We start from the raw sequence: 142,893 nt of genomic DNA, 5'->3' as shown, positions 1-142,893 counted from the left end.
AATAGATTAAGTTAAAATTACCCAACCTTTAGAAAGATAAAGAATATTCTATTATTTATAAATATCGAGACAATATCTTAGATAAGTTCTAACTACCTTTTCTCGATAAATTTAAATAGCCGAATATTTCTTTTTCTTCCATTCCCAAATTTTAAAGTGATTGATCATTTTTTAGGTGTCACTAATGGGATACACTTCTAGTTTAAAATCGTCAAAAGCGGACATCTAATCAGTTAAGACAACCCACTTAAAATAATTTTAAATTAAAAGAATATTACCCTTAATCAAATTATATAATAGTGTCGAGTTATGCACTTGAGGGTAACATACGGTTTAACTAAAAAATATGATTAATGAATAACATATGAAGAATTGCAATTACACATTTTTATAATTACATTATATCCTATTTATATATATACATGTAATACACGAATATGACTCAAATGCTAATGGACACGTGAATACAAACAAAATACAAACTAAATTATATTAAACATAATTTTACTATCTAAAATAGATTAAAATACAAACAAAATGCTAATGGACACGTGAATAGCACACATAATAAACAATGAAACCAAAATAAAACAAATCATTACCATAAGGGACTAAAATTATAATAAACCCTAAATATACGTAGGACCAAAACGAAACATACAAACATTAGAGGTTAAATGTCTAAAACAATAGAAGTTAAATACAATAATGCTGATTGGGATTGAAATTGAACGCACATAAAATAAAGGAACAAAATTATAAACATGTGAATTTTAATGACATAAAAATAATTTACCCTAACAAGTACGATGACTAAGAGTTTAATTTACTCAAAACATTTAATATAAAACTAACTTATGTCTAAACCTAAGCTAGTGTAATCTTCAAAGAAAACTCTCATACCTCTCGACAGAAATCCATGGTTAAGGTAATATTACCCCTATTTCCTTGTTTATTTTGTTTTTAAATAATAATAGCACACAAAAATAAAATAACAAAAAAATAAGAAATTGATGAATAATACCTTGAAACGAAAATCTGTAGACGTTGTTTTTTATTTTTAAACTAAGATATTACAATGTTTTTTTAATTTTCGAATTGCCTAGCAAAACCCATTATCCCCTTACAATTGTTGCTGGAAATTTACTGTTGAAAACCGAGAACCACCTCCTGTTTGAATGGACACCTCTTGTTCATATCTTTGATTACTCTCCTCTTGATATGTTCTTGTTTTTGTTTTTCTTTGGTGTTTGGCCTCCTCCCTTTTTCGTTCCTCCTCATTTTTTCCTCTGTTTTCTCCTTCTATTTATTGCTCGAAATCCCATCAGTAAAAATAATTCCACCCTTAATTTCCTTTTTTTAATAATATGTTGCCCCCACAGCCTTGAATTTGTTGATGGATTAGGTTTGGGTAGGTGGAATCTGTTTTTGACTTTGGCATGTGATTGCTGGATGAGTTGTGCAGCTTCAATGGTGGCATGATTGGCGGCCTCATTCACGCAAATGGGAGCAGTAGTGAAGCACACACATTTCTGGTGGCTGGAGGGTCGGATCTTGTAACCGGATCTGGATCCGGGTCTTGGGCTTGAACTATCTTGTAATTGGGTTGATATTTGTAACTGGGTTTTGGGCCTGTAAAAATAATATGTAACATTAATAATAGTAATAATAATAATAATAATGTATTATAATATAATAGTTATAATAATAATAATAATAATATGATTTTAATATAATATTTATAACCCAGACAAAAACGAGTGTCTACAGCTGCCACTCTTTACCCATTTTTATGTTAACAAGAATAGGGCAAAGATAAAAAAGACAGTGCATTTTTGTCCAGTTATTTCTTTGTGCTTTGAAACTTGATGAGGGATTTGCTCCCTCTTTTTTGAACAATCTTCGACCAACGGGTTCGCTTCTTCTTGCTTCAGGGAGTGTAAAACTCAAACAATCTTCATAAAACGGGTTCATTCCCTATTTCTTCAGAGAGTATAGGACTCTATCTTCAACAAACGTGTCTGCTCCCTATTCCTTCAGAGAGTATAGGACTTGAACAAATCTTCAACAAACGTGTCCGCTCCCTATTCCTTCAGAGAGTATAGGACTTGATCTTCAACAAACGTGTTCGCTCCCTATTCCTTCAGAGAGTATAGGACTCAAACAATCTTCAACAATCGTGTTTGCTCCCTATTCATTCAGAGAGTATAAGACTCGAACAATCTTCAACAATCGTGTCTTCTCCCTATTCCTTCAGAGAGTATAAGACTCAAACAATCTTCAATAATCGTGTATGCTCCCTATTCCTTCAGAGAGTATAAGACTCGAACAATCTTCAACAATCGGGTTCACTCTCTCTTTCTTTCAGGAAGTATAGAACTCGAATAATCTTCTGCAAACGGGTTCTCTACCTCTTTCTTTCAGGAAGTATATAACTCGAATAATCTTCTGCAAACGGGTTCGCTCCCTCTTTCTTTCAGAAAGTATAGAGCTCGAATAATCTTCTGCAAACGGGTTCGCTCCCTCTTTCTTCAGGGAGTATAGAACTCGAACAATCTGCAAACGGGTTCGCTCCCTCTTTTCTTAGGAAGTATAAAACTCGAATAATCTTCTACAAACGGGTTCGCTCCCTCTTTCTTTCAGGAAGTATAGAACTTGAATAATCTTCTACAAACGGGTTCGCCCCCTCTTTCTTTCAGGAAGTTTAGAACTCGAATAATCTTCTACAAACGGGTTCGCTCCCTCTTTCTTTCAGGAAGTATAGAACTCGAATAATCTTCTTCCTATGGGTTCGCTCCCTCTTTCTTTAGGAAGTATGGAACTCGAACAATCTTCTTTTGCCTCACTACTTATTTGTGAAGGCTTCTAGAGGATTTGATTCACTACTCTTTCGTGAAGGCTTAAGTTTGATTTGCTTCGAAGGTCGAACCTGAAAATCAAACATTATCAATCATTAATGTATGCTTGAAAATTTGAAAAACATTATACTCAAAAATTTAGAATTTAAGAGAATCTTTTCGAATCATTTTCTCTTCTGAGAGCTTGTCTCGTCGCAATTAAATGTTATTTGATTACCATTTGAACCTCTCCCTTCCTGGGACCCTGAATCGGTTAATGGCTCCTCATGTGTATTTCCTTTTAATCAAGTGATCAGCTTCTTTGTACTTGAAAACTTTTGCTTTTTCTCCTACATCTGATGGTCTGATGGTTTGCTCCAACACTCTTCTGAGAAGACTTAAAAAGGATTTGCTTCACTACTCTTCAGTGAAGGCTTAAGACGGTTTGCTTCATTACTCTTCGGTGAAGGCTTATGATAGATTAGCTTCACTACTCTTTGGTGAAGGCTTAAGATCGACTTGCTTCATTATTCTTTGGTGAAGGCTTAAGATTTATTTGCTTTACTACTCTTCGGTGAAGGTTTAAGATTGACTTTGCTCCAATCTCCTTGGTGAAGGCTTAAGATTGATTTGCTTCACTACTCTTCGATGAAGGCTTAAGATTGATTTTGCTCCAATCTTCTGTATGCAAGTCACTTAAATCGATTGATTCACTTTTTCATACACAAGAATCTTTGTTTTTCTTCAATATCCGATGGTCATCATTTTAGAGTAATGCTTCTTCTGTGGATTAGACCTCTCAATTCTTCAGGGTATGTATCTCTAAATATGATTCTTTGAGTTTGAGGTTTGAAATCTTCCTTTCAATCGTTGAGATTTTAACATCTTGCATCTTCTCTTTTCACTGAAAGACCTGTCAAAATCATGTATTTATACAAGAAACACGAATGTAATTCAATGTATCAGTATAATACATTTTCTTTTATGCAAATGATGTTTTTATGAATGCATAAATGTTGAATCAATCTTCACTTGGCTCCAGAGTGGTGAGCTCGGTATTCTTCCATTTGATCATTCTTTTCCAGAGTTTGCCTTAGACACCCATGTAGCAACTCATAATTTTTAACTTGCATCTTTGAAGATCCATCTAATCTTCTTTTGTCTTTTTACCGTCCTTGTTTCCTACATTCATTTCGGAGAAAGTGTTGTCTCTCTCAACTTCTTATTATGGTCAGAAATATAACTGTGTTGCCCTATTTTTGGAGACTATGTATATGACTGCGCCAAACTCCACAAAGATCAACGGGATAACAACATCTATTCTGATTTAACTCTTGCAGAACATCCCAAGGAGGATCTTCCCCAATTCTTTATGTCACCAAATCATTTCTCATTTTAACCTTGGAGTTGCGTAAGACAACATTCATCTTGGGTAATGGAAATAACACATGATCGCAACATTGATTTAACATCATATTCATTGGTTCGTAAAACATTTAACAACACATTCTTCTTTTCACGTGGCTTCTGCCCATATCTTTCAACAAGGGAAGCTCTTTGCGTAGCACTCAGAGTTTTCACATGGTATTACAAGGATATCAAAACTCAATGGAAATTAAAGTGGGATATCGGATTGCCCACATTAATGCATATGAAATCACAAGAGTAATGCAAATGACGATGGACAAAATGATCATGTACAATAAACTCCACTGTCACTGTTTTACCATTTTCACTTTTCATACATTTCTATCCCATTTAAACTACTTGTTCAATTCAATGATATTTCCACAGGTCGTCATAGGCTTCCAAAGATGCCCCACATTAATACCTCTAGCTGAAACAAGACTTCACTAGTGCCCCAACAACTCAGACTGTAAGGCACATTCTCAATGCCTTATTGGTCTGAATCTTGTCATCTCAACACGATGTGGGTTCAGTCGTGCCCCAACATTGTCTTATACTAGTACAGGCCTTCAAAATGCCCCATCACCTCAAATTGTAAGGCTCATTCTTCATGCCTCCTCGGTCTGAATCTTGTCATCTCAACCTGATGTGGGTTCAGTCTTGCCCCAACATATCATAACCTGAATGTTCTCATTCTGGTATCACTACACAGTAATGTTGTCAAATAGTTTGAGGGCTTTTCTTCATGCTACTTAAGAAGTGATCAACCCTTCTAACACAATGTCTTGCATTTTCATTCGGGCTGAGATATGTGCCTCTTTCAAATATGGTGAGCATCTATTTCTTGATGGGTTACCGATGACAGCCCAAGAAAGTGTTATTCATCTATTCCGATTTCTTAAAGCATCTGCTTTAAAATCACGAAATGCTTCATGTTCTGGCATCGCTTATTCTTCCTGACGGGTTACTGACAACGTCACAATGAAATATTACAATTTTTTCCTTCATCCATTCTGATCTCTTGGACCATCTGCTTCAAGGGCGTGGAATGCTTCATGTTCTGGCACCGTTTATTCTCTTTATTCCAATAGAGGCATAATGAGCCTCACCAGCTGCAAGGACTTTTCACGTTTGAAACTTGCCCTGTTTGAAAATGTTTTTATTCCTTCTCTTATTTTTAAGGAATGTGAAAAATTTATGAATAAATTTCAAAAATGCTGTCTTTTCTTCAGACTCACAATCAAAACAAATTGTAAAACAAGAGTTTAATGAATATCAAATAAGTCAAATTCTCTTTTAATCCTTCAAAAATTATATACATTTGAAAAGAGTAAAGATTAATACTGACAAAAGGCTTAGGCTAACTTGGGAAGGAAATGTGTTTCAGGTTAGCTTCTTGTATCCTTGATTATGGCGTTTTATTGATCTGATGAAGCAACCATTTTGCTTCTCTTCTGGAAATGTTCATTGGTTCTCAGCCTTCGTGAGCGCCTTTGGAATGTGCGATGCTTTATCAGGAGATGTATAAGATCACCCTTCTGTACAGTAGTTGACAATCTTTGTGTTCGAGCTGCCTTTTCAGGTTTTCAACTTGAATTCTCCTTTAGTTTCAAGACGTTATCTAAAATTTTACGTCTTGAACCCTCCTTTTATATTTTTTCCTATCATGTATTAAAGATTTTATTTTAAAAAACTATTTACAAATACAATTAAACCTGAGGGGCGAAATGAAATCTGAAGATAGTCTCTCCACTTAGAAATCCATGTATGATTACAAGGGACTTTTCAGGCACGTAATGCAGGCCAAGGCTCATGGTTATGAAAGAAATGGATAAATAGGCTCAAACAAGTGTTTAAGGGTGATTGAACCAAGGATCAATTCGTTTTGCTGTCTTCAACCTTGCTCTGTCTGATTTGAATATGCTCATGCATTTTATATTCTTCTTTTTTACTTCAATGTTTCACGATAGATTTGAGATGTTTGAATCGCTCGTCTTGAAGTTTTAGGTGAGTTTTCTTTCTTTCTTTCTTTTTTCATTTTTCATTTCCAATATTTTTCTCTTTTTTTCATCTTTTCTTTTCTTTTTCTCTTTCTACATTTCTCTTCTTTCTCTTTATGATGTCAACTCAATATGATCTTAGAGCTCTTTGTATTTGGTATGCCTCATGGTGTTATGACTTGCTTCTGTAGCAAAATCCGGACTGATAATCTTTACTCATGCGAGCAGATGTTATTCACCTTTGCCCCCCAGTGTGGAGGGTGATCCTTGGTTTGGGTTGAATCCGAAGAAGAATACTATAGGCTCAAAAGGGGACAACAAGGGGTTTATATACATATATTTGAAGAGATAAATGAAACAAAGCCGTTCATCATCTCATACATGGAAGTCTTCGTAAAAGAGGTATCCCCAGGGGGACGTATATTCAGGATTAACCTTATTTACGTGAAAACAATATAATTAATGCATGATAGAATTATTTCAATGATTTTCTTTATTTCTTCTTCTTCTTTTTAGTCCTAGCATGCCCTTGATCTGTTACGCTCCATCTTGTCTTTCTTGTAGGAAAGGTCCTCGTCATGCCCCCAGGATTTATTGAGGTTGGGGAAGTGATGTCAATGTTTAGTCTCGGTGTTATTTTGGGTAAGAAACCCAACAACGTTTCTTTCGGCTTTATATGAGATATGAAAGATCTAATCTTCCCTCTTGTCAAAAGAATATAATTAATGAAGTATCAAAACAACCTTTAACTCATTTGATATTCAAAGAATTACAAGATTCAAACTTTATTTATTGCTCATGACCTTTGGAAAGTGACGTAAGTTCATTTTAAAAATCCTTTCAAAAAGTTGAGAAAAATGACAAAAGGAATGATTTTTTGTATAATTAGGATGCCCCATTATTCTTCTGATGTAGTGGTGTTTAACTCGATCGGGTGTTATACATTTGGCTCTGGTGCCCCACTCGAGCTCATCATCCATTGTTTCACCAATTCCTGAGTCAATGACCCCTTTTCCACAAGCATCTCTATCTCTTTTAAAAGCGACCTACAATTTCCCGTATAATGCCCTAATGCCCCCAAGTGAAAATCACAAACACTAACTTGATCATAGCTGTGAGCAGAAGGGTCTGGTTGCACTTTCACTGGCCTTGGTGTGAGGTATTGATCTTTAACCAAATGGGGATATAAATTTTGAGATAGAAGTTTGGAACACTTTCAAAGTATTTTTCGATCTCGGGACTTTCTTTGGACGACTCGAGTAACCTATTGCCCTTTCTCTTTTGCGGTTGTAGGAGCTTTGATCCTGACATTTAGTTACAGCATCAACTTTCGCCTTTTGATCAGTTGGGCTCTTGAGAATATCTTTCAAGTTTCTTTTGATGATTGCATTTTCAAGTAATTCCCCATCTGTCACAAGGTCTTCGAAGTCCTTTGTTGAATTTTCCAGTATCGACTCAAAGAAATGGGTCGGAAGAGAAATGCGGAACATGTATGATATTTCTTCTTTTAACATAGGAGGCTGAACCTGTGCTGCCACCCTTCTCCATCTTAGGGCATATTCTCTAAAGCTATCAGTGGCTTTCATCTTTATCCTTTGAAGGTCATGACATTTTTAGGTTAAGTCTTTAACATATCGATATTGCCCCAGAAAAACACCAGTTATGTTGACCCATGTCTTGATCTGCTCTTTGTTTAAACAATTGTACCATACTACAGCTGGCCCAACAAGACTGTCATGGAAGAAATGAATCAACAAATTAACATCATTTAGGTACCCATCCACCTTTCGACAAAACATCCTCAAATGTATTAGGGGACAACTAGTGCCATTATATTTCTCAAAATTAGGCACCCTAAATTCATGTGGGATGACCAAATCAGGGATCAAACTGAGTTCCCTAGCTTCTAGCTCCTTGTGAGAGGCATTAACGACCTTCATATCTTTAATGGCTTTATTCAACCACCTGAACTCGTCTTCAAATTGCTCAAAATTGACGAGGCTCATCCCTAGGTCTAAGTTAGATGCTCCAGGGTAAATTATCGTTCTTGATGTACCAGTCTGAAAAGATTGATGTCCTTTATCAACGATTTCGTCTCTACCAATAGCCTTGATTGCCAACACCTGGGTCATTTGATTTGATACACCTTGCAGGGAACACGACGCTTGATTCCTGCTATCTTGTGGTAATCCAGCCAACTGCTTTTGTAACTGATCTTTTGATTTCTCATTATATTGCTCCATTGCTTCTATTTGTTTGTTCATGATGATGAGCAGTACTATGAATGAATGATCTTGTTATTATTGTCACATAATCTCCCACCAGTTACTTCCATGTTTTCATAAAAAATGCTTAAATAAATACATGCAATGCAAATGCAAATGCTAAATGCTAAATGTAAATGCTAAATGCAAATGCAAAAGGTGTTAATTCCAAAAGTGACCACCATAGAACAACCTCCATTTAGACAACAAGATTTCATTACACCATGTAGTTAAAATACGATTGTGATTCTTCATCTCTCCATTTCCTTGGGTCGTACTCTTTATGGAATCTGACATTGCACCTCCAAAGTAGTCGGCGTATTTTATCATCCTTGATGACATCGGACATCTCTAAATTGAATTTTGGAATCTCTATCATCACTTTCAATGCAAAGTGGTCTTCATGTCTTTGTGAAGTCCTTGGCATTACTGCATCTATCTCCTGAGGGAACATCTTCGGCCTCCGCTCCTTTGAAAAAAGTCTTCGATCAACTTCAAACTTCATTCATCGGATGTCTTTCTTCATGGATCGGTCTTCAATCAGTTTCAGATTTCTTCATTCATCGGATGCCCATCTTCATGAATCGTTCTTCAATTAGGTTCAAATTTCTTCATTCATCGGACGTCCTTTTTCATGAATCACTTGAATGTCTTTGGATCTCCCGATTTTTGACTACATGGTTAAGAATTTCTTGCCTCATTATGACCAACCTTCTTATTAGTCAATCACTTACGAATTAATACCTTTGAATGACATGAAGATGCAAATGCAATAAATCCAAAATAAAAATGGACATAAAACCAAAATGGGTTAGTACACATAGTATAAACAACAAAATGATGAGTATCGTAACAAATAAAACCTACCCTCACATGCTGACTACCTAATCATGCTTAGTAGATCCTACCCAACATGATATCTACCCCCATGCTTTGTTATTCACTAAAAATCCTAACCGCATGATATCTAATTCGCATGCTTGTTCGAGAAAATAAATCTAACCACATGATTTCTAGTTCACATGCGTTTATTCAGAAAATGAAATTAAATGACTCAAAAAAGCTTTTCCTTGTATACCCTCCTCACGGGACTCTTAAGGTTCGGGTTAAGCTCGACCTATATTCAGTCGCTATGTTCACTATATGTTGGGTTTGGTACTAAAGTAATAGGTTCTCAAATTGTACTTGTTGGTGCCCCCTTGGGCTATCGAACCCTTAATCCTGGTCCATCACAAGCTTTAGGGGATCGAGTTAAATTTTGAGGTAACACACCTCCTTATGTCCATGCGGAGGTGAAAGCCTCACGAGGATCATAAGGCGTGTCCAGGAGTGATCCACTATCCCATGCGGAGGTGAAAACCACATGAGGGAGTAGTTTCTCATTCATACTTAAATAGGACATAGCGGGGTTTTAGCTCATGTTATGCAAATGGAACTGTGCAGTGTGTGAGGAAAAGCAAAAATAAAACAACACATAATCACATAACACTAAAAAAATCAATCATCTTATACACACAATTAATCTGAAACTATTAGCAAACAGATCAATACAACTATTTATTTGTTAGTCAAATTATTAACAAAAATATTAAAATCAAATAAGGAATCAAAAACCAAATTAAAACGAATTTATAACTTTCAATTGCAAAGACAATCAATTAATCGACTATAGGCCTGACTTTCTAAAAAAAGTCCCAGTGGAATCGTCAAGCTGTCGAAACGATTTTTTTCAGTGGGGAAGCGAGATTTTGAAAACCGCGTCATTTTTAATTATTCTTTTTATGGTTTATTTTTAATTAAAAATAATGTGATCTTAGAAAACCTCTCGTTTCGAAAATTTGGAAATTCCTTAATGATATGAAAATCATACGGTTCGAGGAGTCGCCACCAATCTTTGATTAGGATGTGATTGGGCACCCAAAACGTTTTGTCATTTTAAATAAAAAATTAATTTTAATTAAAACAACCAATTTAGGTCCGTGTTACCAAAAAATGAGTTCGAAAGTCAGTTACGTGTGGGGAAGGATTAGCACCCCCACAACGCCCTAAATCGGTACCTCGTCGATTAATTAATGTCTTTGCAATGAAATATACAAATTCGAGTTTAATTTGGTTTATGATCCCCGAAAAAACAACACATGAATTTTACATTATTCAAAAACACCAAAATAGATTAAGTTAAAATTACCCAACCTTTAGAAAGATAAAGAATATTCGATTATTTATAAATATCGAGACAATATCTTAGATAAGTTCTAACTACATTTTCTCGATAAATTTAAATAGCCGAATATTTATTTTTCTTCCATTCCCAAATTTTAAAGTGATTGATCATTTTTTAGGTGTCACTAATGAGATACACTTCTAGTTTAAAATCGTCAAAAGCGGATATCTAATCAGTTAAGACAACCCACTTAAAACAATTTTAAATTAAAAGAATATTACCCTTAATCAAATTATATAATAGTGTCGAGTTATGCACTTGAGGGTAACATACGATTTAACTAAAAAATATGATTAATGAATAACATATGAAGAATTGCAATTACACATTTTTATAATTACATTATAACCTATTTATATATATATATATATATATATATATATATATATATGTAATACACGAATATGACTCAAATACTAATGGACACGTGAATACAAACAAAATACAAACTAAATTATATTAAACATAATTTTACTATCTAAAATAGATTAAAATACAAACAAAATGCTAATGGACACGTGAATAGCACACATAATAAACAATGAAACCAAAATAAAACAAATCATTACCATAAGGGACTAAAATTATAATAAACCCTAAATATACGTAGGACCAAAACGAAACATACAAATATTAGAGGTTAAATGTCTAAAACAATAGAAGTTAAATACAATAATGCTGCTTGGGATTGAAATTGAACGCACATAAAATAAAGGAACAAAATTATAAACATGTGAATTTTAATGACATAAAAATAATTTATCCTAACAAGTACGATGACTAAGAGTTTAATTTACCCAAAACATTTAATATAAAACTAACTTATGTCTAAACCTAAGCTAATTTACACGCATGAAACATTGAAACCATCCTGCCGCTCAGCTTCACTCTTCATTCTCTTTTTTTTCTTTCACACATGGCCAAGGTAATATTAGACCCCTAAATCAAATTTAATCTTCAAAGAAAGCTCTCCTAGGCAAAAATCCATGGCTAAGGTAATATTACTCCTATTTCCCTGTTTATTTTGTTTTTTAAATAATAATAGTACACAAAAATAAAATAACAAAAAACATAAGAAATTGATGAAAAATACCTTGAAACGAAAATCTGTAGACGTTGTTTTTTATTTTTAAACTAAGATATTACACTGTTTTTTAATTTTCGAATAGCCTAGCAAAACCCACTATCCCCTTACAATTATTGCTGGAAATTTACTGTTGAAAACCGAGAACCACCTCCTGTTTGAATGGACACCTCTTGTTCATATCTATGAGTACTCTCCTCTTGATATGTTCTTGCTTTCGTTTTTCTTTGGTGTTTGGCCTCCTCCCTTTTTCGTTCCTCCTCATTTTTTCCTTTGTTTTCTCCTTCTATTTATTGCTCGAAATCCCATCAGTAAAAATAATTCCACCCTTAATTGCCTTTTTTTTTAATAATATGCTGCAACCACTGCCTTGAATTTATTGATGGATTAGGTTTGGGTAGGTGGAATCTGTTTTTGACTTTGGCATGTGATTGTTGGATGATTTGTGCAGCTTCAATGGTGGCATGATTGGCGACCTCATTCACGCAGATGGGAGCAGTAGTGAAGCACACACATTTCTGGTGGCTGGCGGGTCGGATCTTGTAACCGGATCCGGGTCTTGGGCTTGAACCATCTTGTAATTGGGTTGATATTTGTAACTGGGTTTTGGGCCTATAAAATATAATATGTAACATTAATAATAGTAATAATAATAATAATAATAATAATGTATTATAATATAATAGTTGTAATAATAATAATAATATAATTTTAATATAATATTTATAACTCAGACAAAAACGAGTGTCTACAAAGAATTCAGATTATAAGTTCTTCAATTAATATGATGAAGAAATGTTTGAAAGAGTGAAGTTCTTAATTTACGAGTTGTAAAAAGAAAATGGGGAGTTAAAAAAAGTGACGCCATGTAATGATATTTTCTCATATCAAGAACTGAAGTTTCAGATGAATTCATTTCAAGAGCAATTAATTTTTGAAGCAGAACATAATCATAAATTTAGGAGGATGGGAAATTTATATCGTAATGGGATACTATTTTCTTGAATAATTTGTATAGTAGTTGTATTGGTGTTTATGGGTTAAATGTTTAAGCATTTAGGTTTATGGGTTAATGTTTAAGCATTTAGATTTACTGTTTTTTGTTTAGTCATTTTTGATTTATTGACTGATGTTTAATTTAGTTATGGAATGGATTAAGAATTATGGTTTATTATATTTGCAGTTTAATATTGTTCTAATATGTTGAATTATTCTAATAAAATTTGTAGTTAATTTCAAGGTGAAAGGGAAATAATGCTACAACTGTAATTACAAAAAAATGACCTTGACAATATATACATATGATAATATTTTACAAATACAAATCAAAGTCAATTATAACAAGCATTGTTTGTACTATCATATAAGTTTCATCAACCAGCTTGTTGCATACTAAACAAAAGACCAACTTGTTTCATACAAAGCAAAAGATCAAAATACAAAAGTTGACACCAAGCATTCATTGTGTCATTCAAATTCCATGATGCTTTCGAGAGGCATCCGAATGTTCTTGCTCAAGTTGTGTAGTACTGACAGCCTTCTTCGCTTTCCATTTAATTCTGGGACCTTACCATATATATGAAATTAGGAATTACGAGCTCCAATCTTTCTTGGGGCACTAGTAGGGGCTGATATAACCCTTTCACTCAACAATTCAGGCTGCAAAGAAGTTTAACAAATATATTCATACATTTTATCAACTAAATTTCCACCATTTCATACATGTATTCAATATAATTAACCAACTTCAATTAAACTAAATATTTTCAATATTTCATACATCTATTCAATATAAAAGAATTTAAATTGGCAGTAAGGCGAATAGATGAAATACTCACATTAAGTATTAAATTGTAAAATCCCAAACTACGGGTTAGTGACTAAATTGTAAAACTTCATAATTTGGTGATTAAAATAAAATAGTTGAATAGTTCAATGACTTATTTGAAAATAAGTTATGAAGGGTTGTTAGTAATTATTAAAAGAATTAAAGGGCAAAATGATCATTTGACTTAGAAATGGATAATATAAGGATATATATGGGGATAAGGTTGAGAGATTTCTCCAGAAATTCTTTCCTTCTTCTTCTTCTTCTCTACCGTTAACCCAAGGGAGAAAAGGTGAGTTTCTTTGTTAGTTGATTATTTGTTGATTATTTGTTGATTAGTTGATTTTAAAAGATGAAGAAGTTATAAGAGATTAAAGATAAGAAGTTTCTAAATGAATTTATGAAAAAGAGTTGATAAAAGAACTTTGAGATGGAATTTAACTTGTCATCAACTAAATTAAGAGATATGAAGTGATAGAATTGGATTTAAAACATCTTGAAAATTTGGTATGATTATTGATTTATATATGGAGAATAAGATTTTGAGGTTTAAGATGTGATAAATGAGTATAAATTGGTTTAAGTATGTGTACTTGAGTTAATAGCATAAAAGGGGTATTGAAGTTGAAAGGAGTGAATTTTCGTGCTTAAAATATGAATTCTGGGCAAGGTGTATCGGTACACATTCAATATGTACCAATACACCCTTAAATGAAGAAACATTAAATGCAATAAGTGTATCGATCCACAGGAAGTGTATCGATGCACCCTTAAAATGAAAACATCGAATGTAATTTATGTAACGATACATAGGTAGTGTACCGATACATAAGTTAAGGAATGTATCGATACACTATAGAGTGTACCGATACATACGTTAAACAAGAAATAAAAGTAGCTTTTCCTTTAGTTTAAGAAAGGGAAGATTAGAGTATATCAATAGGAATATTGATATGGATTTATGTATTGTTATGTAGATATAGAACGTAATCATATTCCAAGGCTAAGGTGAGTGCAATTTAATTTGTACTTATGTTATTGAATAAACATTGGCTTGCAATGAGCTAGTGACGGAGTTACCATGGTAAAAAGTGACTCTTAAAAGTTATATGATTGATGTGATTCTTATGCGTGCATGAGTAAATGAAAATGGGTATATGTTATTATATATGTGACCATAATCGGTAGGAACATATGTGAATAAGATATGTCATACATGTCTACATGAACTCATGAGAAATGATATATGATATGATATAGATGTTTACACATACATGTGATATGTGACAGAAGAAAAGATATATGTGATCATAAGAGCAATGATATGAATACATAAATAAATGAAGCATAATGATAGTGCCCATGTTATGTGATATGAGAGCTAGGGGTATAGTTGGCATGCCAAGAGTTGAGGGTTACCTATGTTCTTCGGAACATATGGACTGTTTACATATGTTCTTCGGGACATATTGACTGATTACCTATGTTCTCAGAGACATATGGACTGATTACCTATGTTCTTCGGAGCATATGGATTGGTCATTCGGGACATCGATTGAGTTGTGGTGACAGCATAATTGTACACAACCTCAATGTACTCACATACCTTAAGTTCAGTAATGTACATGAGCTTACAAGAAGTATTAAAAGTGTTGTTATTGTTATATGTTTTTCATGTTATTATTCTTTACACTGAAGTACATGTGACATGATTGAATGATTTGTTATATGCTCATATTTATAGGAAATGCATTATTATTATATTTTATGTCTCACTAAGTCTATGACTTAGCGTGTAAGTGATTTACACGTAGGTACTGAGAAGCAGGATGATCAAAGCTAAGTTCAAAGGAACAACATATCTCTGCTTAAAGATCATATCAGAAGTAAATTACACAGTATGTCTTGTTATGTGATAAATAGGTTGGCAGGTAAATAAAGTAGGTAAATTAAGTATGTATGCTATGATCGAGTTTTGTAATGTTTTAAACGTATTTATGTAAATGGTAACTTTATAGTGATGAAAGTTTAAATTTTTATGAGTTTTATATATGTTGGGCTGAAATTACTGTAGCAGTGCATCGGTACACTGTAGCAGTGCATCGATACACATTTTAAATTCGATGTTTTTGTGCATCGGTACACTGTTCACGGTAATATTTACACAGTATCGATACTATTCATACAGTATAATACTATTCATAAAAACATTTTTGCCTTAAATTTGTTATAACGAACATAATTCAACAATATATTTATTGTATTTTCTTAATATAAGTCCAAATGTTATGATATTTTGTAAGAATATTGTTTTTAAAGTCAATGTGACATCTCGGACTCGTATCCGGGTCGGGTACGGGTTGAGGGTGTTACAACATTAGTAGGCCAAAAATTATTTCATTTGCCTTACTCATATTTATCCCACCCTCAACAACCTTATTAACACCCTCAACAACCACATCTTCATTAATTTTGTAGTCAACATAAATATCTACAATATCATACTTGAGCAATAAATCCATCACATGCCTAACTATATCATTATTGTGAATCAATACCAACTTATCACAGTTAAACTTCACATTAGTTACCTTATAGTACACAAATTTGTGCGACCCATATCCTAACAGTTCCACATTCCCTAATATATCCCATAAGCATAACACATCTGGATCAACTTGAAAATTTTTAATGGCTTCATTTACATATTCAAATCTCATACTTGTCTTAAATCTACCACCATGAAAATATTGCAGAACACAAATATCACCAGCCATAGTACAACATCAACAGAAAAAAGCTAACATTAGCACATCAACTACAATTATCTTCAGAAGTAACACACGTCATAATGTAAAAGACAAAAAATCTTTAAAACAATGACATATGCTAACAAACAAAACTATAAAGAAAAATAATCCACATGAACCACATACTAAATACATATGATAAATATACATACTAATAGACAAAACCATAAAGAATCCCAAAGCACAACACAAAACGCATGCACCACATCAACCACGTGCACCACATGCCACCCCAAATCAAATTAAATTCTTACATGCTATCACACATAATCCCAAAGCATAACACAATAATAGTTAAACATCAATAAAGATCTCATACCAGTAAAACCAAGTAAATCATAACTATTACAGGAAACATAAATATCATCAAGTAAACCAGTAAAACCAAATAAAAATTTCATACCAGTCAAACATCAATATATATAATAAAAAAAAGGAAACATAACTGTTACAGAAAACTATAGTAAACCAAAATCCTTCCAATAATGTGGTAAACAAAAACATTATAATAAAGATCTCACCTCTTCGTTGTTATATTCCTTTCAACAACATTCACCTGTGAGAACAAAAATAAAAGACGAAAGTTAAACAAAATAATAAAAAATGATTTTTTGAAATAAACACTCAAAGTAAATAATGATTCTTACCGATTTATGCTGCAATGGTCCTTAAAATGGGTCTCGATTATGAGTTTTTCAACTGACGAATAAAACATGCATGGTTTGATTTTGGGGTTTTTTTACTGAAGAAGAAAGTAATGTTGGTTTCCGTTATGAGTTTGATTATTGGCTTTTCAGTTGACGAGTAAATCAGGTATAGTTCAATTATGGGTTTTTTCGGACTGAAGAATGAAGCAATGTTGGTTTTCATTATGGGTTTTATGGGTTTAGGGTTTAATTCAAAGGAAGATGTTTTTTTCAGGGATGCAAAGGTTTTATTCTGTTTGATTCAAAGAAGAAACTGAACAATTCGATTTTGGATTCAAAGAAGAATCTGTTAACTTTTCCTTCAATGTACGAAGAATAGTGTGCAAGTAAGTTTAATTGATTTAGTTTAGGTTTCCAATGTAATTTTATTTTAATTTCTTTTCACCTCAACTCATATTAACCCATTCAACGCTCAGTCATCATTAAACAGGTGAGCTAGGCAGCTTCACGTGCCACATCAGCAAAAAATAATAGTTCCGTTAGTTAAAAAATAATAGTTCCGTTAGTTAAAAGGTCACATTGAGTTTTTTCGGGAGTTGGAAGTTTACTTTGACAAAAAAAAGATAGTGGCTACGTTTTTTTTGAAAGTTGGAGGGCTTTCGATGTCTTTTTGCCTTTAATTAAAATTTAGTTAATATTTAGATTGAACATATTTGATTCAAATTTTCAAGAGTTAAAATTAATTATTTAATATCTGAATAAAAAAATTCACAACAATTCAAAAAATAATATATTAAAAGTTTAAATTAAATAGTTAATAATATTAACATTTATATGTTCTTTTAAATACAATATTATAAGTCTTTCATGTACTTAAGGTTCATGTTTAAATTTGAGTTTGAGCTTGAACCGAGGTTGAGTTTGAGCTTTAATCGAGTTAAGTCTGAGAATATTTTGAGTTCAAGTTTTCTCGAGCTCGAGTCAAGTTTCAAATTTTCTTTTATTTCTAGTCAGGTTTTAAAATTTTGAGCTCACGAGCTTTTGAGTCGAGCTTCAATTTTTTATTTCGAGTTTAAGTCGAGCTTGATAATTTTAAACTTGTAAATTTTCAAGTCGAGTCGAACTCAGCATTACTCAAATTCAACTCGGCTCATTTATGTCTGTAGTCACAAATACTAGGTGTTAGATAATAAATTAAATTTATTGTTTTAGGTTGGCCTAACAATTTCTATTAGAAAAAAATATGTTTAATAATTATATTATTTATAATTAACTATCTAAATTAGAAGATATGTCCATATTTTGAAAAGTTTAGAAAATTTATTTGAAGAAAGAAGATGGACTTAAGCTCAATTAATTAATTTCATAATAGGTCAATTTTTTTATGTATTGTAACGACGTTTAAATATATGACACTCTACGTAAAAAAACTAAAAAAAAGAAGAATGTACGAATTGAACTGGTTATGTTTAAAAAAGTAAAATTATATATTATTATTAAATAGAAAAGTATGTATTGAAAAATAATACAGATACAAGCAAATTTAAGTTAATTATTTACAAATATTAATTAATTTATAAAAGTTTAATACTTATATTTCATACTAAACTGGAATTGAAATATATGAGGCTGATATCATACATAGATTTAACCTAACCCTAACCAAACTGATCTCATACATAGGTTTAACCTAACCCTAACCAAACTAGTAAATACCTCTAGTTGGTGTTGTAGTGTGAATATATTAAATGCCACTAAATTTTATGGTATGTAATATGTATAGAATGCATTATTAAACTAAAATTCAATTTTATTTCAATTCTAAATTGTTAATTTGGTTTAATATAAGTACTAATTTATTAAAATCCAGACAATGTGTTAATAAAGACAATATTTTAATAATAATAATAATAATATTTTTTTAATACAAGTGGGAAACAAACATGTTAGAAAGTAGTGGCAAGAACCAAATCTTCTGTCGTCGCGGGCCGGGGGGGGGGGCGTTGAGCATATCGAACCAGACCAAGCAGTTGCGTCCAACCGATTTTTGATATCGTATCTACAGGCTTCTTCCCGTCACGCGAAACATAAGCAACCTGAACCTCTCAGCTACAAGAGAGCAACTCGACAAGATGAGGAACTATGTGAGAGATCCGATCCATGACTTCACCTACCAGCAGGAGAGAAGAAACCTCTCGACAATCAGTTTCGACAATTATATTTTGAAGATCCGGCTCCCAAGCAACATTTAGGCTTTCGTAAGCGCCCAAACCTCAGCATCTAACATCGAGCATTTCACCAGACTCTTAGAAAAGCCAAATAACCAATTGTCGTTTGAATTGCGAAGAACCCCTCCACAAGTGGCAAAACTAGAGGATAAATTGCGAGCACCATTAGTATTGAATTTCACCCATCCTTCCAGTGATAGCCTCCACAATGTTAAAATCCGTCGAGACGCCAAAGAGCCCGTACGAATTATGCTTTGTTGAACTGCGACCTGTCGAGCCTCTATCTACAGCTTATGTGCTCGATCAAGCACACACTTTCATTGACCATAGTATCTGGGGTGAAAATAAACTTGTTAAGCCTAATCTAAATGCTCCAAAGTAATGAGCCAAAAAATAAATCCCAATCATCAGCATTAATCGGAAAGCACCTGTGATTATCAATATTAATATGATTCCAAATTTCCAATCAAGCATGTTCATTTGTAAAAATTCATTAAGCCGTTCCAGTTTAATGATAGTAGACTAAGCAGATCAAGCAATTACATAATCCCAAAAAATATGAGAAACTTATTCTGAAGTTGATCCACAAATAGAACATCCCGGGGAATCAGACAGGTGGTGACGGACTCTTTCCTCGTTCGTCATCAACCGATTCTTACATATTAGCCACAAGAGCATTCGCACTCGGGGAAGGCCTTTGTAACGAGAAATGCTTCGCCACAGCTTCAATTATGATTCACCATGCTTACCAAGTCGCCTAGCATAAGCACAAGACGTGGTAAACCTCTGATATGTATCCCACTTCCAAGCAGGCCGATCTATCCCTTCCAAAGGTGAAATAGGCTTAACCGCAGTGATTGCTAAGAGCACGGAATCCAATAGGAACGAGCGAACTTGGTTCCAACGCTAGTCACCATCTGGACCAACCATATCACTCATCGAAATTAAAGCTGTAGGATCCAACTGGGTACCGACGTAATGATCGATCAAAGGACCGTTGTCTCCCACCCAATTATCCTTCCAAAAATCAACCTTTGTACCTGAACCAAGAGTTCAAACAATTCCTTATTGAACTTCAAACCAGACCACATCCAAACCCCTCCAAATTCAAGAGCAGTCGTTATGACCTTCACTCATAATTGATAATTATCTACGAGCAGACGGAAGACAAACTTCATGAGGAACACTTCATTATGAGGCACCATTCTTCGTAAACCAAGTCCGCCTTCCTTAGTTGGCAAACAAACCTGATCCCAACAAACGAGATTGACCCCTTTTGTTGTAGGCGTATACCCCCATATGAATTTTCTTGTAAGTCTCACTAACCAACATCGTAATTGTCAAATAAAATTTTTTATTCTCTAATAAAATAAATAAAATAACGCATAGTAAAAAGAAGAAGGGTCGATCACATGGATTTCTGAGCTTCTAATTTTAGATTGTCTTGATTCTAAAACGAAAAATAAAGAAAAGAAAAAAGGGGTTTTATAATTGAAAAGAAAGAATTCAAGAATTAAAAGAAAAAAAATAGAATAAAGTAAATCTTTAAAGAAATCTATAAAAATAGCCTTAGACTTTGTTTCGTCTCAATTCTAATTGATCATTGAAAGAGATTTTACTCCATATAAATGTCAGTTATAATCTATAAGGCCTAACTCTTGTTACTCAATTTTCTCTTATGTAAACCAATATTCTCAAGTTTATCTATGGAATTTAGTTGCTACTTGAACTATCCACGGCTATAGCATTTAGTAACAATATAGCTTTAAGCACTAGAAAAGCCCATGCTCAGATTATGATATCTCAACGAGAATCGAATTCGATCTCAATTTACCTTAGCAGATCGCCGCTAAATTTGTTCCTAGGAATTTGAATTACGACCAATGGATTCTTTCTCCCAAACTGTAAATCCAAACATCATTCAATCTAACATGCACTTTTTGAAAAGCAAATGTAAATATTTTAAAGATAAGGTCGATTGCCAAACCAAGATTTTAGAAAACAGTGAATGTAATCCAAAGATATTAAGTGCTTTTCAATTCTGACAAACAAAATTGATTCATCGCTAAGTATTTGGCTAATTTAAAGTTTAGCTAAGCATGACTGAAATTATAATTAACATTTTCTTAAACAGAGAGTAAAAGAAAACTAAAGAAAATAAAGATAAAAGAAAATAAACTTTTAATAAAAAACCGAGAATTTTATAAAAACCAAAGAAATAAGTAAATTCAAGCTTTACCCTAAGGGGCTATTTAGTTCACGTCATATCTTATTACCGGGGAATGTAATCCTCATTCCCCCGTTTGGTTAGCCAACATTCCCAGCCCCCGTTAATCTTTTATTACAAACAGTGGTATTTTAGGGGTATACTACAGGGAATGTGATTACCCCCTTCCTTTAGGTATTGTTGGATTATCGACATTTTGGACTAAAATACCCTTATTTTTTTCTTCAAAATTATCATTCTTCTGTCATTGAATAATGAAAATTCTACGAAGATTAAATTACAAATTTATCCTTAATCTATTTTAGATTTACAAAAAAAAGTCTATAATTAAAATTTTATATGAAGTTCAAGGGTTAAAATAGAATTTTACCCTTTCATTAAACCTATTTATCTTTTCAATTTTGTAAAAAAAAATTATATAAATTTTATGAATTTAAAATTTTTAAAGAAAATATATAAATTAATTATAGTAATATTATAGTAGAATTCAAATTGTTAAAAAATATATATAATAAGTACAATTTGATAAAATATACATTCCAATAATATTTTATTCCTTTAATCAAACAGTTTTATCTTACATTCATGCTAAACCAAACAAACACAAAATACAACATTACCAGTAATCCTATTCCCCGATAATCATTTATTATCACTGGTAATCTTACATTCCGTGAACCAAACGTGGGTATTTATAGTCTTGGAATTCCTAAAAATAACATGAAAATTCAAAATAAAAATATCATAAAGACAATCAAAAGTTAAATCTTAAAATGTTTTTAAATTCAAACTTAATTTCCTAAAACAACTCATTCTAAGATTACTCTGTTCGTTCACATTCTAGAGAGTATTGATTGGACTTTCTATAAACTACTACTGTTGTTGACTGAGCCTTATAGAAACTGTCACATCAGAATAGTCTTGCCTCAGGTTATGCTCATGTTTCCAGCCATGATTCCAAAAAATAAAAAAATATATAACTCGTCCCTTTTAATGTTGTTTCCAGAAAATAAGCGAATGCACAAAAATGAATAAAAAACAACCCAAAACAACATCATATAAACAACGATGAATAATTATCAATAAACATGTACGAATTAAATAACTCATCACTCTCAATTTCATCACACACCGTTTTTGGAATACTGTTAGTTTGCATCACATAAGATGAAATGATATTTAATACTGATTTTACAAGAGTAAATTTACCGGCCAGAGATGAGATTTTCAATTTCCAACCCGCAAGTCGATCACGTATCCTTTGGACGATGCAAGTTAAGGTGTTATGGGTAACTCACTTATAAAGAAGAGGAACACCCAAGTACCTTCCAAGATCTTCAACATGAGTAAATTGAAAATCACCACGTATTTCATTGCAAAGATTCATATCCACATTGCCAGAGAAACAAATATTCGTTTTTGCTTAACTCACATGACGACCCGAACTAAAACAAAAATTACTAAGAACTGGTTAGACCATATCAAGTTGCTCAAGAGAAGCTTCAACCAACAATACCAAGTCTTCAACAAAAAAGAGATGAGTCAGGGTGGCCCCCACGAGAAAGAGTAATTGGAATCCAATTACCTGCTGTGACTTCCTTTCGAATTGCATGAACAAGACGTTCCATACACAACACAAAAAGGTAAGGTGAGAGGGATCCCCTTGTCGAATACCCGAGAAGGTTTAAACTTCTCCAATAAAGCACCATTCCACTACACTTGGGTAAAAGTAAAAAATACTAGGGTTGAGCAATGAAACCGAAAAAACTGACACGAATCGAGTAAAATGGTTCAGTTTGACCTTATACGGTTCAGTTTTTGGGTTGGTTTAAAGAATCAATTATATTGATTCGGTTTGGTTCGAGTTTTCCATATGGAACCCATTTGTTTCATATTGAACCGAATAGACAATTTTTTTAATTTATAGTTTCAAGTGAATTTTTCATTGAAAAACTGATAAACCGAATCGAACCGACAAAATCGCATTATCAAACCGAACTGAACTGAAAAAATCAGTTTCACATAATTCAGTTTTTAACCATTCGATTTCGGTTTACATTCTAAAAAACCGTTTATTTCGATTCGGTTCAATTTTTAGTAAAAAAACTGAACCGAACCAATTACACCCCCAGGTAAAACCTGTCGAAACACATAAATTTTTAGAGACCATTCGTGCAACCCATATCATGGAGGGTATCGTTGATGAAGGATCATTCCAACCGACCATAAGCCTTTTCAAGATCGGTTTTAATTTTCATCCATCCCTTTCTTCCTTTCTTCCTACACCTCGAATGATGACCTCCTGAGCAATATTAATATTGTCTGTAATGCTGCGCCATGGAACAAAGCTGGTTTGACTTTTCGAAATCAGCTTCGGTAAAAGAGGTTTAAGACAGTTCACAATCACCTTAGTAACCACCTTATAAAGAAATATACAAAGGCTTATCAACCTCAACTGAGATATAGATTCTGGTGCACTACTTTTAGGAACAAGCACACGAATCATTTTGTTCATATCCGTAGTGACCGTTCTACTAGCAAAACAGTCGCGGACAAGTTGACACATCTCCTTGCACACCATATCCCAGTTTTTTTAAAGAGGAAAACATGAAAATCACCGATACTTAGAGCTTTGGAAGGATCTATACTAAAGATAGTTTGGCAAATCTCATCATTGGTAACTGTATCAGAAATTCCCGAAATGGAAGCATTCGACAAACGAGGGAAATAGCCACGGACATTATAGGTATAACCGAATGAGCCACCACTAGTAAAGAGGCTTTCGAAGAAGTCGATTGCTAAGCGACCTAGTTCTCCATGATCCGAGCACCAAGAATCATCCGCTTGCTTGAGAGAAAGAATGTGTTTCGTTTTCGTCTAATTCGCGTATAAGAGGGATAGAATTTTGTGTTTCGAACTTCGTTAATAATCCAATTGAACAGAGATTTTTGCATCCAAAGACTCTCCTTATGTTCTGTTAAAACAAGGGAATTACTGAAAATGCCTCAATACATTAAGTTATCACATTTACATCACTTATATAGTATTTACAACATAGGCTAACTGCCTAACTAATCCTCTAACAGATTTCTAACTTCCCTAACAACTTTTATTCTTAACACTCCCCCTCAAGTTGGGAAATGAAATACATCTTCAACTCCCAACTTGGATAAGAGATACTTATTGTAACATCCTCCATACCGGGTTAGTGATCAAATTGTGAAATTTTAAAATTTAGTGACCAAAGTAGATAAATTGAATAGTCGAAAGATTTAATGAGAGTGTTTCATGTATGATGGATAAGCAAATAAGGGAAATTAAGAGGGAAAATGAGTCTTTTAGCAAGAGAAATAATTAAATATTACTTGAGGTTATTTAATAAACCACGTGGAAAGCAAATGAGAGAAAACAAAGTTCTAGATATTTCTTTCTTCTTCTTCTTCTTCTTCAACCGTGAAGCTTGCAAGCAAATGTGAGTTGTCTTCTTTTGGATTAATTCTTATGAGTTAGACATGGTTTTGGTTAAGGAAGATTTAAGAAAGATGTTGGAGAGAAACAAGGACTTAGAAACTCAAAGAATTGTACGTTAAGGGAGATTAAAGGTTAAGAGCCATTGAATGAAATCTTGAAATATAATTCATAATAAGAATTAGAAGTTGGATTTGACTTGTCATAAAGCTAATTAAGAAGTATGAGGCAATAGAATTAAAATTTGAACAGGTTGGAATTTGAGTAAGATTCTTAAATTCTATATGGGAGATTGGGTTTTTAAGTTTTAGAGGTGTTGAATGGATAATAATTAGTTTAAATAAGTGTATGCAAGTTAGGGATATAAAAGGAGGTGAATTATGAAGTGTGGAGAGGATTATAAAGAGATTTCGTGCTTAAAATGACAATTCTGGGTAGAGTGCATGAATGTGCATCGATGCATCCTCAAGTAATTGAACATCGAATGTCGTCAGTGCATCGATGCATAAGGACTGCATCGATGCATTTTCAATTAAATGAACATCGAATGCCCTCAGTGCATCGATGCATAAGGAGTGCATCAATGCACCTCCTTAAGAAGAAAACATCGAATGTAATTTTTGTACCGATGCACAGGTAGTGCATCGATGCACACACTAAGGAGTGTATCGATACACTGTAGAGTGCATCAATGCATACCTTTATTTAGAAATGAAATAGCTTTTCTTTTAGCCTAAGAAATGATAGTTAGAATATATTCATTAGTATATTGATAAGTATCAATGAATTACTATGTAGATACCGAGCCTAAACAAGTTCCAGAACGATTTCGTAGTAGGATCGATCGAGGAAAAGCAAGGAAATATAGGTGAGTGCATATACATAACATGATTATAATGATATAACTAGTTCTAGACTTGTGAGAAGTCTAGATTCAATACATTGATGCATGATTCATTTCATATTGTAAAGCATGATATGAATTCATACTATGTGCATTGTGTAGCATGTTTTAAATGAATATGTATGCAAAGTTATATGAGCAATGTGATGAAGGTAAGGAAATGATATGTCTATGTGATATATATTATGTAATTTGGGAAAAGCCCATGTTTTGTAGATAAAAACTATAGGTATAGTTGGCATGCCAAGAGTAGAGGGTCTACGCGGTCGTTCGGGACATATATGTATTCTTTGGAACATGTGTGAGGTCTTTTGAGACACATACTTGATCCTTGGCATATGTATATGATTCTTAAGGAATTATCTAAGTGGTCCTTAGGGACAATCTTATATGGCACTACGGTGCAATTCTACGTGGCACTTCGGTGCATTTATACGAGCTGTGGTGACAGCATAGTGCACAACCTCACAGTACTCATATACCTTAGGTTCTCATTATGATATCATGGGCTAGTGAATTTATGAATGTGAATTTGATAAGTCTATGTGTAAGAAATATGATTATGATTATTGCATGGTTTACATACATATTATCTTTGCAATCTATCTCATTTTGACATTTTCATTATATTTTATTGTTATTAATATATTGCCTCACTAAGTCGATGACTTAGCGTGTGAGTGTTTCACACGTAGGATCCGATAAAGTAGACGATCAAGGTTAAGCAGCTGGACAACATTACTCCTGCAACTATCAGATCAGAAGCAACTTAATAGTATGTCATTTTGTTATGTAAATCAGTGTTGGCATGTAATAGAATGTTAAGTTGTGTATACTCTGAGTATTTTGTGAACTTTGTATAAACCTATATATATATATTATCGTATTTTCTTAATATAATTCAAATGTTTTGTTATTTTGTTAAGAATAATGCTTTAAAAAGGTAATGTGACATCTCATACTCGTATCCAGGTCGGGTACGGGTTGGGGGTGTTACACTTATGTTGTGCAACTCCAAGAGCCTTTGTCAGAATATCTGCTTGTTACTCTGCAGTTGGTACAAATTTTGTTTGAACTAGGACTTGCTGAATTTGTTCTCTTATGAAATGACAATCTATCCCAATATGCTTTGTTCTCTTATGAAACACAGGATTTGCTACAATTTGTAGGGCTGTTTTTTTATCACTGAAGATCTTTGCAGGTTGATTATTGTTAACACCAAGCTCCTTTAACAACCCTTGCAACCATATCAGTTCTGAAGTTGTTACTGTCATACTTCTATACTCAGCTTCTGCTGAAGATCTCGCTATGGTACTTTGTTTCTTTGATTTCCATAAAGCTAGTGAATCACCTAGCTTTACATAGAAACTTGTCACTGACTTCCTTGTCATTGGATATGTTGCCCAATCCGAATCACAGCTAGCCACCAGCTGACAACCACTTGAAGCTTTCAAGATAATCCCCAACCTAGTATTATTCTTTATGTACCTTACCACTCTAAGAGCTGCCTCCAAGTGCTCTTTCTTCGGTTTATGTATAAACTGGCTAAGATGTTGGACTGAAAAAACTATAGCAGGCCTTGTATGTTTCAAATAAAGCAGCCTGCCAATTAACCTTTGAAATTATGCTTTGTCAACTAAACAATCCTCATCTTTGTTCTCTTGTTGCAGGAAATGATCATATTCCATTGTAGTGAGTTTAGTATTCTGTTCTAAGGGCGTTGCAGCAGGTTTTGCACCCCCTAACCCTTCATCTTGAATAAGTTCAAGGGTATATTTCCTCTGGTTTAATAATATCCCTTCTTTTTTTCTCAAAACTTCCAAGCCCAGAAAATATTTCAGTTCTCCCAAGTCTTTCATCTTGAAGTTCTTATGAAGCACCACTTTCAACTCTGAAATCATCTTAGCATCATTTCCTGTGATTAGCAGATCATCAACATAAACCAGAAGTACTGCTATACAATCCCCTTGTCTCTTAGTAAACATAGAATAATCATGTTTGCTTTGACTATATCATGCTAAGATGAGGGATTCTGTGAGCTTGGCATTCTATTGTCTCGAGGTTTGCTTTAAACCATAGAGATACTTTTGTAGTCTACACACAACATTCTCCCCCTGACTACAAAAACCTTGAGACAACTCCATGTAAACTTCCTAAAGTAAATCACCTTGCAAGAAAGCATTGTGAACATCCATTTGCCATAAAGACCAAGCCAAAATGGCAGCAAGTGCAATAACAAAACGAACTATGGTAAGCTTAGCAATAGGGGAAAAATTATCCACAAAATCAACTCCCTCTATTTGATTATAACCCTTAGCCACAAATCTTGCCTTGAACATCTCAACTTCACCTGAGGCTTTAAACTTAATGTGAAATACCCATTTACATCCAATGCATACTTTTCCTGGGGGCAAGGGAACAAGAGACCAAGTTTTATTTAACTCAAGAGCATGAATTTCCTCTTGCATCGCCTTAACCCATCTAGGATCAGATTGGGCTTCTTGAAAAGTTTTTGGTTCAGAGAAATGAGAAACAAAAAGAACAAAAGATTATGTATATTTTGGTAAATGAGAATAAGAAATATAGTGAGATATAGGACACTGACCTGAAGGAGAAGTAGATTGGCAGGTATGAACATAATCATGTAACCAAGATAGAGGTTTTGAAACTCTAGAAGATGTTCTAGTAGTCACAGGGTTAGGAACAGAAGCTTGACGAATAATGATTGGAACTACATCTGTTGAAGTATTAGAAAGATCATTTGAATCAGTTGAAGAAGGATTAGTGGAGATTTCTGAAGAATCTGAAGGCAAAACAGAATCTGAGGAAGGAATTTGGTTAAGTGAGGAAGGGAATGAGAGTTACAAAAATGCAGAGTCGGGTATATCATGATGAGGAGGAAAAAAAAGATTGATTGGAGGAAGCAAATTTAAATGGAAAGACATCTTCATGAAAGATGACATCTCGGTTAACAAAAAACGTTTTCAAGTTAAGATTAAAGAGAATGTAGCCTTTTTGAGTAGCATTGTAACCTAAGAACACAGCAGGAATGACTTTTAATGAGAATCTATCACTATAGTGTGGCTTAGTGGCATAACATAAACAACCAAAGACTTTAAGATGGGAAAAGATGGTGGTTGGTGATAAAGCATCTCAAATGGTGTTTTCCATTTGATCACAGAGGAGGGAAGCCTATTGATAATGTAACATGCAGTGAGTACACACTCTCCCCAAAATTTAATAGGAATATTAGAACGAAAATGAAGGACCCGGGTAACCTCTAAGATGTGTCTATGTTTCCTTTCAGCAACACCATTCTGCTGAGGAGTGCCCACACAAGAACTTTGATGAACAATGCCAAGGGAAGAAAAGAAAGGGGAACATTCTGAATTAAAAAATTCAGAGCCATTGTCACTCCTAATTACTTTAACAGAGGTAGAAAATTGAGTTTTGACTAAAGAAATGAACTGTTTTAAAGAGGAAAGAGCATCATTTTTGTGCTTCAACAGATATAGCCAAGTCATTCTAGTGTGATCATCAACAATAGTAAGAAAAAACCTATGACCACTGTGTGTAGAAACTCTATACGTACCCCATAAGTCAATGTAAATAAGCTGAAATGGGATGGCAGACCTAGAGGTACTTATAGGAAAAGGTAATCTATTTTGTTTAGCTAAAGGACAAATAGAACATTTATGCACCAAATCATGTTGAAACTTAACAGACTACAAACAATCTATTTTATTCTTTGTAGATAAAGCAACATGCCCTAATCTAGCATGCCAAATACAAGTGTCAAGCTTGGCAGAATTCATACAAGGTGCAGTAAAAGAAAAATGATTTAAGACTGGGGGCTGAGGAACGGACAAACCAGAAGAAAAAGAAGCAGACTCAAAAAAATATAATCCTCTAGACTGCTTACCAATCCCCTTCATCCTTCCAGTGCAAAGATCCTGTAGAAGGCAAAAATCAGGGTAAAAAGTAAAAAAACAACCAAGATCATGAGTAAGCCGTGATACTGACAGTAAATTATGTTTAAACTGTGGAACAACAAGAACATTGTCAAGGCTATAATCTGAAGTAAGAGAACAAAAACCAATATGAGTGACAGGGACTTCTTTTCCATCAGGGAAATAAATAAACCGAGTAGAGGAATCACAAGGACTAAAAGAATTCAGGCTCTTAAAATCAAATACAATATGGTATGTTGCTCCCGTGTCAACGATCCATTTAAGTGAAACATTGGAATGTAAAGGATCGTTAGTAAATGTACCTGCAAGGTTAATAACAGAGTCTGCAAGTGGTTTGTTCAGCAACTGCAAGATTTGTTCATATTGTTCTTGAGTGAACAACGGAGGAGAAGAAACTGTTGAATTGAGTCGAGTGGAAGCAGTCACCGGGTCAACAGAAACTGTTGAATTTGCCACAGCATTCGAAACTGCTTTCTTCTTAGTAAACTTCTAATTGGAAGGAAATCCAATTAGACGATAGCACTGGTCCTTCTTGTGTCCTTTAATCTTGCAGTAATCGCAAGTACCAGAAAAACGTTTTCGCTCAGAGGAAGCAACAGAACTAGAGAACAAGGCCATCGAATCAGGTACAACAACTACAAATAGATGAGAACGTTGCGATTCCTCTTGAATCATCATGGAATAAGCTTGATTCACCGTAGGCAAGGGTTTCATAAGCAAAATCTGGCTCATAATCGCTGAGTAAGACTCGTTTAATCCCATTAAGAATTGAAACAATTTTTGTTGAATAAGGTGTTTCATATTCTGCTGGGAAACATCATCGTCACAGGCAGTAAACGGGATCAAGGATTCATACTTATCCCACAACATTTTCAACCGAGTAAAGAAAGCAGAAATGGTATATTCACCTTGACAGAGAGTTGCAATATCTCGATGCAAAAAAAATATGCGAGAGCCATCAACTTTATCAAACCGCTCCTGCAAATCGTTCCAAACGGAAGCAGCGCTGGAGGTGAACACAAGTCCGGCTGAAAAATCTTTGCTGACGACATTCAAGATCCAAGATAGAGCCACGGCATTACATCTACCCCACTGTACTTGCAACGCATCACTGTAATCGCTTCGTTGACAGGAACCATCGATGAACTCTAGCTTGTTTTTTGCAAGTAATGCAATCTTCATTGAACGACTCCAAACGCTGTAGTTTTCTAAGCCAATCAGTGGCTGATAAACGAGCAGAAGCCCAGACATATCAGATGTGTGGAGATAGAGTAAGTGAGTGAAGTCAATTTCTTCTGTAGAAGGCATCGTCGAGAAAAGAGGAAAAAAAGGGGAAAAGATGTAATCAGAAGAAAAGGGACAAAATGAAAAAGAGACAGAAGCATAAGCCACAAAGCAAAAAGATCGAAATTAGACTGATACCATGTTAAAACAAGAAAATTACTGAAAATGTCTCAATATATTAATTTATCACATTTACATCACTTATATAATATTTACAACAGAGGCTAACTACCTAACTAATCCTCTAATAGATTTCTATCTTCCCTAACAACTTTTATTCTTAACATGTTCAAGGAGTTGTTCGAGCTCATCCTTCGATTTAAGTGAATTGGACATGGATTTGAAAATTATTTTAAAACCAGGACTCAGTCCAATCAACCCTGGCCATGGACACCAATCAAGTGTCAGAATCGTATGGATTCATGAATAGGAAACGAATGCTTTTTAGCAAAATATCAAGGGTATTTAAGGAAAATGAATTTTCCTTACGTGTCAAAATCCAATGAAAGCCTGCCACGTTAGCATTTCCTTCCTATTCTCCGTAAGAAAGTTCGTTGTTGTTTATGGTTATTTCTTTGGTAAATTTAACGGTAATGTAAATGTAATGTAAAAGGTGAATTTAGGTTGAATTTCTAAGCAATTTGACCTAATTAAATTCATTACACAAACTTAGGTTGTCCGTCAAAGGCCTTGTCCTAGTTAAAAATATCAAGAACAAATGAATTCATGCCACGTGGAAAACAAGAAATCGAGTATTCTCCTTGTTGACGACAATAGCCTCACCATTATTTTTTAGTGACGCAGAAAAAACAGGACGCTACAATATAATTGGTCAATAGACAGGCGGTATATCGACATTTCACGCTTTATTTTATTTTTTCTATTAGTTAGTCCATATATATATATATATATATATATTCTTATATGGGAAGCTGTTCATGTTCTCAGAACTCTCACCTTCTAGCTTTAATTAAAAGCACCCAAAAATATATAAATCTAATTAAGATTATTTTTTATTTTTGAATTCATTTCTGAATATATATATATATCGAAGTAGAAGCGGTTCTTCTCTTTCAGAGTAGATCTGTGTAATTCTTGGAACTAAGATGGATTTTTGAATTGGTAAGGCTCTGTTTTTTGTGTTTTAGCTTAAAGTTAGTATATATATTTCTTCTATTTGAAATGAAGCTTTGTTATATATATATATATATATATCTTCAAAGATGGTGTGCAATGAGTGGTTCGATCACATGCAATGAATCTTTTTCTGTTTTAACTTCCCTTTTAGCTGTCTTCTTTTTTTAAATTGATTTCTACAAAATCAGATCTCTTATGTACTTCTACTGTCAGTGATTTTTTATATTATCTTTTCAAAGTTATTTTATTTTGCTTGTTATGACTATTGAAAAATCTGTTGCAAGATTCTCTGTAAGTTTTAATCATAATATTCAGTGTGTATTTTGACTGATATTTATGCTTTTGATTACCCCAATCAAAGAATATGAAATACCTTACTGTTAATTTCACTTTTGTTCTAAATCCAAAAATTTTCACAAATTGTTTTGGTTCATATATTCTTGTTGATATCTTAGAGAATCCCAAGTGGATTTATCTATTTATTATGTTCTAATTTGTTTTTTGTTTTTTCTCGAATAATATCTTATGGAATATTCGATCATATTTATGGAACTAAACTGTCTCCGGGTGTTGATTTAATGGATGCTTTTTCTTGTTTTTATTCTCAGTTGGATTCTTATCAAATGAGAGCATGTGCCGTGGATGGGAGCGGTTAAACCCGAAGCCGACTCCGATATCATCGAATACCTCTTTTGAAGATAGCAGACATCCTAGTGCAGATATGAATCACTTAACTGTAGTGACTGAAGATACTTCTGCGAGTTTGCTTGAGCTTGCTGCTAATAATGATGTTGACGGCTTTAAACGATTGATCGATCATGATCCTTCCGGTGTTGATGAGGTTGGATTGTGGTATGGTCGTCGGAAGGGATCGAAGCAGATGGTTAATGAGGAGATAACTCCTTTGATGGTTGCATCTATGTACGGTAGCATCGAAGTTATTAGGCTGATCCTTTTGTCTTCGGATGCTGATGTTAACCGTGTGTGTGGCAGTGACAAAAGCACTGCCCTTCATTGTGCTGCTTCCGGTGGGGCTGTTAACGTTATTGATGTTGTGAAGCTGCTTTTAGCTGCCGGGGCCGATGTGAATATGGTTGATGCCAATGGTCATTTTCCTGTTGATGTTATTGGTTTTCCTCCAAAGCTTCGAGATGTGAAATTAACTCTTGAAGAACTACTTGTGACTGAGAATTCCGGTTTCAATTTGAATTCAAGGGTGTCGGCCTTGGCAAATTCCGACTCCCCTCCTCTATTGCCTTTGCAGGAAAATGGCTCATTGTCATCTGGTTCAGATTCCCCAACGAAGTTGAGGCCAAGTGATGCTCCTGTTTCTTCGGCAACAGGGAAGAAAGAATACCCGATTGATCCGTCTCTTCCAGATATCAAGAACAGCATCTATTCAACGGATGAATTTCGGATATATTCCTTCAAGGTCCCGCCCTGTTCACGTGCCTACTCCCATGATTGGACCGAGTGCCCGTTTGTTCACCCTGGGGAGAACGCTCGAAGAAGGGATCCTCGGAAGTTTCATTACAGTTGTGTTCCTTGCCCTGATTTTCGCAAGGGGCAATGTCGGCGAGGAGATATGTGCGAATATGCTCATGGTGTTTTCGAATGCTGGCTACATCCTGCTCAGTATCGAACTCGGTTGTGCAAGGATGGTACTAGTTGTGCTAGGAGAGTCTGCTTCTTTGCTCATGCGCCCGAGGAACTCCGACCTCTGTATGTCTCCACTGGTTCTGGTGTTCCTTCGCCTCGATCGAGTACTTCCTGCGCTACAGCAATGGATTTTGCTGCTGCCATGAGTCTCCCGCCTGGATCACCTTCATCTGTATCGGTGACGTCTCCGTCACCATTCAATCCACCCATGTCTCCCTCCATGAACAGCATGTCTCATTCAAATGTTGGTTGCCCACAACCGAATGTTCCGGCCCTGCATCTTCCTGGAAGCAACCTTCAATCTAGTCGGCTGCGATCTTCTGTTAATGCAAGAGACATTCAAGCCGAAGACTTCAACTTGCTGCCTGATTTTGATGTGCAGCACCATCAGCTGATGAGTTCTAATTCTTTTAACCTATCTGGTCGAATGAAGACCCTGACCCCATCAAACCTCGATGATCTCTTTTCTTCTGAGAGCTCATCTCCACGGTACTCGGATCAATCGATGGCCGCTGGCGTTTTCTCCCCGACTCTTAAGTCTACTGTTTTCAATCAATTTCAGCAACAGCAGAACGTGCTATCACCTATAAGTACGAATTTTTCTCCTAAAAATATTGAGCATCATCTCTTGCAGGCTTCCCTATCCGGTAGGATGTCTCCTCGAAATGTTGAACCTACCTCACCGATGAGCTCACGGCTTTCGTTGTTAGCTCAACGGGAGAAGCAGCAACAATTACGCAGCCTAAGCTCTAGGGAGATTGGCTCTGGCTCTGCTGCCATTGTTGGTTCCCCCCCAGTTAATTCATGGTCAAAATGGGGACCTTCCAATGGTAATCCGGATTGGGCTGTCAATGCTGAAGGGTTAGGCAAGCATCGCAGGTCATCCTCGTTTGAGCTCGGTAACGGAGACGAGCCAGACTTATCATGGGTTCAATCCCTTGTAAAAGAATCACCCACTGAGATCAAAGAGAAAATGGAAGCACCGTTCTTGGGTGAGGGTTCTAGCATGAACTCGGATCCGGTCGATAATGCTGCGTTGGGTGCATGGGTCGAGCAAATGCAGCTCGATCAACTCGTGGCGCAGCAAAACTGAAACCGGTTTCGTCGAGCCCTCCCGAAGGTAGAGACAACAAAAATGGTTTTGGTAAATAACATTGGTATTTTTTTTGGGATTCTGGTGGTTATTGAATGTTGAAGGAAAGGTAAACTAAGATAAGAACGTGAAGGCAAAGAGATTGAGGTGAGATTTAGAATGGAAACTTCAATTTTCCCCATTCATTATCATTATTATTACAACAAAACAGTTAGTACAGGTGGAGGATAATCCTTGTCTTATACGTCTTAAAGAAATTATTAGCAGGTTTGGGTGTGTTTTCTTTTTCAAATATCAGTTAATTAGATTTGCATTGTCCATTTTTAGCACCTTTATTTTTTTTTGCTGAGAATGAGGAATAATGATATTTCCCATGGATATTTTTGGTTTTATTATCGGTAATTGATGATTAATTCAAATTTATTATTGGGGCAGCCCTCCAACTCGTAAATTGTGGGTTTTTGAAGACTACGATAATATTTCCATGAATAAGATTATGGCTATTAGGATAAAATAATGTATAATTAAAAAGAGAAAAATGCCTATATATTCTTTGGTAAAAAAGTTACTTTGTTATTGCAAGGGAGAATTTTATAAAATATATACAAAATAAGTAGTAGAATTTGTAATTGAGAGATCAAATTAAAAAATATTTCAAAAAAATAATTGAAGTTATATTGCTGCATAGATGTTTTAAGGTTGAGAAGACCGTGATCTAAATTTGGTAAAAATTAGACTCAAAATGAAAGATGAATTAAAAAAAGAAAGAAAATCAAGGATTAAATTGTAAAATAATCAAATTAATTAGCTAAAGATTAAAGCGACATCATTTTAGTTTTAGATTTATTGATTATTCAAACTTCTAATCTGACTCGAACTCAAACTATAAATGAAAACAAAATTAACTCGAATAATTTAATTTAAATAATTACAATTTTAAAAAATACTATTAAATCGAATTTTGTTAACCCTAAAAAATATTACAAATAAGACAAACAATTTTATATTAGCATGAAATGTGTAACACCTCAAATACAACCTGAAACATCTTATAAATTCAATATAGAATAACGAATAAAACTTTTTTTTAATTAAATTAGGAGAATTTCATAAATTAATCGAAACGGGTTGAAATCAAAAGCATTCAAGTTGTCAAGCAATTAATAAAAAAATTGAAGTTTTAATATTAAAATAATGTATAAAATGATACACATATAAAGGGTAAACAATATTGGCGGTTCCTTTTATTTTGGCCTGTTCAATCTTGATCACCAATTTTTAAAAAGTTCGATATTATACCGAATCATTATACTGAATCTGAATCACCGAATCACTAACTCTCATTAGTTCAATGGGTTGTCAAGTTAAAGAAAATGATAAAATTTTAATTTAACCCTTAAACTTTTGATAAAATATCAATTTAACCCATGAACTCTCTTTTAGTTCACATTGACGTCACTACAGCTGTGGCTCCTGCCACTTTCCCCTACCGGTGATGGCTCCGAGCACCTGCATCCTTCACTTTGAAATATAAAGAGAAGACTATTTTTTGTGCGAATACACTACACCAATGAAAGTTGAGGGGCAAAATGTGACATTAACCCTTAATAATCTAATGGTGTGGAGTTCCAATCACCGTCTTATCATGAAAAGAGAGATGTTTAACCTATTCAATTTTTTCATGGAAACTAATTAAAAAAAAAACTTATTCAAGGAACAATGAAGCTATTTGAAATGGGAATTAATCAATAAAACTTTAGTTGAATGTTACATCATCATCATATTACATTGAGAAGAAAACAAAAAACAACTAAAGGTCATAGTTTCTTTAGAACACAAGACGAGAATTATCCTCAACTTGTTCCAACTGTTTTGTTGTGATAATAATGATGATGATGATGATAAAATGGTGAAAACTGACATTTCCATCGTAAAACTCACCTCAATCTCTTTCCCTTCACCTTCTATTCCTCTTTACCTGTCCGAACAAAAAATAATTGGAATGTTATTTACCAAAACCCCCTTTTTTTGTTGTTGTCTATACCTCAGGTGGGCTCAGCGAATCAGGTTTCAGTTCTGTTGATCGAGCTGCATTTGCTCGAGCCAAGCGCCCAATGCAGCATTATCGACCGGATCCAAGTTCATGCTTGAACCCTCACCCGAGACCGGTGATGCTATTTTCTCTTTGATCTCAGTTGGAGATTCTTTGACAAGGGATTGAACCCATGATAAATCAGGCTCATCTCTGTTACCAAGCTCAAACGAAGACGACCTACGATGCTTGCCTGACCCATCAGCATTGACAGCCCAGTCCGGCTTCCCATTGGAGGACCCCCATTTTGACTGTGAATTAACCGGGGAACCAACAATAGCAGCCGAGCTAGAGAGGAGCTCCCTAGAGCTTAGGCTGCGAAATTCTTGCAGTTTCTCCCGTTGAGCTAACATTGAAATCCTAGAGCTCATCGGTGAGATAGGTTCAACGTTTCGAGGAGACATTCTACCAGATCGAGAAGCCTGCAAGAGAGGATGCTCAATACCTTTGGGAGAAAAATTTGTATTTATAGGTGATAGCATGTTTTGCTGCTGCTGAAATTGATTGAGAACAGCAGACTTGTGGGTTGGGGAGAAAACAGCGGCAGACAACGCTTGATCGGAGTACCGTGGAGAGGAGCTCTCAGCAGAAAAGAGATCATCGAGGTTTGATGGGGTCAGGGGCTTCATTCGACCAGATCGGTTAAAAAAACTTGAACTCAACGATGGCCGGGTAAGGCCAGATAACTCATTCATCAGCTGATGTTGTTGCACATCGAAATCGGAGAGCAAGTTGAAGTCTTCAGCTTGAATGTCTCTCGCATGAAGAGAAGATCGCAGCCGACTAGATTGAAGGTTGCTTCCCGGAAGATGCAAGGCTGGAACATTCGGTTGTGGCCAGCCAACGTTGGAAAGTGACATGCCATTCACGAAGGGAGACATGAGTGGTGTGAATGATGACGGAGACATAGCGGATACAGATGAAGGTGATCCGGGCAAGAGACTCTTAGCAGAAGCAAAATCCATAGCTGTGGCACTGGAAGTACTCGATCGAGGAGATAGAACAGCAGAACCAGTGGAGACATACAGAGGTCGGAGTTCCTCAGGAGTATGGGCAAAGAAGCAGACTCTCCTATCACAACTAGTACCATCCTTGCAAAACCGAGTCCGATACTGAGCAGGGTGTAGCCAGCATTCGAAAACACCATGGGCATATTCACACAAATCTCCACGCCTACATGCCCCCTTGCGAAAATCAGGGCAAGGGACACAACTGTAATGGAACTTCCTAGGATCCCTTCTTCGAGCATTCTCCCCAGGGTGAACAAACGGGCACTCGGTCCAATCATGGGAGTAGGCACGTGAACAAGGCCGCACCTTGAAGGAATACATCCGGAACTCATCAGTTGAATAGATGCTATTCTTGATGTCCGGAAGAGATGGATCAATTGGGTATTCTTTTTTCTCTGACTTCATCAGGGAATCCAAACCAGATGACAAAGAGCCATTTTCCTGCGAAGGCAATAGAGGAGGGGAGTCGGAATTTGAAACAGCTGACACCCTTGAACTCAGATCAAAATCGGACTTCCCGGTTGCAAGGAGTTCTTCAAGAGTTAATTTCACACCTCGAAGCTTTGGAGGAACAACAATAACGTCAACAGGAAAATGACCATTGCCATCAACCATATTTACATCGGCACCGGATGCTAAAAGCAGCTTCACAACGTCGATAACGTTAATAGCCCCACCAGATGCAGCACAATGAAGGGCAGTGCTTTTGTCACGGCCGCACACATGGTTAACATCAGCATCTGAAGAGGAAAGGATCAGCTTAATAACATCGATGCTACCATACATAGAAGCAACCATCAACGGAGTTCTCTCCTCACTAACCATCTGTTTCGAGCCTTTTCGACGACCATACCACAACCCAACCTCATCAACAACGGAAGGATCATGCTCAATCGATCGTTTAAAACCCTCGACATCATTATTAGCAGCAAGCTCAAGCAGACTTGCAAAAGTATCTTCAGTCACTACAGTTAGGTGATTCATATCTACACTAGGATGTCTGCTATCTTCGAAAGAAGTATTCGATGTTACCGGAATCGGCTTCGGGTTTAACCCCTCCCATTCACAGCACATGCTTTCATTTGATAAGAATCAAACTGAGATTAAAAAAAAGCACCCATTAGAATCAATACACGGAGAAAGGCTAGTTTCATAAAGATTCCATAAGATATTATTCGAAAACGAAAACTCAAAATAAATAGATAAACCCACTTGGGATTCTAAGAAAACAACAGCAACGGCCAAGTCAATGTTTATCAAGAACATGTCAACCAAAATAGATTGTGAAAAATTAAATATAGATTCATAGTATCATACCTTTGGAAGAAAAAAGAAGATCAAAAGCAGAAATAAATTCAAAAAAAATCACTGACAGTAAAAGTAAATAAAAGATCAGGTTCTGGATAAATCAAAAGAAACATTCGATTGCACGAAATCACATTAAACTAAAATCCAAAACTAACTTACCAGTTCACGAAATCGATGAAGGGGGAGATTACACAGATCTACTCTGAAAAACAAGAACTGGGTTTTATTTGAGATGTATCTTCGAAATTGAAAAAATAAAAATAAAAAAATCTCAATTAAATTTATATATGTTCTTTTTGGTATTTCTTAAGCTGCAAGGTGAGAGGTATGAGAAAATAAAGAGACTCCCCCCCCCCTCTCTCTCTATTTCCTATATCACTGGTGCTTTTTCTTTCATTAAAAAAAAAAGGAAGAAATTGAAAAATAAAAAAAAAATTATTCTTTTTAGATAAAATCTAAATTGGACGAAAGAGAATAGAATAAATAAAATAAGGCAAATGGACTGAAATTACGCTATTCCCCCCTTAAGAGCTGACCTGTCAAATAGTAACACCTCATTTTTATTAATCAAAACCATTTCATTAAAAACTAAAGGTAAGGTTATTTTTGTCAATGTGAAAATATGGTGGGATTTTCGTATTTACAACGTGGCATGGATTTATTGGCTTTTATTATTTTAACTAGACAACCAAGTTTGTGTAATAAAATTTTAACTTTGTCTAAATTACTTAAAAATTCAACCGAAATTTACGGAGAATACGAGAGATGTTGACTTGACTTCGTAATTTTGGGGAGAAAAGAAATAATTATCAATCGTGTAAGCTTTCTAAAGAAGAATCGTTGAACTTAGTATCATAGATCCATCTGTTTAAGATTTATGTCTACTCATAAAAATACTTGTAGATCCCCTATCATTGTATTGATGTTAAGAACATCTATACATATATTTAAATGAGACATTTTCTGACTCTCCGTCTAAAATCAGAAGAATGTATTATCGTGATCTATCATTAATTCTATATAAGATAACTATCAATCTTTTTCACAAACGAGAGAAGATAATATTGTAAATATATAAGAAACGTTTCTAGATGAGATGTCTTTATTAAAATGATAATCAATGAGATGATTTTGTGACTTTTTGTTTACGCAATAAACTACCATTGAAGTCCTTTATGATATGTTGTCCCGTCCATACAAATGAAGATTTTCCCTGTGAGACTTCATCGTTACATTATCATTATAATGGTTATAAGGATAATTCAAAATGAGATATCTTTATACGTCTAATAGAATCATCGCAACACAGGGATGTTTCATTATGATAAAATGTAAGACATGATACAAGTTCTAAGAGAATGGAAGTATACATTAGAAAAGTTAGGCAAACGTATAATTAGAAGGATGGACATGAGATATGAATCTGACGAGTTTTGATTCGATCCGATTGAATAGAGTTTTTTTTTAAAAATGGTCGGGTCAGGTCGGGTATGGTCATATTTTTTAAGTTATGTTCGAATTAAGTCGGATTCAAGTTTAGAGTGAAATATATCCGACCCGAAAAATAATATAATTATACATTATATAGTTAGAGATAATTAAAACAATATCTCTCTATATTATTTTTTAATTAGTTCCATATTTTTATTAAATAAAAACAATATTATTTATAAATATGTTTGTTTTGGATTGAGTGGTGTTAATTTCAGATTTTATCTCCAAAAGACATGTTGAATTTTAATTGGGTGCATTCTAAATTCGAATAAGATTTAATTTAAAAATATTCTATGAATGATATATATATATATATATATATATATTAATGTTATTTAAAAATATGAGAAATTATAAATGAAAAAGACATAATAGTAAAAGAAAATTAATCAATGTTATTTTTTAAAATTGCACCCTTAACGTTTCCATGTCATGTAAAAAATGTTGATAATCAATTGATATCTATAACGGTTTTATTTAAAGAAAAAAAATGAAATATTATAATTTAAATTGCTAAAAAAATGAAGGACACAATTGAGAAAATAACAAACGTTTGAGTGTTAGTTCTGTTGGTTTTTTGGCAAAGTCTCACATTGGTTGTGTATAAGGAGGAGGGGAAATTCTTTTGTTATAAATAGAGCCCTCCTCCTCCTTAGTTAAGTATCCCACAAATATAAGCATTCTTCTATATTAAAGGCTATTTGTACTCTTTCTCTCTCTTTGTAATATTTCCTCTATTAGTGAAATATTATTTTAGTAGTGTTCGAGGAGGTAGGTATAATTTTGGCCTAACCTCGTTAAATTTTAGTGTTATCTTTTATGTCTATTTAATAGCTATTGTCGGGTATAATTGTTGTTAATTATTGTCCTATTAAAATTACTTGTCTTGGTAGTTCTGTCTAAGGAAAGTGGGTTTTAAGAGGGACCATTATGACCCCTCCTTTTCCTGGGAATCTACCTTAGGGTGATTTTAGTACAATCGTTTTCACACTAGTCACCTAGATAATAGTTTTCAAGATGAATTTGTTATTATTGGTGGAAATTAACCCGAATTCCATAAAAATTGGTATCAGAGCTCTTGATTTATTTTAGTATGCTCTGTGGTTGCGGCTTAGGCTGATCTTCCATATCAGAAAAAATTTCCTTGGAATAATTGACATTCCGCATTGACAGCTATTAAATAGAATTTGTAGCAGAAATGGCAGACGATACAAAAACATCTGCAAGAAATATTGTGACAAATGTTATATTTGCAATGGAGATTTTTGATGGCACCGGTCATTTCGGCATGTGGCAAAGTGAGGTTCTAGATGCCCTATTTCAGCAGGGTCTAGACATTGCTATTGAAGGAGAGAAACTAGATGATGTTGAGGAGAAAGAATGGAAGAAAATCAATATATTGACATGTGGTACTATTCGATCGTGTCTTTCTAGAGAGCAGAAGTATGCATTTTCTAAGGAAACTTCTGCAAGTAAATTGTGGAAGGCACTGGAGGAGAAATTTTTAAAGAAAAGCGGTCAGAACAAACTCTACATGAAAAAGAGATTGTTCCGCTTCAACTATGTACCAGGTACCACTATGAATGATCACATTACAAGCTTTAATCAGCTGATGACTGATCTGATGAATATGGACGTGACTTTTGAAGACGAAGATCTAGCTCTGATGTTGATGGGATCACTTCCTGATGAGTTTGAGTATCTTGAAACTACTCTACTTCATGGTAAGGTTGATGTGTCTCTCAGTGAAGTAACTGCTACCTTGTATAGTTATGAATTGAGAAAGAAATACAAACAAGAATACACAAGTGTCGAAGTAGAAGCTCTTGTTGTTAGAGGTCATTCGAAGAGTCAGAATAAAGGAAGGAGAAGGAGATTGAAGTCAAAGTCCAGATTGAGCAAAGATGAATGTGCCTTTTGTCGAGAAAAAGGGCACTAGATGAAAGAATGTCCCAGGCTAAAGAATAAAGGCAAACCTCAGAGGGAAAAGGCTGTCTCAGAATCAAATGTGGTCGAGTATGATGATGCAAATTCAGATTTCGCATTCGCTGCTATATCATCAACCAGCTGTTCCAGTTCATGGCTATTAGATTCAGCTTGTAGCCACCATATGACCCCCAATAGAGAATGGTTCTTTGATTTTAAAGAACTAAAAGGTGGAATTGTATACACAACAAATAATTCCCCTCTTGACATACTTGGGATTGGTTCAATTCGCATGAGGAATCAGGATGGATCAATCAGAACCTTAACAGGTGTCCATTATGTATCAGATTTAATGAGAAATCTCACATATATGGGAACCTTAGAGTCAAAAGGTTTAGAAGTGAGGGAAAAAGATGGGATTATGAGGATTATCTCTGGTGCACTGGTGATAATGAAGGGAATCCAAAAAATAAACAATGTGTATTACTTTCTGGGTAGTACAATTGTAATTGGGACAGCAACAGTGGCAGCTTCTACTGATGAACAGGAGTCAGAAGCAACCAGGTTATGACATATGCGCTTGGGGCATGTTGGTGAAAAATCCTTGAAATTGTTGATATATCAAGGATTATTGAAGGGTGCTCGGGCTTGCAAATTAGCTTTTTGTGAGCATTGCATCAAAGGGAAGAAGACGAGGGTGAAATTTGGAACAATAATCCATGATACTAAAGGTATTTTGGATTATGTTCATTCAGATGTATGGGGGCCTTCTAAGACAACTTCATTGGGAGGAACATATTATTATGTCACCTTTGTTGATGATTTTTCCCGAAGAGTTTGGGTGTATACAATGACGATAAAGGATGAGGTGCTAGGATTTTTCCTTAAATGGAAAAAGATGGTGGAGACTCAAACAGGAAGAAAAATCAAACGTCTCCGTACAGACAATGGTGGAGAGTACAAAAATGATTCAATTATGAAAGTCTGTGAAGAAGAATGTATTGTCAGGCACTTCACTGTCAGATCTACACCACAACAGAATGGGGTGGCAGAGTGTATGAACCGAACATTAGTGGAGAAGGTTCAGTGTATGTTGTCTAATGCTGGGTTAGGCAAAGAATTTTGGGATGAGGCTTTGGTCTATTCTTGTCACATTGTCAACCGCTTACCATCGACTGCTATTAGTGGTAAAACACCATTAGAGAAATGGTTTGGAGTACCTGCTACAGATTATGATTCCTTACATGTGTTTGGTTCCACTACATACTACCATGTTAAGGAGTCAAAGTTGGATCCAAGAGCAAAGAATGTGATCTTTATGGGGATCACCTCTGGTGTGAAAGGCTATCGTCTTTGGTGTCCAGAAACAAAGAAAATAATCTTCAGTAGGGATGTTACCTTTGATGAATATACCATGTTGAGAAAGGTGACTTCAGAAAAATTGGAGCAGACAGATAGAACTCCCAAACAGATGGAGTTTGAAGGAAGCAGAATTGACCCAACCAGTAAAGAAACTGATGTTGACTCTCCTATGGTAGAAGAAGAGTCAGATGAAGAAGAGGTTCAGACCCAAGAACCTCCACAACAACATGAATCAATTGCACTCAGAAATGAAAGGAGGACCATTAGACAACCTGCTCGTTATGCTGATATGGTCTCTTTTGCATCACCAATTGCAATTGATGACGTTCCTGCCACTTTTAATGAAGCAGTCCAAAGTTCAGAACATAAAAAGTGTAGGATCGCCATGAATGAAGAAATGCAATCCCTTCAAAAGAATCAGACGTGGAAACTAGCTAGTATTCCGAAGGGAAAGAAGACAATTGGGTGCAATTGGGTATATGCAAAGAAAGATGTATTTCCTGACAAGAATAACATCTGCTACAAAGCAAGATTGGTGGCTAAAGGCTATGCTCAAACGGATGGAGTTGATTATGATGAAGTATTTTCTCCAGTTGTAAAACATTCCTCCATCAGAATTTTGTTAGCTTTAGTAGTGCAGTTGGATTTGGAACTAGTTCAGATGGATGTAAAAACTGCATTTTTACATGGAGACTTGGATGAGGAAATCTACATGACTCAGCCAGATGGATTCAAAGTTACTGAAAAAGAAAAGATGGTGTACAAATTAGAAAAATCGTTGTATGGTTTGAAGCAATCTCCAAGGCAGTGGTACAAGCGATTTGACAAGTTTATGATAGAGCAGAAGTACATAAGAAGCAAATATGATCATTATGTATATTTACGCAAGCTACAAGACGGATCCTATATATATCTTCTTCTTTATGTTGATGATATGCTGATAGCTTCCAGGAGTCAGACAAAAATTGCGAAACTAAAGACTCAATTGAACAGAGAGTTTGAGATGAAGGGTATTGGTGAAGCGAAGAAGATTCTAGGCATTGAGATATCAAGGGATAAGAAATTGGGGAGGCTTTGTTTGTCTAAGAAATAATATCTGAGGAATGTACTAAAACGTTTTGGCATGAATGAGAAGTCAAAACCAGTTAGTACACCTCTTGCTCCTCATTTCAAGCTCGGTGCATCCATGTCACCTAAGGATGATGTAGAACGGGAATACATATCAAAGGTTCCGTATGCAAGTACTGTTGGTAGCTTGATGTATGCAATGGTGTGTACGAGACCCGATATTTCACAGGCAGTTGGGGTTGTGAGCAGGTATATGCATGATCCTGGAAAGGAGCATTGGAAAGCTATGAAATGGATTTTGCGGTATATTCTGAACACCGTAGATGTTGGTTTGGTCTTTCAGCAGGACAAACAAGATGGTCAGTGTGTAGTTGGGTATTGTGATTCAGACTATGCATGTGATTTGGACAAGCGTCGATCAACTACTGGTTATGTGTTTACATTTGCAAAGGAACCAATCAGTTGTAAGTCCACCTTACAGTTAACAGTGGCTTTGTCTACTACAGAGGCAGAATATATGGCAGTTACAGAGGCTGTGAAGGAGGCAATTTGGCTTCAAGGGTTGCTTGGTGAATTGGGAATGGAACAGAAGCACATCAAAGTGCATTGTGAAAGTCAGAGTGCTATTCATTTAGCAAAGAACCAGGTTTACCATGCAAGGATGAAGCACATCGATGTTCGATATCACTTTGTACGAGATATTCTAGAAGAAGGTGGAGTCATAATCCAGAAGATTCGGACCACTGAGAATCCTGCTGATATGTTGACAAAAGTGGTAACTGCGATCAAGTTTAAACATTGTTTAGACTTGGTCAATATTGTTACAAATTGAAAGATGAATTTGCATACACTATTGAAGATTGGATTTTTTTAGAGATGTGTGTGGAATTTGCCAAGGTGGAGATTTGTTGGTTTTTTGGCATTGGTTGTGTATAAGGATGAGGGGAAATTCTTTTGTTATAAATAGAGCCCTCCTCATCCTTAGTTAAGCATCCCACAAATATAAGCATTCTTCTATATTAAAGGCTATTTGTACTCTTTCTCTCTCTTTGTAATATTTCCTCTATTAGTGAAATATTATTTTAGTAGTGTTCGAGGAGGTAGGTATAATTTTGGTCTAAGCTCGTTAAATTTTGGTGTTCTCTTTTATGTCTATTTAATAGCTATTATCGGGTATAGTTGTTGTTAATTATTGTTCTATTAAAATTACTTGTATTGATAGTTCTATCTAAGGAAAGTGGGTTTTAAGAGGGACCATTGTGACCCCTCCTCTTTCCTGGGAATCTACCTTGGGGTGATTTTTAGTACAATCGTTTTCACACTAGTCACCTAGATAATAGTTTTCAAGGTGAATTTGTTATTATTGGTGGAAATTAACCTGAATTCCACAACAAGTTCACTATGCCTCTAATTTTTTATATACAATGTTTAAATTAGGTTATAACCTCAGAATATTTCTATGTATAATTAAACTTAATCTTTCAAGTTATCGTAACGATAATAATATCAATCGAATTAAAAATTCAGTGAGTTTTTTTTTATTTTGTTTAAATATATATTTTCTTTAAAATATTAAAAATATTAGGTTTATTATACAAATTGATAAATAAATTTGATAACTTGTCTCAAATTGATACCTAAATTTTGTTTGTCTCACATTAATAGGAATTGCAACAGGGTGGGGTGATCTAGATTTTGTCTCGAAGAATTACAATCTCAACTCCGACTCGCCTTGGATAATAGTAGTTTTACACTCGTACCCCGAAAGAAAGACAATGTCTACCCAACCTTGCCCCTCCCCGAATAATAGTGGTGTTGTACACGTCCAAAACCCGCTTATTCGGATTCGGATTCGGTCTAAGCCTGTCTTGATCCGAATAATTAAAACACAAAACAACATAATCGAACAAAACTTGTAGCAACTGAAACAAGAAGCCAAAGTCAAGATGGGAATGCTGGATCAATCAAAACAAGACAGATGCAGTCATCAAAGAGAACACCACCAAAAGCAAACCAAGGCATAGCAACAAGAGTGAAAGGAAACCACAAACTAGCACTCGAGAAAATAAATTCTCTCAATAAGTCATTCACAAAATCAGCAAAATATGGAACTTTAAAGTCTGTCGTTAGGGTTTGAAAACCCTCACTCTTCCATTAGAAAAATTTCCATTAACAAAGAATAAAAATAATACGCACGAAAGGAATTGTTGTTATCCTTAAAGGGTTCAGGTTCGAGTACGATGTTTATAGGGATATTTAAACATTTATTGTAAAATGATTGAAAGTATTTCAAACATATATTATATTGTAAACACTTTATACTAATAAAAATTACAAAAAATAAAAAAAAATCTTAAATAATAAATGAAAATATGTAAGGAGGTTAATACATAAAAATGGTAAATTAAAGAAAGAATAGAGTAAAATATGAATATTGGATGCTTTAGAATTGGGGAGAAGAATATAGGACGGAGAAGAAGATGGTTTAGAAAATTTTAATTTATATAGAAATATGATGTAAAAAATAAATGTGACGTGTACTCATTTAATTGGTTAGAGATCATGGAAAAGAAACTGAAAAGGAGAAATTATTTTATGGTCGCGGCTTACTACGTCATTCATAATCACAATAAATCACATCTATCAATTTTAAAATAATTGATCACTCTTTATTTACCTGTAGGAAAGAGGTGAAAATTCACTTTAAAAAAAATGAGATAGAAAAATGTTATTGTTGGGACCACGAATGATATACCGAGACATCTAATAATTTTTCACCGAAAAAGGTTATGAAGTAATTTCACATTATCATTTTATGTTTTTTTAAAAAATTGCATTATCATTTTACTGTTTAATGTCATGTCTACAACCTGAATAGTTGTTAAGATGGCAACTCAACACCAATACCGATCTCTAAACTCTTTTTAAACTTAGGTATTAATTTGAGAAAAGTAGTATAATTGGAGTGCCAATTTATATAATAAGCCAAAACTTTATTCACAGTGATGGCCATTTTCTTCCACCTTTAACACAGTCATATTGAACCCTTGTTGTTTTCTTTCTCTCCCTCTTTTAATCTATAAAAACAAATCAATCAAACCCCAAACTGTTCATAATTTTCATTCCTTGGAGAGAGAGAGAGAGAGAGAGAGAGACCTTGTTTTCCCCATCCATGGCTGACAACCCTGACCCTTTTTCATCAGGTTGGTTCAACTTCAACCCTCATCTTCAACAAAACCCTAATCCTAACTCCATAAACTCCCATTCAAACAAAACCACCAATTTCAACCCTTTTCTTCTCTACCATCAATCATCGTCATCATCTTTACACCCTCCTTCCCCATCCATTAGAGAAGCTCTGCCACTGTTGAGCTTAAGTCCCACAAACCAAGAGGAACAAGACGATGATGAAGACCAACGGCAGCCATATTCACGCTCTTCCATGGATGATGAAGAAACCGTCACCGTTGCACTTCATATAGGGTTACCGAGCCCTAGCGCTTCGGAGTTGGCTTCGGTTTTATCGTCTTCGGCGGAGTGTACCGACAAAGACGATGAATTACCGGCTAATAGACTCAACAAAGGACAGTACTGGATCCCTACCCCTTCTCAGATTCTTATAGGCCCTTCACAATTCTCTTGCCCCGTTTGCTTCAAAACTTTCAACCGATACAACAACATGCAGGTAACATGAATCAAGGGTTTTTCAAATATTTTCTTCAACTTTCAACATAATCGACCACAAAATTTAACCTACATAAACAATTATATACTGATGGACCGAAGGGGACTGATGGAGGCGATCTTACGTTCCTGAATTTCTTTTGTTGCTCAGATGCATATGTGGGGGCATGGATCTCAGTACAGGAAAGGTCCAGAATCACTAAGGGGAATTCAACCAACAGCAATGCTAAAGCTGCCATGCTACTGTTGTGCACCGGGTTGCCGGAACAACGTCGACCATCCTCGGACGAAGCCGCTAAAAGATTTCAGAACTCTGCAAACGCATTACAAGAGGAAACATGGGATAAAGCCGTTTATGTGCAGGAAATGTGGGAAGGCGTTTGCGGTGAGAGGGGACTGGAGAACGCATGAGAAGAACTGTGGGAAGCTTTGGTATTGCATCTGTGGGTCGGATTTCAAGCACAAGAGATCTTTGAAAGATCACGTTAAAGGGTTTGGGAACGGTCATCAAGCTTATGGGGTTGATGATTTGGATGAAGAAGATGAGCCTGCGTCTGAAGTTGATGAACAAGAATCCATGCACTGATTCCATTGTTAGGCTAAGTTTCTTGTAAATCCATTTCCTTTTTCAAACCGCTGATTTGATTCCGTAATTAGAGAAGCTGAAACTATGGACAGTTGTTGCAAAAGTGGATTATTGATGCATTACACCATATAATTAGCGCATGCTCATTGAAAATAATACTATCTTAAATTATATACGCATTTAATCTCTACACTTTAATTAATTAAAAACTCAAACACTTAACACCATTAAAATAATTTGTTAAAAAAACAGTTCTCATTATGAAACCGAGCTGATTTTTTAATGACAATTAAAGGAAAATAACCTTTTATAATCATAATTTTACTTTTTAATAGATGCAAGACTTCAAATTTTAGATTTTTAAAAAATAAAATTTATATCAATACACTGTCACAATTTTCTAACCTCGTTAATGATTTAAATTAAAACATAAATTGATAATTATAGGAGGATTGAAATATGTTCAATTAAATAAATTATAAGAAAAAACTCCAAGTGGGATATAGATCTTCAAAACATGATTTAACAATTACAGAGGATTAAAATATGTTAAATTAAATAAATTATAAGAAATAATCTCCAAGTTAATATAAATCTTCAAAATATAGTTCACAAATGAAAGCATATATATTAGAGGGTTGGATATAATTACATGGTAAATATTTTACATCTTTTTAAAATAATTGAAACTGGGGAAATTAAAAATTGAGATTAATAGTAAGAAATTGAAAGATATTCACTTAGAAAAAAAAAAAAAATCTCAGCTATTGATTTTATCTTATCTAACGATCATCAAAGAGCGTAAAATTTTTAATTTTACACTATGTGTAAGTGAATCTTGGTCTTATATTAAAATTTTCAATAAGTGAAAAATGGATGATTGAGATTAACAGTAATAAATAAATAAAATTTTCTTAAAAAAAAGAAGTGAGATATATTTTTAAATAGTTTAGAGTAATTATAAAATATATACATATTTATAAAAAAAATATTACTTTTTAGAATTCAAATAATGTGGGTGCAAAATGCATGTTCATTGTCTGTTTATAATGATGTTCACTGAAAACTAGTACTGTTTCCTCAGACTTCAAACTCTTACGATTAATTAAGGAAGTTGATGAAACATCTACCATATTTATGGAGGATCCGTCACATCACATGTCATAGTTTAGATTCTTGAAAAGATTGTTTCGGATATTACCCATTGTCCGGAATTAATTAATATGTTGGTTAACACACTAAATTAAACATACAAAACAAAATCTTATATACTGTAATTAGATTAGTTTTTTCTTAATAGTGTGAAGTAATTATAAATTAATATATGTTTAAAATTATTAACACATATATCATACAGAAATAATTGCTTAAATTCAAATTTTTTGAACAAAATAATAATTTTATTTATTATTGAGGCCAGTTAATGAATTAATGAATTTACAAGCGAATATAATAGAGAGGATAGGGTTTCCCGCAGCAAATAAATTACTACAGTACATATAAACACTAACTAAACTGTAGCATGAAACGACATTTCAATCCCATTTATCCTTTCCTGTTCTGTCACCAAAAAAGCTTTTGAAGAAACTGAGTGCTGGAATTTGCTGTTTATATAACAGTGAAGGCGACAGACAATATCCCATTACAAAATAATATGATTTAAAGGGTTTTTTTCTTCTTTCTGGACAACGTATAATTAATAGATAAACCTCACTCCATGAAAGCAACAACACAGAGCTTTAGTATTCACCTGTAACGTGTAGGCTGTGGTTTACTTTACATAACAATCATAACACAACCAACAGTATTGACCGATTCGCATTTATTTTCACATTTATCAACATTCGCTTTGCTGGCCAGACAAGTTCGTATTGGGGCCATTGTTCTTCCCTCTAGCTTTCCTCTTTTTTCTTTTTTCAATCCATACCTTTCAGTATTTCACTGTTGCCTCTTTTGTTTCTCCTTTGATTTTTTTTGGGGTAAACTTCGTATTTAGTATTTAGAATATTAATTTTTATTCGTTTTAATACTTAGACTTTTAATTTTTTTTCAAAATCATACCTAACGTTTAGTTTTTGTTTTAATTGAGTATCCACCGTTAAAAACTTAATCCGTTTAGTACCTAAACTTTTTTTTTCAAAATTTAATGTTAACGGGGTACTAAAATGAAATAAAAATTATACTTTAGGCATAGTTTTAAAAAAATTAAAAATTTAGATACTAAAACGAACAATTTAAGTACAAAACACATAATTTACCTTATTTTTTTTCTACATTCTGCAATATTACTTGAAAATGACTATTTATACTGTGTCATTGTATATAACTTTATGTATCATCGATGAATCAAATGATAATATACTTTTAAAAAATAAAGATATTTAGTGATAGATGAAGTATTGAAACCCACAAGTTTTTGAATTATTCAGGTTTCAGCACATTTTAAAATTTTAACATTCTATTTTATCATTAAGATTGTTCGATAGATTCATGCATGTAAATTGTTAAATACATAAAATAATAATATTAATAATATAATAATTTGTAAACCCTAAATGAAATATGTTTTCTTCTTCTTCTTCTCATGTTTCTAGTAAATGTTATTAGGTCAGGCACACATGGGCAGTCATGGGGCACCTAAAATCATGAACGGACAGCCTAACATTCTCCATTGTTTGTACTGTTTACCTATTATGACCATACAGCCCATTGCACAATCACAATGGCAATATTGTAATTGATGACCTCCTAGTATTAAATATTAAATTAATTTGATACCTAGAAATATATATATATATATATATAATTGATATTATATAAACAATATACTATAAATTGAGACAACATGGGTGAGGAATGAAAATAACAACAAAAACGTTATGGGAAATTGTGTATTTTTATAATTAAATAACCGTAAAATTTAAACATTATTAATAAAAAATAAAAATTTATGTTAAATTACTTCTATATTTTTAAAATTTATAATTATTTTAATAATTATATGAACATGATTATATTTAAAATGAAGTTAAATTAAAGTCTTAGATAAAACTAAAATTGTTTACTTTTGAGTTCTACCTTTGTAAAATTTATTGTACTTGTTATAACCTAGTGAGAATAAGCAAAACATAGTGGAGGGTTATAGTTTTGCTAGTTCTCCCTTCTAACAATAGAAAAAATTGTCCTTTCCTAAATTTAAGCTATATTTCTCTAGCTTCCTAGATGTCACATGAAATGTTAGAGAAAACCATCATTGCCGGTTCATACACGTAGTTATGATGTGCTTTAGCCTTAATATACTATTAAATAAATATGTTATCAGAAATATTAATTTTTTTTAATATTTTTGGTAAAACAATACTTAAAATATTATTTTTCTACTGGAAATATTAATTTCGTTCCCTAATTCCCGGTAAAAAAATAACATTTTAGGTATAGCTCAATATTAACATCTTCGGTAGAAAAATAATGTTTTAGGTAACACTTTACTTGAAATGTTAAAAAATATTAACATTTCCGGTATCATATTTCTTTAATTGTATATTAAGGTTGCAGCATCTTAGACATCCCCAGTGCGTACGGTGGACAATTCATAATTTTGATTGTCGGAGGTATTCCACAGAAGCTGCTCTCAACCTGGCGTTGGGGGCAGCCTACTACCTTACCTCCCCCTCACCCCATTACATATGTGAATATGGTCAGCTAATTTTTTTTATATATTTATAAATAAAACCTAACTAATTGTATTTAAAACATTTAAAAATAATATTTTATTTTATCATTAAAATTACTTGATGAATTCTATTATTAATTTTTTAACTAAATTTTTTTTCTAAAACTAGAGTTTATTATGCCAAAAATAATGCCTCATTGCACCTTTTGTTTTGAAAAGAAATGTACATATTATATAAATATGGAGGTGCATAGTTTAAACTATATATACAATAACATATAATACCATTTAACCACTAAATAGTTGGATCATCAATAAAAATAGTGGATATTTAAATTTAAACTATTTTGAGATGGTTAGATCCATTTTTATTTCATCACCTTAAACAATTACATGTGAAGTGTTTAGTGGTTCATGATTGACATTTAATCTTTGTTCTTATCAAGGATTTAATAAAAAAAATGATTAATTTAGGATAAGTATAAGGTACCAACCGTTTGACCGAACACTCATATTTTTTATATTCATGGTGCTCATATTTTTTTTGTTTATGAAAAAAAATCTGAAATTTTAAGGAATTACAACAACTCATTTACTATCAATATTGCTTGGTTCATTCATGATTTAATAAAAAAAATTGAAAAACAATAACTGGATTTCATTAATAAAAATAATAGAAGAAATTGAAATTACAACGCACCAAATAGAAAATTGAGGACAATAGTCACAAAAAAGTTCATACATAAAATAAAATATTTAACTCAAAGATACGAAAAAAAAGAAACCTTTCCATCATCAGAAAACCCAATAATGTTCATGGAACTCATTGTCTCTGTCGAATGAGACGATTTAAGAAAAGGAATGGTGAGCGAACCAAACAATTTGGTAAACTATTTTGCAACACAATTCTTATTATATCGACAAACAACCTTTTACATAAGAGGAATATGACAATACGTGATCACCGACAAATCAATCAGAAAACAAATGTCGTGAGGATCTTTGTGCGAGAACAGACACGAATGCAAATGTATGCGAAAAACGAATCAGAAGTCATAAGGAACGTGCCACAAGAGCATAGAAAAACGTATCATAATGACAGAGCATAGAAAAACGTATCATAATGACAGAGATTCTTATTTAAAGCTGAAAAAATTAGGAAAGAAAAATAATAAATCATCGGCGATTGACAATTAATACTAAGAATACCGTCGCAGTCGACTAAAATAAAATCAAAGAAAAAGAAGGCGGCAATTATTTTAAAAAGAAAATAGGTAGAAAAAAAAAGGACAAAATCTCTAACAAACCTAAGATAAATTTAGATATAAAAATTATGAGTTTATTTAGATATGAATGGAAGATTGAAGAATTATGATTAATGGACAAAAGTAAATGGAATTATTAATTTTTGGGTAAGATAAATAAAATTATTTATGTAAATTGGTAAAATAAAATTAACATAATATATTTATTTTAGCCTTAAATCCTAAAATCTTATTTTAATCTTCAATCCTAAAATCTTACTACTTAAACTTTAAATACTGAACATAATCTTAAATTCTAAAAAATAAAATATAAACAATTAAACTATAAAAAATAAACTTTAAGTATGTATAAATTATTTCAGTAAAAAAAACTAGAAATGGTATTTTAATTTTAATTGTACAGTAAGAAATAGGCCTCATGCCTTGCGAAATACATTGGCCTTCAAAGGTTACTTCATTGCTTATTTTAAATTTTCTTCAATAACCCATTGGGCTAGGCTAGGTTGTGGAAGAAGCAAATCGTTTGCTGTATATTGCTTTATTTCAATAAAAAGAAGTATTAGTTATTTAGTTGTTTATTCATTACATTACGTTATTAATGATCAAATTACAAAAACTCTTTAAAGCTATATTTATATTTTTATTAAAGAATCCTATGTTTTATGTTTTATTATATAATGTATATAGGGATAATATGTCAAATTGAGTTAGTATTTTCGGATCAGATTAGATATTATTTACCTAAATCTAATACGAACCAGACTTAAAAAACGATCTTATAAGATTAAATTGAATTATACGAACCAGACTTAAAAAATGATCTTCTTATATAATGTATATAGGGATAATATGTCAAATTATCATCCCTAAATATATATAAGAATAAGAGTGATGACTAATTATAAGTAAAAAATAGTAAATTCTTATAATAGTTTAATAAAATTAATTATCTTTTATAACTTTTAAAAATTTGATGATAAAAAACCCATCATCACAATTTATTGATCGTTTAGATATTTTATCCTTAAATTCTTAAAGTAATATTATTATAACAACTGGGTTATATCACTTAAACACTCCTATTCTATATACGGCTACGTATACGAATACGAATGTCACATTACTGAAAATATGGAATATTTGTTGTGAAAATCCTTTATAATTTTGTTGCAAACTTAATTCCACATAATTAACATTATAAATACAGATTCATTAAAACATAATACAAAATATTTTGTTATATTTGATTACATGCCAAACAAATTCCAAAATGGTTATTAAAGTCCTAATGTTATTGGGGAGTCAACCTTAGTAAATGATGTCTGTTGATACTGCTTCACTCCTTGATGATTATCTGCTGTTTCCTACACGTGGAAATACACATGATAAGTATATCTTAGTGAGTCATAAAATAATAAATTACCTTTGGTGTTCAAACATATTTTATTTCCCATTTGTCAAAACCATTTGCCATGATTCTTTCTTTTCGTTTGAAACCTCCATTTATGTTTATAATACATCATTATGCATTTTAAACTCTAACATCTTTTCTGTTGATAATGCACCGATATGCATTTCAACTATAGTATACTTTTATGTTGATAATGTATCCATATACATCTCAACCATAGTATACTTTTCTGTTGATAAGGTACCCATATACATTTCAACTCTAGCATACTTTTCTGTTGATAATGCACCCATATGCATTTCAACTCTAGTATACTTTTATGTAGATAATGCACCCATATGCATTTCAACTCTGGCATCATTTCATGCCAATAATGCACCCATATGCATTATTCTTTTATGCTGACTGTGTACCCATATACATTTCAACTATGACATCCTTTCATGCCAATAATACACCCATATGCATTATTATTTTAGATTCGTTTTAGATCAGTTCATATTCTAAAACCTCATTCACAACATCAATTTCATATATTTCCATAGCACATAATAATTTCAGTAAAATATACATTAACATATAAATATTACATTCTGAATAATTTCTAATCATATTCATCTAAATTACATACAATAAATGTACTCACCTGGCTTTCCTTGCTCAAAGTCCAAAAGTAAAGATGATTACTGCGAAACTTGGCTCTTGCCTTTTGTCTTACTCGACTCAGGAGCTTTATTTCGATCTATCCCACATTCATTAAATACATGAGTAATATCATTTGTTAGTGTATATCCTAACAATTATAGCTTAAACATTAATCAAAATATTGATTATTAACTTTTCTACAACAATATCAACACAAATTACAATTTCTGGCCCTTCAGTATTGATACCCCTACTATGGTATCGATACTACCCTATTATGATATCAATACCCCCTACCAGTATCAATACCAAAATTAGATTCGATGTGGCCAGTATCGATACCCTTACCATAGGTATTGATACCACTATACTATGGTACTGATACCCTTATATGGTATTGATACCAAAATTAGGTTCGATGTTACCCGATTTCGATACCCTCACCATGGTATGGATACCACTTCAATAGGTATCGATACTGATTGAATCAGTATCGATACTTCTCATATGATTTAGCCTAATTTTTGCCTATGGTATCGGTACCACTTCATTAGATACCGATACCTCTTCCCAAATTTTCCAGTTTTCAACTCGAAATTTACCCAACTTTGGCCAATTTTCCTTTAACAATACTATATAATACTTCTTTACTTAATCCTAATTCATTTCCTTCATTTAGACACTTATAACATCCAGTTTTCCTCAAGAGCATTTGATTATAAGAATCACCCCATAATTTCTAACTTGTTATTTCACTCAACCAATACTTATAATCTTTCATTTACCTTAATAACAAGTCAATTTTACCAACAAACATTAATAAACCTTCATATATTAACATATCATTATAAAACCCATTTTCTTTAATCACTAATACCTCATTCATAACTTAGTTTTAATCTCTTCTAAACATTTATTAAGTTTCCATCATATGCAAGGATTTGATAACTAACAAAAATTGAAGGAGTAATTCATTAACTTGGAAACTTACCTTTAGCTAGGGTTGAAGGCTTTTTCACGTAAAAGATAAAGAAGAAGAGAGTGTTTGACTTTCTTTTTCATTCTCTCTTTATTTCTCTAATATATATATATATACCATAATAAATGAATTTTAAATTCATTTATATCCAAATACCCATAAATGCTCTTTTTAATCTTTCCTCAGTCCTCACTACAATTTAGTCTAGACTACTATTCCCACATCATTCTCATCTTGATCAATTAACCAATTTATAAAAATAAAGGAGATCCCCAACGTTGTGGTAACTACAGAGGTATTAAACTACTCAGCCATACCATGAAGCTATGGGAAAGGGTGATAGAGGCTAGGTTGAGACAAGTCACTAGGGTTTCGGAAAACCAATTTGGCTTTATGCCAAACAGGTCTACCACGGAGGCGATTCATCTACTTCGACGGCTTATGGAGAAATATAGGGAAAAGTCTAGAGATCTCCACATGGCGTTCATTGACCTTGAGAAGGCCTATGATAGCGTTCCTCGCGATACGATATGGAAGACTTTGGAAACGAGACGGATACCAACTGCTTATATCCGGACGATTCGTGATATGTACTGTAGATCTACTACTTACGTCAGGACTACAGTTGGCGACACCGAGGCATTCCCGGTGGAAATCGGACTCCACCAGGGGTCGGCTCTTAGCCCTTACATCTTCGCCTTGATTATGGACGACATCTATTGTGCGACACCAGACGGTGTACCTTGGTGTATGCTTTTCGCTGACGACATTGTCTTAGTGGCTGAAACAAAATCTGAGTTGAATAGCAGACTGGCTACCTGGAAGACTGCTTTGGAAGAAAAAGGTTTAAGGATCAATATTGAAAAGACAGAGTATTTATGTTCAAACTTCAGTGGGAACCAAAATGATGAAAATGTAGAAGTATGCATCGAAGGACACGTTCTTCCCTCAAAGGATTGTTTCAAGTACTTAGGGTCTATGATACATAAAGATGGGGGTGTAGATGATGACGTTACACACCGTATAAAGGCGGGATGGCTAAAGTGGAGGGCTGCTACTGGAGTTTTGTGTGACAAGAAGGTGCCTCTAAAACTTAAGGGAAAATTTATAGAATGGCAATAAGACCAGCGCTGTTGTATGGATCAGAATGTTGGGCACCCAAGAAGGATCACGTTAGGAGGATAGAGGCCGCAGAAATGAGAATGCTTCGATGGACATGTGGTAGGACTCTGTGGGATATGACGACAAACTCTGCTATTAGGATGTCCTTAGGGGTGATGTCTGTTTCCGAAAAAATGAGGGAGGGAAGACTACGGTGGTTTGGACACGTCCTTAGGCGACTACCGTCGGATGCGGTCAGGAGGGTAGAGTCGATTACAGTCGACGGTGCCAGAAGGAAAGGACGACCAAGGCGGAAGTGGGATGACTGCTTGAGATCTGATTTGAGGGATTTAGGCCTTACCGAAGACATGACCTATGATAGGAAATTATGGAGGCTTAAGACTAGGGTAGTCGAGTAGTGTGGGTCACATCTATAGGGTGTATCATCTTTGTCTTCTTTTAAATGCATTTGTAGTTATTTCCTTGACTTTTACTTTTTATACTTTTCTGTTATTGGTATTTATGAAATATTAGAACTGGGCTTACTATCGTTGTCTCATGTGTATCATTCTCATCATGTTTCCTATGTTATTTTTAGCCGGGTCTTAGGTTTCTGTCTATATGCAGAGACTCTTTCGCAGGGATTATTTTGCAGGGATTACTCCCCATTACAGAAGCACATATGATATTAATGACTGCATATGAATACTGTTTAACTATGTATTTATGTAATTATTTATACATGCATTGCATTTTATCTATATATTTTTAATTTTCTGACTGCCGGAGGTCTTTCACGGAAGCTATTCTCAACCTGGCGTTGGGGGCAGCCTACTACCCTACCTCCCCCTTACCCCATACATATGGGAATTGGGTTTTGTTGTTGTTGTTGTTGTTGTATATTTTAATTCCTTTCAAATTAATCAATGTCCTATTATTCGGGGTATTACAATCACAAGTTCAATTATTTGTTGATTTGGTAAATGATATTTCAATTCTCGAGTGAAATATATTTGAAAATGTCGTAATTAAATTATCTATATGATAAATAAATGTATATTTATAATTTAGCGTATGAATTTTAAATATATTTCACATCAAATTTGAATCAATATTTAGCACAAGATTAACTATCAGGTTATTAAAAGAAATTATTTGATATAATAGTGACATGATACAACCATATCCTTTTGAATCCTACATATTGATTTAAGACTTATACAATAGTATGAAGATTTTTTTTCTTTTATTTTGGTGTGGTTTCATTAGGGTTTATTGCGTGATGGGAAAATGGATGAAAAAACAATTTTTAAAAAAATACGTTTTATAGAAAATATGTTTCCCAAAACTATTAAGTAGATTATTATATTGGTGAAATGTAGTCTTACGGGAAGCACCTTTAAAAATATTTTTTTTCTTAAAAAAAATGTTTTGAATAGTGTAATAAAAGTAGCTTCCTAAAAAAAAGCTTTGAGGGTATTAATTCGAGAATTAATCAATTTTAAATGTCAGGGTTTAAAATTAGGTAAACTATGTATTTAGTATCCCAAGTATCATTTTTCTTATGTTTTAATCACTCGGTTATTTTTTATTTCAAAAATCATACTTAACCTTTAGTTATGTTTTCATTTTGGCCATCCACCGTTAAAATTTTAAGATGACATCGACGTGTTTTCCATAAGATAATGCTATATTATCTTTGAAAAAATAAAAAAAGTGTAGTTGACAATTGTATTAAATTTTTGAAAAAAATAGTTGGATTAGCAAAAACAAAATAAAAGTGATAATTAGAGACAATGTATAGTTTACCCTTAAAAAAGATTTAAGCGTTTACAGGCTCTGAAGTCGAAAGAGTTTGGACCCATTTTGGCAGTCCTAAATAGCGAACTTTGTGATAAGAGAGCATGATTGCCGCTGCTGCTCTCATTTAAGGCTACATATTAACCCGCAAAATGATTTATGGGTTTAAGTTTTACTTGGCCTTGAACTCTGCTTAAATTTATATTCAATCGCTACAACGAGGAAGAAATTCCAAGAAGAGAAAGAAAAAAAAACTCATACAAGAAGCATTTTATGCAATGAATCGACTTCATCACAATAATATAACGAAGTAGGAAATAATTGTATCATAAATACAATATACAAAAAGAGAGAAGCAGGCGCATGGGGGAGGCCAAACAAGCCCTTAAATTAATGCTTGAAGAGAGCAAGAAGAGAAACAATCAAGGAGAAGCCAACGGCGGCGGTAGAAACTCCGACGGAGAATCCAGCTCCAGCGTCTTGTGCGGGGGACGGAGCCTCACTAACCTGCGCAGAGGCAACGGTCAAGATTGCCATTACCAAAGCCAAAAACAAGGCCTTCAACATGCTAACTTGCACCATTTCTGAAAGAAAGAAAAAGGAGACGTGAAGAAGAAGCTGAGGAAATTTGGTAGATTCCGCTGCTGGTGAGGGAAGAAGTTTCTTTGATTGGGTTATAGGGGCGGAAAGGGCAGTGTCTTATAGGAAGGTGAACGATACGTGGGGTCCACTCAGCTAACGTTCACATTACAGGCTTTACAACTAATAAGATGAAAGGGTTAAAGTATACAAATGGTCATCCAACCGTAGAGTATTGCTTTATTAAATCCTCTGATTATTAAAAGTTATAAAATGATTATTTAACTTTTCATATGTTTCAAATTTATCTTTTTATACTTAAAAAATTGACGGATGTCTGAATAATAAAATACTTTGGTTCTATTATTACGTCCATCTTGTTTGGTTTTACATCTCACAAGAAGAGAAAGCAATGGAAACTCCTAAACATTCTTCCACCATAACCAAGAAGAAAAAGGTTGAAACAGAAACTATTTCGAAGAGGACGACTAATCAAATAATGTTTGGCCCTAGCAATGATTCATGGTATATAGAGAAAAGGCTTTTCAAGGATGATTTGGGCGACAACTCAAGGCTATTGTTAACTTCAGAATTGGTTGAATCTCAGGTTACGACACTAAGATGATGACTGAATAACACAGATTCATAAAGGGTTGTAGATTTCAGTTTATGGCTATGATACAAACATTTAACATTCGATGATTTTCAAGAGAGGGAAGCATGAAGCCTACATCTTCATCAAAAACAGGATTCAACATTTTGTGTGTAAGAGAGATCTAAAATTGAACGATAATGACATATCAATAACTCAAGGTTCAATTTCTCCGTTCTTAACCGAACTCCAAAGGAGTAATTATTTTCCAAGTTTTCTTTAATATCTTTTATGGTAACCAAATGGTCGAAAGTAATGTAAGGCCTCTTTCATTGCTACTAGGGATGGCAACGTGTTAGATTTGGATCGAATCAAGTTAGATCCAGATCTAGATCCATTTTAACATCTTGGATCTAGATCTGGATCTAGACCTGCCCCGGATCCACAAGTCTAGAAAATCGAAACATAGATCCAGATCCAACGGATCTGGGTCCAAAACATATCTGTTAAAAAAAGATCATTCAATTTAATTTTTAATGTAATAAAATTGTCATTAACTTACATCTCCAATGGAGGAAAGATTAATTTCAATACAACTAGTAACAAAATAAAAAACAATAAACTAAAGTCTAAAAAAAACTCCACACAATTACACAAATGTCTTTTGAATAACACGAATATTAAAAAATATAGGTCATGAAACATTCTATTGTCGCAATTTTAGTTTAAAACCTATAAGAACTCAGGCGTCTACCTCTATAAAATATCTATATATATATATATATATATATATATATATTTTAAAAATATTATGTATTAGACTATTTTGTATTCTTGTATTCTATTCTGCATGTGCACGTGATATGGTTGAGTTAGTTGCTAGGTTGTTAGCTACGTTGTTAGGTTAAAATACTACACAACTGTATAAAGAGTGTAGTCGTTCATGTGCAAAATATGAAAAACGTTTCTGTAGTATTCTTTGCTATTCATTGTTACTGTAGTTTCTTAAGATTATGTCATATATATATATATATATATATATTAAAATCAGAGGTGTCATTTTCTATAAATGGGTAAACGAGTCCAAACCCGATATTTTAGTGTTAGATCCAGATTCATCGGGTCCAAATTTTTATGATCCAAACCCTATAAAACGAATCTAAATTTACAAATTCAGATCGGGTCAAGATCCATTAACATCCCTAATTGCTACTATTTTGTGTGGTTATATTCCTTTTCTTCTTTCTTATTTTTATGTGTGATTTTACTCTTAGGAATAAAATGTAGATGAAGTTTGGGGCATTTACATCTCGTTTTAAAGGAATTGTATTTTTTTTCTTATATATGAAATGAAAAGTATACATTATTATTTTATCATATATCAGTCAATAGGTTGTTGGTCAGCTTAGACGACTCTCAAGTTTTTAAGAGAATAATATAAGTTTAGAATGCATGAATAATCAGATGAATATTTTATAAATTTTAATAGTTGGAAGACTCGTTAAAACAGTATCCTGTAGTCAGGGACCATTTATATAATTTTCCCAAGTTGCAAAAGGAGAAAAAAGAACAACTCATAAGTGAAGTGAACATGATGGAAGATACGACTTTCACCTTATTATGTCATGTTCGCTCAACTTATTAGCTGTTTTTTTTCTTCCTTATATTGCAACTTATTAGCTGTAATGTGAACGTTAGCTGTCACTGTTCTGCTCAGTAGACCCCACGCGCCGTTCACCTTCCCATAAAATATCACCCCTATAAACTCAATCAAACAAATTTCTTCCCTCACCAGCAGCAAAATCTACCAAATTTCCTCATCTTCTTCTCGTATCTTTTTCAGAAATGGCACAAGTTAGCATGTTGAAGGCCTTTTTGTTGGCTTTGGTAATGGCGATCTCAGCCGTTGCCTCAGCCCAGGTGAGTGAGGCTCCGTCGCCATCACCGGACGCTGGAGCTGGATTAGCCGTCGGTGTTTCTACCGCCGCCGTTGGCTTTTCCTTGATTGTTTCTCTTCTTGCTTTCCTCGGGCATTAAATTGGTCCGGGCTTGTTTGGCCGTACTCTGCGCGTGCTTGTGTGTTTTTTGGATTTGTATATGTATTATATGATACAATTCTTTATTGCTTCATGAGATTGTTGTAATGAAGTCCGTCTTTAGGTGAGCAAAATTTGATTTGATTCGAAAAAATTTTAAATTTAAATTGAATTGTAAAATACAATTCAAATAACTCAAATTTTTAAGTAATTAGTAGATGAATTTTTAAGTTTAAGTCGAATCTCTCAATTTTGTATGATATATATATATATATATATATATATATATATATATATATATATATATATATATATATTTTTTAATAAAAAATCACACATGAATTTTATAATCTATTTAAATTTAAATCAAATAATATCATAATATTATAAATATTGATAATTAAATTTAAACACAAATTAAAAAATTTGACCCGACTCGAATTTTATAAACTCGACTCGAAAAAAAATTTCAGTCAACTCCGAATTGTAAAATATAACTCATCAATTCGAATAACTTAAAATTTTAACTCGAATAGATCGAATGCTCACCTTTATAGATATGAATTTTTTCGCAACAAGTAATGGAACAAATTGAGCAAATGCATGCGTAACTTAATTATTGAATTGAGATGGCTTCAATTTAATTTATATCTTTACAAGTATTTAAAATATAAAAAAATAAATAAATTTATAAATGAATAAATAAATAAATTTGACATAAACAAATAAATACATATTAATATTCATTTATTAAAATAATATAAAAAATTATCATATTAATTTAGTTGACTTAATAAATAAACCTAAACAATTTTTGTTTAACAGTTCACGAATAATATACTTTGTTTATTTACACACTTACTAGCGGATCTGCTCATAAAGGAAGGGCTCTAGTGAAAATCTTTGTAACAAAAAAAAAGTTAATTGTGTCAGATAATTATGATTTTTATTTTAAATTAGTTCCTAAAAGTTTAAATGATTCAATTTCATCCTTAAGTTATGATTATCATTCTAAATTAGTCTTTAAACTTTTGAACATTTCATTTTTATCTCCGAATTATGATCTTCATTCTAAATTGGTCCCTAAACTTTTTTGAATATTTTTATTTCATCCCAAACTATATGAATATACTAATCGCATCCTTTGCTAATAAAATTGTTAGGACAAGTTATATTATTATATGTTTGGAAAACATAATATTTATATTAAACTATGCTTGAAACTAATTACATATTTGGATGACTTTTGGGATGAAATTGAAAGATTCAAAAGTTTGGGGAACAATTTAGAATGAGAGTCATAGTTTGAGGATGAAATTAGAATGTTTAAAAGTTTAAGGACTAATTTAGAAAAAAAATTCATAATTTAAGGATGAAATTAAAATATTCAAAAGTTTAAGGATCAATTTAAAATGTAAACAATAATTTAGAGACATATGATGTAATTAACTAAAAAATATTTATTCATTTTTAACGCAAAGTACACTAATGATCACTTAATTATTTAGAGATTTTAATTTAATTATTAATTATTTAATTTTATTCATCAAATCATTTAATTATTTAAATAATGTTAATAAAATTATATGTGATTAACATTTGAGAGATAGTTAGCTGGTAATTAACAAAATTGATATAATTATATATTTAATTCTCATTATTTATATATTTTATTATTTTAGTCTTAATTTTAAATTAATTTAATATATTTAATCGTCCAATCAAATGACGACGTATGTCATTAATACATGTCACATGATTGAAAGATTTTTTTTCTTAATATTGGTAATGACTTAAATATTTTTTCATCTTATATCGAATTCGTGAAAGATGTGTTGAGCACTATTATACCTTCAAAAATTACCAACTATCCCTTAGATGAGATCTCTAGATAGACTCTTTTGCCTACTAAAGCTCTTAAGGAATCCATATCCTCCTGATACATGAATATCATAGATTTCAAATCAACTACAATACATATATAAAACATTTTAACAGAACCACATGATATAATAGAGCGAAATCTAAGATCTAACAACCATATCTATTTGGCTTGCTGACGTACTGAGTAGCCATAATCACTCTATCCTTTACACCATCGAATAGAGTTATTATAAATACTTCTCAAGCCATGACTACGGTTCTTCGTTCAAACTAAAGTAGGTGAACCACCAACATTAACAAGACAATTTGTTCCATTAGCGCATTTTAAAAATTTTACTAAGCTACTTTCTTAAATTATTAATGTAAATAAATTTAACTACTAAATTGAACATATTTCTTTTTTTATTCAACCTTTTCAACTCAAAATTATAATATTATTTTGTAAATATATTTCAAGTTTTTGCATCACAAAATTGAATAGCTAAACTAAGAAACTAAACCGAACGAGCTATTAACATTTTTTTTGAGAATTGCAGATTTTAAAGAGCGAAGGTAATACAAAAATACAAAATATAATTTTAAATTTTACATGGAGAATGAGGAGTCAAAATGTGTATCCTAAAACCATGCAAAACCAAAGGAACAAAACAGAAACCCTAATTAGAAGGCAAAGGAAAGGTATAAAATAACCCATGAACTCACCTTCTCCTCACCTGCAGAACAATAAAAACTAAAAAGCACAGCTTTAAAAAAAAAAGTTTTTCAGCACACAGTTGAGGCAGGTATCTCCAACACCATGGACATGAAGAAGATCTCTTGCGCTGTCATCGTGGTCGCCGCCTCCATGAGCGCAGTCATGGCTGCCGGTGCCGCCGCCCCGGCAGCCGCAGTCACCCCAGGTGCCTCCCCACTTGGCTCCGCCTTGGGTGGCGCCGCACCAGCTTCTGCACCAGGCCCAGAGTCCAGCGTTGCAACCTCAACCTTGCCTGTTCTTGGGTCCTTGGTTGGAGCCTTCCTTGTCTCTTTCTTTGCTTAAATACATGGTTACCTACACTAAGCCGATAAATTATCTACATATAAATTGTATTGAAGGGCTCAAATTTGATTACTTGGGTTCAACTGATTGAAGATTGTTTCTTCAATTCATTTGTAATATGAGAATTTGATTTCCTTCTGATATTTTGCTATAAAATTTGTCGGCATTATTATTCGATTAGTGTACCCGACCAAATTTCATTATAAAAATAGAGTTTGATCTCGGAACAATTAATGCTATTAAGAATTGTCTTCAATATTTGGCTCGAAACCAATAGAGTTAAAATCTGCAAAACATAAGTAGATGTGTGATTTTATGTTTAAAACTTATATTCTCTTATTTTTATTTCCAAATTCATGGCTTTTATTAGAAGCTGAGAAGCAATATCAAAAATAAGTGTTAAATAATTTGCAAGTTGATCATAACTTTTGTTTGTTTGATGGGATGAGTTTAGAGTTAATGTTGCTCACCAAAATACATCAATAATGTGACACACCAAATTGAAAAAGGAAAACAAGCTATAGTTTCTAATGTAAAGTCAACTAAATTCCGGGTCGGGGCAAGGAAAAACAATGCCCCAGTTGCCATCCTTAACTGCAACCAAATCCTTTAATAAGAAAAAAGGTAGATAAGGCTGATGCAGATGAGCCATTCATTTCTAATTTACTTGTAATTAGACCAAAGGCAACATTTTGGAGCAGATAAGTCGATTTGTATCCAGATAGTTAAGAGACAATGTTGCATTTTGCATATTTCTCACCACATCCCATTTCTTTACATAAAGAAAACTGCTGTAAACCTACTGCCGCTTCCGTTTTGATTTGTTGGAGGCCTTTCGGCTTTCAACTTTCCTCTTTGCAGCTTCAAATTCTTCTTCAGTGGGTTCAGACTCAGCATTACCACCGTATCTGGACACCAGTGATGAAAACATGGAATCAAATCGGTCCTTCCTCTCATTTCCATGCTGAGATATCATTGCAAGTAGATCCGGTTCCGGCTGTTTAATTGATCCGTTTAATAAACAGAAGAATTGGCATGTATTATTACACGTAAATATCCTAAAATTATAAGGGAAAACCCCAGTAAAAGACTCACTTCCCCTTCCTCCTTGAGAGACTTGTAGGTGGCTTCATTTCAGACTTTCGTTACCCATTTCTTATAGGCTTTGGTTTCTTCCAATTCTCCTACACAAGACAGAAACAAAGAGAAAAAAAAAAAGCCATAAAGGATCCATAATTTATCAAATTGGCTTTTGCTTATCATCTTGTCATAACCATTTTTTTTAGGTAAAAACAATTAAAATATTATTATTTTTAAAACGATTATGACTTTAATTTTGGAAAATGGGTTATTTTAGATTGATTTGGATTAAATTGAAAAAGGAGTCGCCATCGACCTTTGGGTTAGGTAGGTCGAACACCTAAAAACGTCTTTTAAAACAATTTTAAGAAAAATCGTTTTAAGACAAAATTTGATCTGCGTTTGCCAAAGATTCGATTAAAACGAGTTCGGGAGTAGGTTACGCGTGGAGAAGTATTAACACCCCACAACGCCCAAAATTGATACTGTGTCGCTTACTTTTGGTCGTAGATGGTCAAATTTACGAGTCGAATATAAAGTTAAAAGATGATCCGTTTATTGAACATTGTTTAATTTGCTTCGAATTAATTAAGTAGAGAAAATTCTTTAATTCGAAAAGAAATCTCAAAATTAGCAATCCTCCATCGGTAAGGCTATTTCGACTATTTCTTATCCTGAAAGATGTTCCCTCATCATTGATTTTAAAAATGCAAATCGAATATAAATGAAAAAAATGACATTTACATTTAAAAAATAAATTGATTAACTAAAAATGAATCGAAAATGTAGAATTAAGATCAACAATTTGCATGAAATGAAATCAATTATTATTTAGACATTAATTGCAATATTCGAATTAAAGTGAAATGAATTAATAATGAGCAAAATACAATTAATTTATTTCAAGTTTGTATTTGATTCGAATGTCGTATTGAATTACATCACTTCGACCAAGTGGTGTTTTCCACGCCCATTCTACAAATACCATTCTCGAAACATATTCAGACAATATTTAAATAAAGAAATACAATGGAAGCAAATATAAATAAAATATGCGAAACAAAATATTTATAACAAATAAAGTTAAACATATTTATTCACATATGATATAAATAAGTACATAACATAAAAATATATACATACAAAAGGGATTGACATAAACACAAATCAATATTAAAATTACCAAATAAAATGATCAAAAAGTAAATATTTATAATTACAAGGACTAACATGGTAATAATAACAACTTAAAGAGCTAAAACAACAAAAATAGAAAATTTGAGGACTAAAATAGTAATTATAGAAACATAGGGGCTAAAATAGCACAAAACCAAAAACCTAAGGACTAAATTAGTAAACAAACAGAATCTTAAAAGGTAAAAAACATGAAATTAAAGGACTAAAATATCAAAAATAGAAACTTGAAGGTACTAAAATAGAAAACACAGAAACTAAAGGGATATAAATAGCTCAAACAAAAATTCAAAGGACTAAAATAATAAAACATAAATTTAAAGGACTAAAATAATAAAACATAAATTTAAAGGACTAAACAATAATTACGAAACAAACAGAACCCAAATATAAAACATTAAAAATACAAATACTAGAAACCAAAATAACCCAAAAATATTATTAAGGACTAAAATAAAATGAAAGTAAAACAAGAAAGCCATATTCAGCATTTAACCCAATATATAAAAACAGTGATCAAAATGCATTCAGAATCAAAGTACATGGATTATAAACATAAATAAAACATGTATTTCTTTTACATAGTAAATAGTGACTAAAATGAACCAACAATAAAATATACTGCACATGTATAAATAAATTAAAGTTTGATGGCTCAAACACTAATATAACCACAAAAATGTTTAAAAGCAAATAATGATGGAAATATAACAAAAATAAAATAAGAGCTCAAAATGAAATGATGAAATTTCATTAAAGTGGTTAGATTACAACCATTACACAAGATACAAGGACCTTAACTGTGATTTACCCAGAAATGTTAAGAACATGCGTGTAAGATTACAGAGGTACGAGGACCAAATAAGCTATTAGCCCTTAATCCCATCACTCGATCTCCCTCTTGCTTCAAAACGACGTCGCTCGACGTCTGAGATATAACCCATTTAAGGGTTATTTTAAAACCCTAAAAATCATTTATAACCCCATTCCTCAGCCTCCTTTTCATTTCTTCCCCGTTTCCCCTTCTGTAATCTCTCATTCTCTTACTGCCGAAGCAGAGCACACAACCCCGGCCACCGTAGAACGATGGCCACGGGGTTTCAACATCATTCAGTTTCCCCCTAAAACCGACCTAAAACTAAACCCCCACTCATAACCAAACTCAAAACCCCCAAATCCGAAAGGTAAAAAAAATACCTCCAAAGATAGAGCCTAGTGACTCCTATGAAGCAATGGTGGTCAGTTATGGGTAAGCTCCGGTTCCTCTCTTTTCCTTTCTATTTTTTTTCCACTTCCTTTCTTTTTTCTTTCTTTCTGAAACCCCATGTCCTCATTTCTGAATCCAAAATATCTTCTTTTATCTGATTGCATGCCTCTGATTGATGATGTTGCCGAGGAAATAGGATAATGATATCCTATTTCCATTGATGGACTAGATAGGATTTTGCTTAGATTTTTTTCCTGATTTTTATCTGTGCTTTCTGTTGTTTGATGGATGGCCATCACTGTTTGGCGCATGACTGTCTACGGCGGCGTCAGAGGCTGTCGGGGGATGGCTCGGCAGCTGCAACATCGACGCATGACGGTTAGAACGTTGAAAGATTGGCGGTTGGAGCTGGAAGGCCAATGGCTGAGCTGATGATATTTTAGGGTTTTAAACCCTAGGCTCTACGCGATCTGGACCATTGAATGGGTCTAGATCCAACGGCCAGAAATAAGGCGGCTGGAGCAGAGTAGGAGAAACCCTAGAGTTAGGGTTTAGTTGGGCTTGGGTTGATGGACTTGTAATATGATATTGGGTTCCAAAAGGCCTGCAAAAAATGTAATTTATATATTAATAATAATAATAAATAATAATAATAATAATAATAATAATTAAATAGAAAAGACCCAGACAAAAATGGGTGTCTACAGCTGCCCTGCCCCTCTTTGCACATTCTTGTGTTAACAAGAATAGGGCAAAGACGAAAAGACATCACGTTTTTGTCTGGTTCTCTCCCTTTTAAACTTAGAAATTGGATAATGTTGGTTGTTGGGGACGACACTGCTCATACGTGATGAAGAGTTCGGGTCGTCTAAGGGTGACTCGGTTCCTACATGATGAGGAGATTTGGTCGGGGATGACACTACTCATACGTGATGAAGAGTTCTTGGCCATCTTTACGAAGGTGATAACACGACTCATATGTGATGAAGAGTTCTGGTTATCAAAGGTTGACACGGCTCCCACGTGATGAGGAGATCAGGTCGATGATGACACACCTCATACTTGATGAAGAGTTATGGTCATCTAAAGGTGATAACACGGTTCCTACGTGATGAGGACGACTGGTTATCTAGGGGTGACAAGGCTCCTACTTGATGAGGAGGTCTGGTCGAGTGATGACACGGCTCATACGTGATGAAGAGTTCTAGCCATCTAAAGGTGATAACATGGTTTCTACTTGATGAGGACGACTGGTTATCTAAGGTTGACACGGCTCCTACGTGATGAGGAGATCTGGTCAGGGGGATGACACGGTTCCTACGTGATGAGGATGACTGGCCATCTTTAGGGATAATGGTTTCAAGGGAAACCAACTCAAAGATAGGATTTTGATAGAAACTGTCTCAAGGGAGACAAAATTCGTTTCAAGGGAAATGATCTCAAAGATATTTGTTTTGTTTCAAGGGAAACAAACACAAAGATGATTAATTTTGTTTCCAAAGAAACTGACTCAAAGATTTTTCTTAAAAGAAGCTGTCTCAAGAGAGACAAAATTTTGTTTCCAAAGAAACAAACTCAAAGATAAGTTACGTCTTAAGTGAGACGAAATTTGTTTCAAATGAAACAATCTCAAAGGTTGGTTTTTCATTAGAAACTGGTTCAAGAGAGACAAAATTTGTTTTTAAGAAAATAGCCTCAAAGATTATTTTGTTAAGAGAAACAAACTCAAAGATTTTTCAAAAGAAACTTTCTCAAAAGAGACAAAAACAAAGAAGCATACTCAAAGATTTTTCATTTTGTTTCAAGTGAAACATACTCAAATATTTCTCAAGAAAAATCTGTCTCAAGAGAGACAAAGTTTTGTTTCAAAAGAAATAGACTCAAAAATCCTTTGTTTCAAAAGAAACAACTCAACGATGATGGTTTGTTTCCAGTGAAACAAATTCATAATTTGGAAAATGGTCTCAAGTGAGACAACATTTGTAACATTTGTTTTTAGAGAAATTGTCTTAAGAAAGAAAAAATTCGTTTCAAGAGAAAAAGATTCAAAGATTGTCGATTTTGTTTCTAGGGAAACAATTTCAGAATTTGTGTTTAAAGGGGAAAATGTCTCAAACAAGACGAATCGGTTTTGAAAATCTCAAGTGAGATTACTTTTGTCTCAAGTGAATCAAATTCGAAATTTGTATATCAAAGGAAAAAATGTCTCAAACGAGATGAAATTTGTTTTGAAATAAATAACAATCTCAAGTGAGATTAATTTTGTTTCAAGTGAATCGAGTATCTCAAAGAAAAAAAAATGTCTCAAGTGAGATGAAATTTATTTTGAAAGAAATTATCTCAAACGAGACAAAATTTGTTTTTAGAAAACTGTCTCAAGTGAGACAAAATTTGTTTTTCAAAAGAAGTTGTCTATAGCGAGACAACATTTTGTTTCGAGAGAAACAACATCAAAGGATACTGATAATTTGCTTGTTCCTGCTAGTGGATGAAATGCTTCAGAAGATCTGATTGTTGACTTCAGGAAGTCAAATCATTGTTTCTTCAAGTTAGAGACATCTAGTCATTTTTGAGCTTTGATTTCCTGAGATATCAAAATGATGCATTTTTGACTGACTATCTTGGATATTATGATGGATGTCAAGATGAAATTCATTTGATTTGTCCTCAAGTGAGGCAAAAATGTTTTTAATACACATGATGATAAATGTTTGATGCAACTTTTATATATAATGTATGTAAGTGTATATATGTTTGTTTGTATGTATATATGCTTTTCTCGATCTTGAAGGAGAATGGTTGCGAGAGCAGTCTTCATTATATCTTTGATTCAGTTTGTCTGCATTTCCACTAGGGTGTACTCTTTCAAACCTTGAACTGAGACAATTTGTTTCCTTGCCCCAACAAATTTTGACTCGCAAATTTAGCTTCTCTTGCCCCAGCTTTGATCTTGAGCTTCAGAGAGATATTCGTTGAATTCCATGATATGCATCCAGAGAGGTTATCTTGTTTGAAAATGTTTTCCTTTTTCTTTTTATTTTCAAAAGTCTGAAAATATCTATCAAAAGAGTTTTAAAAATGTTTAATCAAAGATTTTGAAAATATTACCCCTTTCAAGGTTTCACAATTGACAAATCATAAAACAAGAGTTCATTGTATATCAAAGAATTAATTACACTGTTAATTCTTCAATAAATTATAGCTATTTGACAAATGTCAAGATCAATGCTATCTTTGAGGAATGGTTTAAGTGAGAAGAGGATAAAATGTCTCAGGTTGTTATTTTTAGTCGAAGGTATGGTGTTCTCCTTTATTTTTTGTTCACTAATCTAATAGAGTAGCTTTTGTACTCATTTATTGGTTCGACTCCCAGTTCTCGTGTTCTTATTCGGGTTGTACGATGCCTTATCAAGGGACTTGTACGATCGCCTCATATGCAATAGTCTCCATATTCGAGCTGCCTTTTCAGGTTTTCAACTCGAATCCTCCTTTGGTTTCAAGACGTTACTTAGAATTTACGTCTTGAACCCCCCCTTTGTTATTTTTTCTCTATCATGCATTAAAGATTTTAGAAAACCTTTTTTTTTGTAAATAAAATATTAATCCTGATGGGTGGAATGAAATCTGAAGAGTATCTTCTGCTTAGAAATCCATGTATGATTATAAAGGACTTTTTAGGAACGTAACGTAGGCCATGGTTCATGGTTATGAAAAAATGGATAAATAAGCTCAAACAAGTGTTTAAGGGTAGTTAAACCAAGGTCAATTCCTTCTGATGCCTTCAATATTGTCTTGCTCAATTTGAATCTGCTCGTATGAGTTCTTTATTTTCTCTTGATGTTCCATGATCTTCGAGTGAAGTGATTCTGGAGTGATTATGCTTGATCAATCTCACGGTTTGAAGCTCGATGCATCATTTGAGTCGATAGACTCTTTGTTTGTGCTCTTTGTCATCTTTTTATTCTTTGCTTTTTCTTTTCTTTTTCTCTTTGTTTTGATTTGATCTTCGCACTTGGCATTTAGTTCACTTTCGGTATATCATCTGAATCGATGTCTTCACTCATGTGAGCAGACTTCCTCCACTTTGCCCCCCAGTGTGGAGGGTGATCCTTGGTTAGGGTTGAATCAGAAGAAAACATAATTTAGGCTCAAAGAGGACACAAGGGATATATTTTCTCATTTTGTGAAGGGATAAAGAAAGAATGACATTCATCATCTCATACACAGAAGTCCTTGCAGAAGAGGTATCCCCAGGGGGATAGATTTTCAGGATTAATTTTTAGTTACATGAAAACAATGTAATTAATGCATTATAGAATTATTTTGAAATAATTCTCTTATTCTGCTTCTTGCTCTCAGCATGTCTCAATTGCTCGCTCGTCCTCAGAAGATCGCTTCGAGATGTCCCACATTGTTTCTTCTTGTAGGAAATTTCATGTTCAAGCGAACATCTTGTACTCAATGTTTGTAGGTCTTATTGGTAGAAAAAGTTGGTTTGACGTCTAAGAAGACGATGGTGTGAATTTATTGGCTCAACAAAATGTATGGGTATGAATTTTTGTGTATCGAAAGGATAAATGCAATGTTTCAAGGTCGCAAAGAATGTTTCAAGGTCTCAAAAAGAATGAATGTCAAAAATTGGTTCTTTTGGTAGTGATCATGAATTATTTAGGGTAAAGAATCAAGAGATTTTATTTTTGGTTTAGAGGGGATAAGATAGGTCCAATCTTGCCATATGTCAAAAAATCTATAATTCTTGAAGAATTAAGAGAATACGTAATTCATTTGATATTCAAAGAACTCAAGATTAAAATTCGTTCCATTATTCAACCTTAAAAGGTAGTATAAATTCAAATATTAAGATTAAAAATATTAATAACATATTAAAAACAGATCAAACTTGAGTTCAAACAAAATAAACTCTCTAGATGCAAATGGTAGGTGCAATGACTTCTCTTGCTTAGCATTAGGATTCCTCTGAATGAATCAGATTCTGGAGTTTGATCTTTAATTCCTTGCAGTTCTCAACGGAATGTCCAGAGCTTCTCAAGTGGTAATTGCGTGTTGGATCAACATCGTAGCCCTCAGGATATGGGACTCTTGTCTCAGATCACCATGGAAGGCTCAGTCCTATAACCAGGTGAACAAGCTTCCATCGTGCTGATTTATTCGAATTTTTCTTTTATTCTCAATGGTGTCACATGATCATGATCATTTCCATCGAATTCTCCATGAACTAATTTCATGCATGTGAAAATGCTTAAAAATTGAAATACATATGCAAAATGCAAAAATGCAAATGCAAACGCAAAAATGTTGATCCCAACGATGAATATCTTAGAATAATTTTCATCAGAAATAAAAGCTTTCACATTACAAGAAAGTCCACTTTACAGACAAGCCTTCGTTTATATGCTGAGTCTGAAATGGATCACTGCTTCGTCTCGGATCTTCATTCTTGAAAATGATGCCTCTCAAGCGTTCTATAACCTAACTCGGTTAATGCCCCTGCGGTGGTGAAGTCAGTACGCCACTCTTCGATGATTAAAGTTGGAATGATCGTAAAAGAGAATCTATGACAAGATTCTTCCTCAAATCAATGGATCGTCATTTCAGTATCGAATATTACACGATCTTCGAGATCACTGCTTCATCTTGGATCTTCGTATTTAGAACTGATACCCCTCAATGCTCTATAAACTAACTCTATTAATGCCTCGACGGTGTTGAAGCCAGTATGTCAATCTTTGATGACTAGTGATGACATGATTGTAGATAAAACTCAACTGCTAGATTACTCCTCGAATTAGTGGATCATCATTTTAGTCTGGAATGCTGCACGATCATCGAGCAAGTCTCATTCTTGTATTTTGAGCTTCTTTGAACCCTCGGTGCATGCCTACATACACGACTGCTTGACTGAAAGTTTTCACCTCTTCTTGTGAAAAATTTTCTCTTAGATACCCCCTTGCGGATCAACACTTTTGCATTATGATGATGCAATGCAATGCAAAGAATTATGACAAAATGACACAAACAAAAGAGAAGAAATAAGTTAGTGTACACAAACAAAAGAGAAAAACAAGTTAGTACATGTAAAATAATTGATACAGATAAAAAATGTTATTCAAAGATGAATATAACACCTACCCAGTCATGATATCTACCCGAACATGCTTTCGATATATAGCAATCCTACCCGGACATGCTTTCTGCCCACAATGATCTATTTTCAAGAAATTGGTCCTAACCGCATGGTATCTAGTTCGCATGCTTTTATTCGAAAAGAAAACAGATTCTACGAACTTAAAGAAAAAGATAAGGGTTTAGAAACGCTCCTCCTTTGTGTACACCTATTTTAGGTACTTACTAACGGACAGAGGTTCGGTATGACTATATCTAGGGTGGCCGTTCTACAGTTCACTATATGCATGGTTTCGGCTCTATCAGGAAAATGGTGCTTGAATTGTCCTTGATGTCGGTGCCCCATTGGGCTGCCAGACCCTCGATCCTCACCCATTACAGGTTTCGAGCGGAACGAGTTCAATTCGAGGGGATTCACTGCCTTATACTTATACGAGGAATAAATCCCTACGAAGGTATATGGTATGTATCCCATAGGTTATTTGCTAAAACTCATACGAAGAATAAATTCTTACGAGAGTAAAGCATTCACCTGACTAATTTGGATCGAAGCTCGTGTCTAGAGCTTATGTATGCTAATGCGAGTAATGTGTGTGAGGAGGAACGTACCTACCTTTGACTCAAAAGGAAAACAAAACAAGGAAAAAACTTGATAAAACCTTGACGAATCTGAACACAAAGATTAAATTGTTAATATGAAAGATAAAAATGAAGCAATTAAAAACTTCAATAAACGAATCATAAGTTAACTAAAGACTCAAACTCATAATTTCGACCACAACGACAATGTGTAAGCGACCTACAGCTGGACTCTCTAAAAAAAGGTCCCCAACGGAGTCGCCAAGCTATCATAACCATTTTTTTAGGTAAAAACAATTAAAATATTTTTTTTTAAAAACGATTATGACTTTAATTTTGGAAAATGGGTTATTTTAGATTGATTTGGATTAAATTGAAAAAAGAGTCGCCATCGACCTTTGGGTTAGGTAGGTCGAACACCTAAAAACGTCTTTTAAAACAATTTTAAGAAAAATCGTTTTAAAACAAAAATTTGATATGCGTTTGCCAAAGATTCGATTAAAACGAGTTCGGGAGTAGGTTACGCGTGGAGAAGTATTAACACCCCACAACGCCCAAAATTGGTATTGTGTCGCTTACTTTTGGTTGTAGATGGTGAAATTTACGAGTCGAATATAAAGTTAAAAGATGATCCGTTTATTGAACATTGTTTAATTTGCTTCGAATTAATTAAGTAGAGAAAATTCTTTAATTCGAAAAGAAATCTCAAAATTAGCAATCCTCCATCGGTAAGGCTATTTCGACTATTTCTTATCCTGAAAGATGTTCCCTCATAATTGATTTTAAAAATGCAAATCGAATATAAATGAAAAAAATGACATTTACATTTAAAAAATAAATTGATTAACTAAAAATGAATCAAAAATGTAGAATTAAGATCAACAATTTGCATGAAATGAAATCAATTATTATTTAGACATTCATTGCAATATTCGAATTAAAGTGAAATGAATTAATAATGAGTAAAATACAATTAATTTATTTCAAGTTTGTATTTGATTCGAATGTCGTATTGAATTACATCACTTCGACCAAGTGGTGTTTTCCACGCCCATTCTACAAATACCATTCTCGAAACATATTCAGACAATATTTAAATAAAGAAATACAATGGAAGCAAATATAAATAAAATATGCGAAACGAAATATTTATAACAAATAAAGTTAAACATATTTATTCACATATGATATAAATAAGTACATAACATAAAAATATATACATACAAAAGGGATTGACATAAACACAAATCAATATTAAAATTACCAAATAAAATGATCAAAAAGTAAATATTTATAATTACAAGGACTAACATGGTAATAATAATAACTTAAAGAGCTGAAACAACAAAAATAGAAAATTTGAGGACTAAAATAGTAATTACAGAAACTTAGGGGCTAAAATAGCACAAAACCAAAAACCTAAGGACTAAATTAGTAAAAAATAAAATCTTAAAAGGTAAAAAACATGAAATTAAAGGACTAAAATATCAAAAATAGAAACTTGAAGGTACTAAAATAGAAAACACAGAAACTAAAGGGATATAAATAGCACAAACAAAAACTCAAAGGACTAAAATAATAAAACATAAATTTAAAGGACTAAACAATAATTACGAAACAAACAGAACCCAAATATAAAACATTAAAAATACAAATACTAGAAACCAAAATAACCCAAAAATATTATTAAGGACCAAAATAAAATGAAAGTAAAACAAGAAAGCCATATTCAACATTTAACCCAATATATAAAAGCAGTGATCAAAATGCATTCAGAATCAAAGTACAGGGATTATAAACATAAATAAAACATATATTTCTTTTACATAGTAAATAGTGACTAAAATGAACCAACAATAAAATATACTGCACATGTATAAATAAATTAAAGTTTGATGGCTTAAACACAAATATAACCACAAAAATGTTTAAAAGCAAATAATGACGAAAATATAACAAAAATAAAATAAGAGCTCAAAATGAAATGATAAAATTTCATTAAAGTGGTCAGATTACAACCATTACACAAGATATAGGGACCTTAACTGTGATTTACCCAGAAATGTTAAGAACACGCGTGTAAGATTACATAGATACGAGGACCAAATATTCTATTAGCCCTTAATCCCATCACTCGATCTCCCTCTTGCTTCAAAACGACGTCGCTCGACATCTGAGATATAACCCATTTAAGGGTTATTTTAAAACCCTAAAAATCATTTATAACCCCATTCCTCATCCTCCTTTTCATTTCTTCCCCGTTTCCCCCTCTGCAATCTCTCATTCTCTTACTGCCGAAGCAGAGCACACAACCCCGGCCACCGTAGGACGGTGGCCACGGGGTTTCAACATCATTCAGTTTCCCCTTAAAACCGACCTAAAACTAAACCCCCACTCATAACCAAACTCGAAACCCCCAAATCCGAAAGGTAAAAAAATACCTCCAAAGATAGAGCCTAGTGACTCCTATGAAGCAATGGTGGTCAGTTATGGGTAAGCTCCGGTTCCTCTCTTTTCCCTTCTATATTTTTTTGTTTTCCTCCTCCTTTCTTTTTTCTTTCTTTTTGAAACCCCATGTCCTCCTTTCTGAATCCAAAATGTCTTCTTTTATCTGATTGCATGCCTCTGATTGATGATGTTGCCGAGGAAATAGGATAATGATATCCTATTTCCATTGGACTAGATAGGATTTTGCTTAGATTTTTTTTCTGATTTTTATCTGTGCTTTCTGCTATTTGATGGATGGCCATCACTGTTTGGCGCAGGACTGTCTACGGTGGCGTCAGAGGCTGTCGGGGGATGGCTCGGCTAGGCAGCTGCAACATCGGCGCGCGACGGTTAGAACGTTGAAAGGTTGGCGGTTGGAGCTGGAAGGCCAATGGCTGAGCTGATGATATTTTAGGGTTTCAAACCCTAGGCTCTACGCGATCTGGACCATTGAATGGTTCCAGATCCAACGGTCAGAAATGAGGCGGCTGGAGCAGAGTAGGAGAAACCCTAGAGTTAGGGTTTAGTTGGGCTTGGGTTGATGGACTTGTAATATGATATTAGGTTCCAAAAGGCCTGCAAAAAATGTAATTTATATATTAATAATAATAATAATAATAATAATAATTAAATAGAAAAGACTCGGACAAAAACGAGTGTCTACACATCTCACCATAAAGGATCCAGAACTATATGCAAGACTTTAATTGTACTTCTAGAACAGAAAATTTATAAGCCAGCTTGTCAAAATACACTCTGCAAGAAAGCCTCACCAGCAGTTATTGCCTCATCAAGCAAGTCCTTGAAACGGTGTGAATCAAGCTTAGGATCCGAACAAAGCATTGAACAGAAGAGCCTGTCAAAGCAGAAAAAAATATATATCAGAACTAATCTTGAAAGTCTTAAGGAAAGAAAAACAGTCTGCCTCTCTTACTTATTCATATTGCCCTAGAACTTCATATAAAGATCAAACAGATATTTCTTCTCTGAATCAGATCCCTTGTAATTTGCTTCAAACTCTTCAATATCAGCCTCAGTAACCTGAAATCGTTTCAACCCTTGTGAACAAAATCGAAATGGCAAGCCAAAGTTCAAATGACATAGAGAGGAGTCAAGAAATGCAAAACCTTTTCGTACATAGTCCTGAAGAAGTTTCGCAAATTCTCAACAACGTCCCCAGCAAGATACTTATCAATAAAATCAAGAGAAACATGTTAGAAGGCGATTCACTCATAAGGTAATAAATTTCACAAATGGACCAATTTCAATTGAATAGCTTGTATAACAAAAGGAATCCTAATAGATTCGTTTTTACATAAAAAAATGTGGGAAGAAACTGAATACTTCCATATTCTAATGGATTTGGATAGGCCTGAAATATGTTTACTCACAGTATCATCGATGCAACCAGTTTGGTCATAGATTGCCCGTTTCTAGTCGTCACCGAGAATTGATATAACCTTTTGCAATTGCTGGAATTTATCTTTGGCTTCCTGCATAAGTAATATGAAGTGTTACAAAATGGCAAAAAAAACAACTAAATTTTAGCTTCATATTCTTCCCACCAACAATCCCCCACGAAAACAGATATTCGAAGCCTAATTTCAACATCAAAAATGAAAATTGAGTTTATACCTCATCACCGGGATTTTTATCAGGATGGAGCTTCAGTGCCAATTTATGATATTCTTTCTTAATCTCTTGCTGAGATGCTTTCTTTTCGACACCGAGAATCTGCAAGCAATCAGTTGTTATTGTGCATCTGTTGCTCAAATTTCTAAAGGAAAATTCAATGGATAAAACAACACTTCCAATGAAACAATGAAAATTTTTGGAGAATTTGTCCCATTGAATTTGAACCTATGGAAAAAAATGAAGTCTATATGAATCCATTAAATATATATAACTATTTTATTTCAATTAATTTCATACACAAATTGTTTTCTAACTTCCAACCTAAACTCTAAACCCATCATTAATTAATAAATTGGTTTAAAGATTAAAAAAAAAACTATCTTCTTCACAATCAATGAATCACAGCTAGAAATTTCGAACTTAAAATTAAAAAAAGGGGGGGGGGGAGGACCTCATATAAGCTCCTTTCATTTGGCGATGAAGGGTTTCCATCTTCTTCTTGGACTACTTCTTCATCTTCATCGCGTGAAACCCAGGATTTCTTTCTCTTTCCCATTTTAGCCCACATTAACCAAAATAAAACAAAATGCTCTTTTTTTTAAAGAAATATATATCAGGAACTAAAGAGTGCAGGGTTTTTGGTTTGATCCCATTTAGGTTAGTCTTTAGTGTTGGTTTTGAGCTCTGATTCCTTCCCGCCATCTGAGCGCTTTAACATTTTTTTATGACCTAAAATATACAAAATTGAAAATAATAAAATTATAAATAAGCTTATATTCCTATACCCGATGTTAAGGGGAATGATCACGTGCAACAACCTTAATACATGATTAAAAAAAATGTTATCGATTTTGTTATTATTTAAATAATAAAACAGATACAAAAATTACTGGAATATTATTATTTCTACCGATTTTATTAATTTTTCTATTGATTTTATTATTGTTGGACACTTTACCGGAAATGTTAAAAAATATTGATGTTTTAAATAGAAATAAAAATGTATTTGATAATTTTTTACATATTTTATTATTTAAATAATAATAAAATCGATAACATCTTTTTTTAACTATATATTAAAGGTGTTACACTGTATAACTTCCCGATGTTTTGTTATAAGAGTGTTATAGATTACACATTTATTTCACTTTTATCAAAGCTTTTCGGTCTACATTAGTAAATTAAACCGTTACAAATTGAAGATATATATATATATATATAATTTAAAGACAAACAAAAAGTGAACCTTGCTTTTAATTTAAGGGTAAAATATAGTAATGGCCACTAAACTTTTCTAAAGCTTTCATTTAGGTCCCTAATTTTTAAAACTTACAATACAACCCTCCAACATTTAGTTTTTTTGTAATATGGTCCCCGACGTAACCAACCGTTTGACGCCGTTACACTGCCGTTAGTACGTTTGCAATATGGTCACTGAACTTTTCAGGCATTTGCATTTAGGCCCCCTAACTTTTAAAACTTGCAACACAATCCTCAATTTCATTATAAAACCCAAATTCCTTTTCGATCTCGAATTTCCTTTTTCGCTTCTCTCTTCTCATTTCCAGCATAACTTTTTCAGTCGGGGATGCATGGGAAATTCTAATCTAACTTTGAATTTTGTGGAGGTATTGACTTAAATAAGGGTCTATTGAGAGAAGACCCGACCAAGGGACTGTCGGGACCATTAACGATTCAAGGTGTAATGTTAGATACATGTCATCTCAGGTGAAGCATAGATGTTTAATGAAATGCTTGTGAGAAAAAAATGGGGTTAGAAATACAGAGTTGACAAATACTACTAAGATGAACTAAGTATCATTGTTGAAAGTCACCAATAAAAATGGAATTATTTTGTATAAATGACATATAATAATTTCTTTGTTTAATCATTGTGGTTAAATATTTTCCAACAGATGATCAAATATAATGAAATCCTAAACAACACATTCACCTCTCAGTCTCTTTCGCTCACATGCACTCTCGTTTGGTTTTCGTTCTTCAATTTTCCACCATGTAAAATTGTACATATTTGGGATTTCATTATATTTGATTATCTGTTGGAAAATATTTAACCACAAGGATTAAACGAAGAAATTATTATATGTCATTTATACAAAATAATTCCATCTTTGTTGGTGACTTTCAACAATGATACTTAGTTCATCTTAGTAGTATTTGTCAACTCTGCATTTCTAGCCCCATTTTTTTCTCACAAGCATTTCATCGAACATCTATGCTTCACCTGAGATGACTTGTATCTAACATTATACCTTGAATCGTTGATGATCCCGATAGTCCCTTGGTCGGGTCTTCTTTCAATGGACCCTTATTCAAGTCAACACCTCAACGTAATTCAAAGTTAGATTAGAATTTCCCATGCATCCCCGACTGAAAAGTTACGCTGGAAATGAGAAGAGAGAAGAGAGAAGCGAACAAGGAAATTCGAGATCGAAAAGGAATTTAGGGTTTAGAATGAAATTGAGGAACGTGTTGCAAGTTTTAAAAGTTGGGGACCTAAATGCAAGTGCCTAAAAAGTTCAGTGACCGTATTGCAAACGTACTAACGGCAGTGTAATGGCGTCAAACGATTGGTTACGTCGGGGACCATATTGCAAACGAACTAAATGTTGGAGGACTGTATTACAAGTTTTAAAATTTGGGGACCTAAATGAAAGCTTTAGAAAAGTTCATTGATCATTAATATACTTTACCCTTAATTTAAATAGAACAAACTCATAACTGTTTATAATATGATTTCTTTCTTGAGATAAAATTAAAGGTACCTAAAGCTTTTGTGGCGAAAAAACATTAAAAGTTGAGATGGCCGAGTTGTTCTAAGGCGCCATATTAATGTTCTGATCCGAAAGGGCGTGGGTTCAAACCCCACTCTCAACAAAAGCAAGTTTTATAATTTACCCCTTTACTGAAAATTTTGTTCAAAACAGTCTGCGTCCCTAACAGCTTTTGTGTTTGCATTTTAGTTCAATACGATGATGCATGCTCAGCGCCTCCTACTACAACTTGTAGGGAATACAACACATGAGTGCGAGGTTTAGAGGTTCATTTGGGGTGTGCGTGTATATTCAAATACAATGTTATGAGGCTCATTCATTCTTGAACAATGAAATTCGATGTCTCGGAGTTTGTTTAGGGTGAAAAATAAACAAAATCAATTGCGTAACTAGCTTGATGTTTTGATTGCTAGTTATCTTTTCAGACCCCGAAGCATGATAGCAGACAACTAACGATAGAAATTGTTATTGTCATGTAACAGGGACAATGATGGATGCTGTTGGAAATGGCATACCAATAGGGGACCAACTTGTATCGAGGGGCTTGCTATTTCATGGTTTCCATGGGTTAATTCCGATTACTTGTCCGATTGTATGTATGTATCATCCTTTGAAAAGTAACTTTCCGATTGTAACAAATCAACTTTATCAATCCCTGCTATTCTCTGTCCTGGCTCTAGGGTTTTTGTCCGATACTGTAGAATTCTTAACTAGTAATAATTTTCTTTCATGCCTGCAGCTTGGAGCTGCTATGGAGATCTTACTACACGAATTTAACAGAACATTGTCTTTTTACTGTTGCATATGCTTCAGAATACGTGAATTGAAATTGATTTCGTTCATGATTTCCGTGTTTGATCTGCCGTTAACATTTTCACTGATAATTTACAATGAAGCTGCTATGTATTTACAATGTTAGTTGCTCCTTGGAGTGCTTGAGAGGGAGCTGGATTCCATTTGTTTACGGACGTAAATATGGAAAAGAAAAAGGCGCTCTATACCGAGAGAGGCTGGACAAGACGCTGTTGTCTGCTTAACTGACTGATCCGGAGACACTTAAAACCCTCGTCAAGAATCAGATTTTACGATATGCACATGATGAGAAAGAAGGTTAAGAGTATTTCTTCAGTTCATAGGTTCCGTGATATTCACACATCCCTCTATGCATATTTTCTTCTAAACTTTTTTCGGTCTACAGATTTTAGTGAAGATTTGCTGGAAAAGAGGGCTCGAGAAGTATCGAATTTTCTTAACATGTTAAGGAGTACTTCAATGGATGATTATCTGGTGCCTAAATCCAGTGAGACATCACACGGTGAATGGAAAGTATGCTATAGTACTCTTATATAAATGGCTTTATTAAACATGTACGAGTGAAGTGAACTTTACAAGTTATACATTATGATTGGTTTCTTCGAAAATGCACGGCCAACTTCGTTCGACAGTTGCAGCACGACAACGAAGAGTCCCGTGTTATGTACCGTGAAGGACCTCATGGCACTCTGTTCCACACGTTACTAGTTGAAGGCTATGTAAATGGACCTTTGGATGTTTGTGAGTTCAGCTCATACTTCAATTACTTTATGAACAGTTGAACAATCGGGTAAAAAAACGAAAAGAACATAATAATTTTAACGAGGTTCAGCAATGTGCTTACGTCCTTGTTGCTAGAATTTTTATTCAATTAAATGTCTCATAGGTTTAGGTTACATCTTATTTTATAATAAATAAACCCTGTTACATATTTACAAAAATAACCCTGTATCGTACAGCGGAGCTGCGCCCCTGCACCCCCAACCCACATAATTGTAACCCCCACTACGAGACTTTCTTTGTAAGGACAAATGATGTTCAATTCGCTCACTCCGCTCCATCCTCTGTCATCTTTACCGGTATATTTATAAGAAATACCTTACAAATCTTCACCTTGGAGAATATACTGCCCCTTAGGAAACATTCAATGTGGGTTGGGTTACCTTACTTCTTTACCAAATCGAAACATTCAACAAGTCCAAGTAATGCATGAACTTGTCTGTTGTAACTGGCTTGGTGAACATATCAGCGGTATTCTCATCAGTATGTACTTTATGAAACAAAATCTCTCCAGATACAACCAACTCTCTGATCTAGTGAAACCTTACATCAATATGCTTAGTTCTAGCACGATATACCTGATTCTTAGCCAAGTGAATAGTACTTTGATTGTCACAAAGCAACTGAACTCCACCTTGCTGAACACCCAACTCCTTCACTAAACCAGTAAGCCATAAAGCTTCTTTTGCAGCTTCAGCCGCTGCCATGTATTCAGCTTCAGTTGTAGATAATGCCACAACAGATTGAACAGTAGACTTCCAACAAATAGGCCCTCCACCAAGAGTAAAGACATACCCTGTCGTAGATCTTCTATTATCCAAGTCACCCGCATAGTCTGAATCCACATATCCTACAACCAAAGGATTATCCCGCTGACTACAAAAAATAATTCCATGTCCCACAGTACCCTTTAAGTACCTAAAGATCCACTTGACTGCTTTCCAATGCTGCTTACCAGGTTTAGACATGTACTTACAAACTTGACTAACATCATGAGCTAAATCAAAATGAGTGCATACCATTGCATACATCAAGCAACCAACATCATTAGAATACGAAACCTTTGCCATATCTTCAGCTTCTTTATCTGTCTTAGGGCATTGTTATGATGAGAGCTTAAAGTGATTCACCAATGGAGTGCTCACTGGTTTTGCGCTGCTCATCGTAAACCTTTCTAGCATTTTCTCAACATAACCCCTTTTAGATAGTCAAAGTTTCCTTGAGTCTATGTCCCTGCAAATTTCCATTCCAAGAATTTTCTTTGCAGCACATAAATCTTTCATATCAAATTCCTGGCTCAATAAAGTTTTCAAATCGATAACATCATACATGTTCTTCGCAGCAATTAACATATCATCAACATACAATAACAGAAAAATAAAAGAACCATCATCAAGGCTCTTAACATAGACACAATAATCATACTCACATCGCTTGTAGCCAATCTTGATCATATAGGAGTCAAACCGTTTGTACCATTGTCTCGGAGACTGTTTCAACCCGTACAAAGATTTCTTCAATCTGCAAACTAAATGCTCGTTTCCAGGTTGAGTGAAACTTTCAGGCTGCTGCATGTAGATATGTTACTCTAAATCACCATGAAAAAAGCAGTTTTAACATCCATCTGCTCTAAATGCAAATCCCAACTAGCCACCAATGCAAGTACTGCTCGGATTGAAGTGTGTTTGACCACAGGAGAAAAAATTTCATCGTAATCAACTTCTTTCTGCTGTGAATAACCCTTTGCTACTAAACGAGCCTTGAACTTCTCCCATTCTTTTTCTGTTACTGCTGGTTTCTTCTTATACACTCATTTGCAACCAATCGGCTTCTTACCCTCAGGAAGGCGAACTAACTCCCAAGTACGATTGTGATTCAAAGACTCCATCTCCTCAACCATGGAAGCCATCCACTTGTCGTTTTCCTGACTAGTAACAGCATCATGAAAAGTAACTGGATCATCACTACTAACAGTAAGTGCAAAAGAGGCCAAGTCTTCAAAACCCAATATGTTAAGAGGATTTATATTCGTCCGTCTCACCCTGTCTCTGGCGAGACTATAATCTTGCAAATCATCCGTAGCGGAACCACCAGAAGTCGTTTGAGAATTTTCTATTTTCTCAACTAGAAACTGCTCGAAATCCACCACTGTCGTGTCTTTCTTCTGCTGCAACATGGGCTGTTCATCAAAAACAACATCTTTACTGGTCACAATTTTTTTCGCAATTGGATTCCAGAACTTGAATCCTTTGACACCTTTCTTGTAACCCAGAAAAATACACTCCTTCGATTTTGCATCAAGTTTGGATCTCTCATCAGCACGTGCACGTACATAAGCAGAACAATCAAAAATCCGTAAGTGATTAAAAGTAACATCATGACCAGTCCATAACTTTTCTGCAACTTTCCCAGCCAAGGATGCCCTTGACGATCTATTGATAAGATAACATGCCATGTTAACAGCCTCAGTCCAGAAGTGTTTGGGAAGCCCCACATTCAACCGTAAACATCTGGCTCTTTCATTCAATGATCTGTTCATCCATTCCGTAACACCATTTTGTTGTGGTGTCTTGCGCACTGTAAAGTATCTCTTAATCCCATGCTCCTTACAGAAGTTTAGAAACTATGAACCTGTGTACTCCGTACCATTGTCAGACCGCAAACACTTGATTTTTCATCCTGTTTGGTTTTCTATCTTAACTTTCCACAGCTTAAATTTCTCAAAAACGTCAGACTTTTGTTTCAAAAAATACACCCAAACTTTCCGTGAAAAAACGTAAATAAAAGTAACATAATAACTAGATCCACCCAAAGACGATGTCGTGGAAGACCCCCATACGTCAGAATGCACATAATCAAGAATTCCTTCAGTTGTGTACTTCACAGACTTGAAATGAACTTTAGTCTGTTTACCAAGAACACTATACTTGCAAAAATCGAGCTAACAACTTTTAACACCATGGAACAAATTTCTTTTATGTAATTTAACCATACCACGTTCACTAAGATGAGCAAGACGCATATGCCACAGTTTGGTAGTATCATCACAGGACTCAACAGAATGAACTCCACCTACAACGGTACTCCCTCACAATTTGTAAATATTCCATGCAATCATCTTTCCTTACATCACAGTCAAAGCTCCTTTAACAATCCGAATGGTTTTCCTATCCTCATCAGCTTTAGGGATAAAATCATTCTTGTGCAAAGTGCCCAAAGAAATCAAATTCTTCTTCAAATCTAGGATATACCGAACACCACACAACGTCTGAACAGAACCATCATACATCTGAACTCTGACATCACCAATACCAACAATATTGTAACATCGATCGTCACCCAAATAAACAGAACCATAATTAACTGACCTGTATTCGAAAACCATTTCCTATTTGGTGTGATGTGATAAGAACATCCAGAATCAATAATTCAAGCATCTGTCAATTGAGTCGTTGAAATAGAGAGCATATCACCCTAACTGCAATTAGAATTGTCATCCTCGACCACATTCACAGACTTGGATGAGTCATCACGCTTCTTATCAGTCTACTTTTTCAACTTCAGACAGTCTCGCTTCATATGTCCCGCCTATTTGCACTTGTAACAGTGAACTGTCTTCTTATACCTAGATTTGGATCTGAAATTCTGCTTCCCATACCCTGCCTCCTCTGACTTCCGTCCATGGTCTTGATTACCCTTGACATATAAGCTATCAACTTGAGAGCTTTCCTCTGCATTCTGCTTCCGCTGGTTGTGAGCCAACAAGGCTACAGTAATCTCCTTAACTTTGATAGTCTCTTTCCCATATGTAAGAGTAGTTACCATGTGTTCGTAAGAGGGAGGCAATAAACACAACAGAATCATCGCTTTGTCTTCATCCTCAATTTTCACATCAAGCCGAGCCAAATCAGAAACAATTTGATTGAAGACATTCACGTGTTGCGCCAAATCATGATCATCCTGCATCTTTAGCCCATAAAGTCGCTGCTTTAGATACATTTTAGTCGTTAAGGATTTGGACATAAACTAATTTTCCAACTTCTTCCAAATTTTATCTGGAGACGACATATGCATGACGTGATACATGACCTCGTCCGCCAAACATAATCGTATGGTTCCTGTCGCTCGTTGCTGAAATTCTTCCCAATCTTCCTCCTCCATCAACTCCGGCTTTGTAGGTCGCAAAGCCTTCAGGATCCCTTGATGCACCAACAGATCATTCACCCTTGTTTGCCATAATCCGAAGTTACCCTGACCATCGAATTTCACAACTTCGAATTTGGCTCCTGACATCTTATACCAATTATTGAACAATCGGGTAAAGAAAACGGAAAGAACACAAGAATTTTAATGGGGTTCAGCAATGTGTTTACGTCCTCGGTGTCCTAGGCGGCGCTAGAATTTGTATTCAATTCAATGTCCATAGGTTTATGTTACATCTTATTTTATAATAAATAAACTCTGATACATATTTACAAAAATAACCCTGTACCGTATCGCACCCCTGCACCCCCAACCCACATAATCATAACTTCTACTACGAGACTTTCTTTGTAAGGACAGATGATGTTCGCTTCGCTCACTCCGCTCCATCCTCTGTTCTCTTTACCAGTATATTTATGAGTCATACCTAACATAAACTAACCCGAAATCGAATAAAAAACTTCTAAACTAGCTGTACACTTCATTGCAGGTTTATGTATCTCTTGGGAGTCAGCTCTCTATAAGAAATGGTGAGAATTGTTTCCATTGTTTTCTTAACATCCTCTGTTGAAGTAATATTGTGTCGTGTTGCTGAAAATCTATATACGCTTTTATGGTTTTTATTTTGGATCTGATCCCTAACCACGTGCACAAGCAAACATCTTCTTTTACATTTTTCCAGGTGGCCTCAGTCCAGTTTTCCATCGTTCAAAGTAAATAGTTCCATCTGTTTACGAAAGGTCCGAATTGTCGAACATATATCTTTAGTGAGGTTCGTTTAGCCTGAAATGACGACATCATATTTAAATTCGTTTCCCTTTCTTTAAACACCATGTTGAAGTCTGATGCTTACTCGTTTTCATATTTAGGGAGAAGAATGAAGGTTGCGTGGCCAATGTCAGATAGGGAGGCTCTAGTTCACTATTTCTTTTTCGAGTACTTTCAAGATGATCTGATTATCGTTCTCGTGAACACGGTAGAGACTTCGAATACTTGAACATGGTCTCATAGACTTTGCATTTGGCTTTCTTCCCACATATATCACTACAACAAATTTGTCAATTTATGACGAAATTTCTATATGACATTACGTATAACGTCACAAAACATACTATAATGTGACGTTTTTTTTCTTTTCGTTATATTTATTGATTAATGGTATATTTTTAGTGAGGTTCGTTTAGCCTGAAATGACGACATCGTATTTAAATTCGTTTCCCATTCTTAAACACCATGTTGAAGTCTGATGCTTACTCGTTTCATATTTAGGGAGAAGAATGAAGGTTGCGTGGCCAATGTCAGCTAGGGAGGCTCTAGTTCATTATTTCTTTTTCGAGTACTTTCAAGATGATCTGATTATCGTTCTCGTGAACATGGTAGAGACTTCGAATACTTGAACATGGTCTCATAGACTTTTCATTTGGCTTTCTTCCCACGTATATATTGGAAAATATATATAGGTACACACTTCTGCCTTTAGATCTCGGATGTCAGCAGCATTGATAAAGCAATACATGGATTTTCTAACGACGGAATTCCCGAAGCAAAGGATGTTGTAAGGATTGATTTGGTTGGAGATTTCGCTTTGCAGAAGTTGAACAATGAAGAAGCTACTTTAGGTCAGTTGTAATACTTTCAAGTTTTCATATCAATATATGAAAGTAGATGGTTTATGTATGCTCTTCAAGAAAGGGTCAATGGGTTTAGGTCCTCAGTACAAGCTCCAATGGAGTTGCCTGCAAGTGCTTGAGGAGTTTATTTTTCGAACATCCCAAAACATGAGTGGCAGGAATGATCGGATTTGTCCGGTTCAGTGTTTATGTGGCTCGAAGCTTCCGATCATGAGGATTTGTGGGTTTATATTCCTGTCATATTCTTCGTGTTTCTTCTCGAAATATTTAAGCTTATTAATTTTGTAGGACAATAGCAAACATGGATATGAAGCTGGATTTTGTCCCTCCATCTCTTATAAACTTCAAAAGGTCACACTTCACACATAAGCTATGTTACTCGGACTCGGTAGTGCTCGACGAATACAATACGTTTTTTCTTTCTCAAAATTTTCATATATTCAGAGAATCATATCCCCATACTCATGTTCGGGTACATGTTTGGTATGACTGTTGGTATTGCTGGTGGCTTTTGGATTTGCAATTTCATTTTTCATGGTCCAGATTATTATGATGAACTGGTTAATTTCAGATTTTCGGGTTTACAATGCTTGCAGACTGTGGCTTCTGTGACGAAATGCTATGAAGATTACAGCAAGGCCTTGGGAGATCCTTCGTTTTCTCTAATACGCGAAGCATTTTACACCAGTGACAAATCGGGTGACGTTCTTGAAGTACATGAGCTTGAAAGTGAAGCCGATATTTTGCGGAAGGAGAATTTAATCGGAGGCACACATTATGACACGCATGATATTGGACTGAAGGTTCATCATGCTAATGACCAATCTGCCGAAACTCCACTGCAGAAAGAACACGACACGAAGAGAAAAGCTTTCAGTGAAATCAAAGAAGAAAGTGAAAGGATTACATACTCAGAGGAGGGTGTTAAGGCTGCAAATAAATGTTCAACCGATGAGTTTAGTGATGCAAATGGCGTAAATGCTGAAAGAACGATCCCTATTCGTCCCGAGGTGGAAGATGCTCTAAGAACACTGGAGAAGGTCATTTCAGTTGCACGGCAACATGGATTTAATCTCCGAAGCAGTTCTTCTATTTTCTGTGACGAAGAAATGGTAAATTCCGAAGGTGTTGCGAAAAAAGTCAATATATGCTGCAGATGAAGATGTTAATTTAAAAGCCGAGGATGAAGATGTTAATTTGAAAGCTGTGGTTGACGTCAAAGCCCACTCCAAAGAGTTTGTGTTGAATCTGGAGATGACTTCGGAGAAGTCTTGGAATAGCGGCGAGACAAACGGCACGAGGTAACCATGTAAAGATACTCTCACATATTTTCAAATCCTTATATTTGATTTTACCGGTTTTGATCTGTGAATGTTCTGCAGGCACTTAGATTCGAGTTCCCTTGCAAAGGAAGTTAACCATAACAAAGTTGTACTGGGTTCACCTTGGCCAAATGTATCGAAACCCATGGAGTCTAATCGGGTTGCCTTGAGTTCCTATGGAAATGGAACCATCAAGGCAAATGGGTTCTATGAAAATGAAGTTAGAAAGTCGAGTTTAGGCTGTTTCAGCTTGAGTTTCGGGTGACCCGGGAAGAAGGCCTAGATGGCCTAATACTAGTTGACTTCATTCGCAAGGCACTTGAAGACTTGGGAATGGATTTTCTGATATTTTATACAAAAAACATCCCTAAAAAATACTGTAATCTAATATACCATATTTCATTCCTCATCTAATCAACAATGTTATACAATGTATAATAAGTGCTTAACACATGGCCAATTATTGGTTATAGTTGAAATTTGTGATATGATCAGCAAATTACTACTTTTTCACTAATAAAAAAGTCTTTGTCGGTTCGGTTCGAATTATTATTTATATACTAATAAAATTGTTTTTGTTTAAAATTAATCATAAAATTACTATTATATTTGAGTTGAGCATAGTAGAGGGACCAAAACCATAATTTAACCTAAATATTTCAACTCAAAAGCTTTACTATCATATTAATATCAGCCATGAATCAACAATCATGTTCTGATAACCACTGAAATTGCTGGTGGTAACCTACACCTTATCAGAACCCATTTAAACCTGTAATTCTAACAGAAGAAACTGCCTTTTTTTCCCTTATATTTTTTCCCTCATTTTCTTTCTCTTTTGAATGGAGAAAGAAAAAAACGCAGAAAAATCAACACTTAATTTTTCTTTGATTATAAAAATTAATAAAGAAGAACATTATTTCCCCATTGTTTGTGATTTCAAATTATTGTTTTGACGTTGAATTCGTCGATTCTGATTGTTTATTTACATTGGGTTATTGGAAATTTTCTTCCTTTTGTTAATGATCATTGATTATTCTAGGAAAATTTAGTGTTTGTAATGATCATTGAGGGGAAAATTTTAGAATAACTGAAAGCCCTCAAAGGATCCCATTTTTCTATGGAATTGCTTTAGATTAGAGGGATAATTCTTCTAATTGATTCATTACATTCACAATTGGTGTTTGTTGAATTGTTTCTGTGGGGTGATTAGATTGGCTAAAGCTCCAATTTTTTTATTTTACTTTTTAGAAAAAGAACCCTTTTAGGGAGATAAGAAATGGGATTATTGTTCATGGGTGAATTCAGATATTGTTGGGTGGAAAGAAGAAAAAGTGTGAGAATTTAAGTGTTCAAATGGGAAATGCCTGTGCCAAATCAGAGGAAACCGAGGAAGCCAAAAATGATGAAACAAAACAAGATGGCGATGGCAACGAGGGTGAAACTAAAGATCGGGGTCACGGTGAAAGTAACGAACCGCAAGAATCGGTTCAAAAAGAACCGCCGGAAGAAATGAAGATTGTCAGGGAAGAAACAGGGAAGGAACAACAATCAAAGTCCACTGAAACAACCCATAGGCAACAATCAAAAGCCAATGAAACAACACAAAGACAACAGTCGAAATCGCACCCTCAAAGACTTAACTCCAAGCCATCTCAACTTTCGGCATTTAACGAGGGTAAAACCGAGACTGGAAAACAGAAAAAGGCTCATATGTGAAGAGGCAATCATGTGCAGGGTTGAAGGTTGATTCAGTGTTGCAAACCAAAACAGGTCATTTGAAGGAATACTATAACTTGGGGAGGAAGTTAGGTCAAGGACAGTTCGGAACGACTTTCCTTTGCATCGAGAAAGGTACCGAAAAAGAGTTTGCGTGTAAATCGATCGCGGAAAGGAAGCTTATGACTATTGATGATGTCGATGATGTGAAGAGAGAGATTCAGATAATGCATCACATGTCAGGGAACCCTAACGTTATATCCATCAAAGGGTCATATGAGGATTCAATGGCGGTTCATGTTGTGATGGAGTTGTGTGCAGGGGGTGAACTTTTCGATAGGATTGTAAAGAGAGGGTATTATAGTGAAAGGAAGGCAGCTGAGATAGCAAGGACTGTTGTTTCTGTCGTTGAAGCATGCAATGCAACGGGAGTAATGCATAGGGATCTCAAGCCTGAAAATTTCCTTTTTGTGAATCAAGAGGAGGATTCACCTCTTAAAGCCATTGATTTCGGATTATCAATATTCTTCAAACCCGGTATTTTCGAAATGGTTCTCTTTTATCACTTCCCATTTATAGTAAAGCCATTGGATTTCGGATTATCAATATTCTTTAGCTGTTCCGCCATTGGATTTTGAGGAATTAGTTTAATTTGATCTTTGGTAACTTGCAGGCCACCCTTGGGTTCAAGTTGATGGGGTGGCACCGGTCAAGCCACTTGATTCTGTCGTCTTAAGCCGCATGAAACAATTTTCTGCAATGGATAAGCTCAAGAAAATGGCCTTAAGAGTAAGTTTCTGCCATTTACAATGGCCAGTAAAGCTTCAGAATATACACATTGAAATCAAAACTCATTTTCAATGTGGAAATCCCACATTTAAATGATACTTATTTGGTTAAAATCTCAACTATTTCATTGTGTTTTTAAGGTCATTGCCCAAAGACTTTCCGAAGAAGAAATAGCTGGGTTGAAAGAAATGTTCAAGATGATAGACACAGATGGTAGTGGTCAAATCACCTATGATGAACTCAAAGAGGGACTGAAAAAATTTGGTGCTAATCTTGCTGAATCCGAATTTCATGCTCTAATGCAGGCCGTACGTTGCTTCGACACTTCATTTTTCCATAAAGAATCTCTATCAGACCGGAGTCCGAGTAGCATATATCTTAATACCATTATCATACCAATTTGACATGATCATCTTCTGTTTATTTGTGCATCTCAGGCAGACATTAATAACAGTGGTACAATCGATTACGAAGAGTTCGTAACCGCAACATTGCATCTAAACAAGATCGAGAGGGAAGACAATCTATTAGCAGCCTTCTCGTATTTCGAAAGAGACGGCAGCGACTACATCACTCCGGATGAGCTTCAAAAAGCTTGCCAAGAGTTCGGTATCGAAGACATCCGCCTCGATGAAATCATGAAAGAAGTCGATGCGGACAACGTAAGCATCTCTAATCCATTCCCTAAATGCATATTCAAAACTTGTGTGTGTCTTGGCTCAACTTAAACCACAGTATTTTTCATGTTTGACTCAGGATGGTCGGATTGATTACAATGAATTTATAGCCATGATGCTTCCTAAAGTTGGTAAGAAAGGTGCATAATAGGCATGTTGGTAGGCCATTTTATTCAGGTTCCCTTTATTTTTTTCAAACCTGATTTAACAATTCAAAGTTTGAGGGTCAGAGTTCCCTTATTTGTTGTGTACACATTTTTTATTCCCATACTTGCATTTGTTATTTCAGTGAACTTAATTAGCTATGTGCTAATTACGGATTATAAATTAACACACTTTATAAATATGATTTCTTCTTTGAAAGAAATTGGCCACAATTTTTGCCCTCCAACTTCAATATATATATATATATATATATATATATAGTCGTCAAACAGTTTTAATCTCTTTTGACTCTCCAACTTTTATATTTCTTTATCAAATCCAACCAAGTAATAAAAAAGTTACAAAGTCATTAATTTCACGCCGATTATTTTATCATTTTTTTCAATTTTAACATTAGTTATTTTAAAAATTAAAAAAATATATAGAAAACATATCTAAATTATTAAAACAAATATAAAATCAGAAACAAATGAAAATTTATAAAATAAAATATAAAAATTATTAAAAGTCTGTTTTTTTTATTCATTGTTTCAATTTGATAACAAAAATAGAAGTTCAAGAATAAAAAGAGATAAAAATTTAAAGGTTAAAACAATTTTCTTAAAAAAAATCGAGGACATAATTAACGAACAACTCCTCTCTAATAAAGCACGTCCAACTCTGCATGTTTAGACTTGCATGGTAAACGGGATTAGCATTCATTACAACTGCACTGATGGTATCACTCTATATGGTTGGAGGTTCAGCATAATATTCTCCCATGTCATACAACAACATTCTAATCCATACAAGTTTTGAAACCACATCTGCAATGCTCCGATACTCAGTTTCTGTGATAGATCAAGCTATTGTTTTATGCTTTCTGAAGCTCTAAGAAACTAAGTTGTCTCTAACGAATACACAATAACCAAACACCGAGCGACGATCGTCAATATCACTAGTCCAATCAACATCTACAAAGGCCACAACTTTCCTCGAAAGATTCTGAGCATGCAGTACAAGATCATAGTGTAAAGTGCCATCGAGATATCAAAGGATTCTTTTAACGGTTGTCCAGTGACCCGCACACGGGTTGTGCATGTATTGGGTAACTCTATGCACACTAAAAGTAATGTCTGGATGAGTGTGGCACAGGTATAACAGTGTTCCCACTATGCTTCGACAAAATTGAGGAACATCAAGAAGTTCTCCTGCATCCTTAGTTAACTTAGGTGTCACCACCATTGATATCGTGACTGGTTTAGCCGAGCTCATGTGTGTTCGTTCCAACAAGTCTTTGATGAATTTGCATTGACTTAAAAATAACTTAGTAGAATCTCTCGTTACTTCGATGCCAAGGAAATAACTCAGTTGGCCGAGGTCTTTGAGTGAAAACTCATTGTCTAGTTGTTGCACAATGTTTTCAATAGCAGTAGGTGAGTCACCTGTAATAACGATGTCGTCTATGTAGACGAGCATAAAGACACGAGCATCCTTATATCTTCATACAAATAGGGAAGCATCAGTAGTGGATACAGCGAACCTTAAGGAAAGCAGAAATTGTTTGAGCTTGGAATACTACATCTCAGACGCATGTTTTAAGCCATACAAGGCCTTATATAATCTACACACCAATGGAGTGCCACTCAAGTTTGATTGTTCAAAGCCAGGCGGTTGAACCATGAAAATTTCTTCACCAAGTTCACCATTCAAGAATGCATTGTTGACGTCCACTTGACGTAGCAACCATCCTTTTTACACTGCAACAACAATGACCACATTGACAGTGGTTGCTTTAACTACTAGGTTGAACATGTCTCCAAAGTCATGGCCATGAGTTTGTGAGAACCCTTTGGCTACCAAACGAGTCTTGTATCGAGCCAAGGTTCCATCAGAATGATGCTTAATCTTAAATAGCCACTTACAATCTACAACAGTACGCACAGCAGGTTAAGGTTCAACCTGCCAGGTGTCGTTCCTCACTAATGCATTATATACATCAAGAACAACTTGTTTCTAGTGGGGTATTTGAAGAGCCTGATTTATGCTTAATGATGTCTCCTCATCATCAATTGTATTAGCTACAAAGGCTTTGGGTTTAAAGATAATACTATTGGTCATTATAGGATGACGATTTTGAAGCTTAGAAATATATTGTTGACCACCACTAGCATCTCCATTTGGAGCTAAGAGGCAAGGCACATTTGTTTTGGCCTGATCACTACGAGCAAGCCTAAGCTCGTCAGACTCATTATGATGAAAATTTGCACTACTGTAAGAGGTGGAGCAAATCCCTCGACTTGAACTGGTGTTAGTGTCCTTCGAGGGCCCAACTTTCGTCTGCTGATCATTAGTATGGTGTGAGGGACTACTACCACCAATGGATGAGCTACTTTTATGAGTACATGCCCTTTAAATAAACATTCAACACCAGGAACAGTCAACAAAGAGCTTCACACCAATTGAGTAGACATTTGACCAATGCAATCTTCATATTTTCCCTTATCACAAGGGAATATTATTTCATTAAAGACATGTCGTGATATGTAGACTTTGCCATCATGTGCCGGGTATTGGTAACCACGATGTTGTAAGCTATACCAAAGGAACACACAAGGTTGGGAGTGATAGGTAAGCTTATGTAATTGGAATTTATGGATGTAGGGAAAACACCTACAGCTAAAAACACGGAAGTGATTATAAGAAGGCTTCTTTTCATATAATCGTTCGAACGGGGAAACACTATTTAATACATGAGACGATAACCAATTGATTAAATAGACTACAGTGACAACTACATATGACCAAAACCTAAAGGGAAGCGAAGCATGAGCCAAAAGTGAGTGTCATCTCACTCACATGAGGATGTTTGCATTCTACCACACCGTTTTGCTGAGACGCGTGTGGACAAGTTAGTATGTGTTGAACACCCTCCTTTATAAGTAAGCTAGAGAAGGGGCGCTATCCATTGCCCCAATCACTCTAAACATCAAGAATGCTGGCTCCAAACTGAACATATACACTCTAAACAACGAGAATGCTGGCTCCAATCACTCTAAGGGGTGATATCTGCTTGAAGGTCAGGAAAACTGGTAGAGCTTGGCTTTTATTTCGCAAGAGATACACCTAGGTATATCGAGAAAATACATCAATGAATGAAATGCAATACTTGAACCCATTCGAGGTGATATGCAAAGGACCCCACAAATCCGTGTAAACCAACTGAAATGGCTTATCATATACTGTGTCAAATACATAAAATGGTAAGACATGGATTTTACCCATTTGGCATGCAATACGTAAAGGCAGAGAATTTTTATTGAAATTGGTCAAACAAACATCACTATGTGTAGTATTAAGCTGAAGCAAAACCTCGCGAGAGGGATACCCTAAGCGGCCATGCCATATATTGTAATCTAACTCTGACCCCTTAACCATATTCACTTGAGGACAAGGTATTTTATCATCCAAACTAAACGAGTCAAACTTGTAAAGACCATCAAATTCCTTTCCACGCAACAACACATCTCCAATCTCTTCATCACGAACCAAACAATCACAAGCATGAAACTTTAAGAAAACGTGGTTGTTCCTAGCAAGCTTGGACACCAAGTCAAGGTTCTTCGTTATACAAGGCACATGAAGAAGATCAACCAATTCTAACGAACAAGAAGAAGTACTAAATAAGGAAGAACTTATTTTGATTATGGACAAAGCCTTACCATCCCTAACCAATAACTTACAAGGACCTGTATATTTCGTTCCTTCAGTTACTTCAACATCATCAGAGGTAACGTGGTGTGTTACTCCAAAGTCAGCAAACCACATGTTGGAGCCACCACGAGTGCTAACACCATACTCAACAGTTCTATATGAATGTTGCACAGTTTGTGCTGAGCAACCATAACCATGTCCAGATTCATAACTATTTTAATGACAAACATTAGCTAAAGGAGATGAACCACTCACCCGTCCCTTGCTACCAAACACTGTTGAATCAAAATAGAGTAAAAACTCTAATTGTTCGAGAAGAAGAAAAACTATCTTTAGAATAATCTCACAAAATTGCAAAAGGAAAGAACTCTTAAGAAAGCTTTCAAATGCTTATAATTAAGCTTTGATTGTTTGATGGTAAAACTCAAATACAAGTAGGATATTTATAGGTTACAAGAAATAATCTAAACCACTCATTAAAATAATCACTAAATAATCTAAACCATTGAAATTAAAAAATGAGAAAAATACTTAATTTTCACCTAACTAAATTGATGTAAAAAATGACATCAAAACTAAATTGATGTAAGCAATGACACAAATTAATTTAGGTGTGAACTTATTTATGCGAATATTGAGTTTTCAACAGACACAATCACATCGAGAAATGTTTTGTCAAACTGATACCAACATTGGACAACCAGATGTCCAAATTTGCCACACAACTGACATTGGAACTTACTTTTTCCTGTACCACAACCACCTTGATTGTCACGACTTGGGTTGTTAATGAGACGAGACAGATCATGAGCTACTCGAGATCGAATCGACCAAAGCTCGATAAATACTCGACTTGAATGGACTCAACTCGAACTCAAGCTTGACTTGAGTTCTTAATGAGTTGAAACGAGCTACTTGATACTCGACTCGAAAAACTCGTGAGCAACTCAAATATATAATATGTTAAGATTTTATATTTTTAAAAATAAATTATTAATAATATTAACATTTATGTGTTGATATTTTTTAAAAATGCAATATAAGATTTTAATGTACTTAAGGTTCAAGTTCGAGTTTGAGTTTAAGGCTTTAATCGAGTTAAGTTTAACATTTATTTTCACTTTGAGCTTTTACGAGCTTCAATTAATGATTTTAAGTTAAATCGAGCTCCATTTTAGAGTTTTTTAGTCTAGCTTAGCAATACTCGAGCTCAACTGGTTAATTTTCAACCCTAGCCACTACCACTTTGACTAAACTGAGACTAACACCTTAATATGATCTGACCCGAAGTCTAGAGGATTTGAATATTACATAGAACCACCGAAATGGCTAACCATTTTTTAAATCAATACTCATAATCATCATTTAAAATCCAATAGTTCAGAACAATAATAAAATCCTTTTTATAAATCAGAGCTCCATGACACAATTTAAATCAATTAATATAACTCAAAGTTTATAATTAATATTACATAAGGGTTCTATGAATACAAATTCCAACTACAACTAACCAAACAATACTCTATGAGGAATGCTGGAAATACTACTATGATGTTGCTCTTCGAACGACTCATAGAGTATTGTAGTATAATAGCGAATGAAAACATCCAAACATTGAGCTTACGAAGCATAGTAGTATAATAGCTAATCTAGAGCATCATATGAATCTCATAACCATAAGAATGCTAGGAAACATGGTAATAAGCATTAGGTACATGCATGATCATAATCAAGTGCTACATACTTATGGTTCAACAATTCTATCACTATAGTGTAAGTCTCATGCTTCCCTTAGTCTCTGCTAAAGGGCTTGCCATGAGTAAAAGTATACTAGGTCTCTAACCTCAGTATTATACTACAATGCATCATCATGCAACACACAATGATAGTTCCCGGTATCACAGAGACGTCAGGTACAATCATACAACAATAAGTAAGCATCATAGTGTAGCTTGGGGTTACATAACATCACAAACCTCATACCCCTATTTGCTTAGTAGAGGTGCCTTGGGTAAGACCTGGGTCACACAACATCAGAACCTCCCAAGTATCATAGGCAAGGTCCATGTCACACATCATCAACACCTCTTACATACCTTAGGCTAGGTCCGGGTCACACAACATCAGTACTTTGCCTGGCTAGTCTACTCCTCTTGAGTACACAGGACGTCTCTGGGTCATATAGCATTAGAACAACATCCAAATAGCGCTTAAAGTTCTCTCGCACTAACTTGGATATATTCAGAAATTTCTCAAACAATTGGACAATCGTCACACAAGCACAAGTAACTCGGGTGTCCTCACCGTTTCTCGAGAGGCAAACAAAGGTATAAGTCTTACGTAATCTTACCTCATAAGGTTCTTATGGTTATCACACATATATCATTATTATTACGTGGTTATCTTGTCATTAATATAAATTACAACACAAGTAGGGGAGATCGCCCCCTCACTTATTATTATTCCTTTCATTCTTTCTCCTAGAACATTATGCAAGAGCTTAATATTATTTTAGTGTTTTATGCCCATAAAGCAATTCAAATTCATTGTTACCCACTTGGTATATTATAACTAGTATAACATTTTATTCGGGGATAGTTCAATGACAATGATTCCCTAGTCATTATCATTGATTTTCTCATCGGTTTGCCCTTGAACCGATAGGGAAACTTACATGTATTTGATTATAAGTGTTTACATGTCTTTGATTATAAGTGTTTACGTAGTACTTGTTTTCCTTTATCACGTTAGTCACATCATTCATCGTTTCACTCACTAGCACATCTTTCATAACGATCCTTCATTTACGTTTACTCAATATGTGTTCAATTAAAGATACTCAGAAGTATTTCGCCTAATATGGTTACTTTGATTATAACCTACTCCTAAGAGTGTTTCTAGACGTATTTTACCATTTACGTCCTTTACGGACTAAGTCTCACCCTTACAGATCATCTTTAACTCTTATAGGCCTTAACGAAGTCGAATATATCCATCCTAACTATGTAGTATCAATACTCATAGGTTAAGTATCGATACCCCTTTGAGTATTGATACAAAAAACAACTACTGGATTACAAAATTTACTCTCAGTATTGATACTGTTACCCTCAATATTGATACCAGGGCTACAATATCGATACTTCTCCTTAGAGTATCGATACTGCATATATAAAATGCCCCAAAATCGACCAGTTCATAAAGTATCAATACCCTAACCTAGAAAACCCAAAAATAGACTCAAAAAACTCTCAAGAATCATCTCAAACACTCTAATTTAGTTTTAAATCAACTTTTAAAATGTAGGGGAGTTATATAGGGTTATTTAGCACCATAAAAACACTAAATTTACCACAACGTCATTTAGGCATAAATCAACCAAATCCTCCAAATTTGCTCAAATACCCAAATACCCAACAACACTTCTCATTTAGGAAATTCATAACACAACAAAGGATTATAAATACACTACCTTAGTTTAGGAATCCAAAATGAAGCTCATTTCATCACCTATACTTGTTTTCTTATTTCTATTTGCCTTTTAGCACTCTATACCCATTTTCTCTAGCCAGCAAGAAAAATAGAACTCTAAATCCTTAAACAATATTGCTAGAAGACTTAATGACTAATTTAAAGCTATATAGAGCATAAAAGAAGTCCTTACCACCACCATCTTTGATCGATGAAGCTTGAATAAGAAGATGGAGAAAAATGAAGGAAGAGAAGAGAAGAGAATAAGGAAAATGATCATCTCCTCTTCCCCGAAAACCCACACCCAAATCTGATTTAGAATCCTAAATACCAACCTCATTTTTAACAATGGTATAACTACACTTTCCCTCATATTTTACATTATGTGTAAAACCCCCTATTTTTATAACCTTTTGGGATTAATTCACATCCAATCAAACCCACACTCGGTCCAACGACTTTAATTATGGACTTCACGTGATCCACATACCTCTCAGGTTAACCCAAAACTACTAGCCCAAATTTTGGAGTGTTACAAAGACCGCGTCATTTGAGAACTATTGAAGATATAACTTCGATTAGAGTTGCTTATAGTCAGTTGAGCAACATTGACATTGATGAGAAGGCTATCAAATTGCTCAAAGGTTTTTTTATTGCATTTCAGCTTCATAAGAACATATATAATCCCCTCTAGAGTAAATGGCTCATGACTAGCTGTGATAAAAGTAATAAACAGATGATACTCTAGAGACAAGCAATTATGTATAGTGTATATTCTTTCAAACTTTGATATATGGCCTCCACAAGCAGCCAAAACATCACAAACTTCCTTGACTTGTGATATGAATACCCTTATTACCAGATGTCATAATTTAAATCCATAAGTGTAGTGATCGATTTACTTGCAAATAACATGCTCAATGTTGCCAAATGTCAGTAGCAGTCTCGCTCCTAAAAGTTAAGGCAAAAGGGATGAAGTGATGGTGGAAAACATCCAGGACGCTAGAGCACTATCCCGAGCCATAATAACCTTGTATTGCTCATTTTCACAGTAGATTTATCTTCGACAATAATCGTTATAGGTAGGGGTGGAAGATCGCCGATTAAAAGTTTCTCATGACAATGACTTATCATAGCCAATAAAACTTACTGTTTCTAGAGGAGATAATTGTATTCATTAAGGACAATTCTGATATTTTTTATTTGTAAAGCCTTTACCACTCATCAGAAGTGAGTCCGATCCACTAGACCCAAATGTACTAGAACCACCAGAGTCATGGCTAGCTATGACAGACTAACACATGGATAAAATGAGAGCGAGATAAAAGAAAAACCTCACAGTACACATGTCAAAAGCAATTGATACCATATTGTACATTATGTATACTCATTAGGGTTTAGGCTAAGAGAAGAAAGAGAAAATAAAAAAAATAATTTCACATATTCACTACTGCATATAGTAAAAGCTATACACAGTTATAATAAATAGGAAATGACTAGCTAGCAGCTAACATACCCTCTACCAGGCTAACAACCTCTCAACATCATAACAAATTTCCTTCCATTTCACGCAAACTTCTACCAGCTGGCAGTATTCTATAATTATATGCTCAATATCTCATAATCGTTCAAGCTTTTTCCTCCATTGACGTCGAAACAAATAATAAGATTGTTGCATTGAATACAATGGGATAGCTTATGGTGTTTTTCCTAAAAAATCACCGGTGATCGGTATATTTACCGATCTAACACCGGTCAGATTATATTTCCCAATCTAACACCCGTAGCAGTAAAGCGCGCCCTCTGCCCCGCGCTATATGCTGATTTGGCACCACGTGGGGTATAGCGCACCCCCTGCCCCGCGCTATACGCTGACATGAGTTACACGTGGGTATAACGCGGCCCCTGATCCATGCTATACGCCATGTAAGGGTATAGCGCGGATCAGGGGTCGCGTTATACCTGATTATCTGATACGTAGGGTATAGCACTGTACAGGGGGCGCGCTATACCTTTAATTACCCAACCATTTCATACCCTAATCCTCCCTATAAATACCCCCATCCTTAATCACTTTCATCACACCAAATTCTCTCAAATTCTCTCAAATACTCTCTCTGTTTAAGGTATATTTTATAATATTTTTAATATTATGTATTTAATTTATTTAAGTATTTTACTTTATTTAATATTTTACTAATATTTTTTTGCAGATATATAATGGAAGGCAGTCTACTTCGCTTGGATGGAAATCATATATCTCGACACTTTGCTGATACGGTAACATTTTAAATTTTAATTTAATTTAAATTATTAGTAATAATTAGTTGATTTATTTAATGCATGATTATTAGATTAAGAATTAATTTTTATAATTATTTATTTTTAGGAGAATGACCGTGTATTAGATCCTTTTATTAGGAATCTTAAGTTAGTGATACCTAGCCGTGTCTTGCCATATTTAGTAGAGGCTGGGTTTGGTTACATAGGTAGATATCAGGGTCACTGTAAGATAGAACCAGACCTTATTTCTGCCTTAGGAGAGCGGTGGAGGCCGGAGACCCACACATTCCATCTTCCGTGCGGAGAGTGCACGATCACGCTTGAGGATGTTGCTATGCACCTGGGGCTTCTGGTGGATGGAGATGTGATATCAGGGATAGCTTACGGTTCTTGGACTACTTTGTGTCGGGATAATCTAGGACGTGTCCCGGAAAGTTTTATCGGAGGTAGGATACCGTTAAATTGGTTAGATGCCAATTTTCGAGAGTTGAGCGCAGACGCCTCTGAGGATGAGGTTAAGATGTATGCACGGGCATGCATATTGCAGTTGATATGAGGGTTGCTAATGTCGGACAAATCGCGCAACCTAGTTCACTGCATGTGGTTGCGACATCTTAGCGACTTTCGTCTCGTCGGATCATTCAGTTGGGGCTCAGCAGTTTTGGATTTGTTGTACAGAGAGATGTGTAGAGCCACTGACTACAGGCGTAATGCGAACGGAGGATGTCTCCTACTGCTGTAGTCTTGGGCATGGTATCGATTGCCCTTTTTATGTCCCATTGTGAAGAACCCATTCGTATTTCCACTACTTATGAGGTAATTATAAAATTGATTTTGTATATTAATAATTTTATACAGCGTATAATAAATATTTTTCCTTGAATAGGTGGTCTACTGATAGGAAAAATCATCAGGAGCTACCTGATGATTTAGAAAAAATTAGGGTGTTAATCGATCAAAAGGCTGGCACATAGGTATGAATTTTAATGTTTAAAAATCGATTTTAGATTACAGTTATATAATTAGATTATTATTTTGATAAAAATTATATATTATTTGTTTTAGTTTGAATGGGTGCCATATTCTACTGATGATGTGAGGGCGGTGATCCCACCTGAGTTGAGGGGTCCATCAGATGTTTGGATGGCGATGGTCCCTCTGATCTGTTATGCGACCGTCGAATGACACTCCACTGATCGCGTGCTCCGGTAGTTTGGTTGTTTTCAACCAATTTCAGAAGCACCTCGCAATATGGACGAGTTGCATAGCTTAGATAAACGCGGCAAGACAGATACAGATTGGCTGGTGAGGCATCATGAGTGGGTCGTGTTGTGGGAGGATCGACATCGGCGTCTTCCACGTAGATAGCCCATTTTTACTGACTTCTTGATGTATGCTGAGGATTATTATGAGTGGTTCAACAGTAACGGGAAACCGTTTCTACTTCCCGAGGATGCACGAGGGTATACCTTTCCACGACGTCGATAGAGACGTTCACCGACACAACACCATCGTCCCCCGACTCATGGACGGAGAGCAGGTGCTTCCGGTTCATCCTCAGCTCCACCAGCAGGACCTTCACAGTAGCCACCGCAGCCATTTATGATGCCGAAGCCATTTATGATACCGCAACCATATATGATGCCGCCATCGCCTTTCCATTACCAGATGCCGCCGCCGCCGCCTTCACCTGGTTTTATGACCCCGCCGCCGCCACCGTCACAGATGACCCCTCCTGGAGGCTATTATGGGTCTATGTTTGCAGATCCGACTTAGGGTTCATATGCTGGATATTTGGCGGGTTCAACCTCATCACCCATGGTCGTAGCACAGACACCTCCTGTACAGTTTTCACACTCAGCGATGTCTGGGTGTTCCCAGTTTTCCAGTTTTCGCAGGCCGGTGGGATAGTCAGTCATACACCTCCAAGGTCCTTATTCTATGGAGGTGCTTCATTGTCATCATATCCTCATCAACCTAATGTACTTGCTAAGGTTGACGACGATGACAGCGAGGATTCAGAACTAGTGATACGAAGAAATCCTCCTCGAGACCGACAGCCACCGCCCTGCGGAACACATCCGCGACGCATGCATCGATATATATATTTTATTATATTTGTATTTACTTTATTTTGTTTAATTGTACTTTTTTATTATTTCTCATTTAATACTTACTTTATTTTGTTAAATTTGTTGGATTTTTTTAATATATTTCAGTTAATTTTGTTTATTACCATTTAATATCAGTTATTGTAATTTGGTTATCATTTACCATTTAATTCTTATTGTAAGTTTGTTGTATTTAAATACCAAATTGTTATTAGTTTGATAAAATTTAATGATTGTGTTCGTTTTTTTAATCTTCATCAGCGATTATCGAATGTCATTAACTTGAAGTAAATGCAAATTAAAATACAAGAATTATTATTTGATAAACAAATACATCATTTCCTCATCAATTGTTACTTGATGACAATAGAAGTGGACATGTTTTTCTAGTGTGTCCTGGGTTTCTACAATGCCCACATCTTCTGTCTTGTCTAGATCTTTCTCAAATATCCATATCGTAATGAATTCTATTGGATTATGGACGACCACGCTCCCTCAATAAACTCGGATTTGGTACAATCGGAAGCTAATCTTGAACCACATCAGGGTCTTTGTCATTACCTATGGGGGGAAACTCAAATTCGTATACCTTAAAAACTTCAGATAGTAGGTATACGGGATCCAGAAAATGGTTATAGTCTTGACGTGTATGCGAGCATGCTGCTATCACATGAGAGCATGGATACTTCAGAGCTTGAAAAAACCCGCAGTCGCACGTTCTGTCCCTTAGATTTACTCTTAACGACACAGCTTCAATCCCTTGAAGAGGTCGCAGCAACTCTGTGACACGAAACATTTCTTGCCTTCTAGAGAAGCTTGTTACAGACATTCCATTTGATGCATCAATTTTTTTCTGTAGATCTGCAACTAATCTAGGGTGATAGACATGACCGCCTTGCATCCAGGTTTGAGCTTGTCCCCCGAGCTTCGCAAAAAGCGCCCCCAAACAAAAATATATAGTTTTTACCAAAACCGCTACAGGTAAGTGACGTGCACCCTTTAAGGTTGAATTGATTGCCTCAGCCAAGTTGGTCGTCATGTGTCCATATCGATATCCACCATCATATGTGTTTGTCCACATTTCTTTATCGATGGGGATGATGTAATCGTATCATTCCTCATTCTTTGCCTGTAAATCTTGAAGCATTGATTCAAACGTTCGAGGAAGTAGTTCGTAACTTGATCAAAAAATGTATAACTTATTAACTTGCTTTCTTTGCAAAATTAAAATGATCAAAAAATGTATAACTTACTAACTTGCTTTCACTTACCTATGCGCACAATTAATTGACGCTCATCATTCTTCTTGTACCTTCCATGATAGTTCGCAGCAATGTGTCGGAGACAATACCTATGTTGGACATAGGGTGGTTGCCACATTGGACCCAAAGACTCCATTGCTGCTTTGATCCCAGCTCCGCAATCTGAAATGACACAAATGTTTTCCCTCGTGATAACATGTGCACGCAAATTTCGGAGGAAAAAAGCCCAAGAATCTATATCTTCTCCTTCGACAAGAGCAAAAGCAACTGGAAGAATGTTGCGATTGCCATCTTGGACAACTGCCAATAATAAAACTTTCTTGTATTTTCCATACAAAAAAGTCCCGTCGATCTGGACCATAGGCTTGCAGTATTTGGCAGCATTAACGCACTGTGGGTAACTCCAAAAAACCTGGTAGAATTGGCTTCGATCGCGAAGAACTCGATCATTATGGTATGCATAGGAGGTTTCGAAGTCCACAATTATCCCAGGATTCAACGTCCACACCATCCTAAACCAACCTGGAAGTTCATTGTAAGATGCATCCCATTCGCCATGAAGTTTGACAATGGCATTTTGTTTTGCCAACCAAGCTTTTTTATAGGAGGCAGTGTACCCATACTGCGATTGTATAACTGAAATCAACACTGCAACATCTATATAAGATCTTACTTTTACCATGGGCATGATGGCTTGGCATATCATTTCAGAGTCCAAGTTGGGATGATATTGGTTGACCCCTCCAGCTCAACATGTGTGAGGACCGTTGTATATTGTTAGTTCCCATATGTTCTTTTTCCTCTTCATTTTCGATACGCGAACCATCCAATTGCATCCGTTTTCGCGTCGGGCACAGTAACATACATATTTTTCGGTCATCGATCGGTTGACTCTAGACTGAACAGAATTACGGATATTATAATTTTTGATAGCCATCATCGATTCTTCTTTGCTTGAAAACTCCATGCCTAAAGATAACTCACCATTATTTATTGATGAGTAATATCCATAGTCATCGAGATGAGGCATATCCGCAAATTCTGGCCCATACATTGCACCATAATCAGCTTCATACATGTGCGCAGGAGGGTCAGTTTGTGTCACATTTCCTGGAACTTCATATACATCATCATCATCGGAGTTGAATTGCGGTGATTCTGGGTGAATGAATAGTCTGGTCTCAGCACCAACCGCACCAGGCTCACGAAGCGGTTCTTCTGGTAGAGATGATGATTCCTCTATGCGCTCCACATTTAGGTCGAAGAACCTACTACTTGCATGTCTTCCCCTTGAACTAGAAGGCATATCGACATTGAGATCGAAAAAGCTCGCAGTCGAATGCCTCCCCCTAGAGCTTGAAGCCATCGTGTCAAATGGAAACTGCACAGATTATTGCGTCGATGACATCTCCATATTAAGGTCAAAGAAATTTGCAGATGAATGTCTTCCCCTTGAACTGGACACGGTGTTGCCATACGAATTGTTCGTGGACCCACCTCGGTACATATCGTAAGTAGTTGCGGATGAATGTCTCCTCATTATGGCATTAAAATCATTACACATTACTATAGTCGGGCTGTCAACTTGTTCAGCCAGCCCATAGTGGGAGCCTAATGATTGACCCCGAATAGTACGCACTTGAACAAAATATGCATACATCTCAATAGCGGCGTCTGAATAATTACTTTGAGCTTCAACCATCATTTGAACATCATCATTGTTCGAAAGTTCGAACGCTGTATAAGTTAATGGCAACAATGATGTTGGAAATCTGTACTGCAACGACGACATTCTTCTACTACTTTCAACATGAATCTTCCTCGAAATCTTCGTTACCAGCTCCTCAAGAGTTATGTTTCTCTTGAATGATATTTTAACACGCTCATTTGATACGAAAACAACGCCAGTTTCATCTTCTCGAATTTCACCATCATAATAAACAATAGCTGAAAGTTGCACCATTCTTTGAGTTTAAAAGTGCGGCAATATTATATCTGCAAAAAAATAACTGAAACAAACCTGATTAAATAAATTATATATGAACGAAAATATAACACAATAAATTTTTTACATATCAACGTAAATAATTTAAATAATATAATTTTATATTATTACCTGCACCGCAAAACTATTTCGACGTATGCTTCCGCTTTACAATTTTACAAACATAAAAATTAATTGAAAATAATTAGTATAATATTTTTTCAAATAATGATAATAAAAAATAAGTATAATTAAAAAATTATAACAAAATTACCTTATAACGAAAAATCGCACGACTTTCTAAATCAAATATGAGAAGATTGCCAGAATTATTACTCGTTGACGGAATTGTTGTATTAATTTATAAGTTGAGAGGAGAGATGCGAGGAGATGTGAGAAATTTAACCGGCGGAGGAGTGTATTTATAACCATATAAGGCGCGGTACCTGCACCACGCTATATGTAATTATCCAGATAAAAGATATAGCACGGACCAGAGACCGCGTTAAATATAATTCACCCCTACGTGGCGTATAACGCGCCCTCTGATCTGCGCTATACCCCTACCTGGCGTATAGCGTGGATCAGAGGGCGCGCTATACACATGTGTAACCCATGTCAACGTATAGCGCGGTACAGGGGGCGCTATACCCCAAGTGGCACCAAATCAACATATAGCACGGTTCAGGGGGCGCGCTTTACTGCTACGGGTGTTAGATCGGGAAATATAATCTGACCGGTGTTAGATCGGTAAATATACCGATCACCGGTAATTTTTCGGGAAATACACCAAGTTTTATAGGCAACATGCAGGAAAATATTAATTCACCCGATCTTCACCTAATAAGCTATGGTTTTAATCTTCAATATTCTTTGACATTTACCCACTTAATTTACATTCCTTTCATTTTAATCCCTTAATTAGTTTTTTTATATATATACATACTTGCTAATTTTATTTTTAATTTATCACTTTTTTAATTTTTCTCTATTTATATATGTTATTACCAATATATATATATATTTATTTTCTTTGCATTTTTATTATTACTATTATATTTATTATTATTTTTACTATTATATTTACCTTTTATTCTATTTATTTATATTATATATGTATATTTTTTATAATCTATTATTATTATATTTTTTTTACTTTCTCTTTCTTTTTATTATTCTTGTATTATTACTTGTATTATTTTTATATTATTTATTTTGTTATATATATATATATGCGTATGTTCTTTTTAAATATTTTAGTTTTTATACCTATTATTAATATATATTTGGGTTTTTTTTATTTTAAGTGCTATATTTTATAATATTATACATATATTTTCTATTAATTTTTTATATTTTTTATTATCATTATATTATATTTATTTTCTTTTTTTATTGATATTATTGTTGTTATATATACATTTTACTATTATTATATATATATATTCTACACAAGTTAATTATATCTACCTACTTTGTCCCTACCCCTCATCATTTTTTTCTTCCCGTCAATTATACTTCACCAAACCTTACTTTCTTTTCTTCCATTTTCGGTGTGATTGTCTTTTTTAACTACTTATTATCATTATTAGATTGTTACTATATATATATATTGTAATTATCTTTATTTGATTTTTTTATCATTATATGTGTATATGTTCTTTTCGTCATTTAATTTATTAATTTATATATATTTACTTTTTTATTTATTATATATATATATATATTATTCGTACTTTGTTATTATTATTTTGTTTATTTGTTTTATTTATTTTCTTTTTCTTTTTTTTATATATATATTTTATTATTTTTTACTTACTATTTTATCTTTGTTTTCTTCATTTTATCATTTTACTTAATTTGTTTTCTTTTCATTTTAATTTAATTAATTAATTAATTTCTTACCATTTTATATAACATGGCTTTTTTACTTTCTTAAGGGTACATTTTCAATCAATCAAATGTAAGTTTTGGATCGTTATTTTACCTTTCAATTTAAACTTTCAACTTTATTAATTAAAGATAACTGGAAATTACATAGTACCGAAAGGGCGGTTTAAGGGTGCTAATCCTTCCTTGACCGTAATCGACTCCTGGATCCGACATATCACTGGTAAGACGCAGATCAGGTAAGAAATAAGGTATCCGATCAACCCACTTTTCGTAAAGTAAATGATCGGTGGCGACTCCCAAACCATTTTTCACGTCGAAACGCAATTCCGGTGCACAACCGAAAGACGGTTGCGACAAAACAGAGATACATCATGTAACACCTTGGTCAACAACCTATTGATCAAATGCACAGATGCCACGACTGCATATGACCAAAATTTCAAAGGTAACGATGTTTGAGCCAACAAAGTGAGCGCCATATCAACCACATGTCAATGCTTGCGCTCAACAACACCATTCTATTGTGACGTATGCGGACATGTCACACAATGCACCACACCACCGTCTTGAAGTACCTTAGACAATTGATGGTACTTTCCACACCAATCATTTTGAACTTCTTTTATGCAAACACCAAATTGAGTATCCACGTAACAAATATATCCAAGTGTGGCGAGAATAAGTGTTCACAAACGAAACATAGTATTAAAAACCATTAGATTATATATGTGGAGGATCCCAAAGATCCCTGAAAACCAACTGAAATGCAACAACATATTTTGTTTGTAAATCAACAAAAGGCAATCGGTGACTTTTTCCCTTTTGACACGCAACACAAACATGTTTATTCAAGTCATTTCTAAAAGGAACATTACACAAAAGACTCACTTTTAGTAACACTTCATGAGAATGATGCCCAAGCGTCTATGTAACACATCATAGTCCAAGTGAGAAGCACAAGCAACACTTGATTCAAACCGACTAGCACTACGTTGAAGTAAAGCAGAATCAAATTTATATAACCCTCCATCTTCTCGTTCTTCAAGCAAGATCGCCCCAGAAACTTCGTCACGAACAACAAAACGGTGAGTATGGAACTCCAAAAATACGCCATTATCTCTAGTAAGCTTAGACACTGAAACAAGATTTTTAGTAATGTTTGCACATGAAGTAAATTATTTAGATGCAAAGTGCGGGAAGACGTAGCTATAGATGAACGACCAACATTAGAAATACGCAACCCATTGCCATCACTAATAAAAAGCTTACCGGGACCATTGAATGACGTGCTATCCCCAACGATCGTTGCATCAGTAGTAATGTGGTGAGTAGCGCCAAAATCAACACACCACAGGGATTGTAAACTGTTATTCGGTCGTGAGAAATTGGCATCCCGACCATGTTCACCCATCAAACCAATAGGAGAAGAACCATTTCCTCCATAACAATTACAACCACGCCCAACACCGCTAGAGGTATATTGTCACAAGTTCGCAGAGGTCTGACCAGCACTGGACGTAACACCCAGAGTCGCTGTTACACCCACACCCGGAAACGACTAATCAAAACGGTACCAGCAGCGGTCAACCAAGTGACCAAGCTTACCATATAGTTGGCACTAAAAACGAATGCGACCACGACCCCATCCCCTAGGAGAACCATGAAAAGCACGACCACGCCCCTGCTGTGAACTTGACCAAGTTCACTGACCATCACGAGCAGTTTGATCCGTACAAGCAGATTGATCAGCACAAACTGATGTACGAGCAGTATTACCAGGTAACTTGGAAATAGACACCTTCGCCATATTTGCACTCATCTGAACACCATTTATTAAATCAAAGTTCTGCAGGTGTGTTTCAGCATCCTCAAGCAGTGAAACCATGTTCGCAAGCGAGAATGACTCACAACTGGTCGTGATAACCACCACGAACGGGCGATATTCATGTGGGAGACCATTGAGAACGGTCACAATGTGTTCATAATTCGACACCGGCGTACTACAAATGGCTAAAATGTCACATACTTCTTTCACTTGAGCGATGTAAGAACGCATATTAAGATCACCCTTCCTCATAAGCTTCAACTTGTAATGTAGATTCATATCGGTCATCGACGATTTGCTTGCAAAGAACCCAATGATCTTGGACCAAATGTCAGCCGCAGTTTCGGCACCAACAAGATAAGGAAGAAACGACGGACAAACCGTCAACAAAAGTCGAGAGGCCAACGCACTATCTTGGACAACAAAAACTTCATATTTATCATTCTTCACTGTTGAACCATCATCAATAACCACAGTCAAATTTGGTGACTGAACGCCACTGGTAAGGAGCTTTTCCAGGCGATGAAGGAAACTACACGTATTTAGAAGTAATACTATACTGTAAGTGTTGGTACTGCTGTAAGTGTTGGTGCAGAAATGGATAATGTTGAAAGGGGTAGTGTAGAAGTAGGCAGCGTTGAAAGTGACAGTGAGAAAGAAATGTTTAGTGGTAAAGAAGTTGTGATAGAAGATGAAAACAATGGTTCTAAAGAATCAAGTTCTGATTTTGTGGGAACGATTGGTGAAACTTCTTTTGATGAAGAAGAAAATTTACCTGGTATGTTAGAGGAGAATGTTATAAATATTTTAGGGGACATGGGCAGTCATGAAGACGTGGGTAGACATGATAAAATGTTTGAATCTGATTTTGTTAATTCAGATGAATTAAATAGTGACAGAGAATCTAACCCAGATGTTCTTTCTTTTCTCGAGTTCAACAAAAAGATTGATATAGAGAACCCTAAATTTCAAAAGGGATTATTGTTTTCTAGTAAAGAGGTTTTAAATGAGCAGTTAGGCAATATGGGAGGGTGAATAGAATTATCGTGTTGTTTAAAGTTAATGAAAATAAAGGATTACAAGCAGTTTGTAGTGAGGATTGTCCATGGAAATTATGGCATCCCCATGCTCCTATAATGGTTGTGATCCGAGCAGTTGGAAGATCAAGACTTATGAGTCTAAGTACACTTGTGCTAAGTTATTGAAAATAAGAATGTATTTATAGGTTCATTGGGGTTAGATATATTTATAAATTCATATCTGATATGCAATATTCTTTGAAATCCCTCAAACAAGATATAATGAATGATTATGGAATTTATTGCTCTGTAACTAAATGTGATAGGGTTAGGGAGCATGCCTTAGAACTAAATATTAATTCACCCGGTAAATGTCTGTGCTGCGGCCATGGGTGATGAGGTTGAACCCGCCAAATATCCAGCATATGAACCCTAAGTCGGATCTGTAAACATATACCCATAATAGCCTCCAGGAGGGGTCATCTGTGACGGTGGCGGCAGTGGGGTCATAAAACCAGGTGAAGGTGGCGGCGGTGGCATCTGGTAATGGAAAGGCGATGGAGGCATCATATATGGTTGTGGCATCATAAATGGCTGCAGCATCATAAATGGCTGAGGTGGCTGCTGTGAAGGTCCTGCTGGTGCAGCTGAGGATGAACCGGAAGCAACTGCTCTCCATTCATGAGTCGGGGGACGATGGTGCTGTGTCGGTGAACGTCTCTGTCTACATTGTGGAAAGGTCTGCCCTCGTGCATCCTTGGGAAGTAGAAACGGTTTCCCGTTACTGTTGAACCACTCATAATAAGCCTCAACATACATCAAAAAGTCAGTAAAAATGGGCTCTCTACGTGGAAGGCGCCGATGTCGATCCTCCCACAACACGACCTACTCATGATGCCTCACCAGGAAATCTGTATCTGTCTTGCCGCGTCTATCTAAGCTATGCAACTCGTCCATATTGCGAGGTGCTTCCGGAATTGGTTGAAAACAACCAAACTGCCGGAGCACGCGATCAGTGGAGTGCCACTCGACGGTCGCATAACAGATCAGAGGGACAATCGCTATCCGCCCTCACATCATCAGTAGAATATGGCACCCATTTAAACTAAAACATATAATATATAATTTTTATCAAAATAATAATTTAATTATATAACTATAATCTAAAATCGATTTTTAAACATTAAAATTCATACCTATGTGCCAACCTTCTGATCAATTAACACCCTAATATTTTCTAAATCATCTGGTAGCTCCTGATGATTTTTCCTATCAGTAGACCACCTATTTAAGGAAAAAAAATTATTATACGCTGTATAAAATTATTAATATACAAAATCAATTTTATAATTACCTCAGAAGTAGTGGAAATACGAATGAGTTCTTCACAACGGGACATAAAAAGGGCAATCAATACCATGCCCAAGACTGCAGCAGTAGGAGACATCCGCCGATAGCATTACGCCTGTAGTCAGTGGCTCCACACATCTCTCTGTACAACAAATCCAAAACTTTCGAGCCCCAATTGAATGATCTGGCGAGACGAAAGTCGCTAAGATGTCGCAACCACATGCAGTGAACTAGGTTACGCGATTTGTCCGGCATCAACAACCCTCCTATAAACTACAATATGCATGCCGGTGCATACATCTTAACCTCATCCTCAGAGGCGTCTGCGCTCAACTCCCGAAAATTGGCATCTAACCAATTTAACGGTATCCTACCTCCGATAAAACTTTTCGGGACACGTCCTAGATTATCCCGACACAAAGTAGTCCAAGAACCGGAAGTTATCCATGATATCACATCTCCATCCACCGGAAGCCCCAGGTGCATAGCAACATCCTCAAGCGTGATCATGTACTCTCCGCATGGAAGATGGAATGTGTGGGTCTCCGGCCTCCACCGCTCTACTAAGGCAGAAATAAGATCTGGTTCTATCTTACAATGACCCTGATATCTACCTATGTAACCAAATCCAACCTCTACTAAAGACGACAAGACACGGCTAGGTATCACTAACTTAAGATTTATAATAAAATGACCTAATACACGGTCCTTCTCCTAAAAAAAATAATTATAAAAATTAATTCTTAATCTAATAATCATGCATTAAATAAATCAACTAATTATTACTAATAATTTAAATTAAATTAAAACGTTAAAATGTTACCGTATCAGCAAAGTGTCGAGATATATGATTTCCATCCAAGCGAAGTAGACTGACTTCCATTATATATATATGCAAAAGAATTATATTAGTAAAATATTAAATAAAGTAAAATACTTAAATAAATTAAATACATAATATTAAAATATTATAAAATATACCTTAAACAGAGAGAATATTTGAGAGAATTTGAGAGAATTTGGTGTGATGAAAGTGATTGAGGATGGGGGTATTTATAGGGAGGATTAGAGTGTGAACGGGTGGGTAATTAAAGGTATAGTGTGCCCCCTGTACCGCGCTATACCCCACGTGTCAGATATCCAGGTATAGCGCGGCCCCTGATCTGCACTATACCCCTACGAGGCATATAGCACGGATCAGGGGCCGCGCTATACCCACGTGTAACCCATGTCAGCGTATAGCGCGGGGCAGGGGGCGTGCTATACCCCACGTGGCGCCAAATCAACATATAGCGCGGGGCAGGGGGCACGTTTTACTGCTACGGGTGTTAGATCAGGAAATATAATCTGACCGGTGTTAGATCGGTAAATATACCGATCACCAGTGATTTTTCGAGAAAAACGCCTATAAAACTTTTCCCTTTCACCCCACCAATCTTTTTAAAAATTTATCAACTAAAGGTGATTCTCTTTTGTATGATAGGAGCACTTCCACCCAACAAATAAAAAAATAGAAAGTTAATTTCAGCATTTGATTTTCCTTGTATGATAGGAGCACTTCCAACGATCTTAAAAAGATGTAAAATTAAAAAAATTATACAATGTAAAACTTTTAGGATCGTTAGATGAGGGAAAACTAAATGCAAAGATTAACTCCTTGTTTTTTTCCGAGTGAATATATTTTCATTTCCTACTGTTAATCTCAGTATTTGAATTCCTCTCATCTAACAATCCTAAAAATGTATAAAACTTTTTAGTTATACATTATGTAATTGGATCCTAACCCTATATATATAAGAGCAAATCTGCTTACACTATGTAAAACTAATAAATTTTATACTAATTTTATATCAATTAGATTTAAATAAATAAATGACTTACATTTAATTAAAATTTATAACTCATAAATAAATATCTTTTAACTCACAATAAAACAATCTCTCTTTTTACCCAAATCCTAAAACTCAATTCCTAAACCCAAAAACCTACCCTAGACCTTGAATCATAAATCGTAAACCTAAATCCTAAAAAATATTATTTTACTGTGAGTTAAAGAAATATTTATTTATGGATTATAAATTTTAATTTAATTAAAGTCATTTATTTATTTAAATCTATAATAGTTATAAATTAGTGTAAAACTTATTAGTTTTTCATATTATAAGTGGATCATATATATATATATATATATATATATATATATATAAATATAATGTAAAACTAATAAGTTTTACACTAATTTATAACCATTAGATTTAAATAAATAAAATATTTAAATTTAATTAAAATTTATAATCCATAAATAAATATCTTTTAACTCAGAATACAACAATATCTCCTTTTTCCCAAATTTCAAATCTTAAATCCTAAATCCCAAAATCTCAAATACTAAAACCTTACTCTAAAGCTCAAACTCTAAATCCTAAACTTCAAACCCTAAAATCTAAAGCTTAAATCTTAAACCGTAAATCTTATATTATAAACTTAAAAAGAAAAAAATATTATTTTTCTGTTAAAGAAATATTTATTATTTCTCGCGAAGGGCGGCTCAATTCACTTACTTCAGATTATGCCTGTAAACAGACTAAGTGTTCAGTAAATCGTTCGTGAAGCGTTCAGAGAAAGTTCTTGTATGTTCGTTTATTTATTAAACGAACGAACATGAACAAGATTTTATGTTCGTTTAATTAAATGAACGAATACGAACAAAGGGATAGTTCATTCATTTACGTTCATGAACGTTCTCGTTTATGTTCGTTCATTTATGTTCATTTATGTTCGTTAATTTATATTCAGTACAATCTCTAGACTCGTTTAAAATATTAAAAATAAATTTTAACCACCCATTAATATTTTAAAACTCAATTAATTTTAAACCCAAATAAAAATATTCAAATCAATTAAAGAAAATATAAATATTTGGAAAGAAAAAAAAACTCTTCTCAAATATAAATCCAAATAATTTTATGTTTGTTTGTTTCTGTTCGTTTCTATTCGTTCGTTTGTGTTCTTTTACGTCGTTCATTTATATTTGTTTATTATTTTAACGAGCGAATATGAACAAACACGAATAAGTAAATTTCTTAATGAACGAACACGAACAATAAATTCCGTTTGTTTAGTTGTTCTAGTTTATTGTTTGTTTTATTAAAGTTAAACGAACGAACATGAACATACTCCATGTTTATTCGATTCGTTTGCAGTCCTACTTCGGATGGTTGGAGTTTAATTCGTCCATCTTTAAAAAAAACTAATAAATATTTAAATTAAAAATAGAATATCAGATTTATTTTAAATTAATAAAGATTTAAAACATATTTAAAATAAAAAATAAGAGAAGTTTCAAATTAAGAGGTTTAAAAAATACAATTTGAATTGAAAGTTGTACATCTAAATTAGAGTGGTGGGTGGTTATGTTTCTGTGTGAGGAGGACTTCGCCAAAAGCCAGTGCCACCGAACTTCTCCCACATCTCTTCTTCAAGTTCAAACAAAGCTTTATCTTCTTCCTCGCAAACCTTCACATCTAACACAATATCTTTAACACAAACCACTCCCTCATTACTCAATTCTCCATCTTCACCATTCCTCGAACCAAACAACCCTTTCTTCTGCGACTTCCACCGCCGTTTCAGCCGGAAAGCACGGCAGCAAAGCCCTGCCGGGACTTTATAAATCACTAAGACCAGGAGGTTCGCTATCCAGCAAGGGAAACAACAACAAACCGCCGCACACTCGGCCGTCGTTCCCCGCAAAACTCCCCAAAGTTGGCACTCTTCCTCTAGTTGTTGCTTCTGATCACGGTTTGGCTGCCATGGTCGAAGCCGGAAGACGTGGAATGGCTTTGCAGCAGTGGTTGCTGCCGGTAGACGGTACCGGTAGGGGTCTTAAGGATTATCAGATGAGACATTAAACAAGGTTTCAAATCGTGGTTGCGGTCGCGTTTTCGGTCATTTCGGGTTTACCTTGATTGCAGCCGTCGCGGTCGTTATTGCGGGTGTAACGGGTAACTCGGACGGCGACGAAACCGCTATATCGTAGACGAAATCAAGATCGCATATCGTTTTTTTGAAACCCTGAGATTAAATAAGTCAAATACAAAAGGAGGTATTATTGATGCTATATTGTTTTCGTTTCAATGAACGTGTTCAGGTTTAAAAGAATAATACGAACAGTGAAATCAAACTAACAAAGATAGTCTGGAAAGGCCAACAAAAAAACAGATGAATAAATTTTTATCTTTTTTTAAGACAGATCATGTTCCTGGGATCTCTGGTATTTTTAGGGGGGTTCCTTTGACTTGTTGCTCGCTATTTCTTAGGGTAACCATTAAAAGAAGTAAATAAGAAACGAAACCAGAGGATGTTTTGTGGGTGTAATACAACCAAAATATAACATACGAATCCACGACTAGCAGTAATTATTGAATTTTTAAACTCTCTATTCTTGTTTTTATACTCAGATAATTAATTGGAAACGAGCCACAAGTTTTCCAAAATGACGCCTGACTTTTTATCCATGAAAATAAGGGTAAACTATGCCAATGGTCACTAATGTTAGAGTAAGTGTTCGTTTTCACCATTGATGTTTAAAAAGTCATAAATCGGTCATTAACATTCTCATTTGTTACAAAATGATCATTTGACATTAATAGTTGTTAATAGGCGTGACAGAAAACACAGTTAGATCATTATCTGCTGACTTGGATTGCCACAGTGGAGAGTGAAATGTCTGCAATGATCATCTCTTCCCCTTTAAATAAAACTCAATCCCTAACCTTTATTTATTTTCATTCATATCATCTTTTGTTTAAAATTTCTCATAAAATTCCTTAGAGAAAACCTAGCTAAGGTGAAGATGAAAGAGTCCATGGAAGCTCTACTTTGCAACTATGAAGAACCAGCTATGGTGGTCACTGCTTGGACCAATGAAAATTGTGGGAAAAGGTTCTTTGATTACCAAAATTATGGAAAGAAAATGACTAAAAATGTCTTTTTTTGTTTGGATGGATCCTTCCATGGTGCCTAGGGCAAAATATACGTGTTTAGGGTTGTTGAAGAAACTGAGAAAAGTGGAAAGAGAAAGAAGAAATGAGAGAATTTTTTGACTTATTGTCTTGATTTTATGTCTATTCAAGCTTTGGATTAGCAAATGAAGAATGTTTTGATTTTCTATCTCTGTGAGTGAAATTTTTTGTTGAAGCTTTTGTAATGGCAATTTTTAAGGCTTTTATTTCAATGGTAGATTAAAGCTTTTGTAATGGCAGTTTCTAAGTGTTTCCAGATGAATTATTAGGGTGTTATTTTGTAATTATGGATGTTATGCTGTAATGGTAGAATTGTATAAGATTCTTGACTGGCAAACATTGCATGAACTGTTGTAGGTGGTGGTGGCATCATTCAACGGACTGTTGTAGGTGGATTAAGTGGCCTCCTTGTAGGTAATTTGTGCCTTATTTGATGCTGCCTTGGATTTGATTTGTGGGATGACTAGTTTACCCTATGTGGAGTTTGTTGTTAATGAGTTGCATATCGTTGGCTGGATCCAACTTCATGTTGGTTTAGTCTCCTATTGCGACCAACTTCTCCTTTACAGGTCTTCTTATTATGTCTATGTTTTCCACACTTAGAGCAGTTTGCAAGCGAACTTCTCTTGCTTAGTTTAAGTCCATTATTGTTTTTTTCATCAGTTTTCTTCCTTCTTTTGTTAATTGGCCTTCTAGGTGATCTTCTCAATGCTGGAGGCAAAATGGGCTTCATGTTAGTGAAAGGAGTCCATTGCTTAGCACATGTTAATGAAGAAGAAGGTTTAGAAAATTAGTACAATACAAATGGGCAAAGGAGAAGGTTCTTGAATATTTAAACAGTTGAGCAATTCACCTTTGACAGGATAAATGAATTTCGAATATATTATGAGTTGGGTGGATTTGTAGTAGCATTGATCAACATTACTTTTAGGTCGGTCATTGTGTAGTTGCATGACTGCTACTGCATGGATGTATGGGATGTATGTCAAGTCTTATTTCCTACAAAAACTTGAGTGTGAGCCCATGTCTACCACATGTTGGTGCCCTGATCCATATTTAACTTGATATTTTAGCCCTCCAACATGTGTAGCCCAGCACCTGTAAATATGAAAAAGTAAATAAAAATATAGAAACAATATATAAATAGTTACTTAGTTGCTTGTTCAATTATAATTTTCACATTCTTTTGGATATTTGGACATAAAACACTATTAATCTTTTCAACAGCTTCATATTTGGAAATAATTGTCCTCGTGATTTTGGTTCTGATAAGCTCCATCATAGTAAGGATGAGCTTGTCCTTGGCTTCTAAAATGATCTTCACAATATATAATTTGTTAGCAGTATATGGAAAAGTAATATATAAATAAAAACAATATTACAATAAGATCACCTTGTTAAAACATTCATAAAGGTTATTGAGAAGCATGTCAGATTTAGTGGTAGTGGAAAAGTGTACTCTAGCAGCCTTCCATAGGGCATCCTTCAGAGTTTTTCCTTTGTGATTTTTTTTAAAGTTTGCATAAATATGCCTTACACAGTTCTTGGCTTCATCATTAGGGAATAAGTTGTGCACAACTTCAACAAGTCCCTACAAAATTAAGAGGATAAATTAATAAATAAGTATTATAAATATTGAAGAATTTATAATAAATTCAGCCAGTTAATAACATAACCTTCTATCTATCAGACATAAAATACCATCCCTATGAGTTTTAAATGTCCAAGTCTTTTTCGAGAATGTCCAAAAACCATGCCCATAAATACTAGTCCTCGTTTTCCATTACAGAATATGCTATAGAATAGATGTCACCATTAGCATCAATACCAACTACAGCTAGTTAGTAACCAACATAATAATCCTTCAAGAAACAACCATCAAGGATGATAATCCTTCTACAAACTATCTTTAACCCCTCTTTGCAAGCTTAAAAACAGAAATACATTATTTGAAATAGTCAATTGTCTAGTTTGCAATTAGTTGTACTTCTAGAATTTTTATTCCTAAATTCAACCAAATATTCATAAATCTTTTCATATTGTTCTTTCAGTTTACTTGAATCAGTTCTAAGGCATGCTCCCTAACCCTATCACATTTAGTTACAGAGCAATAAGTTCCATAATCATTCATTATATCTTGTTTGAGGGATTTCAAAGAATATTGCATATCAGATATGAATTTATAAATATATCTAACCCCAATGAACCTATAAATACATTCTTATTTTCAATAACTTAGCACAAGTGTACTTAAACTCATAAGTCTTGATCTTCCAACTGCTCGGATCACAACCATTATAGGAGCACGGGGATGCCATAATTTCCATGGACAATCCTCTCTACAAACTGCTTGTAATCCTTTATTTTCATTAACTTTAAACAACACGATAATTCTATTCACCCTCCCATATTGCCTAACTGCTCATTTAAAACCTCTTTGCTAGAAAACAATAATCCCTTTTGAAATTTAGGGTTCTCTATATCAATCTTTTTGTTGAACTCGAGAAAAGAAAGAACATCTGGGTTAGATTCTATGTCAATATTTAATTCGTCTGAATTAACAAAATCAGATTCAAACATTTTATCATGTCTACCCACGTCTTCATGACTGCCCATGTCCCCTAAAATATTTATAACATTCTCCTCTAACATACCAGGTAAATTTTCTTCTTCATCAAAAGAAGTTTCACCAATCGTTCCCACAAAATCAGAACTTGATTCTTTAGAACCATTGTTTTCATCTTCTATCACAACTTCTTTACCACTAAACATTTCTTTCTCACTGTCACTTTCAACGCTGCCTACTTCTACACTACCCCTTTCAACATTATTCATTTCTGCACCAACACTTACAGCAGTACCAACACTTACAGTATAGTATTACTTCTAAATACGTGTAGTTTCCTTCATCGCCTGGAAAAGCTCCTTACCAGTGGCGTTCAGTCACCAAATTCGACTGTGGTTATTGATAATGGTTCAACAGTGAAGAATGATAAATATGAAGTTTTTGTTGTCCAAGATAGTGCGTTGGCCTCTCGACTTTTGTTGACGGTTTGTCCATCGTTTCTTCCTTATCTTGTTGGTGCCGAAACTGCGGCTGACATTTGGTCCAAGATCATTGGGTTCTTTGCAAGCAAATCGTCGATGACCGATATGAATCTACATTACAAGTTGAAGCTTATGAGGAAGGGTGATCTTAATATGCGTTCTTACATCGCTCAAGTGAAAGAAGTATGTGACGTTTTAGCCATTTGTAGTACGCCGGTGTCGAATTATGAACACATTGTGACCGTTCTCAATGGTCTCCCACATGAATATCGCCCGTTCGTGGTGGTTATCACGACCCTTTGTGAGTCATTCTCGCTTGCGAACATGGTTTCACTGCTTGAGGATGCTGAAACACACCTGCAGAACTTTGATTTAATAAATGGTGTTCAGATGAGTGCAAATATGGCGAAGGTGTCTATTTCCAAATTACCTGGTAATACTGTGATGCAGGGGGATCTGAGACAGATGATGCTGAGCTGTCAGATTGCACGTTGATGGCGCTGAGATACCATGAGTTGGCAGATCAGCGCAAAGGCGGGAATTGATTGTGACATGTTCCTTATTGGGGTCGTTTTGAGTATGTTTCAGTCTTTTGGCCATAACTTTGGTAATCCATGTGGCCTTTTTTTCAACCTCAAATTCTGCCGTTTTCCCCTCCGAATCACTAGATTTAGTTATTTTTTACTATTTATGGTAATATTTCGATTGTTAATTAGGAAGTCAATTTAAATCCGATTTAGACCGGATTTTTGGGAGATTGCTTATTTTATTTCGAATTTCAATTTAGAGTGATTTTCGGGATTTTGCTATTTTTGGCAAAATTCGAATAAATACGATTTTTGCTATTTTTGGCAAAATTCGAATAAAGACGATTTTTTTAGCTATAACAGTCCGGCTTGTGGACTGCTTTTGACAGTTATTGATTTTATAATATTTTATTAAACCCTAGAGACTTTTTTTCTCTGGTTTTTGGGCGAATTTTCTCTTGTGAATCGTCTGTCGGAGCTAGCCTACAGGATAATCACTATTCTGTCTGGCGTCATACTGCTCGTACATCAGTTTGTGCTGATCAATCTGCTTGTACGGATCAAACTGCTCGTGATGGTCAGTGAACTTGGTCAAGTTCACAGCAGGGGCGTGGTCGTGCTTTTCATGGTTCTCCTAGGGGATGGGGTCGTGGTCGCATTCGTTTTTAGTGCCAACTATATGGTAAGCTTGGTCACTTGGTTGACCGCTGCTGGTACCGTTTTGATTAGTCGTTTCCGGGTGTGGGTGTAACAGCGACTCTGGGTGTTACGTCCAGTGCTGGTCAGACCTCTGCGAACTTGTGACAATATACCTCTAGCGGTGTTGGGCGTGGTTGTAATTGTTATGGAGGAAATGGTTCTTCTCCTATTGGTTTGATGGGTGAACATGGTCGGGATGCCAATTTCTCACGACCGAATAACAGTTTACAATCCCTGTGGTGTGTTGATTTTGGCGCTACTCACCACATTACTACTGATGCAACGATCGTTGGGGATAGCACGTCATTCAATGGTCCCGGTAAGCTTTTTATTAGTGATGGCAATGGGTTGCGTATTTCTAATGTTGGTCGTTCATCTATAGCTACGTCTTCCCGCACTTTGCATCTAAATAATTTACTTCATGTGCAAACATTACTAAAAATCTTGTTTCAGTGTCTAAGCTTACTAGAGATAATGGCGTATTTTTGGAGTTCCATACTCACCGTTTTGTTGTTCGTGACGAAGTTTCTGGGGCGATCTTGCTTGAAGAACGAGAAGATGGAGGGTTATATAAATTTGATTCTGCTTTACTTCAACGTGGTGCTAGTCGGTTTGAATCAAGTGTTGCTTGTGCTTCTCACTTGGACTATGATGTGTTACATAGACGCTTGGGCATCATTCTCATGAAGTGTTACTAAAAGTGAGTCTTTTGTGTAATGTTCCTTTTAGAAATGACTTGAATAAACATGTTTGTGTTGCGTGTCAAAAGGGAAAAAGTCACCGATTGCCTTTTGTTGATTTACAAACAAAATATGTTGTTGCATTTCAGTTGGTTTTCAGGGATCTTTGGGATCCTCCACATATATAATCTAATGGTTTTTAATACTATGTTTCGTTTGTGAACACTTATTCTCGCCACACTTGGATATATTTGTTACGTGGATACTCAATTTGGTGTTTGCATAAAAGAAGTTCAAAATGATTGGTGTGGAAAGTACCATCAATTGTCTAAGGTACTTCAAGACGGTGGTGTGGTGCATTGTGTGACATGTCCGCATACGTCACAACAGAATGGTGTTGTTGAGCGCAAGCATTGACATGTGGTTGATATGGCGCTCACTTTGTTGGCTCAAACATCGTTACCTTTGAAATTTTGGTCATATGCAGTCGTGGCATCTGTGCATTTGATCAATAGGTTGCTGACCAAGGTGTTACATGATGTATCTCTGTTTTGTCGCAACCGTCTTTCGGTTGTACCCCAGAATTGGGTTTCGACGTGAAAAATGGATTGGGAGTCGCCACCGATCATTTACTTTACGAAAAGTGGGTTGATCGGATACCTTATTTCTTACATGATCTGCGTCTTACCAGTGATATGTCAGATCCAGGAGTCGGTTACGGTCAAGGAAGGATTATCACCCTTGAACCGCCCTTTCGGTACTATGTAATTTCCAGTTGTCTTTAATTAAGAAAGTTGAAAGTTTAAATTGAAAGGTAAAATAACGATCCAAAACTTACATTTGATTGATTGAAAATGTACCCTTAAGAAAGTAAAAAAGCTATGTTATATAAAATGGTAAGAAATTAATTAATTAATTAAATTAAAATGAAAAGAAAAAAAATTAAGTAAAATGATAAAATGAAAAAGCAAAGATAAAATAGTAAGTAAAAAAATAATAAAAAATATATATAAAAAAAGAAAAAGAAAATAAATAAAACAAATAAACAAAATAATAATAACAAAGTACGAATAATATATATATATAATAAATAAAAAAGTAAATATATACAAATTAATAAATTAAATGACGAAAAGAACATATACACAAATAATGATAAAAAAATCAAATAAAGATAATTACAATATATATATATATATATATATATATATATATATATATGTATATAGTAACAACACTAATAATGATAATAAGTAGTTAAAAAAGACAATCACACCGAAAAGGGAAGAAAAGAAAGTAAGGTTTGGTGAAGTATAATTGACGGAAAGAAAAAAATGATGAGGGGTGGGGACAAAGTAGGTAGATATAATTAACTTGTGTAGAATATATATATATATATATATATATATATATATAATAATAATAATAGTAAAATGTATATATAACAACAATAATATCAATAAAAAAAGAAAATAAATATAATATAATGATAATAAAAAATATAAAAAATTAATAGAAAAATATATGTATAATATTATAAAATATAACACTTAAAATAAAAAAACCAAATATATATTAATAATAGGTATAAAAACTAAAATATTTAAAAAGAACATACGCATATATATATATATATAACAAAATAAATAATATAAAAATAATACAAGTAATAATACAAAAATAATAAAAAGAAAGAGAAAGTAAAAAAATATAATAATAATAAAATATAAAAAATATACATATATAATATAAATAAGTAGAATAAAAGGAAAATATAATAGTAAAAATAATAATAAATATAATAGTAATAATAAAAATGCAAAGAAAATAAATATATATATATATTGGTAATAACGTATATAAATAGAGAAAAATTAAAAAAGTGATAAATTAAAAATAAAATTAGCAAGTATGTATATATATAAAAAAACTAATTAAGTGATTAAAATAAAAGGAATGTAAATTAAGTGGGTAAATGTCAAAGAACATTGAAGTTTAAAATCGGCAAAAAAAAAAAAATTTGATAGATTTTCGTACTCTCATTCCAAAAATGTAATTTGATTTTGCGAAATAGTTTCTAGGGAGCGTAGATCTGAAATCAAAGTTTCGAAAAAACTCCCTCTGGGTCATCGGCTAAAACATTTGTCTTTGGGGTTCTCCAAAGAAAACACGATTAACAACGCATGCAAGTGAAGAGTAAAGAGAAACAAACGAAAGATAAAAAAAGCTTTCACCTTTATTACTTCGAATCGTTTACAATAGCCTCGAAATCACTTTTTCTTTGCTCGTATTTTTCTGGCATTCCTTTTGTGTAACTCTTGTCTATAAATCGTGTCTTACAATAGTGAGTTACAATGGCTATTTATAGTGCTTGTGGATCCTATCTTTAGGAGTTTAAATCATAGTAGAACTCTATCATATTTTTAGGAGTTTGAATCATAGCAAAATTCTATCATATTTTTAGGAGTTTGAATCCTAGTAGGACGAAAAGGTGTGTTGACAGCTGCCCCTCTTTGCCCATAGTCATGTAACGGGGATAGGGAAAAGATTAAAAGACACACTTTTTGTTTGGTGGAGTTGAAAATTGACTCTGATGTTTCAATAACTCCCTGTCGAATTGAGTTACGGATGACTCCTCCGTCGTGAAGCCGAGTTCATCTTGAAATGATATGAAATTGAAGCCGTAGTTCGGAAAGTAGTGCGATTGATGTGTCATCGAGCTGAATGGAATCAAACTCGATAATTTTGATGGCAAATAACTCTTCTAGCCTTGAGTTATGCTGTAAATGATGTGCCTTGGAGCTGAGCGTAGTCGAACTCAAGGTCTTTGTTGACAGATACTCCTTCTTTGAGTTGGATATCCTTCGTCGTGAAGTTGAAATCCAATCTAAAGATGGATGATGCTTGTGTGCACGATTCCCTTCGTCGTGAATTGAAACCGCGGGTGGCCCCTTCGTCGTGAAGTTGAGCCTGAAATTGGATATCCTTCGTCGTGAAGTTGAAATCCAAGTAAGTAGCATTGTTCTGAGTCCAATATCCTCCGTCGTGAAGTTGAAATTGGCTATGGAACCGGGAAATTATTTGTTGACAACCAGTCGTCCCTTTGTTGTGGAGTTGAACTTGTGTTGTCTCGAGTCCAATATCATTCGCTGTGAAGTTGAAATTGACTCTAAATGAAATTTTGTTGACAATCAGCCGCCCCTTTGTCGTGAAGTTGAGCTTGTGTTGTCTTGGGTCCAAGATCCTTCGCTGAGAAGTTGAAATTGGCTCTGAAATTGGGAAGTTGTTTATTGACAACCAGCGGTCCCTTCGTTGTGAAGTTGAACTTGCGTTGTCTTGAGTCCAATATCCTACGATGTGAAGTTGAAATTGGCTCTGAAATTGGGAAATTGTTTATTGACAACCAGCGGTCCCTTCGTCGTGAAGTTGAACTTGCGTTGTCTGGAGTCCAATATCATTCGTTGTGAAGTTGAAATTGGCTCTGAAATTGAGAAGTTGTTTGTTGACAACCAGCGGTCCCTTTGTCGTGAAGTTGAACTTGCGTTGTCTGGAGTCCAATATCCTTCGCTGTGAAGTTTAAATTGGCTCTGAAATTGGGAAGTTGTTTATTGACAACCAGTCGTCCCTTCGTTGTGAAGTTGAACTTGTGTTGTCTCGAGTGGCACGATATCCTCCGTCGTGGAGTTGAAATCGCGGATGACCCCTTCGTTGTGAAGTTGAGCCTTGACTTGAATATCCTTCGTCGTGAAATTGAAATCCAAGTATTGTATGTTGCGGGTGGATACAATTCCCTTCGCCGTGAAGTTGAAACCGTGGAGACCCCTTTATTGTGAAGTTTGGCTTCGAGCTAGATATCCTTCGTCGTGAAGTTGAAATCCACTCTCGAGCAAATTGTGTTGTTTCGAGAGAAACTTTCAACATGAATCTTTAAAGATGCTTTTGAATCGAGTATCCTTCGTCTTGAAGTCGAAACTTGACTCTAAACGCTGCAAAAAATTATGTATGTGGAAAATGATAAATATGATGCTCTAAAATGTATGCATAAGATGCATGTAACATGAATTGGTTATATTTTATCTCCTGAAAAAGGTCTGATAATTTGCATTAGGATGTTGAATCCCCAAATGATGCCCCAATATTTGATGTTGAATCTTCAAAGATGCCCCAAATGTTCCTCATTTCTTGCTTCAGCATTGATTCTGAGCATGAGTTTTGTGTCTAAGAGTCACATGTCATTTACCAAGATCCACTCTAGAGAGACTGTCTTGTTTGAAAAAAAAATGTTTTTCTTTCTCTTTTATTTTCAAAGTTCTGAAAATATCAATAAAGTGTTTCGAAGAATGTTTAATCAAAAGTTTTGAAAATATTGTCTCTTTCACGATTTTACAATTGAGACGAATCATAAAACTAGAGTTCATTGGATATCAAATGTTTAATTATAATGTTAATCCTTCAATAAATTATAGCTATTTGACACGTGCCAAGATCAAAGCTATCTTTGGGAAATGGTTAAGTAAGAAAATGATAAAAAGGTCTCAGGTTATTGTGTTTGGTCAAAGGTTTGGCATTCGATGCTCAAAGGTTTGGCATTTGATGCTCAAAGGTTTGATGGGGTAGCTTGCATGCTCCTCTACTGGAAGTGTTCTCCGACTCCCAGCTTTCATAGTCACATTTGGATTGTGTGATGCCTTATCAAGGAATTTGTGTGATCGGCTCGGTTGCACAATTTTTATATTCGAGCTGCCTTTTCAGGTTTTCAACTCGAACCCTCATTTGGTTTCAAGACGTTATTCAGGATTTACGTCTTGAACCCCCCTTTGTTATTTTTCTCAACCATGCATTGATTACATTATTTTTTGCAAACAAAGATTAATCCTAATGGGCGGGATGAAATCTGAAGATAGTCTCTTCTGTTTAGAAATCCATGTATGATTAGAATGAACTTTTAAGGCACGTAATGTAGGCCAGGGTTCATGGTTATGAAAGAAAATGATAAATAGGCCCAAACAAGTGTTTCAGGGTGTTGAACCAAGGATCAATTCATTCTGATGCCTTCAATCTTGCTCAAAATGTTTCTCTCTCTTGATGCTCTATGATCTTCGAGTGAAGTGATTCAGTGATTCGGGAATGAATGTGCTTGATCAATCGTATAGTTTGAAGCTTGATGTACCATTTGTCTTTAGGGAATCTTTGCATGTGCTTTTTTGTCCCTTTTTCTTTTTGATTTTTGTTCTTTTTTGTTTCTTTTCTTTTTTGTTTTTGCCCTTTTTGTTCTGATTGAATCTTCGCACTTGGCATTTGGTTCACCTTTTGGTATCTCATCTGAATCAATGTCTTCGCTCATGTGAGCATATTTCTTCCACCTTGCCCCCCAGTGTGGAGGGTGATCCTTGGTTAGGGTTGAATCAGAAGAAAAATACTACAGGCTCAAAAGGGGACACAAGGGATATATTTTTTCTCCTGTTATGAAGGGATAAAGAAAAAAAGTCGTTCATCATTTCATATATGTAAATCTTCACAGAAGAGGTATCCCCAGGGGGATAGATTTTCAAGATTAACTCTATTCACATGAAAACAGTGTAATTAATGTATGATAGAATTATTTCGAATGAATTCTTCTTCTTTTTTCCCAGGTGTCTCAATGTTCAGGCTCCTCGTGAAATGCCCCAAGTTGGTTCTTTAGAAGAATGCTCATGTTAAAATGAACAACTCAATGCCTTGGGTTTTAATGGTAAGAAAGGTTATTTTTGAGTCTAAAAAAGACAGTGGTGTGATCTTATTGACTCAAAGAAAGGTATGAGTGTATCAAAAAATAAAGGCAATGTTCAAGAATTTCAAAAGGAGGTAATGTCAAAATTTTGTCTTTTGGTAATGACCACGAGTTATTTTGGGCAAAGAATCAAGATATTTTATTCTGGAGTTTGAGACAGGGTAAGAAAGGTCTAATCTTTCCATACGTCAAAAATCTATAATTCTTGAAGAATTAAAAAATCATTAATTCATTTAAGATTCGAAGAACTAAAGATTAAAATTTGTTCAATTACTCCACCTTAGAAAGCAGCATAAATTCAATCATTTAAAAGATTAAGTAAACATGAAAGATCAAAGACGTGTTCAAACAAAACAACCATCTAAGTGCAAATGGTATATGCCATGCCCCCTTCTTCGGCAAGCGCCTTACAGTTTTCAGAGGAATGTTTGGGGCTTCTTATGTGGTAAGAGCTAACAGCTTCAACATCGTAGCCCTTAGGATATGGGGATTCTTTTCTTAGATCATCCTGGTAGGCTTTGTCCTACAATCAACTGATTAGGCTCTCATTGTATTGTTTTCAGTTTTTTTCTTTTGATGTTACAATCTTGCTTTCATGTGGTGTCATGTGGTTAAAACCACTTCATCAAATCCTTCATGAAGAAATTTCATGTTTATGAAAATGCTTAAAAATGAAATGTAGATGCACAACGCAAAATGAAAAAAATGCATGAAATGTTCGAGGCATTGATCCAGAAAAGTGTCCATTATTATAAATAATCCTTATTTCGACAAAAATGTTTTATCTTGTAAGAGATATAAAAACAATCAAAGGTACATTCGGACTAAATCCTCTAGACCCCGAACAGCTTCCAGCAGGTTGACAAGTCTTCTGTTTTCATCTGTCACTAGTTGTATGCCTTGTTGGACCACTCCAGCTTCCCTTGCCAGGCCGTGTAGATGGCGAGCTGCCTTCTGTACTTGATCCAGGAAGTCTCGGATGACTGCGTCTCTGGCCTTCACCCTTTGTTGTACTTGATCCCAACGGAAACGCCACTGTAAACATCCGTCGAAGAGCACTATCTAAAGCTTGCTTGTTACTTCTTGAACCCATCTACAATAGCTTCTAACTCAGCTATTGTTTTGCCATCTCTCTCATGTTGTTTCTCCAGATCAGCCATCCGGATTCTCAAGCATTGGTTTTGATGCTGACTGCCTGCTAAGTGCCTCTGGGCAGTCTTCATCGGTTCCTTCTAAGCTCTCTCATTCTAGTATTTAGAAGCCACTTTCAACTTGGAGTTATTCTTGACTTTATCTTGATACCCCTTTCTCAAATCTTCGAGCTCTAAACGGGATTTCCAAGTAATATCTCGGTCTTGATAGATGAGTGAAGACTTTCATCCACTTCTCTTTTGAAGTTCCTTCATGCCATTTCATGGTGATGAACTCTCTCAAAGGTGAATACGTAGTGCTAAATCGGTGGTAGGCAACCCAATTAGTCTTCCAGAAGTGGCTGTGAATCCAGACTTGAAGGAGCTGAACACATCCAATGAATCTACCTCCGTCAACTCTTCGGCAATGGTTGAGAGACCGAAAGGTCTCAGCTAAAATGGTTGGTGCTGGGTTGACTCGTTTCGGAAGTTGCTCAAATAGTTCCACCACGGCTGCGTCAATGCATCCCAAAATCTTCGGAAAGATGATCAAGCCATACAGACCTAGTGCAAAAAAGCTCTATAGTCTTCCATTCATCAGGGTGGTCATTCATTAGTTTCCTTATGTGGATCCACTGAATTCCTTGCCCGTTACCTTTGTTTCGGAGTCAGTCAGTCACCCACTTTTCATCAACTCCTGCAATCTTAGCCAGTCTGTTCTTGAAAGGCTGACTCTTGATGTGTTTGAGGTAGGCTCGCTCCAGTTTAATGCTTTCATAGTGCAATAGTGTAGTATACTCCTCGATGATAGGTACCATGTCCTCTTGGTTAAAAGTGAAGCAACTGTATCCCGGGTTCCAGAATTGAACCAAGGCTCTGATTAAAGGCTCACCGGTCTTAACATGAAGCAAAAGTGCAATGTCACCATATCGCTGACTGAACTTCTATTTCCAATCATTCTTCCAACTGCCCCAGATGTCCCGAAGCTCTTGCACGTCGTTCTGCTTTAGGCTAATAGAGGCGTAGCTAACCAGTTCTGACACATAGCTTCCTTGAAGACTGTCTCCCTTTTCCTTCTGAGTCTTCTCGGACCATAGTCGTACCTCGGGGTTTTTAATCTCTTGTATTACAACACCTTTATTCATTAATTCATATTATTTTGTGTAACAAACATCTTTTTAGGGATTAATGGCCTCTTGTTATGATGCAAATGATGAAAACAAGATAAAAGAGGACAAAATAAAAAAATAGTGAGGAAAATCAAAATAATAAAATGAAAAATCCTACCCCACATGATATCTACCCGAACATGCTTAGTATTCCTACTCGGACATGATCTCTATCCTGCATGCTATTTTCAAACAAATCCTAACCGCATATTTGTCTAGTTCGCATGCTTTGAACAGAAAGTAAAGCATGAAATAATTCTGGCATCATAGGATTTGAAATGAGGTTTTGGGGTAGGCTCTAATTCTTCAAAATCTCCTGGTTTAGGTTTTAAAAAAACGGTACCCGAGTTCTCCTTGCTGGTGCCCCCTTGGGCTTGCCAGACCCTTAGTCTTAAACCCATCATAGACTTGTGTGGACTAAGTTAAACTCGAGAGGACACATTCCCTTATGTCTATACGGAGAATAAATTCACACGAAGACATAAGGTATATGAATCCCGAAGGCTACTTGCTAGGCATATACGGTGAATAAATTCACACGAATGCGTCACTTTCACCCCCACTTAAAACGGGTTCGGAGCTCGGGTTTAGAGCCTTAGATGAAAAAAGACTGTAAGGGCTGAAATCATTGAGAAAACGGTTAGTACAACTATTTACTCGGAAAAAAAATATATAATCAAAGGTAAGTAATAAGGATCGAAATGTTACCTTAAAATTTAAACTTACCTTTTTCATTAAAAAAGACAACTGGAAATTACCTTAGCCTGACTCACTTACTTGTTTCCCCAGCGGAGTCGCCAAGTTGTCGCAATCGTCTTTCGATTATACCCCGGAATTGGGCTTCGACGTGAAAAATGGATTGGGAGTCGCCACCGATCATTTACTTTATGAAAAGTGGGTTGATCGGATACCTTATTTCTTACATGATCTGCGTCTTACCAGTGATATGTCGGATCCGGGAGTCGGTTACGGTCAAGGAAGGATTAGCACCCTTGAACCGCCCTTTCGGTACTATGTAATTTCCAGTTGTCTTTAATTAAGAAAGTTGAAAGTTTAAATTAAAAGGTAAAATAACGATCCAAAACTTACATTTGATTAATTGAAAATGTACCCTTAAGAAAGTAAAAAAGTAATGTTAGATAAAATGGTAAGAAATTAATTAATTAATTAAATTAAAATGAAAAAAAAAACAAATTAAGTAAAATGATAAAATGAAGAAAGCAAAGATAAAATAGTAAGTAAAAAAACAAATAATAAAATATATATATAAAAAAAGAAAAAGAAAATAAATAAAACAAATAAACAAAATAATAATAACAAAGTACGAATAATATATATATATATATATATATAATAAAAAAGTAAATATATATAAATTAATAAATTAAATGACGAAAAGAACATATACACATATAATGGTAAAAAAGCCAAATAAAGATAATTACAATATATATATATATAGTAACAATACTAATAATGATAATAAGTAGTTAAAAAAGACAATCACACCGAAAAGGGAAGAAAAGAAAGTAAGGTTTGGTGAAGTATAATTGACGGGAAGAAAAAAACGATGAGGGGTGGAGACAAAGTAGGTAGATATAATTAACTTGTGTAGAATATATATATATATATATATATATATATAATAGTAAAATGTATATATAACAACAATAATATCAATAAAAAAGAAAATAAATATAATATAATGATAATAAAAAATATAGAAAATTAATAGAAAAATATATGTATAATATTATAAAATATAGCACTTAAAATAAAAAAAAAACCAAATATATATTAATAATAGATATAAAAACTAAAATATTTAAAAAGAACATACGCATATATATATATATATATATATAACAAAATAAATAATTTAAAAATAATACAAGTAATAATACAAGAATAATAAAAAGAAAGAGAAAGTAAAAAAAATATAATAATAATAAAATATAAAAAAATATACATATATAATATAAATAAGTAGAATAAAAAGGAAAATATAATAGTAAAAATAATAATAAATATAATAATAATAATAAAAATGCAAAGAAAATAAATATATATATTGGAAATAACGTATATAAATAGAGAAAAATTAAAAAAGTGATAAATTAAAAATAAAATTAGCAAGTATGTATATATATAAAAAAAAACTAATTAAGGTATTAAAATGAAAGGAATGTAAATTAAGTGGGTAAATGTCAAAGAACATTGAAGATTAAAACCGGCAAAAATAAAAAAGTTTTCATTTTTTGATAGATTTTCGTACTCTCATTCCAAAAATGTAAATTGTTTTTGCGAAATAGCCTCTAGGGAGCGTAGATCTGAAATCAAAGTTTCGAAAAAACTCCCTCTAGGTCATCGGCTAAAATATTTGTCTTTGGGGTTCTCCAAAGAAAACACGATTAACAACGCATGCAAGTGGAGAGTAAAGAGAAACAAACGAAAGATAAAAAAAGATTTCACCTTTATTACTTCGAATCGTTTACAATAGCCTCGAAATCACTTTTTCTTTGCTCGTATTTTTCTGGCGTTCCTTTTGTGCAACTCCTTTCTATAAATCATGTCTTACAATAGTGAGTTACAATGACTATTTATAGTGCTTGTGGATCCTATCTTTAGGAGTTTAAATCATAGTAGAACTCTATCATATTTTTAGGAGTTTGAATCCTAGTAAAATTCTATCCTATTTTTAGGAGTTTGAATCCTAGTAGGACGAAAAGGTGTGTTGACACGTTTGAAAAATTGTTTGGGGAGGTTCCTAAATATGATCACTTACGGGTGTTTCGGTGTCATTGTTTTCCATGTTTACGTACGTTTAATTTTCACAAGTTCAATTTTTTATCACAACCTTTTACATTTCTTGGCTATAGTCCGCAACATAAAGCGTATCTTTGTCTAGCAAAAAATGGGCGTGTTTATATATCTTGACATGTTGTGTTTGATGCAATAGTTTTTCTGTTTGCTTCTACCTGTGATAATGTTATGTTAAAGGAGTAAGGTTGTTTGTGTTCTGATTTACTGGTTGTTCCTGGTGCTTCATCGTTGTTACGTACTGGTGGTAATGAAGTGACTGGTTTCCAGCTTGGGGATGTGAGCACCGGTAATATGAATTGTAGTAATTGTGAGAGTGTTCGGCATGAGTCTTCAACATCTTCTAGTGCATCAGCGTCTGGTGATGTGGCAGCTACCCCTGGGCAGTCATGTGAATTAGAAGCTTTGGCCGAGGAATCTGGTGAGGTGGCAGAGGTGTCGTCCAATGAGGTCGCTGAAATTAATGAGATTTCTGGGCAAAATGATATTGATATGTTGCTTGCTTCTACAGATTTGGGTGTTGTAAATTCTTCACGGGTTGTCACCAATGTGCATCTGATAGTCACGCGAGGCAAACGGGGAATTTTTAAACCAAAGGTTTTTCATGTTATGAATATGGATAGTTGACCTCTTGAACCAACTACGATTGAACAGGCTCTTGCTTCACCAGAATGAAAGTTGTTTTTCCGAGTACGACGCTCTTCTTGCCAATGGGACGTGGAATTGGTGCCATTACCTAAGGATAGAGTTACGATTGGGAGTAGGTGGCTATTTAGGGTAAAGAAAAATCTGGATGACTGTAGCGCGTTACAAAACTTGTCTTGTAGTAAAGGGGTTTTCTCAAGTTCCCACTCAGGATTTTCGAGACACATTTAGTCATGTTGTAAAATCTTCGACGGTGAATATGGTCTTATCTTTGGCTATTCACCACAATTGGAAACTTCACCAAGTTGATGAGAACAATGTGTTCTTGAATGGTGAGCTAGTGGAGGATGTTTTCATGATCCAACCACCAGGTTTTAAGCAACAATCTGCTATCGAAGAACCATTGGTATGCAAATTGGATAAGGCTCTTTATGGGTTAAAACAAGCCCCGCCTAATTAGTATGCTAAGCTACGAACCTTTCTTCTTAGTCTGGGTTTTGTTGAGTCCCACGTTGATGTTTCATTATCTGTCCGACGGGATGATGTTCGTTTTGATTTTATTCTTGTCTATGTTGATGACATGGTCATCACAGGCAGTTGTGATACGTTGATCTATGAGATGGTGAACGTGCTTGGTAAAGAATTTTCGTTGAAGGATCTTGGGGAATTAAGTTTCTTTCTTGGCCTTGAAATTGAACATAGAGATGACGTTCTTTTTTAAGCCAACGCAAGTATATTAGAGAATTGTTGGGTCGTGTGAATGAGTAATGCAAAATCAGTTTCTACTCCCATGCTTTCGTCGCTTAGACTTACTCATGATGTTAGGCGTCCTCTTGATGATCCTTAGGTTTATCGGAGTATGGTTGGTGACTTACTTTATCTTAGTCATACTCGCTCTGACATTTCTTATAGTGTTGGGTGTGTTGCTCAGTATATGCATCAGCTGTGTGAACTTCATTGGTTAGCGGTGAAACGTATCTTACGTTATCTATGTGGTACTCTTGACTATGCATTGATGTTTAGTGCATCTACGATTTCCCTTGTGCTACGTGCTTTTTCTGATGTCGATTAGACAAGTAATATTGATGATAGGCGATAGGTGTCTGGGTATTGTGTGTATTATGGTGACAATCTTGTTTCTTGGTGCTCTAGAAAACAACGATTTATTTCTCGATCTACCACAGAGACGGAGTACCGAGGGGTTGTTGATGTTGTCTTTGAAGTTATGTGGTTACGTTATCTTATTATTGATTTGGGAGTTGAATGTTCTGAGACTCTAGTTATTTGGAGTGATAATACAAGTGCAGTCGCCATGAGTGTTAATCCAGTGTTTCATGTCCGTTCCAAACACGTCGAGTTAGATGTTCATTTTGTTCGGGAGAAAGTTTCTAATGGATTGGTATGTGTTAATTATGTTCCTGTCCAATATCAGCTCGCCGATTGTTTCACCAAGCCTCTCTCTAAAGCATACTTTCATGTGTTTCGATGGAAACTAAATGTTGTCAACGATGTTGCATTTGAGACTTGAGACAGTAGGAAGCATGCTGTCATATAGATAAAGCTCGTGGTTTGTTATATTTAGCAATGGTTGTTGCGTGGAATTATGTGTAGGTTGTTATAATTTTGTTGAATAGGGTAGTGTACAACTGTAGGGTTGGTTAGTGGTGTGTGCTGCATGACTTCATGCACTATAAATACATGTAGTTGCCTTTTAAAAATAAAACATAGTTCTTCATATTTTATTTGTGAAGAAAGTTCTCAAAAACTAACACTAGGTAAATTATGTACCGATGTAATCCCCTGAATAGTTCTACAAGACTAGGGACAAATCTATGCTCCACCATTTCACAAAAGTCAAGCAAGGAAATTGTGTCACAATCACATAGATAAAAAAATACAATTCTTTTACCAGTGAACTTCAATCTAGGTGAATGAACAAACATTCCACCATAGTGACACACAACAGTAAATTTCTCATCTTCGGGATATGTAACAAGCATTTTAAAAATAATTAGTTTAAGTTATTATATAAACTATCATCCTTAAAAATTCCACAATAACACAACATTAATCATTATTTGACAAACATGTATGGCCCACAACATTATAATATTTATAATATTTTTTAAAACTATGTGGTCCACAACAATACAGTTTATAAACATGTAGGGCCCAAAACAATATAACATTTAACTTTTAGAATAGAATATTTTATAAAACTGAATGGTCCACAATAATACAAGCATATCACACATACAAAAAATGTACATGTATTAAGACATGAAATCATATCAAAACATATCACTCATAAAGTCAACATATCACAACATAATAAAAAAATTTACAATAGCATATCAGATATGCTTATCATAACTTAATAGTAGAACAAACAACAAAACATACACCTAGTTAATATAGTATGGACCATATCAAAACTTTATAACAGCATTGGATCATACAGTTAATAGAGCATAAATCCAAAGGTATTGACCTTTTCTCTCAAACTCAAAAGATCTAAACCCTAAATATCAAGAAAATCATAAATATGAAAAAAATCCAAACAATTTTTTATAAAAAAAATTAGGTTCACATTTTCTTCCAAATTCAAAAGAAGTTTACCATAAAGCATGGCGTTGTCCCCCTCTGTCTTAGCCTCCAGTTAAGTATCATCTTCACTTCAAACTCGTAATTTTTTCTTATTCTTTCAATGGACCCTTTCTCTTAAATCCAAGTATTCCTCGTTTTTATCTTCATTGTGTTCTCTTTTTTCGTCACGGTTTTCATTTTTTCTTCACTATAAACCCTAAGTTTTCTTCACTCACTTTTCTCTGAAATTGATTCTTTCTCAAAGGAATGGAAGAAAAAAAGGTTTGTTTAGGTTTAGAATAAGATAATATCATTTTATTAAACCCTTTATTTCCCCTTTAACTTTTTATTAATTAAACATTCATTAAATATTTATTATTTTCAATATATTATTATAATATTAGTTCAAGCGCTGGTCAAATGGATTTCAATGGTTCTCCACCGTGGCTGTCAACGATCCAAGTCAGCATATAACGTTCCAGCTGTGTTTTCCATCACGCCTATTAACAGTTGTTAATGTCGAGTGACCATTTTGTAACACACGATAACATTAGTGACCGATTTATGCCTTTTTAAACATCAATGGTGGAAATGAACACTTACCCTAACATTAGTGACCATTGACGTAGTTTACGCTTAAAATAATTATTTATTTTAATAAGATCTTCTAGAAGTTTAGACATTTATTTATTTTATTATGTAAAAGAAAATTGTACTATTAAATAATTTGTGAAAGATAAAATCATTAAATGATAACTTCCTTTTTAATATAATCGATATTAATGAGAAGTCGTGGGTTATCGATCAACAATTCGGGCTGAGGGACAAAAATTAAAACTGCTTATTTACACAATTGAAATTAAAAATGAATAACATGAAGGATGATAGTTCATGGGTTTAACTAAGGATAAAATCAAGGTAAAACTTCAACAGATCAAATATAAATAAGGGGTCAATATCTAATTATTAATCCATCACTTTTAAATTAGAAACTAAACAAGTAGAGCACCATTTGTCTAATTTCGAAATTTTTTAAGAATCTAAAAAGTATTTAAATTAAAAAAATGGAAGTCAAAGTTTAATTTATCTAATTTTAAAATAGATAGGATCCTAAGAAAATATAAATAGATAAATAAGAGTTATGCTTTAAGTTTTATAGTGTCAAATTGAATTAGACCCAAAATTCGAGGCAATACTTAATGTTTCCTTTATTTTCAGGAGTAGGAGGGATTTAAAAAAAGAAAGTTGACCCCTCAACTTTGATTAAAATAATTGTGTTGCTAAACAAATTGAAATGATTTATATTGTGTCCCCTTCCAAAAGTAGAAGGCAAAGTGTGATTACTAATGGATCGATATCAATAGGGTTGGTTCAAGCGATAAACGATTGGGAGGTTCATCCATTACAGTCAAATGTATAAACCAAGTCGATCCAAATTAATCAAACTTGAGCCTTGAAAACCGGAAGGAAAAAAGAGAGGCAAAGGGTGATTTTGGGTTTCACTAGCTTTGGCTGGTTTAGGGGGAGGTAAGAAAACGCCCCTCAATCAAGTACAATGACCCACAAAGCTACCAGTATCCAAAATCACCATCAAATATTCTAAATTTCATTGCAGTTCATTAACTCTCAACTTTTTCATACCACATTTATCACAATTAAAATATGGGGTAAACTACACTATACATCACTGAACTTTAGGTAAAATTTTGCCAATTATAGCATTGAACTTCGATTTTCGTTTCAATTATACCACTTGACGTTAAATCATTAACAGTCGCAACAAAACAATGTTGTTTTGGTGAGATGTCTACTTCGACATTTGTCAACCACATCGACAACCGTTAGCCACATCATCTTGTCATTAACAATTTAACGGTTCAGTGGCATAATTAAAAGGAAAACTAAAGTTCATTGGTATGATTGATAAAATTGAAAGTTCAGTGTATAAACATACATATAAAATCAGTGGTATTTTACTATTAAAATAATGTATACAATTCCAACCTCTCACAATTTACCGTAATTGATATCACATTCTCACATAATTGTTAAAAGTACAAATGTGAAGGGTCAAAAACCAG

The 142,893-nt window shown here is 34.6% G+C and overlaps 5 protein-coding genes and 2 pseudogenes across 8 annotated transcripts; 5 read left to right on the top strand and 2 right to left on the bottom strand.

Annotated features, from left to right (window-relative positions):
* Positions 1-32,197: 32,197 nt before the first annotated feature.
* On the top strand, positions 32,198-35,294 carry LOC120116788 (zinc finger CCCH domain-containing protein 30-like). The gene is made up of 2 exons (XM_039137203.1): positions 32,198-32,305; positions 32,929-35,294. The coding sequence occupies exon 2, from the start codon at positions 32,952-32,954 to the stop codon at positions 35,070-35,072; it is 2,121 nt and encodes a 706-aa protein (XP_038993134.1). The 5' UTR covers positions 32,198-32,305; positions 32,929-32,951; the 3' UTR covers positions 35,073-35,294.
* A 1,530-nt stretch (positions 35,295-36,824) lies between these two features.
* On the bottom strand, positions 36,825-45,417 carry LOC120116785 (zinc finger CCCH domain-containing protein 30-like). 4 transcript variants are annotated; one of them, XM_039137200.1, is made up of 3 exons: positions 45,407-45,417; positions 37,714-39,271; positions 36,828-37,683 (listed from the first exon to the last, which is right to left on the bottom strand). In XM_039137200.1, exons 2-3 carry the CDS (start codon positions 39,246-39,248, stop codon positions 37,143-37,145), a joined length of 2,076 nt encoding a protein of 691 aa, XP_038993131.1. In that variant the 5' UTR covers positions 39,249-39,271; positions 45,407-45,417; the 3' UTR covers positions 36,828-37,142. The 4 variants fall into 4 exon arrangements, with proteins under 4 accessions (XP_038993132.1, XP_038993129.1, XP_038993130.1 ...); XM_039137201.1 differs by lacking the exon at positions 45,407-45,417 and having other exon boundaries at positions 36,825-39,174; positions 39,207-39,277; XM_039137198.1 differs by having other exon boundaries at positions 36,827-39,271.
* A 3,033-nt stretch (positions 45,418-48,450) lies between these two features.
* LOC120116787 (zinc finger protein WIP2-like) lies at positions 48,451-49,683 on the top strand. The gene is made up of 2 exons (XM_039137202.1): positions 48,451-49,017; positions 49,168-49,683. The coding sequence occupies exons 1-2, from the start codon at positions 48,505-48,507 to the stop codon at positions 49,600-49,602; spliced, it is 948 nt and encodes a 315-aa protein (XP_038993133.1). The 5' UTR covers positions 48,451-48,504; the 3' UTR covers positions 49,603-49,683.
* A 16,609-nt stretch (positions 49,684-66,292) lies between these two features.
* Positions 66,293-66,776, top strand: LOC120116724 (arabinogalactan protein 23-like). The gene has a single exon (XM_039137133.1). It carries the CDS (start codon positions 66,364-66,366, stop codon positions 66,601-66,603), a length of 240 nt encoding a protein of 79 aa, XP_038993064.1. The 5' UTR covers positions 66,293-66,363; the 3' UTR covers positions 66,604-66,776.
* A 626-nt stretch (positions 66,777-67,402) lies between these two features.
* LOC120116723 lies at positions 67,403-81,485 on the bottom strand (annotated as a pseudogene).
* A 3,150-nt stretch (positions 81,486-84,635) lies between these two features.
* On the top strand, positions 84,636-90,302 carry LOC120116882. The gene is made up of 5 exons (XM_039137271.1): positions 84,636-84,834; positions 84,923-85,050; positions 85,170-85,278; positions 90,011-90,050; positions 90,203-90,302. The coding sequence occupies exons 2-5, from the start codon at positions 84,979-84,981 to the stop codon at positions 90,300-90,302; spliced, it is 321 nt and encodes a 106-aa protein (XP_038993202.1). The 5' UTR covers positions 84,636-84,834; positions 84,923-84,978.
* Positions 90,303-93,807: 3,505 nt separating this feature from the next.
* LOC120116881 lies at positions 93,808-95,806 on the top strand (annotated as a pseudogene).
* Positions 95,807-142,893: the final 47,087 nt, after the last annotated feature.

This window comes from Hibiscus syriacus, unplaced genomic scaffold (genome assembly GCF_006381635.1).
Source record: "Hibiscus syriacus cultivar Baekdansim isolate YM2019G1 unplaced genomic scaffold, ASM638163v2 tig00110303_pilon, whole genome shotgun sequence".
NCBI classification, from domain to species: domain Eukaryota; kingdom Viridiplantae; phylum Streptophyta; class Magnoliopsida; order Malvales; family Malvaceae; genus Hibiscus; species Hibiscus syriacus.
Note: the sequence above shows the minus strand (reverse complement) of the source record. Positions and strands in the feature narration are given on the sequence as shown.

What these genes read in the sequence shown, in the direction of transcription:
- LOC120116787 (XM_039137202.1), top strand. Translation starts at nt 48,505, where the DNA reads ATGGCTGACAACCCTGACCCTTTTTCATCAGGTTGGTTCAACTTCAAC. An exon ending in ACCGATACAACAACATGCAG is followed by an intron (nt 49,018 to 49,167) that starts GTAACATGAATC and finishes TTTGTTGCTCAG; the next exon opens with ATGCATATGTGGGGGCATGG.
- LOC120116882 (XM_039137271.1), top strand. Translation starts at nt 84,979, where the DNA reads ATGTTAAGGAGTACTTCAATGGATGATTATCTGGTGCCTAAATCCAGT. An exon ending in CATCACACGGTGAATGGAAA is followed by an intron (nt 85,051 to 85,169) that starts GTATGCTATAGT and finishes TTCGTTCGACAG; the next exon opens with TTGCAGCACGACAACGAAGA. An exon ending in TCAGCTCTCTATAAGAAATG is followed by an intron (nt 90,051 to 90,202) that starts GTGAGAATTGTT and finishes ACATTTTTCCAG; the next exon opens with GTGGCCTCAGTCCAGTTTTC.
- LOC120116785 (XM_039137198.1), bottom strand. Translation starts at nt 39,248, where the DNA reads ATGTGCTGTGAATGGGAGGGGTTAAACCCGAAGCCGATTCCGGTAACA.
- LOC120116724 (XM_039137133.1), top strand. Translation starts at nt 66,364, where the DNA reads ATGGACATGAAGAAGATCTCTTGCGCTGTCATCGTGGTCGCCGCCTCC.
- LOC120116788 (XM_039137203.1), top strand. Translation starts at nt 32,952, where the DNA reads ATGTGCCGTGGATGGGAGCGGTTAAACCCGAAGCCGACTCCGATATCA.